This window comes from Platalea leucorodia, assembly GCF_965183815.1.
Source record: "Platalea leucorodia genome assembly, chromosome: 4".
NCBI classification, from domain to species: domain Eukaryota; kingdom Metazoa; phylum Chordata; class Aves; order Pelecaniformes; family Threskiornithidae; genus Platalea; species Platalea leucorodia.
This window is the reverse complement of record NC_138826.1, coordinates 119,786,634-119,923,397: the sequence shown is the minus strand read 5'-3', so window position 1 is coordinate 119,923,397 and position 136,764 is coordinate 119,786,634. Positions and strand designations below refer to the sequence as shown.

Below are 136,764 nucleotides of genomic sequence, written 5' to 3'. Positions count from 1 at the left end.
AAGATATACATGGTTTTTGTTACAGGTACAAAAAGAGTTAGGTTCACATATTGCAGCTTTTATTAGTGTGCACAGAGAGGTCTCATTACCCTGAAAGAAACAATAATACCTGCTTTAAGGCGAGACTTTATCTTTTCAATGGCCATATATGTTCCTATTGTCTGCAGAGTAATTTTTTTTCTTTTCGTACTAAAACAGGAAATGTGCAGAGAAAAAATGGTCTGTTCTTTATTGACTTCACACAGCCTTTTTCAACTCATTTCAAGGGATGTAAACCATTGCAAAGGCAGACTTCACATTGATAGTGGGAGCAGCACTTCAGACAGACAGGAGTCCTGAGACTTTGCTGCTGAAAAATCAATTCTGGTCCATTGGAGTCAAGAGCCTACAATGGTATAAATGAGAGAAGCGACTGACCTATTTTCTTAGCACAACTTTTCTAAGAAGACTAATTAATTGGCTCATGGATGCCCTTTGAAATCGCAGCCCTTTGTTTTCCATCACCTTGTCCCAGTTTTAGTTTGTTACACCACCACCACCAAGGTCACACCAGTTAAAATAGGCGCAATGAAGTGCTGAACCGCCGTCACCAAGTCCGCAACACAGGCTTGGATGTGATGGCCAAGAAGAGGCACAATTTCCTTGGCATTGAATAAAGGTGTGCCCAAACTTGATTTCTGCAGCAGGCTGCCCTGTGCATTGAGTAACATTGTGCACTGGGTAAGGAAAGGTGGGTCACACATAAAATGTGTGTGTGATAGTGGACAGCCCCTTATTACAAGGAGATCATTTTTGTCTGACATGATTTTGTGGAGCAAAACCATTCTGGCCAGAGTGGGATTGCAATGCAGGAAGATGGCAGGGTGTTTGAACCCATGTTGAGCAGACATTGTGTATGTTATTTCTATCCTGGTAGTCTTTAGATTCTCTTCTTAGCCGAGACCAGAGCCCCATCATGATCCTAAATCAGCAACTTTGCTCACTTTGTAGTCACTGGACAGAGACACATCCAGAGGGCAATCCAGATCTAAGGGAAGATTAATTTCCTCCTGGAATTGTCTCAAGAGGCAGCAGACCTCAAGGGTGTTAAGTAAATGTCATTAATCAAGTGAGATGACTCTGAGCCACTTTCCTCAAAGTCAAACATGGAGCATGGGGTAGAAATAACGACTCAGAACAGGAGTTTTCAGTCTATGGTTTGACAGCAAAGGGTGGAATCCATGTTATCTAATGGAGGCATCTATGTTGCATCTGGATTTCAGGTGCCAGTGAAGCTGTTCTTCTAAATTAAGTGTCCGTATACAGTTGATGAAGGGAAACCAAGATCTCTAGAGGCATGGAAAAGAAAATCCTGTTTGGCTTTTTGATCTCTGCCTCCCCTATTTTTTAGGATTCCGAGCCCATGCAGGTTTTTCCTTAGGCCAACAGGATCAAGCTGTGTGATGAGTGGTCTGAGCTCTGTTGCACAATGTCTGATGACTGAAGCCAGATTCATCACGAAGGCAAAGCATGTTTAATTCTTATCTGTCCAACACATTTATTGTGTGACTTCCAGCAAGTCTTTTTTATTCCTTCTGTGCCTCAATTCCCTGCTAGTATAGTAGGAATTATATTTCTCAAACTCAGAGGATTGTTTTAGGACAGAAGAAGTAATATTTGTAAGATGTTCAAGTATCATGCTGAGAAACTCCACAAAGGTTATATGGAAAGATCCCTCTTTTCAGTGAAGGGAAATTGTTGATTTTATTTTTAGTTGAGACATAAATACACTGAACTTCATACACTGAATTAAAAAGATGTGAAGAAATGCAAAACAGCTACACTGCACACTGAGAGCACGTTTTTTAAAAGATAGTGAGAGTGCATATGTGAAAAGGGGCAGAGTTAGGATTAACAAAGTTATCCTCATTTTATCATTGATTAACTAACTCCTGAGCTCAGTGTTAAGCTTGTCTGCCCTGGTAAGGGGAAGAGTTTCGCCAGGAATATTAATAAGAAACACAGTTTATTTCCTCTTTATTTATGTGCAACTCCTATCAATCTTAATGGGACTCAGTTAAACAAATACAGGAAGGAAATGAGGAAGGGGAAGAGGAAGGGGAAGGGGCAAGGACAAGGGAAAAGGAAAGAGAAGGGGAAGGGGAAGGAATTTTGGTATTCAGATATTAACTTTCCATCATGGAATTTAAACACTGAACTGTGTTTAAACACTGCCCTTGGCACAAAAAGAGCCTGGCGCCCCTGATTTTCCCTTGCCTTTCAGCTGGTACACTCCCTGCACAACCATGGAAACATTGCCATTCTCCTAAGATGTTTTATGCTCATTTCATAGGAGTCATCTGCTAGAGAAGATGAGAAAGAGAAGCAAAGCTCTTAGGATTAAGAGCAGGATTCACATCTCCAGGATGATGCTTCCCCTGATGAAGAGTTCAGCCCTGAAAAACATTCATAAGCAAAATACTGCAGGCAGTTTAAAGTTCATATTGCTGAAAATGCCTTTTGTATGAAATTCCTACCATGTATTTACAAAACCTCTGCCCCTGCTAGATAATAACAGATTACAAATTACAAATGAATGCAGCTGTATTTCATTATTAATTGTAACATGTTCCAAAGCTGTTAAGTCTCATGGTCTGCTGATCATGCCTGACCCACAAATGGAAGTATGCAGTGCAATAAAATCTCACACACTCTCGGTGTCCTTTCTAATTAGCGAATGAGTCATGCCCTATATCTACAGAGCGGAACTGCACTTTCTAGTATCTAAGAGCATCTATAGTTTGGCACGCAGATGTCACTTCAGACCGTGTTGCATACCACAGTTTTGGAAGGATCAGCAGATTGGGAGCTAAGCGTTACGCCAAAGCTGCAGGCACCTCCAGGAGTGTGCTTTTGGAGCTGGTTCCTTCAAAATCTGGTTTGGGATTTGATGTTATTTTTTTTCTATTAGGTACACTTGGGAGGTTTGGGTGAGCCTGAGCATAGACTAACTCTGTGCTTGTCCTTTTGCTTGTGTGTGTGACAGAAAAGCGTCCTTCGGCTGGACGTGGATGCAGGAAGGCTGTTTCTGAGGGTACTGTCCGAACATCACCACATGGTGTACACAATTAATTGTGACATACAAATTACTGCTCCAGCTGAAGGGCTCTCTGCTGACGGAGAGGCTTGCTCTGCAACTGAAAGGACTCGCTGCCAAACAGTTCCACTGTTCAGGAACAAGAATGGGCTCGTTTAAATGAGGTCGTTAAGTCACTTGGCCAAATTCCTACCCCAGGCATTTGTCCTATATATCTCCTCCAATTCTGTAGCACAATTGTTAATTGAAAGCTGGATTTTGCCTGAAAGTAATGAAAATCTCACCCCTCCAAGGTCTCTGAATCACCAGTGAACTTATAAGTCTCAAATGCCGATGGAGGCCAAAGTGACCCTTTTCCCGTACCTTGAGGTATTGCCTAAACGCCCATGGCATAGACTTATCTCCCTAGACAACACAATGCACAGGCAGCACAAATATCTCTTGCTTATGCATATTTTTCATCCTGATTAGAAGTATGATCCTTAGCTGGGTTAAGTTAGGAATCTCCCATTAAGTTACTCCAGCAAAAGCCAAACTGCCTTCTCTGGCAAAGCCTTCCAGATGGGTTTCACCTGCTATCTGATCAGAAGGGCTCATGTATTTATGTATATATGACCAGCTGGTTGTCCTTTCTTCCTCTACAGCGGGCTGAATCTCCCTCTCAGCCCACCGCATGGATTAGAGGAGAGCAGCAATAGCAGAAAGGGAAAATAGCCCCAAGTGACGGATTTACTCCAACCTTATCTGATCTGCTGGACAACAGAAGCTAAATTTTCCAAGTCTGCACATGAAAGGGACAATTGTTCAGAGTAACATCAGCTGGATACAAACACCACCACTTCACTGGCCAACTGGATTTTGCTGTTGGCCATTCCCCCTACACCCAAGCTCTGTGAGAGCACACGAACTAGCTTCCTTGGAGCAGAGACCTAGGACAGCATCTTCATATTTGGCCAAATGGATGGCTTGCCCATTGTGAAACCTTCACGCAAGTTCAAAGAGCTCAGCTGTTTTGCTCTGAAGGTACTTGACTCTATCATCCCCGTGTCAGCCCATAGACATAATTAGCACAGAAATACACCTGTTGGCATACTGGGGGCATGCAAAGAGAAATGGAAATTAGACTGTCTAGGATTTTAATGGCACTAGCATAAATTAAAATGTTATTTTTCCATCAGTCCTTTTCTTCCTGCATTATTTTGTTCTAACAGATCTCTTATAAAATTCAATCTTAATCTAGTTGTATTTCTATCAGTTCAGTAAATTTCCCTGGTGGAATTATCATCCTCATTATTATCAGCAAATGCAAGCTTAAAGAATGCATATGAAAGAAAAATACACACAACAAATATGTGAGGCTACAGTGAGCTCTCACATGAGGTTACCAAGTACAGCCCTCACAGTGATGGGTCATAAATAGAGCACCAACCACAGAGCATCACGTAGCCTGTGCAATTTCTGTGGGTGTTGGCTGAACAGATAGGACAGCAAGTTACGGAGGTTTTGGTGTGGAAGGAGGAAATTTGGGGTCTCCACTCGCCTGAGTCACTATCTGTTGTTCCTCTTTTGTTTTCATCTCATATCTTCCTGAGAATGGTCTGATTCTTATAAATATATATAAAATGCCTTTGAAAGTCATCTCTACATGACTTGCTTAGAGCCACATGTAAGGACTGACTCACATCAGTGCCTTCCCTACACTGTCCACGTTTCATTGCAAGCAAGAGCTTCCCAGGGAATTTTCTTAACGTCATTCAAGAAAAGGGAAAATCCACAAATATTTTTCATAGTTTTACATGACATGAGCTAAAGTGTTTTATCAACACACACAAGCAGGATGTCTAACCATGTTCTCATTCTCACACAATTACAATTTCCCTGACAGTAGCGCAGGAGAAACAGCTGCTTCCCAGAATGAAGACGGATAGAGGCAGCGAAGCTAGAGTTAATTACACTATGGTAGATCTAGGGCTGCAGCAATTTAAGTCTGCCAAATTTAAAGAGCCACTTCTCGAAAGATGTGCCTGGAAGTAATCATCTCCTGATGCTTCTGCCAGGCTGAAAAAAACAACAAAAAAAACCCCTCCACTAACACCCCACTTCTAAAATGGGGACACTATGTCCAGCACATAGGAGCTCCGGAGGATGGATAATTGTCCACTAACAAGTACCAATACCAATGTTTTAATACCACAAGAATTTTACAAAAATTTGGAAAATGTTCAGAATTTGGCATAACCTTGGAAGATGCTTTCATAAATACATCAATAATATAAGGTGGAATTCACGCCCCAATGCCACAGGGCAGAAGCAGTAGCCCCAGCCATCTTCTGATAATTGGTAGCAGTTAATGAGACAAGTCCATGAATAAGTCCATTATTCCCCACTCAGAAATTTTTGTCCAGCATCAAAGGGATGCAAAGATAACTCAGGTACCTCTCCCAGCCCTAAAGTACCTTCTGCTCTCAGTTCTGGGTGAAGGGGTGATTTTGTGTAGGGAAGGCTTGCGTGGAGTCACTGCTGAAGCTGCAATTCAATCAGACTCCTAACTAAAGGCGAAAGGTGGTTGAAATGAATTCCCCTTTTGAAAAGAGGTTGACATGAGTTCCTCATTTTCCTGATGAAATAATAACACTGTCACATCCCATCAGGAGCTGTGAGGCGTAATAAGCATTTAAGGTAGTTAGTTATTCTGGCAGCCAGAGCCATTTGTGTGTGAGAAATAAGCATCATACATACCCCTTCAGAAATAGAAAGAGGAGCTTCATATGACATAAGCACAGACCTACAGGACAGTTTAGGTTGCAGGGACCTTGGGAGGTTTCTAGGTCCCCTGTACAAAGGTGGGGTAACTTCCTAATTAGATCACGTTGCTCAGGGCTGTGGACAGTTGAGTTTTGAAAGTCTCCGAGAACTTTCTTCCATCCAGCATGTGACAATTGCATCTCTGAGAAGAGTCCGGCTTCATCTTCTGTATAAACACCTTCAACTATCAGAAATCTGCTGTTAGATCCTTGTTTAGCTCTTCTAAGTTAACCAAGCCCAGTTCCCTTTGCTTCTCTATACCATGTGCTCCAGCCCCCTAACCATCTTAGTTGCCCTCTATTTGGCTCTCTCCAATTTACTAATAAATGCTTACCTTGGTATAGAAATACAAGGTTTCTAGACCCATCCAAGACATCACACTTCAGAACTGCCATACAATTGTGTGCTTGAGAGTTAGTTTAAGTGAGTTCATCAGCTTCCAAATGTACTAGCTATATACGTCTCTATTTTAATCTTCTTAAGTCATGTAATTTGGACACCTGGCTTTACAGATGGTCAGACAGTAAAAATATAAAAATATTCCTGGTACATCTGTTTAAACATTTGCAAAATAGTGTCTCCTTAAAACCTATAGCATATGCAGGCTATTGCTAATATTCCTAATTTATAATAGCTTCCAAAGGCACCACACAGTCAGAGGTGATGCTTTCTGGGTGCTGCACTTCCCTGCGGAAGGAAACCAAGTTGTCTCAAAGAGCTTAACACAAGGAGTTTGCAAACCAGACTACACAAAGTGCAGGAGGGGAAGGAGAGACACAGAAAAGGGAAATGGAATATCTTATTCACAGAAATTTTCAACTGAGGAGCCAGAAATAAGACTCGAGTCTTCAGACTCACAGATCACTCTTCTATATGCCTCTTCTTTACTTTTTGCCCACCTTCTAAGGTTTACTGGGACATCTGTACTTACAAAAGTCTTCTGAAGTCTTCAGATTTTGCAAGAATTATGAAGCATGAAGTGGTCATTTCTGGCTTAAACCATTAAACCCCTTATTACTCATCTCAGCATCATATATGTTTCTGTTGTGCATTCCTTCCTGGCACTGTGTTTGTGCAAGGGCTGATGCTGAACACCATAATCATAGAATCATAGAATCGTCAAGGTTGGAAAAGACCCTTAACATCATCGAGTCCAACCGTTAACCTATCACTTCCAAGTCCATCTACACCATGTCTTTGAGCACCGTATCTATCCATTCTTTAAATACCTCCAGGGATGGAGACTCAACCACTTCCCTGGGCAGCCTGGTCCAATGCCTGACCACCCTTTCAGTGAAGAAGTTTTTCCTAATATCCAACCTAAACCTCCCCTGGCGCAGCTTGAGGCCGTTTCCTCTCGTCCTATCACTTGTTACTAGGGAGAAGAGACCGACCCCCACCTGGCTACAGCCTCCTTTCAGGGAGTTGTAGAGAGCAATAAGGTCTCCCCTCAGCCTCCTCTTCTCCAGGCTAAACAACCCCAGCTCCCTCAGCCGCTCCTCACCAGACTTGTGCTCCAGACCCTTCACCAACTTCGTTGCCCTCCTCTGGACACGCTCCGTAAATTCTTGTATTTGGAAGCGGATAGGGAAAGCACATTCTTGGATTAATTTTATACACATAAATAAAGGCAGCATTGCTGACCTTCAAAATGAAACTTTCCTCTCAGCAAAGCAGACTGTGAGCCTGAAAGGGATTTGGGAATTCAGCAGGGAAGTATTAGCACCAAAAGCCATCAGATGGATGTTTGGCACTACTTGTAGGAACACAGGACAGCAGGGACCCCTTGACTCATCAGCTGAAGACAGACTTTGTTCTGATGGGCAATGGTGTCATATAATCTCATTCAAAAGTTTGAAATTTTTCTCCCTCTTCCTTTTTCAGCTCTGTATTTGTCATCCAAATTAGGTGAAGGAAAGACGACTGCCTAAGCCAGAGCCTTGTGCAGGATCACTGGATGTGAATAACAGGACTCTCTGTGCAGCTTTCTCCTGTGCCTGTCTACAGGGTAAATCAGTTAGTTATCCCTTGACATATTCAAGGAATCTGCTATTTATAGCACAGTAGTCCCCCCATCCCATCTTCATATAATCTCTTCATCCCCTGAGAAAGTCTGACATATTTAATCTAAGTACCTGCTTTTCCATACAGAGGAGGGCTTCAAATGCAGGTGGCCACTGGGGTGTATATTGTCTGCTGGTGTTTCAGGCATGTGAGTTAATGATTTCCCTACATCTCCTGACGTTTGTTCTCCTTACACGGGTCCCACCCATCGCAATCGCTGGATGTCCTCTGAGGGCCTCGGTGGCTAACTGTCCTCCCCCCTTGTACAAGGAGCCCAGCAGTAATTAGAAAAGCTGTTTTAAACAGTGGCAGCTCGTACAAGCAAGTGGCAGGCTGGGAGAGAACTGCTCCAGGTCTGGTGTATATTAATAACTCTCCTACCCATGGCGCCTGCAATTGAAACACAACTAGTTTAATGGGAAGGCAAACCACAGGCAGAGTGAGTAGGGACTAAAGAAACAAATCTATTTAATATATAAAATAAAGCTTTTGATATTGTGATGCCAAATGGATTATCCAGGAGAATGTGTTGAAAGGAAACAAGCATCTCCCCATTCAATATTTATGTATCCCTAGATAACAGCCTTCATTGAGATGGATTTGTCAGAGTTACAGTGCTGAGCATCCTTTTATGGTTAGTTTCTCAATTTTATGCCTAACAATAAATGGCAGCAATGCTTTCTATTAGAAATGCACAACAGCTGGATTTGGCATGAAGTTCCAAATCTGATTCCAAAAATGATAGCAATTTATGAGGCTTTGACAAAAATACATAAACGCAATAAGAAAATATTGATTCTTCTGACTTCCGCTTCACAGATTTGACACGTGCACTTATGGCCCAATATAAATGAATAATAACAACAGTAATAATGATTAATTTCCTTCTCAGCTTTCAGACCTCACCTTTGAAATTCTGCATGGCTTTTTCTTACCTCCATTACTGTTCAAATTCCCTCATATTAATCTTTCTTTTAATATTATTGGTTATATTGCAACATCTCCAGAGGTTGCAGCAGTTTAAGGCTTCATTGTAAAAAAAATGGGACCTTTTTGTTCTGTTGCCAACACTCCATACTGGAGTTTATGACCTAATTACAGGTAAGACAGAAGCAGTCAAACATACAACATCAGAACATTTCCTATTGTCTGTTGTAACCTGCTTTAATCCCTCGTTTCTCTCTTTTATTCATCTGGTCATACCTTGTATGGATGGGATGTCTGCCCATTGTTGGTGTACAAGATCTGTACTGGCTGAATTCAAACCTTAGCTTAAAGCACAGCTCTTTGTGAAGCTCCTCATTGCCAGCTCACCAAAGGAAGACTTCATGCTGACAGAGGCATCATGGCTAAGATCTTAAATTTGGGTTGACGCTGAGCATCAACCCCTGAACAGTTCATGATGGCTGGTATTGGTCTTGGCATCATAACTTTACCTGGACAAGAATTTGCTTGCTCCATAACTAAGAAGTGAGATAATATTGACCAGAAGTGCTGATAAGAACCATTGCTTCTTGTTCCAACAGTTCGCTTTGAATGAATAAGTAGGAGTCCTGGGAATTTGCATTATTTTTTTCCGTGAGGTTTAAGACAGTTTGCCCTGGATGAGAACTTCAGTTGACGTAAAGAAAGAAGGAAGAGTTTCCATAGTTCTCCAGATCAAAGAGGAGAGCTCAGAGAAGTGAGTTAATGCACAGAAGTAAAATCCAGGAGATATACAGTAAAAACATCTTACCTTCTTATTTATGAATTTTTTTTTTAAATCCTCTTAATTCTTGGGCCTCTTTGATGTTTTCATAAGGGCACAGATCTGACAGCATGGAAGTTCAGATTCTTGGTCTGGGAATCAAAAAGGACTTTAAAAAAACTGGGATTTGTCATGACTTGTGTTGAGTTGGAGACTGCACAGAAACAAAGGCGCATTGGATGTTCTTGGTCAGTGCTGAAACCAGAGAAGCACATAGACATTCCCAGGAGAATTAATTAAAAGAGGCCAAGGAGCCCTTTTCCAACCACAGTTGAAGAGTTTAGAACAAAGTCTTGTCTTTTTAGCTAGAAATTATAGACTCTTAAAACTTGTATTTTATTAAAAAGTCTTTAAAAGAATGGAAAATTGACATCAAAGAACAAGCAAATGAAATGCCTAAGAGGAAAGATGATTTTTAGCTTTTTAAAACACTACTGAAATCCAATATACTGAACACAAATATTACCACCAGGCTCAGGATTTCTGCCTTATTTTTCTCTGTGATTGTCTTTCATACACCTGGAGAAAAAATTGCTCAAAAAAAAGCCTTTGATAGGCTGTCATCATGTCCCTACCTTTTTAACAAAGGTTGAAAAAAATTTATAATATGCATCAGAGATCGCTGAGACACTCTCCAAAATCAAAGAGCAGAAGTACTTTCTTAATGTATTAAGATGCCAAAAAAAGGGGGGGAAAAAAGGGCATGTTTTTGAGGACAAGCAAGGCAAAAGAACTTCCAGATTTCTTTTTATGCATGGAGAGAAGCAAACCACAGGGAAAAATCCCAGTTACTTTCTTCCTTTGTGAATTACCTTTAACTACTGCAGAGTGTCACCACTGAGCCGTAGGTGACAACTGCATCACATCTTGTCCTCTTTGCTGCTGTTAATGTTTTCTTACCGCTCCCCTGTTAACAGGGAAGGTAGGAGACGACAAGAGCCCAGCAGTCAACAGCTTTGCGGTGAAATTGCTGGGTGTCTTTGGACTTCAATCCTAAATCGTTCTCATCCGTTTCAGAGTAGGTCTATTGATTTCATCCAATGTCTGGGGATTATTTGTAAGGTGCTTTGAGCTCCTCTGACTGAAACTACTTCTGGAGTGCCTAATATTATTGGATTGCCTTTTGGGGGCAGATGACTGCGAAAATCTATGTTTTAAACTATGATTTTAGAAAGGGAGAGAGATAAAGACAAGAATCTGACAGCTATGTTAATCACACAACTTGCAGCAACAGGGTTTTTTTTTTTTTAATACATCAGGTCTTTGTGGATATTTCTGATGGATCAGTCTACTCATTGGTATTCTGGAGGGGCTCTACAGGAGTTCAACTCATATTTCTTCCGTCAACACATTTTTCAACACCTTCTTAGCATGTCTGACATATTATGAATACATGGTTGTGGAATCAAAAATATATCAGGACTGAGACATACACTTCTGACACTTGCTATACAGACTGAAGGTATTTTACTTTCATAGGAATCCCAGCATCCTTTTTAGAAATGTCAGTCATAAGAGAAGAGAACCCCATACATTACCTAGCAAGCTTTCTAAATATTAAAAATAGCACTTAAACACACATTTAATTTCCTCTCAATTCCAGTAGCTCATATAATGCCCCTTTTGATTGGAAAAATGTATTATTTTACTATAGTAATGAGGTTTACAGTGCTGAAAATACGAAAATAATAAAATCTTTTGTTTCCATTCCGTTCCATTTTCATACCACCGCTTTCTACAGAACCAGCCTCTGGGCAGACCATGGACTTCCCTCCTATCCATTTCCTAGGGAAATAAAGATTTTAAAGCAAATTTGCTATCTGCTTTTCATGGAAATAAAAAGACTTTTTCTTACAACTCTGTGTATCAAAGAATTCCTACTGAAAAACCTATACCCTATAAACACCCCCTCACAGATTAGGGAAGCTGGCAATGCAGGGGTGGAAGCTGGATTTAAAGGTGATTGCCTGGGGAAAAATGTCTTTAGAGAAATGCTGAATATTCTGGCTTTATAATGCAGTAGTATCTTCATAATGCCACGGCATTTTTAAAATAGGCTTCCTTTGCAACAAGATCTGGTTTTGATCTTGCTGTCTAGTGATTACAGATTTTTGTGCAGCTTGCAGGAATGCCTATGGTTTGCTAAGGGAAAAATTTTCTGTGTTTCAGGCTCAGTTGGAGCAAAATTTCCTTTGTGGTGTGGTCCTTCCTTCCTAGAGAAGGCTGTGCACTAAGTGAGCGCTTCAGAGGCGAGCTGGCTGGAGGAGGCTGGCTCTGTAGTAGCTAGAAAGCTGATAGCTTAGCAGTTTAGCTTAAACTGAAGACTCAGGCTCCTACTTACCCCAGGCTTACCGCATTCAGGGAGTCAATAGTCACTAGCATAGCTGCACCTACGTCAATGCATCATTCCCCCACCTGCGTATTTGGGCTGGAGTCATTCCCCTGCATGATAAAAGCTTGGAGTTGATAAAAGTAGTGTTTCATGGGATGGCCATCACAGCAACTATCTTCATGGGCTCCTGCAGCAGTGAGGGCTAAGATAACATTCTCTAATGTAGTCTGCTGAAAGGGACATGAGGCATTTGAATGGCCCTAATAGTTTGGACCAAAGTTCAGCTGACGTAGTTTTTTTACAACAGCTAATACTGGATATTAAGAAAGGAGATAAGAAACTGTGTGATCCTTACCTTTGGCACCTCCACAGAGCTTCCTTCTAACCACCAGTGGCACAGGCACTTCCAAGTCTCATGCTGCCTCTGGGCCATCATGTTTGATAGTCCAGGATGGATGCATTTGCCATGAACTTGTCCAGCCCACCTCCAAATCCATTTTAACTTTGGATTTCTTGATAACTTGTTATGACTGCCACAGTTTCACTGGGGTTTTGAGACTACATATTTCCATTGCTCATTTAAAACATACTGCTCAGTCATTTTGAAGATGACCTCTCAGCACTGTGCAATAAAAGCATAAGGGTGGATACATGGGTGAAGACCAAAGGAGAGCCCAGCCTGGTGCCATCTCTGACAGTGACCAAGAGTTTTCCATGGAAGAGGACAAGGGTAGGACACTGAGAGGGTTGTCACCTATCCCTGAATACTTTCCCCAGACGTGGAAATCTGTGGCTTCAGGGCTTCCTGACTCAGACTCAGTTTCTTTGTATTTAATAGTTTTTAACAGTTTTTCTTCCATTAACTTGTCTAATTTCTCTTTGAATCCTTGTAAATTTTCCAGATCATCCTGTGGCGAGGAGTCCCATAATTTAAGTCTATGTTGTGTGAAAAAACAGCTTAGTGCCTACAGTACGTCCTTGCTGCTGTGCACTGTTAACTGTAGGGCTGTTTGTATGTCCGTTAGCTTGTTTTCAAAAGCCTGGCACCTGTAGGTCTGGTTTTGTGCAATTCTTGATAGTGAATGAGAAAGCAGCTGGGCCTCAGGCACCTTCTGCTCTCCAAGATGCCACAGCTTCGCTCAGCCCCTGGCCCCCAGACACCTCTGTTCCAGCTAAGACTGCTCAGTTACTCTGAACCCTAAACACACCCTCCCTGAGGCCCCTGAAGAGCTCTGGCACCTCTGTGATGCATGATTTCTCTCTACAAAAGTCACGCCTCTTCCCCTAATATATTTATTCATGTATCCACTGATTATTTTATATTACAGTTTCAGCTGATTTTCCTGGTGTGGAAGTCAAGTACACTCATCAGATACACTAGCAAACAGACATACTTGCACAGGTATAGTAAATACCTATCGCAGTCCAAGCAATAGTTCCCTGGACTCCCCAGAGTCCTTTTTAATGCAGAACTGATTTTTAACAGAATTTCTCTGCTAGTGCAATTGATTCCAGTGATAGGTTACACACCGCTGCAGGTAGTTTAGCAATTTCCTATATCAGAGTTCCTTTAAACTGAAAACCTCCTTTGGCTCACTTCCATCCACATACCCTTCAGAAGGACTGTAAACCAAGAATTTGGGGCTCACCGAAGAGTATGGCCTCTTTTCCCTCGTGCTAAGCACAGGGTCCTCTCTGGTCCTAGGCAGCTGCTGATCAGTACAGAAGGGTGTAATCAGAAAACACCTATATTCCCTTATCAGAAGCAATTCAGGCATTTAGGTACTAATTACTGTTCTTTTTCACTTAAGGCTTCATCTTCACTGTCAAGTAATTTGGTGTGGTGGGATATTAGGAGATGGAAGCTGTCGGTGGTGAAACCCCTGCAACTCTACTATGAGCAGTTCAGGGGGACTCAGTTTAGTCTGGTGCCTTGCACTGAATGTCCCCACCACACAGGTGTTTGCAGGATATCTGGAGGGCAATCATTGGTCTCATTGGGCCTGTATGTCCCCATGAGGAGATGGAGAGCATTAGCGGTGGTAGCAGAGCTTGTGTGTCCTCCAGAAGGAATCCAATCCAGGCACACCAAACCCAATCTGAAAACCAAACCAAATCCTGCATGGGGACTACTCACCAAAATCTCACCAAGGCACTGAAGGAAATGGCTGATGTGGATGCAGCTTTAGACTACACAGTTTTTTGAAGAAGAGTCTGCATCTTACCAAAGCAAGACTTTGATCCTTGCTGGGGTCTCTGCATGCTACTTTGGTACACATGACCATCTTGAAAATGCCACTCTGTCCTTTGGGAGCAATGTACGGATATAGGTTTGCTTCTATTTATGTAAACTGAAATAGGAAGAGCTCCGTTTCCAGGGCCCAAAAAGGGCTATCAGATCCCCATCTGTGTGGCTGGAAGTTTAGGGGATTTCTAAGCTGCTTGTAGAAACATTCCCAAAACTCCCACCCTTGTTCAACATGCCATTGCACAATAGCTTCTTTATCTTGCCCAGAGCAGTATGGGTCCACAGGATTCCTGTATCTACCCATGTCCTCCCCATCCGAAAGCTGGTCCTGGTGTGTGGCTGCTCCTTGTTGGTTGGGAAAGGCGATGGTCACCGCCTTGATAAATGGCTTCGGAAAGGAAGCCGGAGAGAAAACAGGGCACAGTCCTGCCTTCCTGAGCAGCAGCACAGCCTGGCCAACAGCACTGGGAGGAGTCAAAAGCCCCAGCTCCCTTCTCAGCTTTGTTCTTCACCACCATCTGTGTTTCTGCAGCCAGCTGTAGGCATCTTGGGTGGCCCTGGGCTTCCTGCACTGTGGAGGGAGAGGTGGGCTCGCCCCACGGGGCAGGCTGAGTCCTCCTGGGTGGTAGATGTCAGGAGACTCCTATTCCTCTCTGTTGACCAGGCAGGAGGCCTGGGGCAACAGATCAGCTTTCAGACTCTGGAAACCCAAACAGGAACCTGAACGGAGATGGGCTTTTTTGGGATCTTTTTCATCCCTTCAGATGGGGATGTTTATAGACAGCGCTGAGTTCCCCTTCTTGGTTAGGCTTTCTAGATCGACCCGAGCAGAGAAGACACGGAGTGATGCAGGGATAAATTCCCCCAGAGCCCTGTCATAGGGCAGATCAGCTGAGTGACTGAGCTAGCAAGTGATGCTGATTCTTCAACTGCTCCTGCAAACTGGTACCTGCTCAGTGGTTTCCTCTGAGGTGTGCCTGACCTGCACCAGTGGAAGGACAGTTTGGGAGTACTGAGTCTGCAGAAGGAGGAGGACAAGGAGCATCTGCACTGACTTCAATGAGTTTAGGGTCAGGTCTACTGCAACTCTCTCTAAAATACACTAAGCTCAGTTAAAATACATTTGCAGCTTGTTCCTTGTTACTGTATGAGGAGAAACCACTTTTGTTGCATAGCCTAAGATCCTTCACAAGGTGTTTTTCAGGTAAGACTATGAAGCAGAAATAATCATCCTCTTCAAAGGCAGTAAGTGTAAGGATGGGGCTGACACACAGAGGTGCTTCCCTGACCCTCGCCCAGCCTGCCATGATTTGCATCCCAGGGACTTGCTGAGCTGGGGTGACACCACTGCACATATACGTTGTGTCAGAATGGCATGGCCATAAGGGTAGCAGACAGCAACAGGCCTGCCTGCAAGAATGACACCACCAAAATCTAGAGATTTGCACAGCAAGGAGAAGAGGTTGTTACAGTGATCATATAGCATCATGGGGACGTTCAGAAAACAATAAGAGATCATCAGGCCATTCAAATTCAGGCTTGGTTCAGAAGTGCAGACCATTTGCTGCTATATTGATGGAGAAGAGAGCTTTAGACATGTTTCTTGGGCGCAGCTTGCTTTGGCCAAATGAAGGATTGGTCTGTGTAGCACTTATTCCCAGGAATGAAAAGGCTCTTTTCCCAAAAACGTAATAGTGTATAGCTAAAAGATAAGCCTTTTGCTGTGAGGAAATATTTGGTGACCTGGGTGAATCCTGTCTCGTCCTCTGCTTTCATCCCAGGGAGGAGAGCCCGTGGTTGCCCCTCTGGCAGAGGTGCTCTTATCCAGAGGGATGGTGTTCCCACGCGGGGGTCCCACCGCTGCCTCTGCATGCCCCTGCCTGGTGCTGCTATTTGGGGATGTGCCAAAGCAAAGGACAGCACTGAAAGGCCAAGCTCTAACAAGATTAACCTTTCCTTCGTGTAAGCTCTGGCAGTTCCTATGACGAATAAAACACAGATGTATCAAACAAGACAGACTAAACAGAGCTGCAGGGAGCAGTTTCCTAAGAGGGCATGCCAGGAATGAGGGACATGCGTGCCACCATCCATCATGAAATCCTTCATGTGGGGAGTTGTCCTAGGGAGACATGGGATACAGCTCTGAAGGGCTGTATTTGGCCCCTTTAGCCACAGGATTAAACCCCATTTGCTGTTTTTGCAATCACCCACGACTGCAGCAAGCAAGGCAGGGTACCATCAGCTACCAACCCAGCCTCACTCATTGCTCTGCATCAAAATTATAGTCAATCACACAAGAAAGCATTATATCAGTGCTCACGACAGGGATCAGATTGGGTTATAACACTGACCCTGCCCTCTCCTAATTTAAAATGCCCGATTTCTCCCAATTAATGTTTCAAAGCTGCATTTTATATGCTGTGTGCGGGAGCTAGGTATTTACATACCCATCCCTGTGTCTCTCCACCTAAAGAAAATACAGTCTCCATGCATATTACATGCTTGGACCACTGTCCAGGATTACAAAGCTACAGCACACCGAGCCCTCCTCTCCTTTCAGGGAAATCTCCTAATCAAGGGACGAGTCCTGAATAGCACCCAAGGACAAAGCAACTCTGCTGCCTGCTTCAGACCTGACACCATGCCAGCGTCCTCTTAAGAGTAAGATGTTTGCAGGTGACAAATAGGAGAGGGAAAAAGGGAGCGTAATGGGGGAGGAGCTGTTGGGGAAAAAAAGAAAGCAGCAGTGCTCATTAGAGACGCAGGGAAATGATGCCTTTCATACCTGCTTCGCTCCCTTTTGCTCCTTCCATTCTTCAGACAAATGAGATACCCACGGTGCACGCAGCGCGCTGGCGTGCTTCCTCAATTATTAATGGGAGATGCTTTGTTTTATTTAATGCCATGGTTTTGATTAGTTTATTCTCCTGGGACATTTCCCCCCCCCCTCGTCTTCTTGTTTCCCCCTCCTTTCTCTGGTCTACCTTTAATCCATTTTTTTTTCTTGCAGTAACGATGCACCTACGTTGCTGCTTCTGCCACCAGGTGCTTTGCTAACACGGGCTCAGGTGAGTCAGGCAGGCACGACGTTTCTCCAAAAGGCCATATACTGCCAGAGCCCCTTCTTGGGAAAGAGTGAGGCTTGCTAGAAAATAATGAGAACTGGCAGGTCTGATGATCCAAAGCCGAGAAACATATGCCTGGCCTGCCTCTTTCATCTCTGTAATTGGGTTTTTCCACTCCTGTCAATTAGGGCTTTTTTTCTCTTCCTTCTGCCCCAGCGTGCCTCCTTTCGCAGAGCACAGTGTGAGTGTCTGAATGGCTGATCACAAGGGTGGCCCTGGGGTAGCTGGCACCGGGGCAATGCGCAGAGGTAGGTTTGAATGGGATCACAGGAGCCCGCTGGAAAATCCTACAGTTACTTTGACAGGAGAGGGAGAACTATTTCTGCCAGAGAGAGATGACATCTCTGGGTACATGGAAGTGGAGGTCTTATTTTCTCTTCTTGTCTCCAGAACAGCCTGGGTGCTACGTGATGACATATTTAAAGACAAGGCAAGGTTTTTTTCCTACTTCCACTTCCAGACATGAAGTTTATTCCCAGCAGTGTGCTTACAGGGGATTACTTAGCTACAGGAAAGCCCCCTGCTCCTGCGTTGGTGGTCAAAGAGGGGCTTAAAATAGGTAGCATCTTTTGGGAGAGCAGTCTCTGCAGAGGATGACTTGTTACCTCCCCTAGATTTGACCCTGCACCTTTTCTCTAGCCCTGGCCCCAGCTCTCGATGCCCAGGGCCATGGGGCTGCAGGCAGCAGGCAAGCCTGCCTGCCGGAGCCAGGGGAAGCCTGCCGTAATACAGCCTGGAGGTAGGAACCATCCACCCAGTGGGTTATAAAGACAAGCCAGGTAGAAAACATATTTCTTGCTATTATTTATGTTTCTCAAGCCTATTAAAAATCACTGACTTCTTTCCATGAACGTGTCTCCTAGTGGGAAAATGTCAAACTCAACAGTTTAAGAGTCAGTGAGAAAGGTGAGGGCTACATTTTAAATTCTGCCAAATAATTTCAATAGCTCATCCTGTTGAGCAGGACAAAAGCTCATTGCTTTCACCTCCCATCGCAAACAGCAGCTCATTTCAAAGAGGAATTCAGGGCAGGGGACCTCAGCTGCCAGGCTGGAGGTGGTGACGCTGTGTTGGCTGCAGCAGTCACCACCGCGGTCACCAGCTCAGTCACCCCTCTGCACGCACTGTTACAACTGGAAAACATGGAGAATTTTTTCCATGAAGTGGATTTGAAGATATTTTTGTCCCCTAAACCAAAAAGAGGTAAAAGCTATTGACTTGGAAAAGTACTTCAAATTTCACATTGCTTAACATGATCTTTTTTTTTCCCTCTTTTTTATTGGAAAGATTATTTGAAAAAAAATTTTTTCTTATTTTTCATTTTTCTTGGCAACTGCAAAACAAATTTCAAAAAAAAGGGCTACTTAAACATCAGTGTATCCAAAAATTTCAGTTACAAATACAGCTGCAGAAAGCTGACAAACCCCTTCCTTCTTCTTGCTCTCCACTTGTACTTTTTGATCTGGTGTTCAGAAGTCTGCTGAAAACTTTTGATATTTTGTGACTTGGGACAGACGTGAGCAGCCAGAGAGAGGCTGCCCAAGGACCCTTCCAGACCATGCATCTTAACACCCGGGTGCTTGCAGTTATGGATCCAGCAGGGTCCAAACCCTCCACAACTGTCCAAATGAAAGGATACTGATTTTCCAGAGAACTGGGCTATATTACAGATATTGTAGCTAAGGCTCTCCTCTCTTAACCAAATACAGTGGAGTCGCAAATTAGACTTAAAAGGTTGCTTTGTATGTTATATAAAAAAAAAGCTGCATGAATTTCACTGCCGGGCTGTGCCCAGAAGGGGCACACAAGGGCGGGTGGCTGTGCCCGGCTGTGTGTGCAGGAAAGGAGACAGCACACACGCTCTTTATACTTCACCAGTTTTTCACCTGGAAAAATGCTGAAATGACCAAGTACTATCGTATTTCATATAATACTCATCTTTGCACAACTAAATAGGTTTATCGGAGCAGCTGTCAGCATCAGACGTCTGGGGGTAGTTATATGTCAGCCTGGCTGATAAAAAAATGTGGTCAGATTCAGGAAAGACAAATTATTTCACAAGCCTCAACACCAATTAAACGCGTGTTTCATTTTCAAAGAATATATTGCAGTACAAAGAGTGAAGGGCATATTGCTGGCTGCCGCCTTGTCTGTATACGTGATTTTCCCCCTGCTCTGCTCCTCACCAGAAGCAGTAAGGGCAGTGCACCAGCAGACGAACACGGCTCCCTGCCCAGACCTTTGCCCTGAGCACACTGGCAGAGATGTGCTGGTTTCCCAGCCGTTGATGGGCACCGCGAAGAGGAAGCGTGATTTGGAGAACGTGAAAAAGGGGCTTCCCAGCATTGAGAACCAGAGTAATTAGTGTTTCTGAAGAATGAACTCCAAGGAGTCTGTGACTGAGAACAGAGACGCGCCGATGTGTCGTTTAATCAGGGCAGAGAAACGAACAGATCCACAGAGTCTGTATGGATCAAATTCTACTTGGATGCTGCGACTGAAATTATGCCGGACTCTGTTGAATCTTGAGGAATTATTCTAATATTTTAAGAAAAAGTGCCCTACGTGCAGGGGACTGACACCTCTCCAAATCTTATGGGAGCAGGTGAAAACGAGAGAAAACTGAATACCACAGCTGAGATCTTCTGCTGATACACAACAGTACAGCTAAGAGAAAATCTTTGAAGTTACTTCAAGGTAAACCAGCTGTTCTTGCTGGCCACTCCACCCAGCCACCAGGAACCCAAAGCAAGAGCCACAAAATCAGGTTTTAAGCTGAAGCTCTACAGCTATCAGAAGACAGTGGCTTGAATAATAAGCTCAGTCTTAAAGCTCTAGCTGGTGTCATGCTGCCAACCCGTTCTTCACAAAGTGATGATCCACATAATTAATTTTTAAAAATTTGGTAATGAAATAGACTATATAAGTTGAAAATCTAACCCTGAATTTTCTTTAAGAATAAATGAAGGCGTATTATTAGCTGGAAGTATTGGGTCTTTAGATCATTTACACCTTTTAAAATACATATAATAATTTTATAATGCTTTACATTTGCTGTCCCTCCCAAGCTTTCTTATTTATTTTCTCTTCCTCCATCATCTCAATTATCATAGAAAGTGGATAAAGGCCAGCAAAGACAGACACAGCTTACGACATCTCTAAATGCCCAGGAGGTAAGTCAGTCCCTGGGGAGGCAGGAGCCTCGAGGTCAATGCAAATTTCGAGCAAAGCAGAGGAGGGACCAGCACCTGGCTCTTTCACGCTCAAGAGAATGATCTAATTGCTGGCTGTTAGTTCTCTATATGACTCAAAAACCTGGCTGTGCCCAGTGCCTTTTTCTTTTACCAAATCTAAACCCAGGACCTAATCATTGGAAGTTGGAATTAAATGCTTAAAAGGTGCTGTATATCTGGTTGTAAGCAATAGTCAGGGGACGAAATCTGACTCCGTCCTTTATCGCTTTATCTCGTATATAGGTTGCATGCCTGAAGCACAGCTACCCAGCTTATGTTTGTTTGGGCACAACAGCCCCAGGGTTTTCTGTCCCCGTCCTCAGGCACATCAAATTCTGCTTTGGCAATTAGATCGGTTATCCAGAAGAGGCGTTACTGCTGCTCCATGAACTGCAAACGTCTGTTTCACAGTTAGATTCCTGCTTTCCAAGGCCATGATGCCTTCCTAAGAAGTGCCCCCAGATTCCCAGGTCACATCCCCTTCATTTCTTGCCAGTCTCAAGGAGCTCCCTCGATCTCACTTGTCCAAGTGCTGACCCTAACCAAATTCTGACCCCACAGGAACCAACTTCAGTGAGATGGGGGATATCAAAAACACACAACATGCAGCTTTCGTAGAAATGGAAGGCTCTGCCATCTCCTTCACCCTGTACCAACTCTTGCTGAATAAGATTCAATGTGCAATAGCCATAAAAACAGTAGAGAGGTTGATTTCCCACTGTACTTCCATTTTTATCTCCTTTCCAGCTTGCCTGAAATCCTCCGATCAGCTTCACTACGTCTTGACAGCTCCAGCATCTCAGTGGCAAGAGAAGGGGCCCATTGAGAGACGACTGATACCTTCCTCACGGTAAACCCTCCCACTCAGTGTGGGCCTCCCAAGTCTCTGCTGCCTGCTGGTGAGTCCTGTCCGTGGCGGATGGTGAACCTGGGTGCCTGGAAGGGGCAAGCAGGGGGTCTGAGAAAAGCCAAGTGCTGGGCATTGCCTGGGACAGCAGTGTGCACCGCAAACCCATGGCAAAGCTTTGACTCCTCAGCCTCCTCTCCTAGCAGCCGCGGTGCCCGTTGCACTCCCTTGAGATGCAGCTTCTTCTTTCCATCCTGAATAAACACAGGAAGGTCATGCTGTGCTCGTGGCAGCAAGTTAAATGAAACATTGGCGTTTCATAACTGAGAAATGCGTAGACACAGGAGGCAGCGGGGAAGGAATGGCTTTGAAGTTTAGCTAGTCAATGCGTCCCTCTGTTGTTTTGCTGTTTTTTTTTTTTCTTACACTCATTTTTCTCTTTTTAAATATATGTATTTTAGATGGTTGTGTAAATAAATGAGGACCTGGGAGAGGATCTGCCACAGCATAGAAAGAAAAGAAATTTCTATGCACCAGACAAAGAAATAAGCCATGAGAGTACATTGCACAGCCCCCTCTCTCGGTGGCAGTCATTAATAATACGAAGCCAGAGCGGTGGTGTTTGGATGTTCACACCTTTCCACACTGCACTTCACTGCACCCTGGTGTACTTAGTGTTTGCAGCTCCTAACTGAAATTTTTCTCATGCTCAAAAGCCCTAGGGAGGAAACGCCAAGAAAGGAAAGCTCTCCTACTTGCTACCAATCCAAAGTTCAGGGGGAAGCCACCCAAAACCCTTCCAGTTTTTCAAAAAAGCTGTAGGGTGAAACATAAAGTGCTCCTCCAGGATCTGACGTCCCAGGAGTTAATAGATATTCTGCAATAATTTGGGATAAAAGAAAAAGAAGCAGGGAAAAAAGCGGTAGGAGGAAAGAGATTCTTGCTCTATTCCACAAGATTATATTTGTTTCCCAACTGAATTAAAAATCAAAGCAAAATATATTCTCTTCAAATGAGAACAATTTTTTAAACTGTCTTTCCAGATTTCTGGCATTTAAAAAAATCAACACAAGGAAAAAGAAAGTGTTAAATTACTTAAAACAAACTGAGCAATGTGTAGCTGAGATCATTCGGTGCTGCGATAGACATGGTACTTAATCTTTTATATCTTCTCCTTTCAGACTGGAGACCAGAGAAGAAAAAAAATGCTCATTAGGTGATGAAGAGTAAATCAGAACTGTTCCAGCACTGGAGCTCGATGCATTCGGTGAGATTTTAAGGTCATCTTGCTCCACAGAAAAGGAAATGATTACAGGAAATATGACACTTCATGCTTCTGCAGCTGGATTAAGTGTTTTATTACTTACCACTGAGGACACTTCTGTTTGACACAAATATATTTGTTAGAGTATTTTATTGAATTACAGCAAACATCTGAATTCAGAGTGGGGCTATTGAGAAGTTAAATGTAAGAAGAATTGACATTACAGGGTCTCAGCAGCAGTAAAGCTGTAATCAGTTTTGACAGATCTTACTCATGTGCTTTAGGCTCAATGAGAAGCTGTTCAGATACCACCATAGTGAAGCAGAAAGGAATGAAATATCAGGAGCTCCCCAGAAACGCAGCACTATGGAGAAAGGCTCTCCAGAGATGCTTCTCCCTATTCTTCAGCAGCAGCACTACAAAACTGAGGGCCGTAGGTAAATAACCAGTAAATACTTTGGTATTTAGAAAGATTTGGCATATTTGTTAATAGTCCTGCCTCCTAACCTTACATGACTGCATGGACAGCTTATCTGTCACTTTCATAGGATCATAGAATCACAGAAGGGTTTGGGATGGAAGGGACCTTTAAAGGCATCCAGTCCATCCCCCTGCCATGGGCAGGGACATCTACAACCAGATCAAGGTGCTCACAGCCCCATCCAGCCTGGCCTTGAATGTTTCCAGGGATGGGGCATCTACCACCTCTCTGGGCAACCTGTGCCAGTATTTCACTGCCCTCGTTGTAAAAAATGTCTTCCTTATATCCAGTCTGAATCTGCCCTCTTTTAGTTTAAAACCATCACCCCTTGTCCTATCGCAACAGGCCCTACTAAAAAGTCTCTCTCTATCTTTCTTATAAGCCCCCTTTAAGTACTGAAAGGCCGCAATGAGGTCTCCCCGCAGCCTTCTCTTCTCCAGGCTGAACAACCCCAGCTCTCTCAGCCTTTCCTCACAGCAGAGGTTTTCCATCCCTCCGATCATTTCTGTGGCCTCCTCTGGACCCGCTCCAACAGGCCCATGTCTCTCTTGTGTTGGGGAGCCCAGAGCTGGACGCAGGGCTCAAACATACAACATAAAACTTTACAACATAAGCTTCTGGCCCCCAAAGCTGTAGACAAATGTAGGTAGAAAATAAAACAATCCCACTGAATGTTTTTCAAGCTGTTTTTTTTTAAGGCTTGTTTCATGAGTTCTGTAATTCTCATTTGATTTTTTGAATGTTTGGGACCAATAACTTTAGGTCCTTGATTTTGCTGTTTCTGGCAGGAGAATTAAGAAGAGCTGGTTGCTGGTGCCTGCAGTACCCCAAGACAGCGTGCAACAGCCTGGCAGGACCAAATCCCAGGTAAGGGCAGCTGAAAGGCAGTGGCCGGTTCTTTTCTTCTCCCTTGGACATTAGATGCAGGAAGAGAGGTATAAACAATCACTGGCACCTCCCCACCAACAACGGGGGATCCCCAGTGGGATCCTCTGCTCAGATTTAAGTGATTTTTAATCCTAGGCTGGAAGAAAATGATATTCAGCAACAATTAGACCAGTCTTCTGTAATGATGTGGGGTGCAATATGACCCCATTTATTGTCAGCTCTCACATGAGAACTATTGTGCAAGGAACACTTTTCACATCTGCAGTCTGTAGGAGGCATTTTCCAAGGGTTAAAGGATTCTTGCTCATCACAGGACAATGAATTTCCCAGAGGAATGTTCTCAGGCTCATCCCTTATTCCCTTCATTCTGCTTTATAGTCCTGGGAGTCATCAGAGCACAGGTACATCTCGAGTCATTTTTGAAATACCATAGGAATTGCACAGCTGAGATTACTTCCTCCCTCTAGCATGCAAATCACCCCTAAAAGGGTTTTCCTGGAAAACAATTCCTTACATTTTTTCCCAAGGGTATGTGCTCTTTATTTGTCGGGGATCAAAATGTTTATGTGATGATGCATAACAAGCTATTTAAACCTAGAGTACTTTGAGATGGCAGCAGCTTTTTCTCCTCTTCCCTTAATTTTTTCTCATTCTTTTTACCCACTCACAAGACCTCCACTGAACCATAAACTCAGAAAAAAATCTTTAAATGGTTGTTCAATGTCTCAGTGTGCTGAAACAAGCCAGTTTCTCTGCAAAATTCACTTAGGCAAGAGCTGATTACCTGTAACTTCTTGTTGTGGAGAAGTTTTTCTGTTATAGACTCCTTGGACTTTTATTTTCCCTACTGAAAGTTTGCATGTAGTCAAGAGTATCTCTTGCAGTGAGCTCCATCCCACCTGGGTTCAGTGGTGCAGGATTATCCTCAGATGTCTGCTACGTTTCTGTTGAAGTCTCTTGGCCATAAACATGTCCTTTAAGTCTCCATCCAGAAACGAGCAGCCCGTGCCAGATGTATGAAACTAGGTACTACAGATTTGGTTCTAATGAAAAGTCCTCTTAAAGTATCCAAACCCCTTGTGTAGTCAACAGAAAGGGAAAGGTGTCTTGGAAGATTTCCAGGGATCAAACCCAGCTGAGGACCCTCACTTGACTGCATCTCTCTGGAGGCAGACACAGGTGGTTTCTTCCAAGGTTAAATGTCCTTCTAGGTGGTGATGTTAGATGCACGCTCATGTTCCAGGTATTTTGATAGGAATTAAAGGCCCAGACCCGGGTCACTAACAAATTGCAACTTGGTCATTCACATCAGGACCGAGATTTACATAACTAAGCAAGAGCTTTGGTGTCCACTGTACAGAGCGTTTCAAATTCTCTAATTGTTTCTGAATTCAGACAGACTGCCAGCTCTTTGGGTTGGGTCTTCTGCCCGGTGCCAAATGCGTAGGCTGTGCTAGCATGGAAGGAGCTGCTCCATTGACTAACGCCACAGGGGGTCCTTCCTCCAGACTTTGTTTTGTTGCTTCACAAAAATAAAACTGTTTACAGTTCAGGCAGGATTTTTAGTTTCTGGAAGCCTCCCTCAAAATAAAGCTGACTGATAAAGTTGTGCATTGTTTTTTCCTGGTGTTAGCCACCCCGAGTCAAAGCCACTGGAAATGATAGCACCGTGTAGATGAGTTCAAGGGTCTAATGCACCAAAGGACCTGTGTGTACAGCTCTTTTTCTCCCTTACAGGAGCAAAGTCATATTCTTTTTTAGTTTCCTCTCTGGAGAGAGCTTTATTTAAAATTCTGTTTGTACATCTTTTTTTTTTCTTTAGTACCTTTGGGCCTTGAGAAATCTGGAAGCTCAAGAATTCAAACTTCAAGGAGGTTATTTAGAAAAACTTCAGTGTGCTACAGCATTTTGTAAACCCCAGATGCAGGCTGGTGCCTTTGATTACTGATACATGCCATTCAGACTCTGCCTCCGTCTAACATTTTTTATTTCCACATTATTTGGCGAAAAATTCCCCATCCAGCAGTTGCCTTGTGAAGCAGAAAATGCTGATGTTTGTGTCTGTTGCAATGCACCTCCGGCAGAAAAAACAGAGGCTCTGTGCAAGGAAATCTTAGTGTTGTCAGCCCCTCCTTTTCAGGTAGAGTATGCACCTATATCACATTTTTATCACTGTAGGTTGGTCTCAGCAGAGAATAAAGAGCTTAAATTTATGGCTTGCCTGACTGTGGTTGTCCCCTGCAGCTCATTTGACTATTCATCATGCTCCACACCGTCAGCCCTCCATACAGCTGAGGATGTCACCTATCGGAGGACAAACCCTTGGTCATGTTATAAATTTAACATGATGCATTAAATATCTGTATTATTATAATACTGACATAAGGTATTTTATATATATTAAATCTCTAGAACTCCTTGCAAAGAGATTTTGACTGTCACATCCTGCTCAGGTCGTAGCTCCAGTAATTACACGATATTCCTGTCATACCGGAGCAGAGCTTCAACTGGCTGAAAAGCCAAAATCAATGCAACGCCACTCCTGCAGCTCTGCCGATGCACAGCGTGATGGACTGGCAGCATCTTCCTCCCCTTCATCCCATACGAGCAGCACTGCGGGCTTACTCCAGCTCTCCAGAGGCTGAACCCAAGCTCAGTGTTACCCGCATGCCTCAGGTGGCACAGCTCATCAGCCAGGGGAAGGGGGTTTGAGCCTGGCTGGCCACAGAGAGGCCAGGAAGCTGTGAGGCCACAGGTACTTTGGCCTGGCTGCAGACAGAGAAGATGCCATATCACTTTGACTCCACAGCCGTGCTCCGGAGTGGGTGTCCATGCTCTCCTGTTGCGTGCCTTAAGCACCTGCGTGATGCCAAGACACCAGTATCCACTACCTGCAGACACTTTTGAGTTGTTTTCTCCTTTGAAGATCGTGCCACCTCATAGAATCATAGAATCACAGAATGGTTTGGGATGGAAGGGACCATTAAAGGCCATCCAGTCCAACCCCCCTGCAATGGGCAGGGACATCTACAACCAGATCAGGTTGCTCACAGCCCCATCCAACCTGGCCTTGAATGTGTCCAAGGATGGGGCATCTACCACCTTTCTGGGCAACTCCTTCCAGTGTTTCACCACCCTCATTGTAAAAAATGTCTTCCTTATATCCAGTCTGAATCTACCCTCTTTTAGTTTAAAACCATTGCCCCTTGTTCTATTGCAACAGCCCCTGCTAAAAAGTCTGTCCCCATCTTTCTTGTAGGCCCCCTTTAAGTACTGAAAGGCCGCAATGAGGTCTCCCCGCAGCCTTCTCTTCCCCAGGCTGAACAACCCCAGCTCTCCCAGCCTTTCCTCACAGCAGAGGTGCTCCATCCCTCCGATCATTTCTGTGGCCTCCTCTGGCCCCGCTCCAACAGCTCCCTGTCCTTCCCGTGCTGAGGACCCCCGAGCTGGACGCAGGGCTCCAGGTGGGGTCTCCCCAGAGCGGAGCAGAGGGGCAGCCTCCCGCTGTTGCTCCTCAGGCCTTGCCCCAGAGAAAGCCCCATGGTATCCCAAGCCGTGCCTCCGCTGGTGAGCCTGGGGTGCCCTGCCGCGGCAGCAGTGTTGCAGAAGGATGGCACTACAAGGGCAGCAGCAGTGCTGAGCACTGCTGGTGCTTTCCATAGGCGCAGCCCAACAGCATGGAGGTCTCTGCCAGGAATATTTTCTTGACCTGGGCTGCCGTATAACCTCCAGCCATCCCCACCCCTAGCCCCCACGCAACCCTGCAAGCAGGTATTACCTGAGATGACACTCCCCACTGGCACTTAAAATGGGACGAGATGAGATAGCAATGTTTAGGCAACTCAAATCTGCCAAAGTCCTTACCTAAACAAGCTCAAAAGGGGAATCCATAAAAGCAAGACAGGTACCAAACTGAAGGGCAAGGAACGTGATGAGGCACTGCAGCAGGCTGCTCCAAGCGGTTGTGAAATCTCCACTCTTGGGGATATTAAAAATTCAGCTGGATGAGGCTGGAGTGACCTCCCCTAAGCTGGCCCTGCTTTTAGGGTGCATCAGAGACACCCAGAGGTCCCTTCCAATCTGAATTAGGCCACAAACCCATGATCACAGATGGGATAAGTCAAGATGAGGCCCACCCCTCCAAAAGGTGGGGAGGGAATGATATTCATCTCACCTAGTGTCATGTCATGGTTTGATTTTCCAGAGAGAAGCCACAGCTTAAACCCAAGTGTATTTATTTGATTTTCATTAGCCAGGCACAGAAATAACCCATGTCACTTGAACTCTCCTCTTGCTTTTCAGTTTTACAGATTTTTCTCAGAAAGCTTCTGAAATCTAGAAATATTCCCAGGCAACCTTCCAAAACTCAGAAAGCAGAGAATATTGAACATCATTTTCCTTCCTCTAGACTATCATCTCATCAATTTTAATCACCAGGGAATATATTTTCAAAGTGGCACTCAGAGGCAGACAAATCACATTAAAAAGTAAGGGGATTTCCATCCCTAAATCACCATGACCAGCTTTAAATCATACCTGGAGGTGGCTCGTTTTTCTGTCCAGGCAAAGAGCAAGGCCGAGGGAAAAGCTCCAGGTGCAGGAACAAATCTGAAGCTTTCTTTCTTGAGGAACCCACTTTCTTTGCACATGTCTAGGAAGGACGGCAGGAGCAGCTGGGACCTGGGTCCCACAGGACTTCTGTATAACCTGGTTTTTGCTACCCATTCCCTGAAGTACCCACTCCACACATCATCAGAGTCTCTTTGGTTTTCTAACGTAGGGTGAAAGAACAGATGTTAACTCTGCAGGTCCACGCCTATATAAACAATACATCAGCCGAAATGGCATCTGTCTACTCGTTGCTGCAGACAAGATGTCAACTTAATTGGTGTTCTGGACTTGCGTTCTCACACTGCGTTTTTGTTCTAATTACACCTCATTAATTTTTGCCTTCTAAACTATTACAAAATGGCAATGAGAAGCCCAGATGCAAGTATATTCACCTCCATTTTTCATGCACATTCATATTTTTTTCATTCTGGGTACGTGATATACGCAACATACAGACACCAGAAGACTTGATACCAGAAGCTTAAGACCCAAACGCAAAAGCGTTTAGTCTGTTGGCTTCCCACTGAACTCAATGGGCTGTTCAGAGTCTCCACAGGAGCAAAGAGCTGCAATGGTTGGCTGAATTGGAGCCTCAAGGAGGGGGCCAGGACCACACAGTGAGCTAGAAAGAGTGTCAAGAATAAAACCCAGGAGCTTCTTGGCTCCTTGTTCCCCATTCAGGATACGGGAGCAGGCTCCTCTCTCCACTGATTTCACATGAGAGCAATAAGGGATGACACTAGGAGGCTACATGCATGATTGGGAGATGGCTTTTGCATCTTTGCATTCACAGTGACTGATGCTCCAGGAGAAAATATTTGAAGAGAGGGATGCAACCAAATCTGAACACAGATATCTAATTGAGAGGAAATAAAACAGAGCCGCACAAGGAACTAGGCTGAAAGCTAAGATCTAAAAATAATAAAATACATAGGTCACAATATTATTTGGTACAGCAATATGCAATTAAAACAATGGACTTCTGGGAATGTGACATCTGTACATTTGCAGGAGTATTAACTACTTTGTATGAGGCTTAACGCCGTATTTCCCCAACCCTCCTTACAAAACAGAAATGTTAAAATACATAAAAAGGAAAACTGAATTTTTAACAGAAGAGACTGTTAAAGTGGCTGTTCATGACACAAAGCCACTCCTTAAAGCATTTTTTTAGCACAAAGGAAAAGAACAAACTACATATATGAGATGGTCCAAATCGGCCTCTGCTTTTCTTAAGGAATTATCTTGAGGCAGTTTTCCCCTGGCGCACACACAAAACCTCACGCTGCACGAGCCGTGCTTGTACTACTGTGGACTCAAGCCACGTTTAAACACAATGGAGAGCGCTGGAGCTACATGGGCGCAGGGCACCATCGGCAAACATCTCCAGCACCGCTCCTAGCAACTTCTGAAAAACATTGACGTTCGCACTGCCTGCAGTGAAAATATTTCTGAACTTAAATATCAGGTGAGATATTTCTGAACTGAATTCAGTGCTCTTTCCATGAGCTAACCCCTGTCTCACATGAGGTGAAACACAATAATCAGTTAGTCATGGCTGGAAGAAGGATCATGCATGTCTTCTACACAATATTGTACACAATTATTGACATTTTCAACACAATAGTGATTTTTAGAAGTTCCTTGGCTGAATACTGGCCTTTATGAAAACAGCTGCTTTGAAGGAGTTGTATGTACAAAACACCTTCATTGAATAGCATCGCTTAACTATTCAGGCATTTTTTTAGATGCTTTCCTCTTATTTGGAAGCTTAGATATTCCAAATATCTTCAATTTTAAATTAGCCCAAGTATAGGGATGCCATCGTTGCTGCATATGAACTCAGTGATAACAAAATTCAACTACAAACTCAGCCCAGAATCCAGAATGAAACACAGCAGAGTTTGCTAAAATCTTTAGGAATTAGAATAACTGCTGACAAAAACCCCTTATCTTTTCCTGAATGCACGATTGCACAAATCCAACTCAAGGTGAGAACAAGCAGATTTGGGAGAACTTCTCTGACACATGCTAGTTATCAAGGGCCTATAAAAAGGCTCTTCTGAAACATTTCTCAGGTCTGAAAGCTTGCAGCAAAAGGACGAAAAGGCTATGAGCTATTGAGGCTTAACCCCCTCTCATATTCCTAGTAGCAACCCTACGTATCATGACAAGTTAAAAACTGGGAACAGAAAAAATACATGGCCTCAGAAAGCCACAACTTAGTGTAGCCTGGCATTACCAGAAGGGTCCTTGTTTTGTCATTTGTGGTATTAAACAGTATAAAACTCATTTGAGTAGTCGCTGGATGGAGGCAGATTCCGATTCTTTCAAATTTGGAAGTCTCTGCTAATGTCCAAATTGTAAAATACTGCACCAGTAGTTTTTTCAGTTTAATCTGACTGGAGTTGGAATGAAATCTTTAGAAGAAATCATGGATTGATAGAGGAATGAATCATTGACTGACAGAGGAATAAATCATGGATTGGTAGGAGAGGAAGCCCAAGACTGCCCTAATCAAGAACAGTAGCGTGGGTCTATGGGGGATTGTATGGGAAACAGTGCATGGGACCAAATGGGTCCAAATGCTTCATTTACATGGACAGATGATTCTCAAATGCTTTGTTGTAAGATCAGATGGGCACTCCTTAGACTAGTGAGGAACAAAGAGACTCAGGCTATTGGAAAACAAGGATGCTCTTATGAAATTTTGACATCTTCCTCCAAAAGCCCTTGAAATGGCAGATGGAAAGGCAGGATCCATTGTACATGCCTATTTGGATGGGCTCAAAGAAAGAGCGATGCTTTCTCCAGAGAAAATAGGTGATGCAGGATTGCTGGTGTCAAGGTGATCTGCTGCTGGATTTTCTTCCATTTCACTGGGTAAGTCAGTCAACTTGGGTCAAGAGATATCTTCTGCGTAGCAGACCAGTCACTCCTTGGCCGGCTGCTCTTGCCCCTGTCTTGGGGCATTCCGATGCTGGGGAAGGCAGGCCAGCACAACTGGAGCTGGAGATTCGACTGGGAAGCAGCAGGTTGGATGATCAGCCAAAGTAAGGACAAGAACATCTGGGCCAGCTTGCTGCTGTCAGGATGGCACAGCCTGGACCTGCCAAGGATTTCAGCTGAGCCTGCTTAGAGACACAGAGCACACCTCTGAGCCTGCAGCAAAAAAGAGCAGCTGAGGTTCTCCATTTATGGGAGCAAACCTCTGTCTGGCAAGAGAACCCATAGCACTTACCAGCTTCATTAAAGATATCCTCACTTCAGCCTTGGAGGATTGAAAACCCAGCACAAGGGGCACCGTGCCCTGTGGTCGCAGGAAGAACATATGTTTCCTCCTGACGGAAGAGTGGCAGTAGCATCTCAAATTTGCCTCGAACCTTTTCCCAATTATCAAAACCAGGCTGTGTGAAAAGCCCGTCTGTACGCTAAGCCAAAAGCATTTTGCACCTAAAAGTTGTTTTAAAAAAGATCAGTACCTTTGGACTAAGGGAGTTCTCGAAATCAGCAATCCAAGATGAACTGAAGGAACAGTTCTTTAATCCCAAACTACGTATATAAAGAAGTAAATTCATATTGTGGTTGAGGCCACAAAAACACCAAAAATGTCAGTAGCTGAAATGCAGTTCCAGCTGCAGGCAGGACTGCAAAAACAACTCCTTGCTACAAGGAGCAGAAACTGCTGTAAGTATTCTAGCCTCCTTTTTAATTTGCTGGTTTTCAAGTGATTTCACTCCACTTAGTGAAGATGAGACACAAACGTCAAGGGGCTGGAGAATTTAAAAATGTACATGAGTACTTTTGGGGAACAAACTCTCAGCAGGTCTCTTTGGACGTGTCTAGGCACCTTGCTCATCCTACAAACACAGACAGTGCTGGAGGAGAGCAGCTGCTGAGGCTCGCTAGCCCACCAGAGGAAAATAAGTGATTTAATGTTTGTTTTGTGCAACCCCCAAATTTCCCCTGACCTGGAGGCCTGGCATGGAAAATGCTACAGGTAAAACGACAGCTGGAACACTTTGATATCCTGAGGTGATGAGGTTGGCAGAGGACATGGTGTGGTTCCTGACGTCCCGCCGGTCTGCCATTAGCCCAGGAGGCTGTCCTAGGTCTTCTTCAGCACAGTGGTCAGCAGGCCTCGTGATGAACCCCCGGGGCAGCAGCCGGCCCAAGGAAAGGGCAGCAGAGCCGGAGCTCAGCAGGGAAGCGGAGCTTGGTCCCACGCTTTCCCTGCCGGAGGGGAACTCGCTGTTTCCCACCTACAGCTTCCAGTCTGCTGCTATCAGCCCCCAGAAAGGCTTGGAGAAAGGACTTTTAATTAGAGCTCACAGGGTGGGAAAGCCACCACAAATACCTGCTTGCCGCTGGGTTTAGCAGGGCCCCCAGCAGCTCAAGGGTGGCAGGGCTGGTTTTTGCACTCTCTGCGGGAGCAGCAAGCTCAGCCCGCAGCACCCTATACCCAGCCTGCAGTAACAGAGAGGCTTTACCCAGCACCAGCAAACACTCCATGGGCTGGACTTGAGGCTCAGACCACAGGGCAGGGACACCCAGTGACTTTGCTTTATAATTTTATTTTTTTTTCCCTACACTTTTGTGCTAGACATGCTTTCCAGCTTTCAGAGCAGGCCAGGATACAGCCCTGGACATATCTTTTTCACCGTATTTATTTCAAGCAATCCTCCCATTTTCATGTATTCATAATTTAATCTGCATGGGTTTTATGGGCTGAAACAGTGTTTTTTTGGCTCGGAGGGTGTGCGGGACAGTCAATGTGGTCCACATCATGCATGTGGGCCTGCCTGGAGGGCTGCAGAGCGTGCACAGAGCGGGTAGCAGGCACATGGGGGAGCAGAGGGCCGGCAGCCCCCGAACGGAGCATCCCCCTTGTAGGCAGATGGCGAAGACTTGAGGAGGAAGCGAGTGTGTTCGCACATAAGGAGGTGATTTGGATGCAGGCAGGGAAATGTGGCAGGGTCTGGCCGATTTGGCCGGGCTGCCGCTCGTTGTTATAGCAACAGGAGGATTCTGCTGGCAGCCGAGAGGATGGAGCGGGAGGATGGGGAACAGGGAAATATTTTTGAGAAAGCAAAGGGGGGATTTTGAACCAGTGAAGAGAGGGAGAAGTTGAAAGTCCAGAGACCAGGATGGAAACTGCAGAGGGATGGGCAGGATACGTAGGAGCGGAGGATCCTCCACACCTGCATTCAGCCGGTGTCCCATCGCGCCCCTTCCCCGGGGCAGAGCGAGGGTCTGGCCAGGGCCCTGTCCTGCCGGGAAGGGGAAGGTCTGCCAGGCCACGAAGAGCGCAGCAATGCTCTCGGCAGCGGCAGCAGGACACACACCGCTGCTGGTGGGGTCGCCAGTGGGAAGGGGGCAGAGGGGAGGGAGCACAGAGACGTTGTGCTCGCTGCTGGAAGTGCGGCGGTACGTAAATCCGCCGCAACGACCCCAGAGTACAACAGCTGCGACTGTCGCTTAGGGTAAAGGACCAGAAGCTGGAGAAGGCTGTCCCAGCCACAACCCTGGCACGTTTGGGCTTATCGCACCTCCAAAACATCCTGATCGCGCCTTGGATCTCTGCAGTGATCGGCCAGTGCAAAACAGCCCTGGAGACTCCGCGGCAGCCATCAGAGACCTCTCCACGGCAAACCAGACTGAGCGTTTTCACAGAAACTGAGACACCAAAAACCCCTGTGTGAATCCAGCTCCTGAATTACTGAGATCTTGAAACACACTCAAGGCTTTTTAGCACGATGCCTCAGTGAAATACAACCGTTAACGACATTTCCATAACAAAAATCACTACGTAATCTTGCATTTTCCCCAAGAAAGCACCAGCGTACACCACAGCAGACCTCCAGAGCTCAGCACGGCTGTGTTTTCCCAGGAAAGCTTTGGAGCGGGAAGGAGGAGAAGCTTTGGCAGGGCCGTGCCGCGGGGCAAAGCCCTGCAGCGCGGCGGGCGGCCCCGCTCCGCGCCGCTGCGCCCAGGAGATGGCAGCAGCGTGTGCGGGTTCCGCGCGGCGCTGCGGGACCGGCCCCGGGTTTTGGGCTTCTCGCTCATTTATTTTAGGCTTCTTGCTAATCACGGAACGGACCTCTTCCATCCTCCTCCTCACCCCGTCGGGCTTTTATCATCATGGCCCTTCTTTTTAAGTGGGGCTCTGAGATCAAAACTTCGATACCACTATATCGGTTGCTCATTTATGCTCTATCAATCAGACGTCCGCTCTGAATTTTTATTCCTATCCGCTCTTTCCCCCTGCGTACAGAGTATTTCTCATTTCCACTCCCCACACGTCGAGGGTTCGGGCTGGGTTTCCCTTCACTCCGCACAGTCGTCAGCCTCAAACACCCATTTCAGGATCCATCCCAAGGATTCCTCCCTAATTAAATGCCTTTGATTACAAACCGGCCCTGGGAAACAATCCGAGGGCAGGGAGGCCTGAATGGGCAGCAAGAGCTTGGGGTGAAAGGAGACAATAGGAGAGGGATCAAAAGCACAATGAGGCTTCAGGGGGGGGAAAAAAAGACACACGGTACATTAGATGTGAACGCTCTGCCGTGCGCAGGCTGTGCATCACCCTCAGACTTGCTGTTTAACCCTGGGTACGAGGTGGAAATCTTCCTCAGTCATGGACTCACCTTCCCACTGTTTCTTCCTCCTTTTTAGCACCTCCTTTTTCCTCCCCTGACAGCGACCCCTGCTCTTCAGCATCAGGATTGAGCGGGTCTGCCCGCAGCGGGGCCTTGCAAAGCTGTAGGGAGTTTGCAGTTCACCTCTGGTCTGGTATCGGCACCGTTTCCTAACACGCAGGGAACAGAGTTCTTGCTGCAAAACAGAAGCAACTCCCTTGCAATAAGAAAATGTCCAAAAAAATGCAAGATCTGTGTTTTGAAGAGCATTTACTCTTCATGGTATTTAATGAGTTAATTCAATTTGTATGAGAAACGAGAGGAAAATTTCCCTAACAAACCAGTTGTGAAGTACAGGGCTTGCTGTGCTTCGCAAATTTCCAAAAGCCACTTTTTTGCTAAGCTCAGCTCCTGAAGGTGGTTCCCTGAAATTGTACGGAGAATTCACCTGAACGATTAGCACAGAAATAAAGCGGGCTGAAGCCAAGTGCTGAAATTGTACAGCAGGGACTATCACTCCTTCTGGTCCATGACTGCAGTGATGAAGGGCCTTCCAGGTTTGACAGCATAAATTTAAAGGGTCTCTTTTCCTGCTGCTAGTGATGAAAGCAAATTCCTGATCAGCTTTTCATCGGAGAATCTTTTAGGCTTCCTTTCCCAAAGGAGAGTTCAAAGACAGATATCCTGTTGGACATCACCCCTTTTGCAGGGAGACGGTTTCGGATGGGCTGGGCTGCCACGCTTCGACGCCAGAGCGGGTGGGATTCAGCGCTCCGCGGGCAGCTCCCTTTGCCTTTCTATACCGAGCAACGCGCGCTTCAAATGAACCCTGCTAAGGGGCTTAGGCTTGGTGGGTGCTCTTTAATTTTCAAGCACAATGAAGCAGACTTGGTATTTCAGTTGCATTATGAAAGATTTGTTTCTGAACAGCTGAAGAGGGGGAAAGAAGTACGTTTCTTCTTCCCACCTAATCAGGCTGAAGTTTCCCGGTGCCAGCCTCAATCTGTGTTAAATTGCTCATACCATCCACCGGAGAGATCAGACTTGGGTACATAATAGAAGTTAATTCTGAAAATGATTACTCAGATAATTAAGTACTACAGCGGTAGTGGGTGATTCTGGCTCTTGGAGCTGGCCAGGTCCCTTCCCCCCAGCCCCCTGCAGAGCCCACACGTCCCCCCGGCACCTCGGGGGCTCAGCTGAAGACTCTGTGGCACCAAGCACCAGAGCTGGCCAGCACAGCCGAGAGATGGGCTCTTTATCCGCTTATGAACCACACAGAGATTAAGGGCCAAATTTACTAAAGGTATCCCGGTGCCTCATCTTTCCTGAGGAGCAAAACGCCATGAAAAGGACGGGTGGCTTAGAGGCGGCATTTGAATCGCCCAGCTTCAGAGTCCTTGCAACGCAGACGACGTTCCCTGCCAGTCAGGCGTTGCAGGCCCCCTTACAGTCAAAGAAAGGAAGGGACTGTGCTCCACAGGGCTGATTTCTCTGCACTGATATAAATGAAAAGCAGATGATTAGCTCAAATGCGCCTATCTGAGGTTCAGCAAAATGGACCCCTGGGTACCCAAAGCAGAACAGTAGTCCCTGTCTAACCGCGGAAAGGCAACGCAGGCAGTGCGACGGAGCCAACGCGGCCTTTAACCAGGTCTAAAGCAATGCCAAAAGATGGGCTGTGGAAGACAAGCACTGGAGTGGCAGTCAGGATGCCTGCACGCTATTACCACCACTAAATATTTCCTCTGGCCGTGGTTTCTGCCGCCTCCATCGAGGAGAGTCAACCTTAACGTTGACAAGGGCACCACAAACCTTTACTCTGACAGATGAAAGATTTCAAGTAGAGCACAGTTTAAAGGGGCAGGGTGGGGGGAAAGATACCTTGTATTTCCACTCCGCCAGATCTCATCGAGTGTCTGGGCTCTTCCTATTGCGATGTCTCGAGAACCCAACTTGCCCTCCCATTCTTCACCCTAAAGATGTCAGTTCTGATCCTACGGACACCGTGCTGCTGAAGCTGTTCTGTCTCCAGCCATCCCTCCCAGTTATTTTCTTAAGTGCAACTGGTCACCATGAGTGCCATCGGCCATTTTAGGTTACGAATGCCATCCATGGACCCTGTAACAGCAGCCAAGGGACCTCAAAGTACTTCTTTCCACACAGCTATGGCATGCCACAACCCATCTGCATACGGCCACAGGAGCACGAGCAAAGCCCCCAGCAGACCAGTGCTGGCAAAGCCACATAACAAAACGTATTAGCTCAATGCAATCCAAAAAAGCACACAAAAGGAAGATCATCTTTTCCGCTGGACACGCTACAAAAGCAGATCACATGCCCTCGCTGTTTTCTTTCTGGAGCTGAAGCGAAATATCAAAGGATAATTCAAAACACATTTGGATATGCTTGAGGTAGGAGAGCACAGGGCAGTATCTCCAACGGGCCACGGAAACCCACCCCTATTAACTCTCTGTTCTTTCTCACCTCCCCCACGTTTGACAGCTCCTGGAGCGGGTCCAGCGCCGTTGCATCAGCAGGACTGCCAGGACCTATTCCACATGCTGAGCAGTTTCTGAAGGAAAAAGCATTTCCTGACATCTGTTCTGAATTCACCGCTCTTCTCCTCCTCCCCCACTTCGTTCCACCCCGTGCTCCTCTCCAGCTCCCCCTCCATCACCACCTGTCCCCGGCTGACCAGGGCTCACCAGTAAGAGCTGAGGATCTTCGTGGAGAATCGATGACCCACACCTCTTCCAGCCCTGTTCCTCCCCCTGCTCATTTTCTCTGTCTGCTGTTGACACAGGATTTTGCTCTTAGCAATGGCACTGAGCAATCTGACCCTAGCCCAGCAAATCATTTGTCCACGCACTCTCTTTCACATGTCCGAGTTTTTTCCTACTAGAACCACAGGCACGAGCGGTGGCTGAATTAAAAGGACCTCTGCAGGACTGAACCCACGAGCAGGCTCATTACTCTTTCCTCACTCCCTTTTAGGATGGAGCTGTCGCAATGCCAACTATTCCAAGGCTGAATTTTGCCTGGTGCCCTTTGATGAAGTTAGCAGGATAGGGAATGATTTCCACCATTATGTGATTCCCATCAGATTCCCTCATGCTCTGCCTCACCTTCCCCAGCTGTACAGCTACACAATTCTCTCTTTGAAAAACTTTCTGCGTCAAAAACATTCAAAAGATAGTAAGACTAAGAGACACAACAAGCTTTTTCTGCCAACTGATTTGCCAATAGTTTTGCATGTACAAACACGGGTGCAGTTTAAAGGAACCAAAAGTCAGCACGATCTTCATACTTCCCCCTGCATTGCAGAATTTTAAATAACCTGGATATCTCAGCGTAGTCCCTGAGGTTTTGTTTTCAACAGGACATGACAGACACAACTGCATATGCCAAGCATGTAGAAGATTTTATTAAGCATAACTTTGGTTCTAAGTATTCCACCCTCATTCTCGTAATACCTTTATTTAAAAACAATTATACAAGAGCAAATACAAAAAATATTAAATTATGAAAACAAATCCATTAAGGCTCCCTTTTTATATTTATATATATTTATATATGTACACTCAAACAAGTGCAGATATTAACAGAGGGTTAAAGCCACAAAAATGCTAAAAAATTTACTACTATACTATCAAAAGCAAGAGTTTTTTTTTTAAAAAAGTACAAAGTGGTAAGTGAGCCATTTTCAAATCACTTAAGTATTTGCCCGATTGCTTCAAAACCCATATAGCTAAAGGGCAGATCAGGAATTGCTTACGCTCACTGGCAAGCAGTTTCCCACTTGAGTCGCCGCACAGGACACTTGTGGTGTGACTAGCTGACCACCCACTTAAGGGTTGCCCGTTCTAGCCCAATCCTGACTTTAAAGACAAGCTTTTGCCTGTCAAATCGACATGAAGGTGGCTGGGATTCCTAGACTAAAGGGTCAGCAGAATTCAAAGATGTTCTAACACACGCATTGATGTTCTGTTCACACAGAGAATTAATTCCAACCGAAAACAAAAAAACTACTTCACGCTGTATGTACAAGGGAGTTTTCTGGCCTCCTGTGTTTCAGAAAGAGAAACTCTTTCACAAGCTAACGTGGAGAGAAAGCAGAATGCCTTCAGCCTTGAAGGGCCCAATCCAACACACTCACTGAAGCCCAAGAGAGGTCCTCATCCCCCACCGACTCTGGTGCCATTTGGATTACACCAACTTCATTTCACTGTGCAAGCGTGGTAGGATTGCCATGCTCACCGAGGGGAAATGGCTGAGAAGAAATGGTCTGCTCAAGCCAGAGGAGGGGTTCCTCACCAGCTTCTAGACATTTCCATACCGAGCAGAAGGTTAATTGTGGAGTGGAAACCAAGAGGCATGAAGTTTGGTAGGCTGGGAGCGGCTAAGATAAAACATGAGCATGGCGTGGAAGGCTTGTATATAGTGCTGTCTCAATAACATGAAACAAACTCAATCAGTGCAAGTGTTTGAATAACGTGCTGCCAGAAAGGAAGATCCTCTCCTTCCAGAAGAAGGGAAGGAGAGAGGGAAGAACCTGCAGCACTCAGGGTGTTCCTTTGTTGAGAAAATACATGGAAGAGTCTTACGTTTGGCCTTTGTCTTTTGTATGTCCATAATCTGAATGGTCTGGTAGACCACCTTCACAGTTAATCTTCGAGACGTGAGTCACGCTGTAAGTCTAAATCAATGGCAATACACTTATCACAATTCAATTTACTCTCAATCTGATTATGCCCTCATAAAAAAATGCCTGGACCTTGACAAATTGAAGTCTGTATCTAGGAAACATTTCTAATTGTGAGCATTTTGTCCCAAGTGCTATGCTGAAATTGTATTTTAAATGTCCAATACTTACAGGAAAGGCAAAAGGAACTAAAAAAACAAACCAACAAACCCTCCCCCACCACCTTTACAATACAAACACGCCACTGTCAATATTAATAAAAAGTGTTCTCAAACAGTTATGTCCAATGTAATTACAAAGTAGAAATTATTTTGTTTAGCATCCTAAGGCAAAGACTAGGATTAGATCCTCAGCTGATACGGATGAACACAGCTTCAGTGAGAGCCAGGACTGTGCCGACCAAGGAAGATGAGGGTTTCTCCCCAGATTCTGAAGATAAGATATCTGCACCCATTCACACCAGGTAAGAATCCAATTCTACAGTCCTACATGAGTAATGTGTTCCCCCCTCCTCATCCCAGGCTTTCCTGGATAACTAGTAGTCATAAGCATGAAGGATGCCATCCCTGTGCAAGCTGAGCAATATTTTATTTAATGGCAGTCACAGGGGCAACTTGTGGAAAGGCAGAAGGTGACAGAATTGGACCATAAGACTCAGTGGTAACACACTTCCCTTCTTTCTTGAGGCTAAAGGAAGGATGGGATAAAATGAATTTAATTTTATGCCTCACTTTAGGGAAAAAAATTCCATTTCAGTAGATTCCAATGATCAGTTTGGTCTGGCTTAAACACTGCTCTGTTGCAGGAACGGCAGATCAGATTCCTGATTTCAGTTCCAGCAAATGAGTTTAAACACTACCAAGTAATGTGTTAACACTGTACTCAGATCACCATGTCCTTGGAGGAGAAAGGCCACAACAACAAAGTAAGTAGGATTTCAAAACACAAAAAGTAGAAGACAGGTCATTTTGCATTGAGAGGTAAATTCACAGGTAGCACTGCACAGGCCCGTACACAACGGCGTAAGTTTAGCGACAGAGATAAATCAGCTTCTGGATTCTCCCTGGTGAGAGGATCATCAGATTTCTGCTCTTTTATAGCCCAAATTCTACATGCCAAACAGGGAGAAATGGGCTTTAAGGCTGCTTAACGTTTCACTGCTGGTGAATTTTAAGCATTCTCGTCTTGCCCACACCTGCCTATCCTAGTGGGGATGGGCAGCAGTGATCAACATACTTTGTATCCTCCCAGATTTGATAAAAATTCCAACTAAACACAAATTATTGTGGGACATACACAGGCTGTAGGTCTAGATGGAGGAAATCTACCTGCACAGCAAAGCTTCATAAGATATCATAGGATGATTTTTGTTCTGTTTTAAAGCAAAATATAATCTGTGTATCTCCGCTAAACTAGGATCGTAAGAGATAAAGCAGTGCAACACTGAAGGAGTTTCTCTAATATCCCTGGTTAAAATCTCTGAGTAAGCACGTCAGACAGGTCCATGACACTGAACTGACAAACAAACTCCTTATCCATCGATCTCAGGACTGCATTTGGCAAGTCGATCTGTTTATGGTACTGTCTTTTTAATCCACATGCCCCAGGAATGAAAAATCTCATCTTCAGTAAGTATCAGCTGGATGCTGTTATTTTCCCTCTTGAGGGGCAAATCTGAGACAACTTGCAAAAGCCTCTCTCTGCAGGAAAGCTGGAAGTCTTAGCAGGCGCTGGCTCTAGGAGTCTGGTGCTTCTGTTGCTTCCTGGACCGTCCTCCTCAAGTTGCCCTTGACTTTGACAAATTCAGGTGCATTTTCCTGTTCTTCCTGTATCTTCTGTTGCTCCAGTTCCAGCTTAAAAGGGAATGAATCACATGTAAAAAAAAAAAGTATATGGAACAGATCATCGAAATATAAGACAAAAAATAACTGGTTTCAATAACTGGCCATGCAAAACTCTTTAAACTGTTTCCTTTCTTTCTCTCACGGAAAAGATAAAGTTGCATTTCTTTGGGAGTATCTGTTCTCATAAACAATAAATCTTTTCAAATCCTTGGCTCTAGCTCGTTCCAGATGTCCACTTTGCCAGATGGACAAAAACTCTGCAAGCCCAGCACAAGAACAAGATGAAGCATTTTTGAAGAAATTCTTGGACATCTTCATTAAAGAAACAACAATAATTACCTTCTCTGGCTTTTACAACAGGACAAGGACAAATGTGCCTTGTGGGAGAGCACATGCGAACAGCTACTATGGAGCACACTTGCAGAATTTATTTCTAGCGTGTCTAGGTATGGATTTCTGTATCTAACTTGAGCCTCTTTGGGTGCGTCTGTTTTGTCTATCGCAAAAAGCAATTAAAAAAAAAAATCCTCCTTTGCCTGTAGTTATTCATTTTTGAGAGCCTGTTCACTGGCACTTTTAACCCAGCTGGAGCTCCCGCCCATGCGGACATGGAAATTACCATGTGAGGTTAGACGCTCTGCTCTATGGGGCAAGGCTATGCAGTGCCCATACAGAACATGGCTTACACACTGCACAGAACAGGGATTGCTTAGCAATCCTCAGTGAAGGCAAATAAGTCGGCAGAAAGGAAGAAACAACCCTTTAGAAAACTAACAAAAGCTTCTGAAAGGAGGTCTTTTTTTTTAACAGACCAAGGTCTCCCTGATTAATGGGGACCATGTACGGCTCACCTAAATAATCTCTCCTTTGTCTCTGGTTCACTGGCAAGGGACATGCCTTGTTACAATAAATCATGACGATGTTCCTCCGTGAGTCGTGTTGTCAATTAATGCCATTCCTATGATGTTTACAAAGTCACAACACTGTTTGCAATGGGCAGGCTTTTCCTCTTCTAACAGAATTTTCTATTCTACGTATGTCCTTGGATGGCTCAGTTTCAAACCAAATCTTTCCAGGAGCTGAATCATTTGAAGCTGAGCACTTAAGAGCAGAAAGGAAAAGTGACAGGATGATACACTTAAAAACACAATAGCTTTCTCCCTCCAAAAATATTTTTAACCTAATTAAAAAAAAATATAATAAACCCCCCAAAACCTAAATAATGATTGGATTACACCTCATTTTCAATAGAGTAATTATTTGGCTTAATTGACTTCCATTGAGAAAAACACGAGATACTGTTTTAAAGCATTCATTTATTTAAAAATAAACACAATGCTTGATGCACAGTGACTTCTTTGATGAGGTGTTTCACTGCAGAGGTATTTCCTCGCAGGTACACGAAGTGCCTCAAGAGGCACAGAGACGTTTGGCTGGCCCTGTGCCTAGCAGTAAGCTTCACCACAATGAACTCCAATTCCTCATCATCTCCCTACTCAGAGTCTGAGGATCTTTTCCTTCATTTGAAAACACCAATGGGCTCATATGTTTTAAGGCTACAAAAGATCTTTACAAAGTCATCTAGTTTCTTACGTAAGCCAGGAGAAAGAATCAATTGATTTTTTTATTCATTAAGCATCCAGTTTTGATGCACTACAGCATAACAGCCATTCTTAGTGGATCATCTCTTAATAGTTTGTCGTGGTGGACTACAGAAGTTGACTAATTCACCACAGTTTCAATGGTTAAATAAGGTCAGTGCTCCACATGCATTCCTGTTGTCTGGTGCAGGATTCATTTGACCAAAGGCAGACACCATATGCAGTTCCTATACGGTAAGTGACAACAAATAGGTAATTGTAGAGCGTGATTTGACTCATCCTAAAAAGGGTATCTGCATTTGATTGGAGGAAATGTGCCAAAAATCAGCTGCTGCTTCTTTCCTGTCTACAAAGGGAGCCTTGGGTGAGTAGCTCAGATGTAGATGTGTAACGATAGTGTTATTCCCCATCTTACCTGCTCCAGTTTCTGCTGCCGTTTCAGTAGCTCTATTTCCAAGTCTGATTTCTTCTTTTGTGCTTCCTCTTCTTTTTGTTGTTTAATGACTTGATCTCGTTTCCTTTTCTCCATCACCTTCTGCAGCTCTGGTTTGTTCTGAGGTGCAAGACCCCTTCAAAAGAAATGGGAGGAGTGGTGGTGGGGAGGGAACCAGGGAAGAAAGAGATCAGTTTCAATTAGCAGAAATTCACACAGAATTGTAGGCAGGTTTTCTAAAGTCAAGTAATTGCCCATTTAGACACATTGGGATATAAATAATTAATTAAAAGGAAAAAAAACATGCAGGCATTTGCCTGGTTTCTAACCAAAACCTTAAACTAGAATTTAAGCCGTATTATTACTGAGGATATTTCCTTTTAACATGCATGCTAGTATTTCTCTTGGATAATTAAATTTTTTTGCCTTCATCTTTAGTCTTCCCTCTATTCTCTCAATTCCAGAAGAACAGATTAAAAAAAAACGATCACAAATCAAGACTCTAGCAGAGCCAGAAATGAATTTTGGACAGAGACCTCCCTTGCTGGCTGATAACTTGGAGAGGTTGCATTCAGACAGTCCTATGCAGGGTGTTATGCCCATAGAAGTTTGCATGGACAGAACTAAAAAGTGATCTCCCTCTGGATTTTGTCACATTGCTCCTGGAAATCATGAATTCTGTTCTCCTTGAAAATGTGAGAGCTTTACCCATGCCTGGCTGTGAAGCTATTTCCAGTGAGAGCTCCCAGGCTACACTCAAAATCACAAAGAGGCTAAGACCACAAAAATCCACAATAAAAAATATTTGCAGTCACCTTGGAGACCAGACAAAGGCCGGAGGATTCTCCCTCTCGCAAGATTTTAGCTACTGCATCAACTGAATGCTTCAGGTCTGTTCAGCACAAATTGCTTTCCAAGCCAACTACTCTAAAATGAGAACGCTTACTCTTTGGGAAGATGCATGACTTTATTTATACAGGTACACACACAGATACACACTCACTCCTACTTATTTGTGTGACTTCAGCTACTTCTTTTATCTCTGTTATGCTACGATGTTTTCAAAATTTGTCATGATAAGATTCGAAGCTATTCCCATTATTCAGCTCTTAGTGTTACTTAAGTCAGAGCAGAAAGATCTGAAATTTGCCTTTGTTATTGTTGTCTTCCCTGTGAAGACTGTTATGTGAAAACATCCAGCATTAAGTTTAACATCAACCATTTTTTTTTCAACTTTAAGAAATTCAATAATCTGAATAAGCTTTCAGAAAGCATATTTTGACCCTTCCTTACTTACTATATATCTGCGGTTGCCTAATTCTTCTGTAATATGCATATGTGACAGCATGTCCAATAATACATTAAAATGCCATTTTATGGTGACATCTAAGAATGACTCCATATATTATGCAACACTCTATCCCTGTACATACACTGACAGCAAAATCAAATATTTAGCAACACCAAATGCTGTTCCCTATTTCTCATAACAGATCTCATAGCCTGAATGCAACAGAAATTACAAGATTGTGTTAATATTTTATGTTTCATGCTATTTTAATTACATTTTAACACATAAAACGTAAGTCAGGCAGAGAAAAGCTGCAGTGATTTTTTATTACTGCTACTACTACTGGGTCAGTGAGAACTGAATCAATGGAAACTTCCATGTTGGCAATTAGCAATCAAGACAGCCACGCACCAGAGGCAAGCTGCAAGGTAACTTTACTTGTTCCTGCTTTTTTTCAGTAAGGTTGCACCGTAATAAAGCAGAGGCACAAGAGTGATTTAGATGTGCTGTAGCTACAATAAGGGGACCTGCAGAAGAGACAAGTAAATATAGCCTCTCAGTCTAATCAAATGGGGTTGGGTAGTCAGATCTGTAACAGAACAACTGTAACATCAATCCTATTTTCCCTCTCCTATGTGAGAAGGAAAAGCAACAGACGGCTACTGGATTAATTTGGAGTCTTGTATCACCTCCTGGTGATTGTTCTGGTTAAATAAAAAATCCTAAAGCTTTGATAGAGAGTAAGCAAAGTGTGCTATAACACAAGGTAGAGCTGATAGGGTTAAAACCTCTGGAAGGGACAGGACCAATACTCTGCAGAGCTGAGGCTGAGTCCTAATAAGTGAAAATAGTTTAAGATAAGTGACCAGTGCCTTGAGATACCTGGATCTTTTTTTGCCCAAAACAACTACCATTCCCGCAAGTAAATAACTGCATCAGTTCAAGACCCAACAGACACTGCTCACAGTAGGCATGGAGAATGATCACAGCAGCACTGGCTAATATCTTCTAAGATCCAGAAATGGCTGCTCAGACCTGACCAGTCAAAAAGTAAAGCTGCTGGTGCCTACACTGAGTCTTCACAATAAAACAAGGTGCATGTTAAGCAGACTTCTATAAGAGCACTAAAAATCCTCCATATGTACGTTTGCAGTAACAAAGGAGAACACAAGTGTAATATCTACATTACCAAAAAGCCTCATATCAGAGCTAGTACAGTGGCACGAAGCACAGAAGACTAGCCCTCTTCTCAAAAATGCCAGGTTTTCTGCTGGTGAAAACCCTCAAAGTATTTCATTTCTGCACCAATAAATAAGAATCTAAAATTAACAGCTGCAGCTAATCAAAATCACAATAAGAGAAGAGTGGGTATTGAGGGCTGCACAACTTCTCTATGTAATAGGATATTCTCCTAGAAGAAAAGAACTCCGTACTATTTAAAAGTGCTTTATGCTTTCATAAACTTAAAAGAAGAAAAAATAGCCTTAATTTATTGCAGCCTCCACATCCTTTAGAATAAGATCGTAAGTCAGGAAACTTCAACTACCTTTCTTTCAATGCCTATAAACTTCTTGGTGCTAGGAACTGACTTTGATGTTTAATCCCATTAACGAAAAATAGGACAAACACCTATTTAGGTCAGTTTCTTCCAATTCAGTTGGCATTCTGTAAAACATTTCTACTTCTTCATCACTAAAGAAATGCTGTATTATGTATGCAATTCATTTAGAGTTAAGCATCTAAGCCTAGCATTTGTGAGGATTTTCCTATTACACATAGAAAAGACCCCTTCTCCCCTCAAAATACTACCCTGCCAGAGAGAAAAAAAGAAGAGAAACTTTCATAATGTGACTCTTCTTGCCAAACAGACCAATCCAGTTGTGCTGGAGTAGCCAAAGCAATAGCTTCCTCCTCTTCTTTATCAGGGTCCTGGGTCTCAAAAAGCCTGAATGGCTGCTACCAGCAACTTTATTCTCGAATGCACTCTGAAATACTGTTCTTCCACTTCTGTTTTGTGGATCCCCGCACCCTTGCTTTTGGAAAGTCCATTTTGCGTGGTTTCAATGCACCAGATCACTAATTTATATCGTAGTTAGTTTCTGTTTGTTTAAATGGAGAAGCCTCAGCAGGCCTGGTGGCTTTTCCTCCACCGTGTGGTCTGGTGGCTATCTTCTTAACATGTTTTCTAAATGAGCCCTCCATTGCTGAAGAGGTTTCGTAAGAAACAGAACTGCAGCTATCTCTGGGCCAAGTGCCCGTGTCTCTGAAGTTGACGAAATAAAGTTCCAGTTATTTACATCTTTAAAAGCAATATATAGAGCAACAGCTGTGGATCCCATCCCAGAATGGAGGAAGCAGCATTTGCATAACATACAAAGAAACACTTGTGCAGCAGCGGAGCAGGCACCAGACTATCACACTGCATTGCAAGAAAGATCAAGTAAGTAGAGAACAGTTTCATGTGAAATAAAATATATGAGTTCTTAAATTAAAAAGTGGCCCCATAAACTCAGTGCACTGGGAACGGTGAAAACCCGAAGATTTTATCATCCTGCTGGTAATAGCAACATTTTGTCAAATACTTGATAAAGTTAAGAGCTCAAGACAAATTACAGTGCCCAGGCAAGCAATATGAAATGTGATAGGGGATAACGGAACTGCTTCCTCTGCAAATCGACCCTTTGTGAGTATTCACAAAAACAAAGGGAGAAGTCTTTTACAGCAAGCTTTTGCAGAGCAACTGAAATTCAAACAGAAATAAATACCATGGTTAAGAATCAGTGACTTTTCACTTACAAGATCTGAATCAAGAAAAAGCGTCTGCTGGGTTTTGGGTAAAATGTCATTTTGATGAAACTAAAACTCCAGCTGTGTGTTTGGGGTGGGAGGGTGGCACAAGTGATTTTTAAACTCTTACCTTTTCTGATTCATAAGCAGCTCTCTATGGAGATCTTGATGATTCCGGGACGACTTCACAGGATTAATTAATTTCTGAGGTCTAATTAATTCAGGATTGTCATCATCTATGTAGTCTGGTTCAGCCATAATCTTTCTTGGAATGGGATATGGATCTTTAGGTTCAGTGTCCTTATTCACAGTATCTGTAAAACCGGGGAAAAAATGCAGTAAATGTACACTGAAAGGTCTTTTAAAGATGTATTAAAACATAATGGCATCATATTACATTGGTAACAGTTATACTTTTCCCAGATTAATTTTGTCTGTAGTAAGTAAAGGCTCCCAGAGCAAACATCAGTAGCATCTTTTTAAATCGTCGGCAGTTTTACAACAATGTCATCTCCCACAGCCTTCATCCATTGACTTGGAGACGCAGATTCCCCCCATTTTAAGAACTAGACAAATAATTCAGGTTAAGCACATGAAGAGCCCTATTGATTTTAATAAGCCTACTCAGATGAAGCATTTTTAGATCAGCAATACTGAGACCCTAAAGACATTTTAAATACTGACTATATTAAATACCACAAATATGTACCAAAACCATACAGAGTCTCATTTTCTGCCATCAGTATCATGCCAGCTATGGGGAAAACACCTTCTCTGGATAAGCCCTGAACTGTACTGTACCGAGCAGAAGGTTCCATGTGGAAATTGCCAGATCTGCAATTGTTGGGATGGGGGACAGATTTTTGAGTGGAAAGGTAGATGAGAAAAAGTTGGGTGAGGTCGTTTCTTAAAGGCCATATTTCACCCAGTGAAAACTCACAGAAATTGACTGATCTGAAGGCAATGAAGTCTTGATGATTTGTATCAGCTGGAAATGTGTCATTTTCCTATCCTGCTATAGAAAACGTATCTATACACCAAATCACAACACTTTTAATCAACAGCTGACAAGTAAACCACAGTTTTCAAATAATGTATACGTGACCATTCATACCCCGTTCCATTAAAAACCCTCAGTCACAAAAAGTTCAGCATCCGAAACAAAATGCGTTCAGAGCAATTCTGCCTCCGTTCGCTGTCGTGGAAACCTGCACGCAGAATCTGGCACACTGCAATTATCAGTCTGATGAAACACTGGCCCCTCAAACAGACCCCAAAAAAATAATCTCACAGCATGTGGGTTTACAGAGATGAATCAATGGGACATGAAAGAAAAGGCGAGAGACCTCCATTAGCCTGACTGGCAGAACAGCTGAATGCCACACGCTGTATGGTACAGGGCTATGAGACAAATCAGAGAATCACTGCGATTTGCTGCGCGTTTTCCAGTAAAAGCTGAATATGTGCTTTAATTTAGACCCCACTGTTACCAGCCCCTCCCTCCCTCACTCATTCTATGGGCTGTAAAACCTGTCTAAATTCAGTCTCAGTTTAATCCCTGAACTATTTTGTTTCATCAGGAATCTCATATCGTTGCTCAGAGGGTCTGATTCAAAATCCACTTGATACAGTGGAAAGATTTCCACTAATACTTGAGTGCATTAACACTGAACAGTACCACCATCACCCTGCATGGGCTGCATGTGCACTTAGAGATGAAGAAGCAAAACGACAGGACTAAGTTTTCCACTGATGCAGGGAAGCCACTCTGGCTTTGAATGTGTCCAATGGATCCAGCATAGCCCTTTCAGCTTCTTTCAATGGACGATGTGAATCATGTTTTATTGGTGCTACATCTCACACACCAATTTTCTACAGAGCAAATCCGACGAGAAACAGCTTACCAGTGTGAGCCGCTCTCACGGTGGCCCCTGCATTAGTTTTTCAAGACAAGTTTATATAGAGCATTTTTGAACTCCACAGGGGTGCTAGTTCTCACAGGGACCTTGAAACTAATATAAAAATTGCCCACAGTTCACAACTATGTAAGTATATTGCTGTACATGACATAAACCTCTTATTGATATTGATCATGCAATAAAAATAATTCTCCCATCACCCCTTCAGAGCCCTTTTTGCTTCAATGAAGCAAGCAGCTATCGCCACACGTGCGAAATATACAGGATCACTGGAAAATTGAGGTCAGAAGAAACTTGGGAAGATTTCTAATCCAACCTTCTGCTGAGAGCAGGAACAGCTATGAGATCAGACCAGGTTGCTCAGGACTTTACCCAGTAAGGTCCTGAAGTTCTCCGGGGTTGCACAGCCTCTGTGGGCAACTCTGCTCGCCTGTCTTCATGGTGAAGTTTTTCCTTACACCCATATGAACCTCTTGTTTCAGCTCATGCCCACTGCCTCTCACTCTCTGGCCACGCACCACGGTGAAGAGCCCGGCTCCGTCTCCTCGGTAAGTTCTTCCCAGGCACAGGGGGCTGCTGTCGGGTCCTCCCAACCCCACCTCTGCTCCGGGCTGAGCCAGCCCAGGTCCCTCAGCCTCTGCCACAGCACCTGCGCCCCAGCCCCCAGCCCGCCTCGGGGGCCCTTCGCCGAACCCTTATCTCAAATCCCTTGCTGTTCCATGACATATAAAAAAACCCCAAACCCCCAAAAACCCAAACCACAGCACACCTCTCAATCTATACCATGTAGCACCATGTCGTTAATAAAAAGTGCGTGGAAGTCTGTTCTCTTTACCATAAATATCGAATGAACTAGCTACATTTTTTTTCTCTTTTTTTAACTAAGGACACAATTCATAGTTCCTCAGTGTTCACGTCAGGCTTATCACAACTCAAACAACTTAAATGTTACATATCCAGCCTCCACCCAAAATAAACCTGCTCTGTAAATACTTGTTTTTCTTCACTCCTCTATCAGTTCTGTTGCACCGATGGGGCTGCAAATCTTCTAGAAGGCATTTATCATCAACAGCTCTCCGTTCAAGTAAATCCAAACCCAACCTGCTGCTTCTTCAAGACAAATCTTCTGTTTGCTTAGGCGAAGACGAAAACCGCAGAATTACCCTACAACTGTCTGTCATAAACAATGTACTCTTTTTCTAACACGAACCCCTGAAAAAGAATTTGATTCAATCATTTCTCAGGAAGTTTGATGTAATATTTTGCAGCATGTAGATTTGCTTTTGGCAAGCCCTTAAAATGAAGTCTATTTATTCTTTTTTCTTCTGTCCCATCTCTATTTTTAAAATCATGTATTCAACTGAGAGGTCAGGAATCGTGGTTTCCTAATGTAACATGAACTCTACCAGCAGCAAACTTGAATGAATAAAACTCCCTTGGGAACTGAAGACACTTTCCATGTGTGATTAAGCTGTAAATGATTTCAGCTAGGATTTCCAAACGGAGCCAGCAAACAGGGCACCCAGTTCCCACTCAGTGAATCCTCGCACACCCTTTGCAAACCTCAGTCTGGCTGGAGACCACAACCCAGTCCTGCGGAGTCACTGTGTAATACTATACACAAACAATACAATTAAGATAGTGGGATTTCTACCCACACCCTTCCAAAGCAAACATTTACAAAAGCACAGGCGAGTTTCACATAAAAAGGAAACGAAGGCACGAAGGATTCACCATGCAATGGCAGACAGGAACAGAGCTGGCAGTGTGTCCCCGGAGTTTCATTCTGAGCTCACACCAGTAAACCAGTCAAGCTCGATGACAGCATCCCTTAAAAGTCCTTAAAAAAAGTTTAATCAATGTTCAAGCAATAACAATAAAAAAATATTAATTCCACGAGTCTCTAGTGCTCATCACTGCAAAAGTCACAACCCATAAAGCTGCTTTCAGATCATCACTAGGTGCAACAGTGGGACATGAATAATCCAAATCATCAGCAACTCAGCAGCAATATGCTGCCTTAAGAGCATCCAAGAGGCTCCTTTTAACCATCTACTGTTATGCGATCAATTGAGAATGCAGAACCCATTTCTGTGTTTCCCTGTTACCTTGCTCCAAAAGAAATGAAAGGGATTTGGATTCAGGGGATGTTTTAGCTGAGCTTGGCTCAAGTTTAATATGCCCACTAATTTGGCGGGTGCTTCCCCAGTGCATTTGCTGAACTAGCTGTTGCTGCACAAGCAGCACAAAAGCATTTATCTACCCTATCTTGTCCTGCCCGAGTAACTCTCTCAGACTTTGTCTGTGACTTCTTACGTACATGTGGATTTTCATCCAGAGAGGATAAATTGGAGATCCTGCATGGAAGAGGAATTTGAATTTCTCAAACAGAACTGCAAAGCAATTTCAGTGTCCCACTAGACAAAGAAATTGTCTCTGTATAAAAATAACTTCAAGTATCCTTCCAAACAGAAGTTTAATGTTTTCAGATACAAAGATGCTCTTAGAGCAATCAAGAAGTACCATACTGGTACCTCAGTCTCGGAGAGCCAAGACCAAGCGGTCACATACCTGCAATTCTCTCATTTATTTTCCTTGGAGCGCAAGTAAATTCAGGGAGAACAGAAGAGACCCTTCAAACTGATCATACCGATACAAGCTGATACAACTGAACCGGGGTGTGCCAGAAGCATGCAAGTTATATTTGGGGGAACACGTCCAACAGACACGTTTGCTTCCAGTGTTATTTATTTTTTATTCTATCTATAGAGGGGTTTTTTTCAGCAAAAGTCCCTTAATGGTAGTAATAACACTGGAAACGCACGTGCAAAGAGAGCTACAGCCAGCCACTAGTGTTTTTAACAGATTCAGAGCAGATCTTAACAACATCAGGTTAAGGATTCAGCAGCTGCCAGAGCTTTTGCTACAACAGGGCTCCCGTGGCTTCCCCAAGAGAAGGAAGTTCATGCCAAATAAACCCTTATGTTTATATGTCATTCAGAGAATTGCATTTATTTTCTGTCTGGTATTCCTCATACCAGAAATCACCCTCTACATATGGAATCTGAATACAAAAATTCCTGTGAGACACCATATACTTATATTATTTACATATATATGGCATTTTCACCTTTCAAATGATTCCCACAATTATTTCCAGCTGTGAAAGGGGTAGAGTTGAAGCCCCTTAAAAAGCAGATAAATAAATGTCTAAAAATACTGATGAACATCAAAATAATAGACTAGTCCAGGATCCAAAAGTTACATTAAGGCTAAATTCACATGATTTCCTTTTGGCCTTAATAAATTCTTGAATTAATATCTTCCACAGAAGCATTAGCTCGAACACTGAATACCTCCCGAAGTAAGATTTTATTCTCGAAAAAGCCTCAACATCTGTTCTGAGCTGTACTGTAAACCATCAAACGCTATTTTTTAAGACTTACATTTTTAGCTCTTTAAACTACCGCGTAGACTTGTGGTTTGTTACAAGTAACCCAAAGGCATTTTTTGAGAAGAAATATGGTTTTACTCTCCCCCTTCCGATTTTGAGAGCAGGCGGAACAAAAATTCTTCAGCGTGTCTCTGCTCAGACGTTACACAACCAGCACTGCCTCGCATCGGCCAGCTCGGATAGAAAGCTGAGGAGCCACCTAAACGCAGGGCGTGCTTTCCAGGCACCACCTCAGCACTGTTTGCGCGTGAAAGCTCACCACCGCTATCGTTTTTATCTATATGCTCTCAGTGCAGTAAGAGGCACTTGACTAAAGAGATTTACTTGATTAATCCTTGATTATAGATATCATTAATAACTTCCCCACAGTTCACCCTTCAATTCAAAGAGTTCCTGAAAACAGAATACAAAATACTCTTCCCAGCCAAGATGCTCAAGCCAGCCACGGTCCAAGGAGTTTGGCTCTTATTCACACCATCTTTCATGGCTGAAAGGGATGATGGGGTTTGGATCATGGCAAAACACAGCCAGACTGCCTGCGGAGGGAGAGGGAAGGACCGCACAGGTCCTGGTGGCTGCAATTTCTCACAGCCCCTCATGCAAAAGGCTGCCACTTCCCAGCTACAGGAGTTTTGCTTCTAGATCAGAAGAGGAGAGTGTCTTCACCTGCCTCAAAATCAAACACGTTTAGGGCAGCATGTACCTACTGTGCCATAGGGATCGCTCATCAAATATCATCCTGTTACCAGATTACTCACTACATTACTATTCTTCAAAGTGAATACCATCAGACTTTTAAACCCTTTGGCTGACCTCTGGCTTTTGTTTATGGCTCCAGCCTTGATTTACTGATCTGAGGGGCAGGTTATTTCATCCCTGTGTGCCCCAGCTCACACACATACAAGAGAAGAGCATCCTAGAAACCACCATGAACTTCTGCAAGGCCAGTCTCGCTGCTTCTTGTCATGCACTTCTTCAGATCCCAGCAGACAAAATGAAGTAGCAAGACTGAAAAATTTCTGTCCATACTATGCCAGAACAGTTTAACCCACAGCACCTTCCTGACACTGGGTATCATCAGTTAACGGCTTCATTAGTTGCATGGCTGCCAAAAGACTGATAGACCACAGGGACTTCTCTCAGGAACAAGGGTGCCACTCACCTGACCAGGGCAGCCCAAAGCAATCTCAGCGCTGTCAAGGATATGGAAAGAAGCGGGGCTCACTGGCAACTGAAGCTGTTCCATTGTCACTTTAGAGGATATTAAAATGAACTAAACCACTCAAAATCTCAAGGAAATCCAGTTAATGCTCCTTTTCTTGCCTTAAGTACTGCTGAGAGCGTAATGTCAACAAAGCACAGATAAAACATCCACTAGATGAGAAACCAGAAGAAAGAGGGTCATTTTAAAGATGTTTGCATTGGCACTGACACCTAAAGGGAGACAGAGCGCAAGATTTGGGGCAGTGGTCCACACTGTTACGATTCTCCCAAATGCAAAGAGCTGCTTATGGCTCTCATTCAATCTAAACACCACCAGGCAGTCTCTGTTGCTGTGCTTTGAAGTTCAGTCGAGTCTTGGGTGCTAAGGGAAGAGCCGAGACCCCCTCAGAGGCTGAGGGCTAAAGAGCAATGCTGGTAACGACAGAAGAGCAGGTCCCTCTTGGTCGCTAGTCTACTTGGAAAAGAGATGCAGAAAGACAAAAACGGCTTTAAGAACAGTCTCACCTTCCACTAAAATCACCAGGACCAATGAACAGGAATTTGTATTAATCCAAGAGAATTCTCCCTTGGGCTGCAAGATCTGTGATGAAGTTCTCTGCCACTGACTTTGAAACCAGCTGAAAGTACCAGCTCTATATAGTTGCATTTCTTCTCTTGCTCAGTTAAAATGCTGAGGAGGTATCAATGCAGCTGTGTAATTAGAGGTGGAAGAAGAGAGAAAGTGCCTCTCCCCTCCTACTGCAACAGGAGGTCTCCACAAAAGGCGGGCTGTTAAGAGCACTGGGAGGGAAGAAGGAGATGGAGACCTTTGATCACCACCGCAGGCAGAGACTAGATCCCCTTTTTGGCAGACACAAGCAAAACTTGTACATAGATTTTCCCTGCAACAAACTACTTAACATCTAAAATTTAATACAGGCAGTGGAAAAGACAGAAAGACACACAATGAAGACCAGCACACTGTGAACAGTGCCCGTCTTCCCTAAATCCTGGTCTACGCTCAACCCACAGTAACACCATGCTTCCAATCTGAGACTAACGGCAAATAAAGCAGACCATGCATCTTACATCATTTCTCTTCCCCAAAAGTCCTGCATGCTTATTACGGACTTTATATTCTCCATACTTACTTTGCTTAGGTCCTTGTGATTACCGAAATCCCTAGAAAGGGTTGGGGATGGGGAAAGCCATTCTGATGGCAAGGAGAAGACCCAGTGTTTTGGACACCTCTCATCAAAAAGGCCCTTAGTAATTAATTACATTGCTTTCTTCCTGCAGAACAAAAGCATGTTGTGCACACACCCCCTCCCCTCCATCTCCTCTAATGTTATTCATTTGGAAGGAATAAATCATGACAAGCAAAGGCATGCAACTGAATATATATCTGGCTTTCACCAATACACTACACAGGTAATTATTACACCGCAGTAAACACGACTTTCAGGAGAAGATCATTTCAACTGTGCCTCCTAGGAAATGCACTCCACAGCACAGCTTGCAGTTAGGTTAATCCCAAAAGGTAACTAGCAATTTATTTACACATGGGTCAACAGTTGTCTGTATGTGATTCTGAAATGATGCATTTTTTAGAGGCGTTAAGATTAGAAAAGCAAGTAAGATCAGTTTATACTCCCTGCAGCTCCAGTGCACCATCAGTGTTCTAGATCAGCCAGTTTGGACCACTAAATTAAACATCAGAGCCGGTTTGGTTGAATCAAATTTAACTACATTAAAATAAGGGATTTCATATGAAAACCCGAGCCTTGATGCAAAATCAGAAGTCCAAAGAGTCAGAGGACAGTTTCTTCAGGGCTTCACTGTTGCAAATGTTAAGAACTATCAAACAGTGTCACCCAGTGGTAAAGGACTTCCTGCAGACAGGAACGGAGTAGGAAAAGGGGGGGAGAAGGGGGAAGACTGACCCAAATCCGTGTTTATATACAAAACCGCTAAACTTAAGAGCAAACAAACTAAATCCCACACCATTTTAGAAGAAAGTCTTACTTCTAAGTCATTCTGTTTCTGAAAACATCAGCATTAGAGGACAGTGATTCTTCAAATATAGAAGGTTTAACACTAAAGAAAGAGGTGTATTTCTGAGGGATGGAGAAATCCAGACCAGGCAGCAGCCTCTTATTAATTGGGAGAGTGGAAATATTTCAAGCATCTGACTTGAGATTCTTAAAAGGAAACTGGTGAATCTTGAACGCTCTTAAACTCTAGTTCAAGACTTCATCAAGATTCTTCCAGGGAAGAGAGAAACACGTCGATGGTGGTTGTTTCTGCACTTGTTCTGTATTTTGGTCACTAAGATGTGGCAAGTGAGGTGAGAAAGTAACGTGTGTCCCAGTGAGGCCAAGCAAGATCCAGGAACAAAAGAGTGTAGGTCATGCTCCCTGAACAGCAATACTCTTCTGGATGCTATGATGCTGACTATGACGATGGAGGATCCTGGTAAATATTCAACTGGGCAGAAGTCTATGCCAGATACAAGACAAAAAGGGTAAAATGACCTTTGATATATATGATAAAATTTTGGAGCAAGGTAAGAGGCAGGTTACTTGGCACCCACGTAAACGTGATTGGCACAGCAAACACAGTTTTCTTATTTATAAAGAAATAGGATGTTAAGAAGCAAATGGAAGAGCAACATCGACGAACTGGAGAACATGCCTTATATTGAGGCAGTTACAAGAGCTCTGCTCATTTGATTTTTAAAAAGCGGAGATTAAGACCACCCTTATTGTCCTATAAACAACGAGCCTGACAACGGTTTGAGAAATTTCAATGACTGGAGATCGGGGCTAGAAAACAAATTCCTAAAATAAGGCACACACTTTTAAAGCGAGGGGAATAAAATGCTAGATTTACTAAAAGATTTGTGGTAGGAAATCAGAAACAGTTCAATTGCATGGGAAGACCAAATTACAGGATCATCATTATCCGCTCTAATTTTACAAATTTATAAATCTACAAATGCAATTAATAAGTGTTTGCAAGGAGGTCTGAAGATGAAAATCTCTGCATTAATCAGGTGATTATGCATTCAGTAGTTATAGCAGCAAAAATGAGACCAAGTGAGCAAAGTATTTCACACGCTGCCTAAGTTACACCAGTGCTGTAAATCCCAGAGTCTTGCCACAATCGGAGCATAGCGGGGCTGGGGAACCTCCAGATTTTGCTCCGTGCCATGTGCCGTTCCTTCGGGCACACCGGCATCCTGCCTGGAGCTACCGCACAGCACGATCTGCTGCGCCGCCGCACCTCCCCTCCCCTCTGGGTGTTTCTGAATGACAACTTAAAAGGAATTCTGCCACCCATAAAAGCAGCCCATTTTCAACAAATTTAAAAACACTGACATAATGAAAAACACACAGTCCACTGCAGCTTGCCAGCTTCCTAAATATATTCATAGGTAGTTATGTAAAAGTTAAGTACTTCTTCAGACTGGGCAGATATGTATCAATTACCTGCCAACTCAACAACTCAAATTCCCTTCATTTTCTATGAAGAAACCCCCTTCCTAGGAAGGAAAAAAAAAAAAACAAACCCAAACAAAAAAACAACAAAGAAATCTGCACTAGTAAAGATTGCTTTTTTCTTCTCTCTTTGGTGGCAAATGGCTCAGAGCAAGCATTCAGCCTCTATTTTGATTTCTTAACACAAGGAGTATCTTTTCGTAGAAACAGAGAAAAGGAAACAAAAAGAGATCATTTTCTTAAACATATTGCTACTCCAAGCTAACAAACTGCCAGCTTACTCACAGGAAAGAAATAAAACCTTCACCTCAAGAGTTAGTCTTGGCTCAGGCAACTACATCCACATTCCAGCCTGCACTGTGTCCACAAACAGCCAGCCTTCCTTGCCCAGACCTGTTTTATCCACTCTCAGCTGGCAGAGATGTATTTTAGGTATGTGGCTCCTCACTGCCACTCAGTCAAAAAGGACACTGCTACAAAGGCAAGGAAGAAAGACGTGAAGGAAAAGGCAAAAATAAGGAGGCCAGTAAAACCGATGACCTGATCTTCCAAAAGTGAGGTGGAGAAAGAAATTAAAGAAAAGGCTGTTCCACACACTACTCGTGACCTTAACCAAAGGCACGATGCCCTAATGGATTTAAAAGGAATGAGTGGGTGTAAGAACATATGTCAGCCAGAACAAGCCTCCTGGAAATGTATGCTACAGGAGGCAGGGCATGTATCGTATGAGCTTAGGACGGCCAAGCCTGATATACACAAAGCTATTAAACTGCAACAGTGGTCAACAGGAGCCCTGCAAAGAACACGGCATGCCACACCGCATTTAGTGGAACATCATCTTCTCACTGTTCGATGGAAGAAATGTGAGTTCTGAAAAAACAAGAATTTGTAGAAAACAAAAATTGAAAAAAATGTTGACACCAGGTCACATCTGTCAAAGCTGGTGACTTTTTACATGCTCTTTATGAGCAGCTACAATCAGCAGCTTCTACTGCAACCTTATAAACCGGGAAGCTCTGACACTGGGGAAGGGCTGCGTATCAGTCAGTACGCTGCACGTAGGAGGGTGACAGAGCCTGCCTCACTTCTCAGAAGGAAGGGCATTGTTTTCTAAAGAAACATGCCTCCATCTGAACAGTATATTGAAGTGTCGCTCATGCAACTGAGTTGCTTTGGCCTTTTAGCCTCCCTGGAATGAAGAACCCAGACTGTCAACAGCTAAAACAAAAGCAGTCACGCAAGCTTAGCGTGTACACAGGGGAGATTTTAGCTTATACTCTGGCAGAACAAATTAAGTCATGTATGGTGACACGGGACTGTTTCTAGGATGTTTTCTATGTCATCTCCTTTTGTGGTTTTCTTAGAAAGGCTTGAAGAGGTTCAGGAAGGGAGAAACAGACAACCACTCCCTAATCCCTCCAGAAAGGAACTGCTCAACAAATTCCAAGTAGTTAACGAAGAAAAATAAGAAACTAGAGAGATGACCCCAGTCTCTCCACAAAGGGATTGTTTGTTGAGCTTGTGAGCTGGTGGCAGGAAAGGAATTTCCTACAATTGTCACCTTTCTGCTTGACAGACCACCTGGAGGAAAGTCTCAGACTGTCCTTCCTCAGCAGCACCCATGAAGGGGGCCAGCCGCGCCACCAGAGTTAGTAGGACCATAGCAGCTCTGCTCCTCACATCCTTCTCCGTGCCTTCAGAGAGGACAGCTCACTTGCCTTCTGTGTGACAGAAGTGGAATTGAGCTGGACTTAAACTGGAAATGGAAGAACTCTGAAGCACGTAAGTTGAACAAGCAAAAAAAAAAAAACAAACCTCAGTAGTCCTAAGAGGCACTACAGGGATCTCCATCAAACTGTTAAAGCAAGCCACCTGCATCCCAAAAAGTCACACACTACTTCACAATGGTCTCTTAAAGGAAAATAAAATGTGCATATTTTTGTCTTTTCATGCCCAAAAAGAAGAAAAACCTTAAAGAAGCCAAAAACCAAAGGGCTGCAAAACAAGATTCACATAGAGCCAAGAAAGGGGCTGAAAGTCTTTGTCGTTAGATGCCTGCAGCTGAGGAACAAAAGCAGTATTAGGTCACAGCTTGGCTCTTGCTAGTCAAGGTTCAAGAAAGCAGCGTACAAAGCTTCCAGAGAAGAGAATGCCATTTGTCATTCGCATATAGACAACCAGACGGCCATGTCTCTGAAAGACAGTGCTGTCAGCCTGAAAAGGTTTGAAAAAAGCCTTCTCGCAAGCCTTGGAGCCCTCTTATTAACACCATTTCACAGGTGACTCAGCTTACTTTACAACAGGCAGGCTGAAAAGCTGTCCCCTAGCTCCAGTTTTAACAACAGGAGCTTAATTAATACGATGAATACCTATTGATAGGCAATCATAACTGCCAATTGCCAGCTGCACCTCTTCACACCTGAAGCCAGCCCTGTCCTTTGTTCCTCTGCTAAACAGGCAACTCGGGGCATCTCTTAGCACCTGCTGGGCCGGTAACCAAAGAGGGAAACTTTCAGGCCAACAAACTGTATACACTGGCAATAAACTGCATGTTAAGGACGCCTTAAAAATGTCACCATGTGGTGGCCCCAGCAGGATGTCATCTTACTGTCTCAGATGTTTGTAGAAGGAAGGAAGAAATGGCAAGAGGTGTTTCTGCAGTCCTCTTCCTGCTCTCCTTCAATAGCTAAATGGGCTATTTTAAAAAAACAAACATCAAAATTGTAATTAAAATTCCAATAAGCCTATATGACCCCTATGTTTTTCTAAAAAGCACACCTCTGTTTTGCAATCAGAAGACACTCCAACAAATGGTCACGGGCGAATACTTGGCACTCGAGTGAACACATCACACTGTGTCACATCCCAGCGAGCACTGCCTTTCGTGTTTCCTATCACTAAATTAATTACTAGTTTTCTCCATGACTGCATAACCTACAAAGATGTTACGGACTTATTAGAAGGAGAGGAACTGTCTTTGTGATTAAGGGTGAACGGGGAATTGGTGTTTGTGTAGGTATCTCATGCATTCCTGATTCCTCCGGTTATGCCTCACTACAGGAAAGGTGGTCTGCAAATGTGAACACTATTTCTAAAAAATAAAAGGAGGTGGAAGCCCCTTTCCTGTACTGTAAGTTCTTGACCTGTTACTGTTCCCATGAATCTGAGCAAAACAAACCAACCTTCCACACCACTTTCAAACCTTTTAACCCGAGTTGCTCCAGTTCCTACATCCGTCACAGCTTGTCCATCGTCTTACAACACAATCACTTTCTCAACCCGCTTGTTTAACAAGTAGTAGAGAACTCCAGATTGTCAAAGCAGAAAATTAACATCTGCTTCTTTTTTTTTAATTAGACAATCATGTTTTGCCACAATTCACTGAGGAATTATGTTTTAACACTGCAAAAAAATTACTGAACAAGGAGAATTCATCAAAATATAAAGTGGGACCTGTTCGTTACAATGGGCTTGGTCACAACAGAGGCTCGCTCGCTCGCTCGCTCAGCAGGAATGCTGCCCCGTAATTACAGCGAGGAACCGAGTCGCGACAGAAGAGAGAGGCTCTATTCTCAGCTCTACCAAAAATTGGATTTGTGATGCTGAGCAAGTCGCTGAGGCCTAAATTAATCTGGAGCAGGCTGTGGCTGTCAGCACAAGACAACATGTCGGATACCAAATGCTGATAGAGCAAAACACGCTTTTTTGGACGAGCAGATCAGTCAGAAACATCATAAATTATGACAACGCTATGCTTTGTTCTATTATAGGCAGCGTTTTGTCGAAAGTTTTGGAGCCATTTCATGTTAAGCACTCTTTTTTATGATGGAACAAATGCTTGTTTTAGAATCAAGAGGCAAAATACAAATAGGTAATTTGCTGAATAAAGTTTAGAAAATGAAATTGATGATGTTTAAAACAAGCTAAAAAGTTATGGATTAACAGATACACAGAAGAAAATTTAGAAAAGATGTTAGAGTTAATAACACACAGGCGGTGAATTTCTTGGTGCTGCAAAAGAAACGCCAGGGATTTACGATTCCTATGCCTGAAGGACCAATGCCATTTTCACCCCAAGCCTATTTTTATGAATTTCTTCCTTCCCAAGTTATTAGCAAAGTCCCTAGTGTTTTCTTTTTTGTTATTTGTCTATGGATTTATCATCTCAACAACAAAAAAAGACACATTAAACACATGCTTTCGTAAGCTGCGCTAGTAAATATGTTCTCAGAAACGACTCCAAGGCGAAGATCCGCATTGAAAAGCCGGAATGAGAGCTGGGAGCCTGAGGGCTTTCCTATCCCACTGGTGAATACAGCACGTTCTTCTCAAGCATGTTAGTAAGAAGACAGAGACCCATTTATCAAAATCTGTCCTCTTTAAAACAGCATGTACTCCTCACCAGTCTCAGTGCTCAGCAAGGTGTAAATACAGCATCGTCAGCCACTACATCAGTGTGAGTTTACCATATACGTTAGTGTTCAAGATTACAGCAAATGTTTGCTACGGTTAAGTCCTGTTTCATCAAGAGACTGTTAATAGTCATCCTTTAATGTGAATGTTAACAAGCCAGCCTTAGCTTTTTTCATATCATCGAGATATATGATGTTATAAACACAGGATTCCTACCCACCACGCTGAACCCATCAGCCTGCTTGCACAGAGGATTTTGTCCCACCTGCTTTAGCACTGATCCCAATAAAGCCATCGGAAAAGCTGCACAGAAACACAACAAAGGCACCTTTTTTTACTGCCAGACAGCAACAGGGTCCATTTCCAGTTTAGAAATGCATTTGGTTATGAAAGCGAACAAGCTATCAAAAGTCATGCCGGAGCCTTCCCCTGCACAGATTTGTCATTAATATTTCCTGTTCTCTCACCTACACCTTTCCAGCACAGCTGAGAGCAGCAACATCCCAGGTACCAAAGGCACCAAACTACAACTGTAAATATTTGAGCATGGCAAACATGGTTTGAACATGGTGGTAGCTCAGCCAGATGTGTGTCTTAAGGATCTTTCCAGCAGACAACAGCTTGCTCCAGCCAGTCCCAAATCAGCCGTATTTGAGGAACTATTGCAGCGATCAGCTCATACTGCACTCGCGTGAGTGAACAGGCCCTGCAAGGAAACAAAACCCCCAGAAGAGGCAGACGCTGTCAGCTGGGATCGTGTAACTTCTGCCCGTGCAATGTACTAGGGAAAATAAGCACAGGGGTCTATCTGTATCAGTATCCAGCAAAGTTATTCCAGACTGGGAAGAGCTGTACCAGCATAAACACAACTAGTGCGGAGATCGTACCACTTCAACCCTACAGACAAAGCGGTACAATTTGTAGGAAAAGGTTAGAATCCCAGTAACAATTAAGATCAGACTAAAAAGTGCAAGTGGAGAAGTGAAATATCTCTATTAAGGACATTGTCAGAAAAAAAATCCCAGCTCCTCATTGTTCACGATACATGCAGGCAATGAGGAAGGAGTTACAAAAGGCTGAAATTCCAAGATTTCAATCATCATTACTCGAGTTTCATTAGAGCTTATTTTATACATTTATTTTACAAACAGCAATTAGAACCAAAAGGAGAGCAACTTCACTGTCCACACACACTTGAGAAAGTCATTATGCTCCACAAGCTTACAGTCTATGTGCAGAGGGCTGAAGCATTACCCCCATTTCATATCCTAAACCTTCCTGGAAGCCAGTGGGCTTTGGGGCTTACAAAACAGGATAACTTTTGGAAATTTTACTTTTGACTGCCCTCAGTCAATGTTGCGTCCCTCCAGAGAGGCACGACCCTCAGGTCGTCCTTCACACAAAGGCAACATCCTGCTCACGTTTTAGTTAACTCTCTGGTTTAGATTTTCCAGCGAAAAAAGATGTTGGCTGCCACCTTCATCCCTAAACCTCAGCTTGCCAGCACTACTAACCTGTTTGCTGCAAAGTCGGGCTGCATGAGCTGCAACATTACGTGTCTTTGAACAGGGTGACAGTCACCTCCATGAGAGTCCACCAATATAGCATCATCTTGTACATAAGCTAAGCTAACAACTCCACCGTTTCAGGTTAAACACCTTCTTTCAAGAGCCATTTCCCTCTCACAAACACACCTAATTAAACATACATCTCGAGGCCTGGTGGAACAAACAGTAAGTCTTTGTGGCTGTACAGGAGTGCAGATTTTGATTCAGGAAGTATATGTCTGCAAATTAATTTTGATCCGCATCCTACTGTGCTCAGTGTTTTCCTATGGCTTCTATTCAACATAAACATTTACTACCATTGGCAACCTGTGCTTCCAGGAAAACAATGTTTAGTTAAATTCACGCAGTGATTAAAAAATAACAATAAGACCATTAAAAGTTTGAAGTCAATGGATGAACTTTGCAAGACAGCAGTAGTTGGTTTACTAAAGCGTGTGCCAGCAAATGTGCCTGTCCGCCATCAGAAGTACCAGCCTCCCTAGTAGGGAGATTAACAAATTTTTTAGTTGTTTCCAGTAGAGTCAAAATGGGAAAGTTTGTAGAGGCTAGAGCACCAGCTCTTTTTGGGGAAAAGAGATTTATGCACAATTTCAGAGTTCTCTAATCTCCCCTGGAGGGTATTTGCAATGCGAGAGGGTGCTGACATGCATTTTAGAGAAAACCTCTGAAGGTGTCTTTTAAATATCCGTTCCCCAAAAACTCCGCTAGGACAGCTGCATTACTTCAACAAGTGACTTAAGAGGCAGGAGGAGACAGTATGTTAAATGAGTAAGGCAGACATGGAAGGCCAAGGCAACAAGAATTTCATTTGAATTCTCACGTCTCGTTCTCCCCTTCTTTACATCAGATAAATCAATGCAGTTCAGCCGTAGACACCTTCTATTAATCTTACCCAAGACCCCAGCTAAAAACTGAAGACATCAACCACTTGTCTCTGTCTCGCTTAAGACCTTTTATATATCCCACTCTAACCCTTGTTTATACCTTTATGATTATTATCTAATTATAAACAATGGCTTGATTAAAACATACATATTTATAGAAGCATTCATGTCACCTACCTTTAGGCCTTTAACTGCTGGAGCTAAAATAGGAAAGCAAGCTCCTTATAGCATTAGCACGGTTATCCAGAGGGCAAATCAAAGCAGCTATGCTGAACACTTAATGTCAAATATCATCGCTCTCAAGCAGCTCCCAGAGACACTTGCCTTCCTCCACTGGGTTTATGTGAAGTTCAGGGAGCCTAAACTCCTAAACTGCTTTTTAATAGCAGTAGGAAAGGTCCCTTCAAAAATCAAAATAGTTAGAAATTCCAGCCCAAATTCCATCAACAGTAATACTGAACAAATCAAACCTGCCACTGCTTTCTACAATATCTCCAGTATCCCAGCTACCTCCAGCTTCGCATACTGCATAATGTAAAACCATGGAAATACTCAGTTTAATCATTTCCTGTATTATTCACCACACTGTGTGTAATACCTTGTGGATTAATTATCTAGATAACAAAATGACTGTAAGTGCCATTAATGTCGTCGGTCTGAAGTAGTCATCTAAAGAACTAGAGCAACATGCTCCTGAGATCTACAGTGTGGGGGAAGCTGAACTGAAGAAGAACCCATCCTACCTGCTACATACGGGTGGAAAAAAACCCCTTCTTCCCCGTGCAGGAAGGTGACTAAACCATTATGCAACTGTGGAAAGTCCCAATGATTGGGAAAACTGAAGAGAGGAAAGGGCTTTCACACCTGGAAGCCAAATTGTTCAAAAGAATGGAGAGAAGGGTCACCAAGTCTAACACATCTGAGTCTTCTTCATCTGAAATCCAATGAGGAGCCAGAACTTCTTATCAATTACTACATGAACTTACTATGTAGTAAATGCTGTACGATGAAAACTATTTTTTAGTCCTGTATGTAGAATCCCAAAGAGTAGTGCAACACCATCAATGGCTGAACTCACTGAGGAGACCAGTGGATCCCCAGTACTGACTGCTCAGAGGATGCACACCCTCTCCCTTCTTCCCAAGCACCCAAACCTGGCCAGAAACACTCAGCTCCTGGCATGGAAGTGGCTAGCTAAACACTGGGAGCACGGCATGGGTGGAAAAAAAACATAGTCACTGAGTGGGACGATCCACTTCATCTAACAGTGACATCTAAAAGACACGTACCCTGGCTAAGCTGGTCCTTTGAGCTGGTCTAAGCCAATCTAGACTTTTTCTGTAGAGAAGAAAAGAGCACATCTGGGAAATGACCTGTTAGAGCAGGTCCAGAGAAGGGCCATGAAAATGGTCAGAGGCTGGAACACCTCTCCCATGAAGACAGGCTGAGAGAGTTGGGGTTGCTCAGCCTGGAGAAGAGCAGGCTCCAGGGACACCTTACTGCAGCCTTTCAGTACTTAAAGGGGGCTTATAAGAAAGATGGAGAAAGACCTTTTACCAGGGCCTGTAGTGACAGGACAAGGGGCAATGATTTTAAACTGAAAGAGGGTAAGTTTAGATTGGATATGAGGAAGAAATTTTTTATGATGAGGGTGTTGAAACACTGGCACAGGTTGCCCAGAGAAGTTGTGGATGCCCCATCATTGGAAGTGTTCAAGGTCAGGTTGGACAGGGCTTTGAGCAAGCTGATCTAGTGAAAGATGTCCCTGCCTGCTGCAGGGGGGTTGGACCAGATGATCTTTAAAGGTCCCTTCCAACCCAAACCCTTCTGTGGTTCTATGACTCATCACAGTTATATTAGGATGGGATAAATGTATTTTTGAAGGTGCTTGTACTGATTGACAAAAGCAGTCCAACAATGAGAGATACCGCACCCAAGGTGACAGAGCCCTCCTGGACCCAGGACACCTGCACGAGTGAAGGAAGCCCTCCAGCAGTTACTGCTCTCCCTAACCACAGATGTGGCCACCTACCACCACCAGGCTCAGCTTGCACAGATGGAAATGTCTCATTTCTGTGCGTCCCGATTAAGCAAGAGGCATGGATTTCTGTTTGGAGGCAATATAAATTGCACCACTGGAAATACCAATGGAAATATTTCTGTTATTTCCAGGCCACCAAACACAAGTAGCACTTAACTAGTTTACTACTCTGGTTTCCAATTTGAGAAATGCCTTTAATGGAAGTGCTTTCTTGAACACGTACCAAATGCCACTGAACATAAATGTGCCTAAACTGTGTCTCTGAGAGAGGTCTGTTTTTAAATTAACTTTGAGCATGTTCCAACCTAAAAAGGGAGGGGGGGAAGGGAAGGGACAAAAATAAAAAGAGGAAAAGAGGAAGAAGGTCTCTTTTGTGGCATTTTTCTTTCTGCGAACACAGGAGGAAATAGGTGTTGGTACGAGCAGAAAGGAAGACAGATTTACATCTCCCAGTTTCAAAACAAAGTGCTATCAGCAAAAATATTAGATTATTGATGCAGAGAGAGAGGAAGTTGCAAAGCTGCTTAACATTTCAAGAAGCTGTGAGGCTTTTCACTCAGTGCTGTAGCTGGGGAAAATAAAAATATTCTTTGAGTAGGATTTAGTAACTCAATAACAAAAGTCAAACAGATTAAATGTTGCATCTGTTGTTATAATTAAATTAACAAAGTACTGGTAGAACCATGCATGTTTTCCCCTTGTGTACCATACCCTGGGCAAAGATGTGCTGTAGCTGTATATATTTCCTGTGTTATAAATTAAAACACAAGCCAAATTCATCCTTCCTGCAATGCTATTAAAAATCAAGGAAAATTACTCCAGGGATAAATCTGGCCCAGAGATGTTTTTCAACAAAGATGAGTTTCAGAATAAATTCTACGAAAATAGGTCTGTGAGGAAATACTTGAAACATTTTCAGTGGTGTTCCCAGAGCACTTGTTTAAAAATATATTGGAACAGATAGTCCCCAGTATTAAATAGGTGGAAAATTTGAAGACAGTGTTTTAGAATACTCTGTTTCCAGGTGATCAATCTGATATTCTTACAGTCTGGATTTGGGAGGGAGTGGTGGCGGTGTTGCTGTTTCATTTTTTTGTTTTCAGGTTTTTCTTGGGGGTGGGGAGGTATTGTGGGGTTTTTTTGTCTGTTTTTTTGTTTTGTTTTGTTTTGTTTTTTGTTGGTTTTTTTTTTTAAATAGCTAAGTATCTGCAGTCTTAAATAAAGGCCACTTTATATGCAGCTCAACTTGGGTACCAAGAATTGAGGAGCTCAGAATTTACAGGTGTACGTGGAGAATCAGACCCATGCATTCAAGAGATTACAAATTTTCACATCAAGATTACACAATCAGATGAAACACTACTATAAATAGCATCAGGTTAGGCTCCCAGCTGGCTTGAGCTGGAGCCAGTCTACTAAAATCAATTAATCTTCCTCAGCTTATCTGACTCACTCAGGGAATGTGTACAATTATTAATATTACAGTTCTCCATGGAGTCACATATGCAGAAGTGCTGGCAAGGGCAATGGCCTCGGTTAACCTTCATACGCAGTAGCGTGATGCTGGAGACCTGCATGAACACACCTGTAACCCTTCTGCAAGAGTGCATCAACTAAAATGATCAAAACAGCCATAAAACACACACAAGTTGCTGAAAGCAATTTATCTCCAGCAATTTGCACAGCTAACAACCATTATAATCACATTTTTGCAGAATCATAGAAAACTGGGCTGGAAGGAACTTCAGGCGGCCATTCACCCCTTCCCTGCCCCAGGGCGAGCTGTAGCACACCTACACACTCCTGACACCTCCCTCCTTCCTTGGAGGGTTTTGAGCCAAAATGTTTCATTCTTGATCTCAGTCCAAAGCAAGATGTGATTTAAACCCAGTTGTTCGTCTCATTTGAAGCTTCAGGTGTTCACCTTTAATGCTAATAAATATACAGAACACAAAACTGGCTGGCTAGTTCCTATGTGAATACAGAGCTGAGCCTTTGCTAACGCAGGGACAGCAGAAGATACAAACAGGTAGGATTAATGATTTTTTTTTTCTGAGCAAGAGTCAAACACAGCAGAAATAAAAAATCTGTTCAACAGATCTCCACTGTAGGAGATATTTTTAGCACATCTGGAGGAGACCACAAGGGTCATGAGAAAATCTGCAATGCTCCCATCGAGGCCATCCTCTCCATGACACGCACTGAGAGGCAGCAGGTCTACCCTCCCGCTGCCATATGGAAGAGGCCACTCTGTTCCCAGAGTGTTCCCATTCTCTCCAGCGTTGCTCTGACCAAGCCTGTTTTCCATCCCCCAGCTTTTACAAGCTTGTGACAAAGTCCCCTTGCAGTGGCACAGGGGCACATACTTCTCCTCCCCTCTGTTTTCCCACCAGAAAGTCACAGGCTCAGAAGAGAGAAGAGGGTCCCATGGAGCAGACGGCTCCCAGCTCCCCTGCCTCCAAAACCTCCCAGGGCACAAATCCAGAGATGGAGTCTGTGGAGGGAGGAAAGGGGAGGCTGGCAGGGAAAGCCATTAAACGTGCCATTTTGCAAAAACAGTACTTGGATGGGTCTCACCAGCACAGAAGGATTCAGGGCTAACAACAGTGCTACTGACAGTGCTTCTGCAGTAAGGTAAAGGGAGAAGGGTCTGGATATCAGATCCTAGCCTTAGAAAAGTTTTAAATTATTAAAGCAAGGCACCAATTCTTGTAACAAGGCGCTGCAGCTTATTTAAAGAAAATAACACACTAAGAAGAACATTTTTTTCCTTCCACATCTTCCAGGCATGGCATCACTAGGATCTGTTTGGAAATGTTTCCATTGCTTCTGCCACAGTGCTGAAAACAATCTTTTGCTTGTAAAGAGATGCAGCCCAGTCTTCTCATCGTGGTTCTAAACCAGAACACATATTTCTTCTATTTTTTCCCATATATTTATTTGCATGCAATTATTCAGACAAATCATACTCCTCAATCTGCTGGGACTCAGTTTATTCCAATAACTGTGAGGGCTTTTTTCTTCCCTGATGTTCTGTTTTTCAGGGCAAGGTTGTGTTTTTGTGTGTATGATCCTTTTTCAATTATGCAAAACACAAAGCAAAAGTGTAATAAAAAATGCAACTCTATTGCTTATTTTTGTGGCCTGACATTTTCATTTCATGTCATAATGAGTCTAATCAATCTATCCTGCATTACACACATATCACATTCCTAACCAGTAGCAATTAGAAATAGACACCCGATTTCTTTCTTCCAGAATTGTATGAAAATTAATGTCACTTGTCACAAAAAGAGTTCAGACTACAAAGAGCAACACACAAAACACTAAGTATTTTAATTTGACATCATTCTTCATGCAGTTCTCAAATCAAAAGCAACAATACTAAATTCTATTATTAATCCTCCTGCTTAGATCATCACTCTGAATAAAGGCATTAATGAGATGAAGACCTGCAAAGCATTGTCTTAGAAGCCATAAAACTAAAACTAAAAATGAACAATTTGGTCCTCAGGATTAAAAATCCTCAGTAAATCACATAATCAGTAAGAAAAGGCTGAAGTACTGAACAAGGAGCATCTGTAGTGGCTCTGTTCCTGCCTGTACAAGTGACAGGCAGGGTCTCTCTCGAGTGACAAACGCGTGAGTCTCCCCGTGACCTGTCCTAGAGATGATGCACCCATCGTGGTCAGGGAGCCGCGCTGGCAACTTTCCATCCCAGGGCTCAAATTCTCACAGCTGCCCGCTCACGGGACTTTCTTGCTCTCCTCCAACACACTTGCCCTTATCTTCTGAGAGGCAACAAGCACAGTTGTCCCAGTTAGGCAGGAGGTGCCCTGCACCAGTTCATGCCCTCCCGAAGACCCATCCAGTCTCACGTTGGCAGCTGCAAGAAAAACAACTGCTCCGCTTCGGGAAGGAGCGGCCAGTTGCTGCAACAGCCAGCTCTGCCCCAGCTGATGGAAGTGGTAACGGCGCCGTTTCTTCTTATCGGTTACAGAAGCCTTGCCTTTAATTTCACTTGGAAGCTTGTCCCTGCCTATCGGATTTGTTCATTTGGTGTGTCAGCCACTTGTTCCTTAAAAAGTTCAAAATGGGGAAAAAAGGATGTAGAAGCTGGAGTAACGCTGAGCTCTTCTGTAACTGGCTTCTGTATCTGTATCTCTAGAAGTGGTTGTACCACATCCAGAGCATGTTGGCTTACCACCTCAGAAGTCAGAGGGCTGCCCCAGTTTCAGTTCCCAGTGCTGCCCATCACTCAGTCGCGTGCTGTGAAACAGAGACTGCGACTAGGGCAAAGATGGACATGGAGTACCAAATATTCAGTGATTCAGGCTCAGGTCTCAACCATCTACTCAGATGTCACATCCATTTCATAAAAACATCCACCTGTTCTGCATCTATGTTAATGGGGAGAAGAAAAGCTGAGTCTGGCAGATGTGCAAAGCTCAGGCAACAATAAAACAGGTCACTGATCAGATAAACTCTCAGGGCATATTCACTGTGAAAGATGGCATGAATTTTGTTTCCTTGCAAGATAACACGACAGACGGACAGTAATGCCTGCTGCAAAATTGTCTCACGAAAAGCAAGTGACACAGTGAGGGACCCGAGACATTTGTATAGAAACCCATTTAAGCTGAATCCCATATAGTATATGCAAGAGTGTGGATGCAAGAACTGCACAACTGTTTGCTTGCACATTACCTGAATCTTGGACAAAACACCTGTGGCCAGCTGTCCCAGGGATTTCCAGGGCAGACTTAGGAAAGTCTAACAGCTCACCAGCTGCTACTGAAACCTACGTTCAACAAGAGGTGATCTCTTATTAGGTCCCAACTTGCCATTGAACAAAGTAACAAGATAGGCAGGATCCAAGGAGTCTCCTTTATTCAAGGGATCCCTTGAGGCCCAGTCTCTCCAAGAGGGACAGCAATTATAAATCTTTCAGTAGCAAACCATTAACCTCACAGTTGCCAAAAACCTAAAGTTTCATTTAGTACATGAAATTATTTCATACCTTTCTAAATCCTTTATACAATCTGCATATCACTGTTTTTATTTTCATATAGCAAACTAAATATAACCCTGATAGTTAAGAGTGAAATAAAGAAACAGTTGCAGATTTTGAATACTGATGGTTATTCCCCCCCCCCGCCAACATTTCTGTGTATCTTCCAAATGCTGAGTAAATCAAAACCTAGAAAGAAATACACACTGTGGGCCAGATCTTTCAGCAGGTATAAGTCAGCATGGTCTGAATGACTCTTCATACATAATTACACTGCCAAATACTTAATGAAAAGAACTGAGTGGATGTCAGCATATGCTTCGTGCAAAACAGACAGGACGACCTTTGTCAGACAAAAATTAAATTAAGACTCACTATAGGAACTGTATCATACAGTTTAAAAGAAAACCACGCTAGAAACACATGTGCAGGCCTGAAAACAGGGGTAAAAAGCATGAGGAATGTCAGCTGAGGTCTGCTCCTTGCAAGGACGGACATTCAACAGCAAGGGATACTATTATCCATTGCATGCAGAGAACTGGTTTTATAGGAACTGGCAGGCTTGCTGCTTCAAAGCAGCTGCTTGAACATTTAGCTTGAAAGACGGACTACTCCTCGCATTTTCTTTGGTGTGTCTTTTAGCTGTACTGCTAAACTGCTCTGCTGACACAGCAGTGCCAAACAGCAACGTGTTTCATACCGGACTGGAATGCCTTCAGGCTGAATGAGTGCCTGGTAAAAACTGCACGTGGTGTATGTGGCACGCTGAGGCGGAGGCCACGGCACCATTCCGATGCCAGAGGCGCCTGGAAGCTGTCGCGTCGTTTTTGAGGACGCAGCTCAGTACCTTCGCATCAACAAGGTGGTTGTACGTGAGCCATTTTCAGAGCTGGCTATTTTGTCATAAAGAAAGCCAAAGAAGGAAGCAGCCAGCAAGAGACAGAAACTCGTGCATTCAGGAGAGCAGCAAATGACTCATACACTAGAGAGATGCACGCAAGACTAGCCCATGCTAGTTGGAGCTGGGTATTGGGGATAACTCCAACAGCCTGCATTATACAAATATCAGGTTGGCAGCCTACACATCTGCCAGTTTTCTTGCTAGATACTGAAAAACAGAATACATCTAATCACTTAACAACAGTAACTCCCTTTCCTGCTTCAATCTTCTGTTACACAGTTTCATCTGGTCCAAGGGACTTAAAATGTATAAATTAACAATATCTGATTTTTTGCTGGAACAGTGGAACAAAATAACTGATAAATTGAAACTTTAAAAAAAAAAAAATGAAAAAAATTGAAGTTCACCAACTGAAAATATTTTCCAAAGCAGTGATTCAGCTTAGTGTGTGATTTTACACACACACAGAGACACTGGTTTTCACGTATTAAACTAATGTTACCTAGAACAAAAGATGTGCTCAGCTTTCCTTTGTAAAGCCCATCACACAAGTAGGTATCTAATAAATAAAGAGGCAACTGTAGTCTGATACAATATGGCAATTTCAATCTAACACAAAATTTTGCTGGCACTGAGGCTGAAGCCACACATTGTTAAAGGAAAGCTACCAGACCCGTCCTGGTGTGAATATTTAATGTTTTGAGAGAAGCGAGAGAATTTTGTGTTTAGAAGTTACTCCATCAGAAGCACACACTGTTCTCCTAAACACTTTGTTTTAAATTAGGGTTAACCAACTTGCAAGATTGCTCACAAAATCTCCAACCCCTCAAGCAAAGCAAGAAGAACTCAATCAGTAAAGCTGTGGACGAAGGGGATTACCAGTCTGTCTTGCAAGTGAGAATAGCCTGTTAAGAAAGGCAGAATCACATTTCCATGTAGAAAATTTTAAAATTATTATTATTAAATATAACATCTCAGGCTCCCCCCCCCCTTTCATTTTCAATAATACACATACACTCATCTCTGCTTGTTCCATTAGATAGCAACAGGTAGCAGAGCCAAAGTCACGTTCTTGTTCAAAGTCACTTGGCATTTGAGCGCTCCCTCTCAGATTCCCCGGGATGGGAGCAGCAGTGCTGAGACCGTGGGAAACAGGCAGGCACGTGCAGGGGGTGAGGAATCGGAAATATGTGCATGTGGCTGTCAGACCCATCTTCTTCATAGGCCTTGTCAAAATATCCACAAGGTAGCCAAAATTCCCATACAAATCCAAACTGGGGAGGAAGGAGGGAAAGACTCAAGTACTGGGATGTTCCAGTTTGAATGTGTCGTTAAGAATTATAATTATGAGCTCATTACCTTGGGGGGGGGGGGGGGTGTTAAAAAAAAAATTCAAGCAAAGAGGATCTGTTTGATGTGGCACCTAGATGGCAAGGGAGAGAAGCTTTTATTCCACCACACTGAGATGTTTCATATTCACAGTCATCGCCGCAGTGTTGAATAAAGTGAAGGAAAGTGTTGCTGCTTCTTCCTTCTATCATTCTCTGCTACGGCACCCTCTGCCACCCAAATTCCCACTCCCTCTCACACCTTTATAAAATGTCAGTGCAGTGTCTTTCGAGGAATTTGGGCCAAGTTCAAGAATCCCCATCTGCTCCCGTTGGAGAGGAATGAGATCAGACTCTAAATGCGTGGCAGACTCCTAGCAAGGAGGCATGCGAGCACAATTTGGACGCATATGAAAGTCAGTACCAGCTTTCTTCATTCAAATTAAAAACTTTAGACTCGCCTCTGTCTCTCTGTAATGAAGCATTCATATATTCAGTTCATCATCCATTTGGGTTAAGTGCATGTATAGGCAAGCACTCTCAAGACACTTCATTAATCTACATTTATCTTAAAGATGTTTAGAATTGTAGACATGCATGCGCAAGATGAGTTTTTCAAGACTTAAAAGCAATTAGGTCTTGAGAAAAGTGGCTTTGGTAGCACATGTTCTCACAGTTATTTAAATTAATTCAAATCAAGTATACGTTTAAATCAGCACAAGACTTCTCATTAGACATTGGCTTTTTTTCTGGTTTTAAGAGCTTTTTTGAATCGTTTTGCACTGCACACTTAGGAGCATGCACTTATGCAGGTAGTCAGGATGGTGCCCTTTGACAAACCTATACGCACACACACCCCGCCCAGTTCAAAAATTGAATTTATAATGCTTTGTTGTTATAGTTGGTAGCACTACAGGAATATATATAAAAAAGATGCTCTTTGTATCAAAACATCAGTCTTTCAAGTGACTTGTAGGAACAAACAGCAGAAATAGAGCCAACAACTGAAAAGCAGAGCAGTGCACCTACTCGGATCAAATGCTGGAGCAAACCTGGGTCGGCGACTCTCTGACTGCTTGGAAGGAAGCACCCAGAATAGAGAAAGGCTGTAACACTAGAAAAGAAAGATAGAATACGCCACAGCTCCTCAGCAACTCACATTCACTTGCTCATTCATGCTCTGAAGTGCATAAATCTGGAGTCACTTTCTGGAGATGTTTCTCCCCACCTGACTGGTTTTCATGGTAGCCCAGGGCTAAAGGTAGGAGCAGAAACCTGCATTCTTCCACTGAACGCTTCCCAATTTACCCTCATGGCACTCTGCAGAGCTGAAATCAAACTTCCTTATTTCGTAAGATGGTGAATTTAAAAAAAAACAAACAAAAACAACAACAACAAAAACAACCCGAAAACCAACAGAAATCAAGCTACTTGCCCAAAGCTATACGAGAAATTAGGTAGAACAGGAAACTGAAGGCGGATCATGCAAGTCCCAGTTGAGCCCTGTAAGACTGGCCCTCCTGCATTGAACCATCTACTACACTTCTAGATGTGCAGTAATTTCAAATCCCGCCTACTTAAACTTCAACTCCTGAATTTTCCATCATCGGAAAAAGACGACCCTAACTCTGGTGGAGAATATTAGACGTCCTTATAATTCCAAGCGTCTCTCTTGCTTCCAACTATTTATTCTCCTTTTAAGTCCATAAATGGTCACACATTGGCCACAAACGTGGCCAAGAAAATACAATGTGATTACATTCTGCATATGGTTAAAGCCTGGAACCTGCTGTTTTAAAACATACACATAAACATACACATACATATGTACATACATTTACACTCATGCATATATATAGCCTTTGTTAATAATCAGAACAGATCCTGATGAATCACCTCTATTTGATTTTTTTACAGTGATTCTTGTAAAAAGCAATCCCCAAATGTGCAAACTATTAAGAAAATATGTGAAAAAACAAAGTCTGATTGGCAGACTAAAGTTGTAGGCTGAATAAGACATAAGCCTGTTTAGCATTAATGCCGGAAGATCCCCTCTCACTCTAAAAATCTGACATACCGTTTGCTTTATTAGCTCTAAATCAACTACTCATTTAATTTACATTAAAAATGGGAAATTAGAAATTAATACAAACAATTTAGAACTGAAGTTATGCAAAGACAGCACTTCTTTTTTAATAGACTTTCCATTTGAAAGTGAATATTATTGCACACTGCTGAATTGCTACGACAGTCCACAAGGCCAGCACTAGAAGTCTGTCGATATAACCATTTTCATTTACTAAGAGTTGATTAACTCAAGGCTTCCCTTTCCACTAACTGAATACCACAAACTGCTTCCAACTATTACGAGTTCAGATCTGAGCGTACGAGCAAGGAATGACTATCTTATGCACCATCTAGAATTACAGCTTCACAGATCAAGGAAATGAAACTTTTTAAAATTGGGAAAAGAAAAAGAAAGGCAAGATAGTGCTTCACCCTAGTCAAAAAGTCACTGTAACTCAGATTAACTTAGAATTCATGAAACTTTAGTCAAGAATGTAAAAACAAAAGTCTGACCCTTAAAAAGCAAGGTCAGATGTTCCATTAATTTCCTCTTACATTTTTGTAAAGCACGTGGTCCAAGGTCACAGAAAAGTCTATTACAAGTCACAAATATGCCACCAGTAGAGGCCCAAGAGTTTCCCTTCCAAGCTAGAGACAATTACCAACAAAACAGAAGACACCACTCGCGCACCAAGCCGAACAAGGTGAGCTCTTCACCAGCAACCACATTTAATAGCAATGACGATATAGAGGAACAGCTCTGCAGCCAGAGCCTGCGGTTGGCACAGCTACCGGTGCACTGGGGCAATTAGCTCTAGCAGACTGGCGTTACAGTCGTGCATACCCCCTGCTCACTGCAGAAGCCTTGTAACATTTGTGTTTACTACTCTAGGTCAAGGCCAGTACCTTCCCAGCCCTCACCTACTGGAAGGTGCTACCCCGCTGTACGGTTAACCCTCCCCACGTTCCCAGGGAGAAGGACAGGCCTCTTATTCCAAGCACCTTAAACTCCATCTAAACCCATTTTAATCATGCGCATGGAGGCTTTCTTCCCTTCCAATACTTTTAGTGAACATAACATTAGAAGAGGCTGAAATTTTTTTCTTTCTTAATCTCGACAAAATCTTTTTCCACTGGGTACTTTGTAACAGGGCTGCTGCACAGCACCATAATGGAAATGGTGATGTAACCTTAAACACAGCACCAAGCTGCATGAAAACCCTGTCATGCTTCTGGAAAGAAAATGCATTTAAAACTTAACAGGCTCTGTCATCATCATAAAATGCACACACTGCTGCTGCATGCTCTCAAAAAGCTTCATTAAATGGGGCTGGGCACAGCAGCAATGACCTGCAGTCTCCCCTGACTTTGTGCGGTATGTGGGCTCATTACTACCACCAGCTGTGACCATCTCCACGCTAACAGGGAAGGGGAAGATAAAAATCTGCACTAAATTAGAATCTAGTTTTGTGATCACGAAAAGAATAAGGGAACAAAACTGATGTGAACAGAAGTCAGTGCTGCAGCGTTACTCTCACTACCTGTCCATTATACGCTTAGTTATTCTTTGCCTAGCGTTAACACCTACTCATTTCTCCAAACCAGTGACTCTCGTTACCATCCTCATTGCTTTGTTGTTATCAAACTAGCCTTCCTCTGGGAAAGGTTTATCAGCTTCAATGAACACTGGCCACTGTACTTCACATAAAATTTGGAAATTTTGAAATTAAGACAGTAAATCACCACTACCCTCTGCACACAAGAGACAAGCCCAGGCCAGGTGTAACAAAGATATAATGATACTATTTTATTAAATAAGACTTGGCCTTAGTGAACATCTGAAAGTTAATAACCCTAGGTTAATAATCCTGATGAGGACTGCTGTTACAAAGACAAAGATCTCCAGGAATTTAACACAGGGTAAGTTTTATTATTAAAACTATACTTACACCTAAAGTGCTCTGGATTATTTAAGATTTATATAAACGAGAGCCAGGAGACCTCATCTAATCATCTAATCTACATTTAATGCAGTAATAGCCTCTGATTCAGAGGCCATCAATTTACTTTGTGTTCACAGAGTATGTACAACATACCATAAAACGAAATAATAAAAAGAGGTAACAGGGAAGAGGTGATATGGCAAAAGACCCAAGCAGAAGCAAGGGGGAAAAGAAAAAGAAAAAAAAAAAAAGGAGGATGTTTTAAAGACAAACTATCTGCATGCGCAGTTCTGAAATTATAACTCCCAACTTCCCTATCAGGTTACTGTGTGCACTGCAGATGAACCAAAGCAATGGAGAATAACAGGGCCATATTGCCTCTTTTGAAAGGAAAACTCCACCATCATGGAAAGCTAGTAAAGAGAATAAAAGCAACAGGCAAGTCTAAGAAAGCAGAGAATGAAAAGTAATAGTCTCGATTCAGTAGTTCATTTTTTATTAATGGATAGCCTTTCCAATGGATATCATAGAAGTATTTTATGCTTAATAGGTGCCATCACTGTGCAAACATTTTCTAAAATAAAGACTGATTTATTCTCAAGTACAGGAAAATCCCTTTAGCAAAGCATTAAATGGCTTCCTTCCCCATCCAAAGCCTGCACAGAAGGACGCATGTGAGAAACAACAGGAATATGCACAAGTCATTTACAAAAACGTCATCATAAGAACAGCCATATGCAGAATTCAAGAACCGAAGTGTGGACCATGTAAAACAAAAGAAAACTTAGGCGCAGTGAAAGCCCTTTGATGTTGAAACAATTTAAGAGAAGGTGGATGCTATAGATGCTGAAGTATTCTGTTGTTTTAAATTGCAAAGCAAATTAAAATATGTTTTCTTTTGATAACCCTGGTAACTTGTCTGTTAGTGACCGTTGATTCTCAGAGGAGAAGGCCTGTGTATTATTAACTACCTTTCAAAGGGCTTCAAAGGAGAAAAAAAAAGATGCATCCTATGTCCTCAAAGGGCAACCGAGAGCTCCATCCAAAGCCATTCTGGGAACTTCACTGAACAGCAGGTGGAATTCTTCCCACCTGGTGTAGACCAGTCACCCCAGTTCACTGCAGTTGCTGAAGGGCTGCCACCCTCTGGAGGTTCAATTCTGGCTCAGCTTCACTCGGAATCACCCTCTAAAAGCATTTTTCTTGCCGATTATAAAGGAAGATAGAGACACTTCAGTTGGATGGGTAGTGCGAGATGGGATGAGCACAGGTCAGTATAAACTCTTAAGGAAACCATCAGGTGATTATAACACTGACCTGACAACACTGAAAATAACACATTAAAACTTTGAGAGTTAAAAGTTGATACTTTTTGCATTAAATGTGTGATTCTCCCTCTTCACTTTCTCTTTTATCCAGTCACCATGAAGTTTATACACGGACTACAACATTCAACAGCCGGATAGCCGGCTGACCTGTGCTGGTATCCTGACGGCAGCCCTCTGTGTCCTTGAAGCTCTAGTACACAACAAGGCCTCTTCTCCCCTGCCTTAAAATAGTATTTTATTTATTTATTTATTTTCAGTCCAGGTTTTCTAATACAGTTTTCTATTTTGGGTATAGCTCCAATGTAGTAAACACATCTCTGTTGTTTACTTAATCACCTAAAATGCCAGAAAAATCACAGGGATTCACTGCACTTAGGATAAGGCACATGGCTTTGAAACACTTTATACTGTTACATTTAATTTTCAGCTTGACCCCTGAGATCAACTGTATTAAATATACATTTGATTTTGATCAGAAGTTTCTGATCCTTAATTAAACTTCTGTTTATATTACAAGGGCACTTTTCCATACATGAGACATGGGAAGCAGGATGATAACCTAAACTATGTACAGAAAAAAAATATGTTGCTGCTTTCTGTTATTCCCAGAAAAACACGCATACCTTGCATAGGTTTTCTTCCTTGAGAGAAAAATCAATATTCAATAATCAACATGACTGAAAAAAAAGCCCCAAACACCCCAGCTGGATACATAACTCCTAGTCTCAGAGCCTTACAGAGAGAGAGCCCAATTGCTTCCAACTTCCCTCCCTTCCTCTTTCTGCTTCTGGTTTAAATACTTGCCATACTTATATTTTGAATATTTATCCGCAGTTCAGTCTATTCCACACGCTTTAACTATAAAACCCTAATTCAGCTAACAGAGTAAATCCCATTGTTTAAACTACAAATTTTAATCCATAATTAACATGCAAACCAAGGTCTCTCTCTACTCCTTTTGCATAAATTGCTCTCCTCCTTCCCCAGTCTCCCCAATAGAGAATGTCGTTCGTTGATATTTCACTTCATAATCTTGTTAGCAGTCTCTTCTTTACTCTCCCATCGGTTAGGTTTTGTATTTAGATAGAAACGTCTTCAGACACAGCCTGGCAACAACTACAGCAATCACATCCAGTTGAAACTGAAAACACTAATAGTAAAGGTGGTGGTGGAGGGGAAATTGTTACAGCTTTGGAAGGATGTAACGTACTTGATGCTTATTGCCTTTATTTACTGAGCACACGTGCAAAGAAGCATGAGTTTTCCTCCAGCGAGCCAAAAGGGCACACGAGAGGGTCACAGCGACTGAAAGGGGAGATTGCGCAGAAGCGGGTCCCTCTCTGCCCCTGCGCCTTGTTGCACCCATGCACGCACTGCGGGACGCTGGCTGGGGATGACGCGGGGAAGCAGAGACGCAAAGAAACGTCCCTTCAGCCTCCCTCAGAGGTGCCATCCTTCGTGCTAACTTTTGCATGGCTGCCCTTGGGCAAGTGAGTATCGGATGACTAACAGCCTTCTGTGCAGAAGGGAGCCAGGAAGCAGACTGTTACTGAAGCCTTCCAAATGGCACTCCGGGAGCCCCCAGGGTACTGGAAAGAGGCACTGGGACGGGACCGGCCATCTTCTTTCAGAAACCAGAGCCTCACGGGTGCAGCTGACCTACATTCTCCAACTCAGCACTGAAGGACTAGCCAAAACATGCATAAATAATGGCTCCATATCAGCTGAATCTACAACCATCCCGTGCTGGTGAGAACAAGTCATCTCCTCTCGTGTACTACTCCGTCACCAGCCACAGATGCCAAGTATGATCCCAAACCACATCTGTTTTAACTTGCATAAGGCCCTTTACAGACCAGATTGTATCTTCCCAGAACCTCACGTTAGATTGCAATTTATTGACTGTGGTGGTGGTGAGAAATCCCAAGTTTTAAATGACCAACATAACCCTCACTTTTGAAATCTAATTTAAATCAGTTTTAAGACTTCCTTCTTATGACCAATTCCCTTTATCCAGGCATCTATTAGATTTAAGAAAGAAATTATAGCAAACTGCAATTTTCAAACTTGTTTTTAACCAAGACAGTCCTTCCTTGAAAGACCACAAAGGTATCTTCTTGCACAGCCAGAGGCAACTTCTGCATATCCAAAGCTTGCAGTCTGTGGGTTTCAATGTTTTACATCAAGAGCAAAGCACACACAGGCTCAAAATAATCCCATGCCTCTGTTTTTCACTTCAGCTAAAAGGGATTCAACAAGACAGATGAGAAGAGAATACACTGGTGTTAATTTGTATTCTAGAAACGAACAGATGCTAAAAATGAAAATTATTTAAGCAGAAATCTTGATTGTTAAATATTTGTAGCATTTTCTACATTTCAGTTTTTCTCTGCAGAAGGGCTGCTGTAACACGAGCCTTCTGTTTGCTGAAGAGGCAGATAAATTACACCACTAACTCATCGCATATAACACACTTATTGAAATTCTTTATTACACATGGAAAATGACTCAGTTCTAATGTTCTAAGTGAACACATTTTCAGCTGTTTTTCCTATCAAGGTTGCATTAGAAGACGTAAGTGAAGGCAGAGTAAGTTCACAAAATCAAAGTGAAACTGATTGTATTTACTTGGATAAAATCACCTGAACCAGGCTGGGCATAAAGTGGAACAGACATTTTATTCACAGATCAAATTTATAAAACTAACTATTATCTAAAGTTAGCAATTTGATTATTTTTGGTCCTGATTCCAGATTTTAGAACTAGTGGAGTTATCCTTTTCTAGCTCAATCATATTCCTGACTCTTTATCACTTTCTCAGCTTTGGAATAACTACTTATGGAATTGAAATAACTAGCTACTGAATTCATTGAATGAAATTAAAAAAAAAAAGAAAATATTTCTGAATTTGACAGAAAAACTACTGTCAAATTTTGCTTGCTTCTCAAAAAAACTGGTTCCAACCTCTTCATCAGTAAATTTCAACAGGTCACAAATGTTTGGGGCAGGGGGGAAGCCTTAAGGTGCTTGGATCAGGGAAGTACAGGAGGTTAAATTAGACTGAGTATTTCATTATGGCTAAACTACACGTTTATTTTAAACTTACTTGTAAATAAGATTTTTTTTCCCCATTACTTTTATGTATTTCTACTCCAGTTTAAATTAATGTTTTGATCTACACAATCCTAAAGACCTACCCCCATATATACACTCAACAAAATACTCAAATAAGATCTCAAAGTGGACAAACCGAAATCATGGGACATCCCATCCCAACACAGGTCTTTGCCAATCTTGAACTTGCAGTCAGCGTTTCAGTCTTACATCCCCAATACAGAATCTAAAGTACACTCCTCTGACCTCATCTTGGACAAGACTCACTCCTGTATCACAACACTGGTAGGATGCTTGCACAATAGCACAAAGGCAATAATGTAGCGGACGCTTCCATACCTCACTGAGTTCCAGTTAAATAGCAGAGCAGTGAAAACCGCAGCACTGCTGCTTTACCACACTCCAGGCACCCAGAGCAGGATCAGATTCACATCAGACTTATGTCCAGCAGAAAGTCTTCAGGCTCTGGTCACCTGCATTATTCTTCCCTGGAGAAGTGGAAAACAATTCGAGTAGCACACTGCCCCAGGAGCTGAAGTCCTCCTTTTCTTCCTGCTACAGCATTTGGTTTTGCAGCACTGGCTGCTGCAGATACAGGATGGCCCCTCTTTCCTGCCTACCTTGTATCCTCACCTTTACTAGCAACAACAGAAACCACCTGGCTGCTAGATCAGATAGCAAAAGCTGTCCCAATTGCCCTGCAGCAGCTGCGGCCCCCGCTTTCCCCCTCCCCTCTCTCTTCCCACCTCCCTACATCAGCCCTGCTCTGGGGGGATGGCACAGGAGTCAATAATGGCACTGGGGATGCGAGGGGCACGCAGCTCCGCCTTGGGAGGTTTCAGTGTCCAGAGCAGTCCCGCACAGAGAGGTGGAACCACTTGGTAATCTTGGCCTCTGTTGGCTAAAAAACACAAAGCAAACCTGGGATTGTGTGCTTTTGTGTACACATCAGAATAAAAGGAGGCAGAGATGGTCAAAAAGATACGGCTGCGTAAGCGACTGTAGGAGCTTTTGGCGCAAATGCAGAAGCGCCAGGGGGACATACCAGAGGCTTGCGAAGCACGGCAGACGGACAGCCGAGACAGGCACGTTATGATGAGAGAAAGGATAACAGCACTGTAACAGAGAAACCTGAACTGGTTTAATTGGGTCCTTCTCCTTATAAAATAGTTATAAAAAGAAATGTGAGATTAGAGGACCAGCTGAAACTGGCATGCTAATAAAACACAGGAAACCATTGATCTCAGTAAGAGTCGTTTACTGGATGTGTACAGAGAACTGGGTCTGTAGGGCTAAAATATCTTATTATTTCTTATTAAGTTTTTTAAACATGTACAGTTCCTTGTAAAAGTCAAACACAGCAGCTGGAGAGAACCCATACCCAAATAATTCTGCAGTGATTGTGGCTTCGCTGAAATTCTGAAGGCGGAAGATACCAAAGCTTTTGCTGCATAAATGCAAGGCTGACCATTTTAAAAAGCTTTTCTCAACCTGCCAAAATAACTTAAGACGATATCACACCATCTCAAAAACTAGACGAAACATAAGGAGTTCAGAGAATAACTCAGAAGTATATGCATTTTTACTTTTTTTTTTTTTCCACATGAACGAATGTGCAACTGAGGTCCCTTTAAACTTAAGCATCACTAACAGATTAGCCAGTAGCACAGAAAACCAAAAAGCAAAACAAGAATGCAAAGGAGACAACAGAATTTACTTAACAAGGTCTACAACAGATCCTGGCACATCTCTGCCTCAGGAAAAATAAAAAATGAAAAAAACGAAAAGACACTTACCACAGGATTTTGTAAATATGGGTTGTTGCTTGCATACCGCTCAGCATTACATGCGGTTGTAAAAATCCACTCTGTCTCATGAGATCATATGCATACACCCTAACTTATAAATTTATGCAAGCTTTTGCCAGAACCAGTCAGACGTTTTCCTTTATTTTCACTTTATTCCACAGCTGCTGAAAGGTATTATCGCATCCATACTCTATCATGTCCAAATTTTCCTGGCTTTTTAAATGATCCACGCTTCCTATTTAAAGCTTGAGCTGGAATGGATGTTTAACTCATTTCACAAAGAGTTTGGTTATACATCTCCCTTTATGAAAAATTTAAATTGTTTGGCTAAGAAGCAGTGTCTTTTTACCCCAAGACACTACTCCAGCAGCAGTTAAGTAAATAATACAAAACAAAAACAGGGAAAGGAACCAAAATGTTTTGTAACTAACACAGAAGAGGGTTTTGGTTTGTTTTCATAAAGTTCAAACAGAAGAAGTTTTATGACTTAAGTAGAATGAGTGCAAAAGGGTTTGGAGAAGGAAGGTTTCCATTAAACGGATACGAACTGGTTCAACAGTAATTTGAGCTCCGTATGAGCTCACTTTTTGCCGTGCCACAGTCAGCAGCGAAGCAAAAACTTCACAAAACACAGGAGGGAGCTGATGACAGATGAGAGAGCAAGAGGCAATGCAGGGGCCATCTCTGAAATAATTACTAGCACTATATTACAGCCTGCCACAAGAGTGCCTTTCCCACATTTTTAAAGCTGCAAACGCAAACAGCACTTAAAAGGAAATTTGAGTGGTGAACCAGGAAATTAAAAAAAATGGGCTGGAAGAAAATGATGGATTTTCCTGTGCCCCAAGGAGCAGCCCTGGGAAGTCCGAGTTCTCAAGAGGGAATCCCACTTCATGGTCACCAGGGCTCTCAATCTGTAGGGAGCAGGGTTTCAGGATGATGGGTTTTTTTCCTCCACCCTTTGCTGGCTGTCACAAGAGGCTGCTATCAGCTGTGGCAAACCCCCTTCTGGGACATAGAGAAGCTGTAAGGCAGCTCAGGACTGCTACATGTGCCGTAAGCCTCAACTGCTTGAGGGGTCTGGGAGAGACACCCTGGCTTAGGGAGTCATCGTCCACATGCACTTCTTATAAGTCAGTTCTGATTCACAGCAAAGTAATTTTTTTTACAGCGAAAAGCAGCTACTAAAAATGCAATCTTGCAACAATGGTGCCAACGAAAAGCCGAGCCAGGAAACACTCTGACAGTATCTGCAATTTATGGGAAACGGCCAAGCAATGAGCAAGCTCAGGCCAGGCTCAGCGGTGGGTGATGCTGCCTGGAGTTCATCCGCGGCTGCCAGCACCCACATTGTGCAAGGGCAACCTGAGCGCAGTCCCACTGGTCCCTGCAGCAGGTGACGCGGGTGACTCCTTGGAGAGAGGGCCCCTTGCTCCCCCAGCACTGGCCCACAGGAGGGTGACCTGGGGAGAGTCACGCCAAACCTGCAGCCGACGGGAGTGCGGTGTCAGGGCCGCACTTCCAGCACGGTGCGGGTGCTGCCCCTGCGCTCTCCGCTCCTGAGGTACGGGATGGTGCCCAGGGACCACCGCGACTTTGGCTCCAACAAGACACAATAACACGCTGTCTGCCTGATGGAGATCTCAGACAGCACGGCAAGTCTCCCTTCTGACAGCTTAATGTTTCACCCACAGATCTGCGGGTAATCAGTGTTAGGATCTGCAGTTAAATCTCATCGGCTCAGCCTGAAGATTAGAGATTAAAAAAAAAAAAAAACCAGGAGATTCGGGAACAAAAAGTAAAGCAAGGCAGTCTGATTTGTTGTTTCTCTTGTCATTACTCATCACTGTAGCTGCACCTAAAGGACAGCCACTTGCAGGCAGCATTGATACTGGAGCATTCCCTTCTGGAGAGCTGGGCAGGCCGTTACTGGTGTCCACTAAAAAAAACGTTAAGAACTACCAGAAACCCCACGCAGGTTTGGAGCAGGGAGGTTCGTTCCTCCTGGGGGAGGCAAGCCGAGCCGCCATCTGCATTGGCAGCCCAGCTGCCCAATACCCGCTCAGACGGTTTAAATCCTGACTTATTGGGTTGAGCAGCACTTGCAGAAAGACCTCGCATCAACAGGAACCAGGTAAATGGTATAGGAGGAGGCCAGGCACAGGCTCTGCTGAACAGGAATTTTCCTCTCCAAGGAATTCTGCAGGTGGCATCTCACATACTATGGTAAATCAAGACAACCCTGGGCAGACCTTACAAATAAAGCCAACAGGAGTCCTGCTGCGGGACCCGTACTTTTTGTATATACAAAGGTGATTTTAAATACAGATTGGCTTGATAAAGGTGACTCTTTAGGACACCAGGGCAAACACACAAATGCAGGGAACTGTGTAACCTGAATAACCAAGATTTCTTTGCATATAGACACTTGCTGGCCAATTTTTCTTCAGCTTCACTGTGGGACAGAAATGTAAATGGAAACTTAAGTATTTTTGATAATAGGTAATAATGACTTAGGGGAGCCTCTCTGATTTTTATTTATTACATGGGCAATAGGCCAGACAGAGCATTTAGTTAATTAAAGTTTTATTGATAGTAGTAAGCGGTATACTTCTGACATCCTTCATTTTTTTCGCCAGCAGAATGTGGTCCTTAGCCTTCCTTTTAGGTACAACAAAAAAAAAAAAAAAGAAAAAGAAAGAAAAAATAAGTATGTAACTTCCTGCAAGATCCAAATAAAAAAGCTACTGCTAAAATAAATAAATAAAACAAAAATGGAATTCATCATTCAACATAGCCATCCCCCTAGAAAGACTAACATGCAAATGAAATGGGAAATAACCTTGCTGAGGCTGTTAAGGGGAAATGCTGTATTAAAAAGGTAAGTTTTGAGTAAAAAACCAAAGGCAGGAAGTAGGAAAAAATAATGAGATCCTTATACTCTGCAAGCTGGCCAAATGTATCAACCCTTGTTATATTTGTTTTTCATGTGTTACTCACAAGGCATGTTCGTGCACTGGGAAGAATACCAGATAAAACATGTGGTTACTGGCCAGCAGAGATAATACAGCTAGAAGGCAAGCTCAGGTCTGCAGCAGCTTTCCTTAATAAGTATTTCCTATTTAAGCAAAGATTGATCCTACATGATGTGACAGGCCATTGACAGAAAGAATCCGCTTTACAATATGATCCTTGACTGTAAAAAAAAAAAAAAAACCACCCAACCAAACAAAAAAACCCAAACAGCCAACATATATTCACTGTGGGCTGAGTTTCATACTACTGTGTCTAAGTTTCCACTTCATATAAACCCAACTTTTATCTTTCTGTGATACAACCCAGCAGTATGTTGAATTCAATGGTTAGTCTTCCAACTCAAAGGCCTGAAGCCAGTTTACAAATACATAACCATTTGAAATAACAAGAGTTTCCTATCCGTTCTAATTTTCAAGACTTTGTGATGCACATCACTGAATTACAGGAATAGCTCATTCAGCAACAAAAAGCTTCTAGAAGGAAGTGATAAGTGAACATTACTACGTCTTTATAGTTGTAACCAAATGAGGGGACTGAAATACATAGGGTTTTTTCCCCTGCCTTCAGCTTTTACAAAATTTTCATGTGGTTCACTGGTCAGAAAGTTAGCAAGAATGAAAAGCGTATCTACTATTCCCCATCTCAGCTACCCACCAAATGACAGTTAAACAGAGCTGAAGGAAGTTGGTGTGGTTTGCTTGCACAAAAGGCTTTCTAAAAAGGTAGCAGCCGTGTTGTAAAGCATTTAGACACGAAGTAGGAATAATCCAGGATGCTATTCTGATGCCCACATCTTAGTTAAATCAGCACGGCCCTAGCAAAACCAGACTGCAAGAGCTGGGCTACAAAAGCCACCACAGGGAGTTCCCTTGGTGCAAAGCTAAGATGCAAAAACATATCCAGAGAGACTGTTTCATAACCAAGAAGCAAATATAGGACCAGGTCAGGCATTTAAGTTAAATGACTGTCTTAGATTTCTTATGTGATAATTTAAGTGTGCACTCACACACCTCCTCCTAAGTTTTGGCTGATTTCAGCCAAAGTTTTAAAAGGTTTGAAGCCTCCAAGATGCGAAGCTCCCCTAATGTTCATCTAAACTGGTGGCTGAGTAATGAAAGACTCCAGCCAGGAGTCCAGGCTCTGACAGGGCTCATTCCAGTGCTGCCAGACACCAGTTGCAAGTAACAGCCCTTGGAAGTATGTTAAAAAAAAAAAAACTCGAAGAATTTGGATCAACAGGAAACAAAGTGTCAGGAAAACAAAACCAAGGTTTATGGAAAGCAAAACGGGAGGATCCCCACGTTCACTACACGTGAACTGGATGACAACGGGGATTTAGTTATGCAGCACAGACGAGTTCAAGCTTGTGATGCTGGTGTGAAAGATTGATTCAAGTTTATCTCATGCAGATCAGCTAGAAAGTTTACAGCTTTGGTTTGTAGCAGAAATACATATGGTACAAACAGATATACCACAAATTTTCTTTTTTTTTTTTTTTTAAATTACCTCTCATTTCATTTTTTTCCAGTCTAACACTGCAATCTGACCCATTTTCTTCCCCAGTTCATCAAACACGATGATGATGAAAGGGTCCACTCTAATGCACCTACCTGCCTGCATTCCTTCTGAAAGCAGGTGTCTTGTAGATACCTCTGGCTTCTGTGGCACATTTAAGTAAAAAAACAAAAACAAACAAAAAAAGCCCCAAAAGCCCAAACTATTCAAGCTTTAAGTACAAAGACCTTTTCTATTAGGAAAAAACACACCATCATTGTGGTGAACATGATTAAAATTTCAGATTCTTGCAAGAACCACTTCCAGTCATTTTACAAACTTCCTGCTGTTTGCCAGTTACATAACTGACACCTATAATCTAAAGCATCTTTCACTTCAGGGGGGGGGGAAAAAAAGAAACTATTAACAAATAGTCTTATATGGGATAATGCAACAAGGTCTAACCCTGCTGCAATGAGAATAAACCCAGTTTAATCCCAGGCCAGTTATTCAGCTGAGGACAAGTCGTATCACTGAAAGTCTTTCCAGTTACTGTCTACTTCACCTTTACTTCTCTCGCTTATTTTGTTCATGCCTAGAGCAGAATCAGGCACAGACCTGGCTGCAGTCCAACATCATCATTTGGCTCTGGAAGGTACATACACGCTTGTACGCAGCCACACAGCTTCGCTCTGTGCTTTACACCCTGCCAATGAAAGGCAACACATGGAGTCCAGAATGGGGCTGGGAAGAGAAAAAGCCTGGTACCACCACCAGCGAGGCAGCTTGCTTTCATTGAGTGCACACACATGTTTACACCTCAGCCGGATTCCAGCCGAGGGCCTTTAACTTCTGAAGTTAGGTTTTCAGCTTGAAAACAGCTAGCTCTGAAAGAGTTTTATATTCTTAACAAACACTGCTCGGGCAAAGGGGAGAGGAATTGCACTGTAAATTCAAACCTCCCATAAAAGAGACGTAGGAGATATGCACATAAGAAAAAAACCAACTCACACTAGAGACTAAATTGTTTGAGAGTTTAGAGGAAGACAACAGAAAAATCTGATCATTTAAGCTGACCACTCTACATTTGAATAACATGTCGATACTCCCACTCCAATGCCAAACCGACCCTGTAAACTTCAAGCCCTAAATTCAATTATAAACCTTAGGCAAAGATAAAGAAAGCCATTTTAAAAATGCCTTTCTACTCTCCTTCCATTAAAGACTTCAAAGTAATAACACTTAAATCTAGTCCAGGCTTTAAATGTCCCAAACTTTAATGATTCAGGCTTTTAAACTTCCATTCATCCACTCTTCATTCAACAATTGGTTTACAGAAAGATATTTAAATTGTTTTAAAGAGCTCCACTGCTAACTGTAGGACCTTTTGATTCTCTGGCATGCACTATCACTTGTTTACTTTGAGTTTTCCACTAGTCAGGTGCTGGCTAGTTCACATTTAAATGAATCACAAGCACCAGAGCAAACAAGGCAGTTAAGGCAAAGGAATCCAATTCAAACAATATCCAATACAGAAGAAAGTCCATGAAACTAAGAGAAGTTTGCTTTGCTTTTTAACTTAGCGTGTTTAGAAACAAAAAATTATCATTAAGGAAGTCTGAAATTGCTTAAACTTATACAGAAACGCCACTAAAAACTCCCTATCTCTTAATTTTCATCAGTGACACAAAGGCATTGACTGAAAACACTAGGTACTGTAATTAATTAAATTCTTTCCAAATGCATCTCCAGAAAAGGGGAGGGGGGAATCCCAATCCCTGTTACAGGACCACGCTGTTCTCCCAAAATGCACAAATACTAAAGTGGTGCAGTACCCGTCTGAGCACTACCACCCCTCCAGCATGCAATTTAGAGAAGGGAGCGAGTATTGCGCTTTAAGATGCATCGTCTTTTACATTATAAAAATAAAGGTCATGGCCCTCGTGATCCAGAGAACTTACCAAAGCAAAAAAGAAATGTTTCTTCTCTGTTTAGCCCAAATTGTAATGAAAATTAACATTTGACCAGGACAGAAGGAAAACAGCAACTTAATGAAACCGCAGTTAGTGACATTCCATAAAATGATGCCAATCACTTGTCTTTGAGTCAGCTACATTTCCACATTTAGTAAAACTTCTTTGGATGACTCACCAATAATCTATCCGGGAGAGAAGCAGAGGAGATCTCTAGCATGATTTTGTTGTAGCTTTTCAAGACGAAGTGTAATTTGCCTGGTGCTCCTCATTTGAACTTCAGTGATTTGAAAATTTAATTTGAATTCCAATTTGTCTTTAGGAATTTTCTCAGAAGCAACAAGCTTAATGGGGGTAATGCAAGATGCACAAAATTGGCAAGTAAGGTAATGATCATGGTCTAACCAGATCCTGTTTTCAGTAAGAAGCAGCTTTTTAGGCTGCCCACTTGCCTAAAGGCCTTTATGGGAAGATGATTTCTATATTGGGGTAGTGAGTTTACACTTGAAATATAAAGTTTATATTATCTTTTCATTATGTTTTTGTTTGCAGTGTTTTATCTTGTTTGTTTTTCTCTTGGTTCAAAGTTCCAAGTTCAAATTCTATCCTTGCACTAATTAGTTATAGCTGTAGGCAAGTGAATTCAGTCTTTGTTTCTCAATCTGTAAAAGAAGGACAATAATAAATATTTATCTACTTTAAACAGATATTGGAAGCATTTGTTTACCCTGACACAATTTGGTTTTCAAATACACAATGACTCTATAAAATTCTAAGCAGAAATTACCTAGTTTAACCACATTAACGAGAATCATTGTAATTTTTGTTAATGGCTGTTGAGCTTTCATATCCTTTCCTTCCTGAGGGATACCGTTTCCTACAGTATGCTTCTAAGCCTCCCACTTAGCAAACCATGATACCATAAGCTGAGTTCATGGCATCTTAACCATAGCAGTTTAAAAAGGAGGAGAGGGGAAAAAAAAGAAAAAAGAAACAGTACATTGATTACAAAGACATTAAATGTTAAGAATCTGAATGTCTGTATTTTAGAGTACAGAATTTTTTTCCAGTCCCCTTCCTGAGGGTAAGTACCCCATAGGAATGGAAGCTCCTTATTTCATTGCTTTTACAGTAATGAGTTAGTTATCTTTGATATTCAAAGTTTTGTTGACTAGTATGTATAACCTGGTACCTTCTAAATCCAATCTTTGCCTGACTTCATAGCACTCTAAACATCTGCACTTAGAAAGTAAATTAACTACATCTGTGGCTGTTTTAGCAGTCAGTTAATCAGCTTTCTATTAGAAAGAAAAAATACCCTAAACCAAAGTGTGATTCTGGAGGTAAAATAAAGATGAATCTCAAGTCTTGTGAAGCATCAAACCTGAACAGGAAATCAGCTGAGGCCTCTTCATTGTTAAAGGTAAAAAAAGAAATAAATGAACTCACTACTGGCTCAAACTTTAATACTTAATTCTACTAGTCCTGATAGTACTTGTAATATGGAGATTAAGATCCAATACTACAATGGGAGGAAGGGGTCAAAAAGATCCCTTAGAGCAGTCATTTAATGAAGCACCATTTTATCAATGCATGCTATGCCCAATTTGATGGGACTCCTCATTACTTCAATTTCAGTCAACATTGGAAAGAATAAGCTCTTTGAAAGCACACACTCCTCCACCTTAAATTTCATTCTAAACTCTTGCCTTTCAGTGCACAGAACAGGCATTACAAATGCAGCCCTCCCCCTGTATGCTGCCAGATGATGGCAGGCAAAAGAATTAAGCATTAAAACAGCACCTTCCATCAATACAGAAAAAACATAGGAAAGTAAAACAGGTGACAGCATTGTGCTTCAGCAGCTAGAGAGTCTTTTTTCTTGCATAAATCTGAGGGAGGGAAAAAAAAAAAAAAAGGCTCCAAAAAACAGTTTTACTGAAAGCTGATACGGGGATGCTTCAGCAATTAAGAATATTGTACGGCAGACACCAAGACCTTAATTAGCATAGTATTACAAAACCTGGGCATCCTTCTGGGTGCAAAGCTAAGTACATCACAGATTGAGCCGACCCCAACCTCGGCACCACAGAAATGAGAGCCTTTCCCTGGCAGATGCTGTCTGTAGTCATCCCACACCAGCAACACCGTGACAGCTTCGAGGAAAGGACGAACTACTTAGCCATAGGAAATCATGGCAGTGGATTAGGAAGAGACCGAACAGATACATGAATTACAAACTGAGCAGCAAATTTAGCTACTTAGGTACCCATAGGGCCCACCGCTACAGCATCCAAAAATCCCCAAGGATTTAAATACTTTCCTCTGTTTTCAAGTTCCTCACCCAGTCCCTTTAAAAATCTATACCAGCATCACTCACCAGACCAATCTCTGATTCTGCATTTCAAACTGGCCCCCATTTTTAGAGTTGTCTGCTATAAAATTTCACAATAAAAGTGACATCAGTTGCGGAAATTTTCTAGTGAAAAGTACTGGTCTAACTTTTTTTAAGTCCTGTTTTCTTTGAAAACGAGATTCACTATATAGACCTGTGTTTCTCCTCCCTGCAATTATTTTTGGCTGAAGATGGCAAATGGATTACATTTAGCTAAAGCAACAGTTGTCTTGGATCTGTTAATCCTATTAGTTACCTGGAAACAGGTAATAAGGTTGAGGAGATGCCTTTTTAGTGCTTCTACAGAGAAAAAGTAGACCTTAACTAGCTGTGAAGTTATAGATCCCTACAGGACAGGTTACAGTGTTAAAATTTGTTCCTGTAATGCAATAAACACGAATGACAAAGCACCTTTATATAGATACATAAAGCTACATCTACACTGGAAGTTTCAGTAAAAATCTGGCTCTCCAGCAAAGCAGCTGCATTCAGTGCAAAACCGATCTCTGATGCAAGAAAATCTTTTAATTTAGGTTTGCAAAAACACTGAGCAGGTATCACAATAAAAACCAACGTGCGTCACCTTTTTGTGTCTCCATTCACTCACTCTCTCTTCCCTATTTAAACTGTAAATTCCTCAGGGCAGAGACTCTCTCTTTAGGACAGTGCTATGCAGGAAGGGCCCTCAGGCTACTGGAAAACAAAACAATAGCTGGCACACATTATCCAACTTGATGTGCTAACTTGTCCTCACATCCTCGAGCAAGGAAATTTATTTTATTCTGCTTACATACTATATTGAAAAAAAAAAAAATTCAAAGTCATTGCACATTCCATAAATTCTTGGGTTTAGAAAGGAAACTCTGAAGGTACAGCACTTTTGCACAATTAGGAAAAGGTTGTAGCATATAACACAGCCAGCTGATGCCTCCAACCTCTCCCTCTTTTTGCTCAGTTTCATCAGTCACTAACTAAAGAGAAAGCAAGACAGGGCCAAGAACTTAGATTTGAGCTTCCCCAAAAGAGTGAGTGTTTTGATACAGTGGCATCTGTAACACGTGCTTCAGCCTTCTAAACTAAATCCTCCACCTGAGACTGACTGGCATGGACATTCACAAACTACAGTCTTCATAACAAGCTTCAAGGCTGGCTTTCTAGTTGCTAGAACTTCAGAAAAATATTGTTGTAAATCTTTTCAATGGGATACGGTTTCACCCCAAGAGATAACATGCTTTCTGCTTTTCAGAGACATCGAATTTCTTGAATTCTAAAGCTAGCTTTTAAAGTATTTTCTGAAAAAAGGAAGAATATGTTGCTCATATTTTGCACAATAAATTTATGCCTTGTTCAGCCTTCTTGTACTTGAAAGAAGAAATGGGTAAATGAAGAGTAATGGGCATGATTAGACTGTCTTTGGAGAGCCACCCTGCTCCCCACAGCTGCTATGTGTAGCAACAAACAGCATGCACAGGACAACCTCATGCACAGCCAGGGCTTCCTTCCAGAATACGCAAGCATTTTTGATCAGTTAGCGTGTCGTTGTGCAGCTCACTATGATGAAGGACACGGGAGAAAGACGGGAGAGTGGCAAGGCAAGCCATGCTTACCGCTTGCCCTCACCCTAGCAGCCACCTACGAAAGGTCATCTCTTCACCTTGCAAAGCCTACCGCCAGCACAACCGGGAAGTCGGTTACAATACACAGCGCTCTGGTTTGCTTCTGCACCTCACATAGGAGGGCCTCAAAGGTACTTCTAAGGCTTGGAAGAAAAAGTTGGTTTACTTTAGAAATACCAAAAAAACCCACCTCCCACCCAAAGAAAACCTCAAAACCACCATGACTCTTTCCCCACCCTTTCCTCCATTCTTTTAAGAAACCCAAACCTGGCTATAAATTTTTGCCAGACTGTTTTCAGGGGGCAGTGGTGATGTGTCAGGCATTATGCAAGTTAAACATACGTATTACAACTTGCATTATATGCCACAGTTCATCTTCAAGGACGAGTTACCTGGGAAAGCTCCAGGATAAAAAAAAAAAAAAATCATAATATAATGCGAAGACTATCATAATCCAGTCAAACTCCTCCCTACCCTCTCCAAAAACAAACCCCCAAATCCCAGCCACTTCAGATGAAAATTGGCTTTCTTCCTCTACCAACCACCAAGCCCCAAACTGCATCTGAGCGTGAGCCCAGGCATCCACTCTTCCTTGAAGGGCACTGAGCAGCTCAACTACCACAGCAAGTCTGAAGGACACAGCAGCAACGCAGTGGAATACTTAGCAGGTCATGCTGTCCCTGATGACACTTAAGAGGAAACAGAGGTAGCAGAGATGTGTTTCAGGATAGCAGTGCACATTATTTGAAGGGCTGCTCCGCAACTCATCCTGCCAGGAAAAAGAAAATTTCCTCGGACTCAAACTAAACTCCTTGCTCTTCAGAGGTACGAAACAGCAAAGCTTTTCCTCTATGGTCATATTAATACGCAAAGCAACGCAAAAGCATCCATTCTGGTCCCCACCCTTAAGTGCTCTGCTCAGCCAGAGGTGCACTTCACCCATCTGACAGCATAAACTCCAGCTCCCCTGAATGGGTTTGGCTCCCATTCAGAGCAGACGCCACCGGACCTGGTGAGTTAGCTAGCACCAGTGGGCACAAGCATGGTGAACCAAACATCCTTCCAAGATGGAAAGGAGAACTCTTAATATTCAAGTAATCAAAAGCAGCTTAATGCGGGTTTCCCTCTACACAGTAACAAAGAGTTTCAAGACTCCGTTTCCCCTCCCCACAATATACTATACTGCAAAGCAGAGGGACTGCTTCGACCAAAGTCAAACACGAGGGCAGTTTCTCCTTCAGAAGCATTTGTGGGGTTTAGCTCTCCAGCTTACAGGAATGGTGAATAATTCCTAGGTACAAGGTAAAACTTAAGACCCATCCCACCACAACAAGCAGCAAGGTTGCTCTCCAGGACATTATAGCACCCCTTATAGCAAGAGCATGTTTCATGCTTCATCATTGCAAAGATAGTTCTCTACAGGACTCTAATGCAGCTCATGCAGAGGGGCAGTAAATTTAAGAGGCTGAGATTTGCTAAAGGACAGAACAGAGGTTTTACAGTTCATCCTGCAGGCATGTACACTGCCTGAAAATGCAATATAAATGTAAAAATAAAGAAATCATCTCATCTAAAAGAAAGGAATTTGTTCCACTGTTGCTAAATGACTGTGCTATTCCTCTCTTTGAAGAAGAGCATGTATTTACACAAAAGGCAACCTTGTGGCTTCATGTTGCAAGAGAAATTTTAAATACGTAAGCAAATCCAGGAGTTTTGCTTCTCGGATAAATAAAGCTAATAAGGCAAATGTTAGTGCATTTGTGCTCCCTGCTCTCATCATGAAACTAGGATCCTTGTCCCATCTAAGCAAGCCGATGACCTGCTGAAGACTCAATTAACTCCAAGCTAGACTAGGTCTATAGTAGAAAGCAAACTGCACCAAGTCACCACAAACCCTGCCCTTTCAGCTATAGACCCAGGCTAAAAAATTAAACTACTGATTTCAAATGTTATTTTAAAATGTGATACAGACCAGTGGACAGAGCACTGCACACAACTGCTTCAAAATCTTTGTGGCTTATTCTTTTATAGACACAACTTGGAAACGCTGCTCTCCCACCTGCGCGTTCCCTACCCTTCATTGCACAAAACTTACAGCGTTGGCCTCAACACAAGAAGTAGGCTGCCAGCTCGAAACATGTTTTGAAACTGAACTTAAAACTATGACAGACTTTGCAATTCTAACAGTCAACTACCACACACAGTGCTGTAAGGAAAAAATGTTACTTTAAACTTCAATTTTCCCAGTGTGATGAAACACAGAGGTAGCAGGTACCCTCCGGTGTTTTTGTGTTACACAGAAAGGGGAACAAAAGGTTCTGTTTGACCACATCCTTCCTTTTCTTGCAGATGCTGGTACTCCCTGCTCATATAATCCCTGTAAGATTTCTACCACAAGAGAATTGCCACATGCAGCTCCCCGCTGCCGTGCAACACGCACAGCCCTTCGCACCAACACCCTGAAGCGGTAGAGCAGCCAGGCGAGAACAGCAGCTACGTAAGTGAGCACGTAGCTCAGCAGCTACGTGAGTGCTCTTACTGTGCATAGCAAAAGTAAGAGCAGCCGCCCCTTTTAGAAACCACTTGTAAAAAGAAGCATAAGCCTGGTCTCTCAGGGTGGGGACCCGCACTCGCATCACCTCACCCAGCTGCTGGGGTCACAGAGAGGCAGTCCTGGTCTTGCCATCACCCTCCTGGCTCTGCAAAGCCTTCTCTTCCCTTCTGCTGGCACCTGCTCACATGCAACTGTACAACGGGCCAGAGAAAGGACCTCCCCAAAGATCCATCCAGAGACTGTAAAAACAGCACCGACTATTTAAAGGCAGGTGTAGAAAGGAGGAAAAAAAATGTCCCTTACTGATTCTTCTCTTTCCTATGTCTGTTGAATGTCTTTGTTTAAGCACTTATCATTACAAAACCCTCCTGTTTTTCATAGTCTAACAAAGACCAACATGCATGTTGTTGGTGGAAGAGCAGTCAACCACTAATTGCATCACAGCCAGGTAACCAAACTGATTTTCATACCGTGCCTCTTCCTTCGTGCAGGGGGAAGTTCTTTCAACACTAGCCAATAGTACAGGAGACATGAGTTCAAGTTCTTGCACCAGTACACAGTTCCTCTGTACTCAGGGATGACCTTTCTTATACTTTTATTCCCCATCTGCAAAGTGAAGGTGTCTTCCCCAAAGTAGGGAGACGCAGAACCTTTCCACTTCAGCATGGCTTTGAGAGAATTAATATAAATGAAGTGCGTACGGAGATAAGCCTGACAAGAACATGCAAGATGTGGAAAGAGACAGTATCACTGAGAAACGTAGTTCTAGCCAGATAAATTATCTTTCTCTTAAAAAACGTTTTCCCTATCAAATCTGCACCTCTATGTTCAGGTTAGCATGTGACCAATTCCCTTTCCACAGCTGAATCCTTCCTTTGGCTTATGTTAAAATTAAACATCAAAACCTCAACTTACATGCTCTTTAAGTGAATACAGAAGAGTTGCAGGCTCTTTGCAACATCTATGTTAAGCTGGAAACCATGCTGCCACTGATACTCAAGAAGACGCTAGGTCTGGCCAAACCAGAACAAACTTTAGACTGGTCACTGAATTGAAGAAGCATTAAGCACATTTTTTCCTCTCCAAAGTTAGACAGTGCATGGATCTTGCTTTTAGACGCTTGCTTTTTCCCAAAGTATCAGAACGGTATCAGCTGCGAGTTATGTCTGACATGCTCTTTCCGTATACTTATGAGATGCAAATAGATCCAAAGTTGTAGAGCGCAAAGATGTCAGATACAAAAACGGCTCAGCAGATACTCTGCAAAGCTGAGCATTGAAACTTGCTCTGTTTAAAACTATCACAGCGCCAGAACAGACTTAGAGTTGGCCTCATGTATTTAATACTGTTAACTGTGTACAAAGATAACATAGTTTTATTCAATAAAATCTTTTTTTCTGAAACTTTGACGGAGCCAAAGTTCTGTTAAAGCCAATTACTGGTTAAACAGTTCCACTCTTCTTCCCACAGCTAGCAAACATGAGTATTTGCTCCTATCCCAATTTTTCTTCTGCTCCAATTTTTAGATGATTTTCCTGTCCTTACTGATGTTATGAAGGGATGTACTCAAAACCAGTTGTTTCTCAATGTCACAAGTATGTCACTATGTAAAAACTCCCCCACCCCCACCCTGGCCTACTCACTCAGTCTCTCTCGAGCCAGGCTGTTCCGCTGCGTGACTCTGTCAAACAATCTGCCACTTCAGCAAACGCACTGACCACAGCCACCACACAAGTCAGCGTGTGAAGAAGAGACGTGTGCATGTGCGAGAAAGACCTCCAAACTGCAGCTGCCACACAGCTCCTCACTTACCTAGTCGTTCAGTGGTGTAGGGCAGCTCAACACAGTCTCAAAACCTTTAAATGCTCAAGGGTGAGCTGGAGTTCAGAGAAACTTCTTAAGTTTGAAGGGAGAAAAAAGATGCCAAGACTGAAAAAGAAGGAAGAGGGTAAATTAAGGGATATAAGATCTGAAGAAGAAAAGAGAAAGCAAGCAGGAAAGTATTCAGAGGACCTGATGACTCTCCCACCTCTACCCCTTAACTTTTGGGAAACATCAGCATACCATTTTAAATAACAATACTTAAGTGCTGGAGGCAAAATGGCAACATTACTCTTGAGCATTTTGGACTCTGAAAAACACAAGTGACAGTTCACCTGCGAAAATCATCCCTGGCAAAACTCCACTGACATCAGTGGGACTACACCAAGCATGAAATTGGCCCACAGTTGCTTTAAGACAATAAAGACTTTGTTTTAGGAGGTACAGGGCATTGTGGTTCTTTTTAATACAGCCCAGCAAACAGTTGTTTATTGTCCCTGAGCAAATATCGCTGACAATAAGCAAGCAGCTATCACATTCATAGTACACGCTGCCTGTCCACATATTGCCAGGAAAACAACCATCAATAAAGCAAGAGATTCTCAGTGTCCTGTTCATATGACAGGGAGATTAAAGACAGTTTGAATGCCTCTCAAAATGCCTACAAGATCCACAGGCAATTATTGCCATTTTTAACAATGTTCTTCCATGCTCATACTTCTCTGACAAGTCAATGAAAGTGTAATATTGTCATTGGTGCTGCAGGATTTAGCGCACACATATACATACCACAACGCAGAGCAGCACTGCTGCCAGAGAGTTATTCAACAATACTCCCACCACGAACTACACACAGCAACCACATTATGTGGACACAGAAGCATCTTTTCCTTGTTGCGTTGCATTTTTGCTCGACTATGTGAATTCTCAGCGAAACCCAAAAGTTCACATGTTCCTGCCTCTCTCCCGAGCTTGCTACGAGCATGCCCTGAACTTACAGGACCAGACTCTGCTCCAGCGCCAGCCATGGCCGTACACCGCGTTCACACAGTATTGATATATGCCAGAACTCATTAAGCTATGAAAAAAAATCCAATGGAAGAAGCAAACAAGTAGTTAAGTTACACCGAGCTCCTGCGTTGCACCCCTTCCCCTTGTGAACCCCCAAAAGACATTTATCCGTGCAGTCACACCGGCCAGCCGCATTGCCTTTCAACCCAACGTAGGAAAATCTGGACATTTAGATTCTCAGGGCCCTTGAGGGAAACTTTGACAGAACTGTACGGGGAGGGAGGGAAGCCCAGGGAGACGGCGCAGGTCCCTGGGCTTGCCGTGCTCCCGGCTTTTACTTTTTTTGAAAGATTTTTAAGGAAACATCCACCAGCCACATCAGACATTCAGCTACTCTGAATTCTCATTTCACAGAGCAGGACAAATACGAAATAAAATATGCGTATTTTTTTTATTTGCTTTTCCACCTCGTCTTCCCACCCAACACCAACACGCCCCCGGCCCCACCAGGCTGCAGCCCACCGGGGCCGTGGGGGTGCCCCGACGGCAGCAAAAAAAAAAAGTCACCAGAGACTAAAAGTCGCCCCCCTGCCAAGCCGAAGCCCCGCCGGCTCCACAGCCCCGGCGAGGCGGGGGGAAGCCCGCGAGCAGCTAACGGCTCGGCCGCGGGGGGCGGCGGGCGCCCGGCCGGCGGGACCGGCAGCCCCCCGGGCACCCTTCTACTTCGCTCCCCCCTTGTTTTGTTGTTTTTGGTTTTTTTTTTTTTGCGGAGCCACAATTAACTCCCCGGCTTTCCCTTCAAGAATGAAGGAGCGGAGACAGGGGTCTCCCGCGGGAGCCCCACGGCCCAGGGGTGCCGCCGCCTCCCGCCCCGCAGAGCCCTCCCGCTAGCGGCACCCCTTGGGGAAGGGGTGCGACGATGGGACCCCCCCCCTCCACCCTCACAAGCAGCCGCCTTCCCTCAGCCACCCCCCGGCCGTCCCGTCCCACCCCGCCAGCGCCGCGCCTTTGTGTGAGGAGACACAAAACCTACCTCGCCGGGGCGGCTCTCCCCGCCCGGCAGCGGGGGGACGAGGGCAGGGAGACCCCGAGGCGCCCGGCGGGAGGCGGGAAGGAGGGAGGCCGGCAGCCGCCCGCTGACTCGCTGACTGCCTGACTGCCTGCCCGCCGGCGCGGCCCCGCCACACGCGCGGAGCCGGCCCGGCCTCGCCTGAGGGGAGCGGCGGGGCGGGCCGGGGGCGGGCCCGCCGCTGAGTCACCGCCGAGGCCGGCCGGCCGCCTCCTTTGTTGTCAGGCGTGGAAAAATCCGGGGTGGAGTGGCGGGGGGCCCGGCTGGGTGGAAATCCCGAGAGAAACGGGGGAATAAAGGGGGTGAGCGCCGTGGAGCCCTGCCTCCTCGGGGCGCGGGGAGGGCGGCGGCGGGCGGCAGCCGGGCCCAGGCCGCCCTCTCCCCCCGGGATGGGCAACACGCGTGGGGTGCCCGCGGGCGGTTTTCAGACGCCTGCTGAGGCCGTTGGTCCTCTTGAGCGGCCCCGCTCACCTGCAAGAGCCACCCCTCTCTTCGTGGAAGAGGAATCTCCCAGCTGTGCCTTCGTTTAACTTTTCCCGCGGGGTTGCTTCTCCCTTTCCCTGGCCTGGAGCCCTGTCCCCTGTGGGTATTTCCACTGGTCTCCCCGTAGGAATTACAGTCCCCACTCTGCGAGCAGAGCCATCCGAGTAAGAGGCCAAGAAATAATGGCCTGCCAGCCAAAACATGCCTCAGCATGCCCCAAAATCTGTTTCGTAGCGAGTAATAAGCGATGGAGACATGACAGAGAGCCTGGGATGCAACATGGCGTGCACAGACTTTGGGAATGAACCCAAAAAAAGAAAGACCTTTGGGGATGAAATATGTATTTATACATTGGTGTACATACTTGGATTGAATCGATTTCTTTTGTATATTTATCACTAGGATTATTTTGCGTTTCTTCAGAGCAGATGACTTGAATCACAGCAAAGTGACAGAAGCAACTTGAGTCATCCCAGGGATGGAAAGCTTCAGACTGATTTGAGGAGCTCAGTAACTTGAGGAGCTGAGCATTCAACCTTGCTTGGGCTGCGGAGACAGACCCTTGCCCTCCAAACAACCCCAAGCCCCAAGAAGTCCCAGCAGGAAGGGTACTGGGTGCTCAGTAGATGGTGCTGTTTCCACCGAATCTGCCCTAAATAACCCACTGCCCCAGCATGGTAAGGGGAGAGAGTGGGTATGCAGAAATATGTTTTCTGTGGGGCAGGGCCGAAATCCAGCATGCTGGTACATACTAAAAGACTGCTCAGGTCTTTGTGTGCGGCTGTTCTTTCACTAGGAAAAAAAGGCAGCCTGGGTGAAACCTAACAAATCGATGAAATCCAAAGCATTGGTGGCCACTGTCAGTTCTGGTTCAATTTGAGGCTGTTGCCGAGCGCCACCATATGCAATCAGAGCTATGCTGTGAACAAATGAAATGTTATAAAATGCTTCTCATGCTCCTCAAAAATTCACTTGTGGCGTGACGAGTGGGACACCCATTTGTGTTGTCCAAGTTGACAGTGTCAGCCCTGCTTATGGGCAGCCTCATTCCCCAGGTGCCCTTTCCTTCACAGGAGTGTTGTGAGATACAGTTATTCTGTATGTGGAGCCCATGGATACTGTATGGAGAAAAACCTCATAAAAATTGATTTTTTTTATTAAATGCAGTACAATGATGTGCCTAGATGAATGAGGGAGTACAAATATTGAATAGTTCTCTGTTCTGTGAGCAGCCCTCCATCTGAAGCATGGGAGGGGGAAATGATGTATGACCGGGGAATTGCAAACAGCAAAGAAAGAAAATGAACTGCAAGGCTGGCTGGAATGCTGGATTTCCCTATCTTTTGCATTCTTGACCTTACGGACCTCTCCGTATCATTTCTGTATGCTTAGCATTAACCATTTGTATTCTAAAGACACTTTGTAGTCCTGAGCAAGTTTTTACCTCCGTTGCCTTAGACACTGCACAGGCAGTTGTCCCTGCTCTGAAATCTGACACTTTACATCAGTGTTTCCCAACCCTTTCTCAGATCAGGCAGCTATTTCGCTGCGATATGTACCGTCTCCCCAGCAGATCCTGCACATCCACACCTTTAAATGGAATGTAACACTTTGCTGAAGCTACCAAAAATTTCTGGGTATCTTGCCACGGCTTGTCAAAGGAGCACAGGCATTTTTGATGGTGATTTCTGCTTTGTTCCAGTGTTACATTCAGTTTAAGTGTGTGGTTATGTGGTGTCGTTGGCTATACCAGGTGCGGATTTAGCAAAGTCCCTCCCCACACATACTATCAGCTTGTGCTCCATGAAATGACTGTAATCCCATGCAACCCCTAAGCTACCATGGTTGTATCCAGACTTGAAAACTATTGCTGGACGTAAGCGAGAAAGAGGAAGATTTGGGAGAGAGGCAGAAAGCTGAAAGGACTCACCAAGAACACATCCGAGGACCAGCGATGGCTGAGATCAGCCTGTTATCCAAGAGTCTTACTTCCTTACTCAGCGCTTCATACAAGACAGTGGTCAAATGATAGCTCTGAGTCAAACATCTCACAAGTAGTTTAAGGGATAGCCTGTCTCATCGGGTTGCCTGGTTTTGGTGCAAGAGCTGCTAGGTACCCCAAACCCCTGGCTGGGGAGAGAGTGAGTCAGTCCAGCTCAGCTCCAGCCCGTAAGTGAGGAACAGGGACACATGAGGAGTCAGTATCGTCTCCCATCTGTGAGCCACTCAGGTTCCTGGTGTTCCCCTTCCTTTGAGGCACATCATTTGTGCCTCATTCCTCTTGACCACATGAAAATTACAGTGCGTGGTTCACGCGATACGGAAATTCGGCCACAACTGTGTTTTACTCATGACAAGCCTTCTTCCTCCAGCACTGTGGGTACTGAAACTCCAGAAAGCACTCGAGAAGGCCTCAGGGATCTTTCTAGATGAAAGATATAAATGTAAGACATTACCATTTTATTTTAAATGAAAAGCAGCGTACTGGAATCCAAACCATGAATAAACTGGCTGCACTTTAGAACAACTCTGAGACAGAATGATGCACTGGAAATACTTAACAAGATGATAAATCCCTTTTTTATTAACATTATAGCCAAAAGTATATAGTCATTCTATTGTATAAGTGTCATGGGACGTATGTAGTATGTAGTTTGGCATTTTGGTGTCTTATGAATCAAGTATTATGTATTTTAGTTGCCTGCTGGTGTTTGTCTTTCTTTTCAAACTGCAGAACTAAAAGCAAAATCATCCTTTGATTACGTGAGTCGTCCTCTTTGTTGGGTAGGGACTTGCATTTTACTCCATGCCTGCACCATACCTGGCCTTTGAGTGTTACCATAATATAACCTTAAATAATAATAATAACAACAATTTTACTGTGGCAGAAACAGAGTGGAGTACAGAGTCAGCAGCTGTGGGATTCCCCTTGCTTAATTTTAGCTGTCTGAAAGCAGACGTCTGTTGTAAGCAGGTCATGTAGGCTGGGGGGGAGGTAGGTACCTCCAGAGGGAGATTCATGCCTCCTACCTTAGCTGTCTGTATTAGAATTGGGTTAATTGCTTCTGGAAGTGCTTCTGCTGGTTATACCAGGCAGCGGCCTGACAAGCTCCAGCTAGATGCCTTCCTCAGAAATGCTTTAGCAGGGTGTAATTCCTTTACCCAAAGTGGCAAAATGCCTCCCCATTACCTGCTCCCATTTCTAAACAAGAGATGAGCGCTGCCTGTGTACCAGTACTTTTATTCCACATAACATGGAGAAGCACTGACTTCCATCATAGGAGAATATGGTTTTCTTTATTCCAATCTAGCCACTTTAAATGTTTTTTTCTATATTTTTAATTTAATCAAAGTAAGTCAACTGGAATGCAGGTTGCTATGAAGGTTTTTTCCACACCATAATTCTGCAGAAACATCAGTTAAGTATCTGAAGAAACATCTGCTATGCACATAGATGTGTAAATATATATAGGAGCTGAACAATATGACTTTTGAGTTTGCAGGGTTTTCTTTACACAAAGCCAGGGGCATAAAAGGGATTTCCTCCAAGTCTTCCTGTGTATTAATAATGAAGATCAGGATGCCACCTTTGCTTCCTCCCCTTCTGAGCATACAGTGAAAGGAAATGGTTCTGGATCGAATCACAAAGAGCGGTGGAAAAAACCAGACTACACTCCATGCTGGCACTCAGAAGTTTAATTATCCAGCATGCTGCATCTTTATGGAAGAAGGAGACAGATAAATCCCATATGTTAATAGTTGGCCCCCTGTGGCTGACCTTTGGCTCAAATATTCCATATTCTGATTAATGTTGCACAGTTGGATCCAAAACATGCTCATTGCCCAGGCTGCAGAAAAAAAAGGGGATTTAATTTACCTTCCAACAGCAGAATTTCATTTGATCGCTCTTTTGGAGACTGATTTTATCCCTGCCTGTAGGTTAGCCGCTGAAGAGCTGTTCTGCACTTCCTCAGCTAGGACTCTTAAGACCCAGCTTCTCATATTGCCTCTGCTACCGGCTCGCTGAGCAACCTGAAATAAGTCATTTTGCCTCAGTTTCTGGTCTAGTAGAACAGCAAAAATAACTGTGACTTCCTTGCTGACACCGTTCGAAATTTGCAGATAGAAGACACTAAACAACGTTCATCTTCAGACAAAATTAGATATCGACCTCTAGAATCTAGAGGTCTCACAAGATTAGGTCAGAAAATCATAGCTGTGCTTGGATCGTGGTTTTCTGGCCACCTTCTCCCCTAACCTTGCAGTTCTTATATGCCATAGATTGTGTTTGCCTTCTCGTGTCATTGTAGTAATCTTACATCATTCTAATAACATAAACTGTACCACTGGCCCTGACATACATCAAGAACCAGGCATGAAGATTTCCGAGCCGATGTGTCGGTTTGATCCTGAAGGACACAGGATCTGTGGACACAATACACATCCCATATATTACAAATACACACTGCATAGCACTCCATGGTACTTTTCTGGGGAAATCAGATCCTCAAACAATACGTGGGCTCAGAGTTGTAATGGAGAACATTTTAAGACTCAAACGTGTCACTGGCATCTGCTATAGGGTTAAAGCCTTGAGGTGCAGCGATTAATAATACCAGAATTCCTCCCCATTTGACTTCTCCAGAGGCAGGTCTGACACAGAAAGCCTCATCCGTAGCTAATTAAAGCCATTGCTAAAATTGCTACAGCCCTCAAGTGGGTTTAGACTGAGCCCTCATTTCTGCCTTCCTCCTAGATGAGATGAAGCAGCAAAGCCTGATGAAGGCTTGGAAACTGCTCCTGCTCCCGTGGAGATCACAGGGAATTTTGCTTGGACTGGGCCTATAAAGAGATGCCAGGCTGTCTTCCCAGGGATGACACAGAAAAGTCTATAAAAATACAGCTGTAATAGCTGGAGACACAGAAAAACGTGAGACAAGGCCTCTGCGGAGGTCTGTCCCCTACCTCCAGCCAGGACACATCTGGACTGTTGCGCAGGCTGGGGAAATTTTTCCATTTCGAAGCTGTTTTATTTACCAAAGATGACAGGCTGTTAGCAGACTGTACTCAGGGTGGCCTTATGGCAATTGGAGCAGACAATCTCCTATCATTTCCCACATATTCCCAAAATAAAACTCTTTCCCCCATGAAAGGAAAGACAGACAGATGCTCTCTGTGTTCTGAACCATAAACTACATGTAAATTGCAAGTGGCAAGTAGCTTTTTTCTATCATCTTTCATGTAGTAAGGTTACGCTCCAAAGACTTTCCGTGGGCCACATACATGCTTGCAGAGGAACATGCACATGGATCGAGACTCTACAGCATCTTCCATCACACGATCTCAAAGTGCTCGTTAAACCTAACTGTAAGAAATCAATAACCATGCCGTTTGCAGCATGTCTATCACCAGAATATATAAGCACGTCTAATTTAGAGAGGAAAACCTACAGATTTTCATTTTCTGACAACTGCCAACCCTAGTTGAAGATAATGGGACCCTCAGAGACCACCACAACAAAATAAAGTGGAAAAAGAAAAAAAGAACCCACATCATACCTGCTGACATTTGACATCTAAAAGCAGAAAGTTTAACCTCTAGGTGTTGGGTTCCCTATATTTCTATGTGGGATTTCCTATGCAGAAATCCATGAACATGGATCATGCAGTGAGTCTTGTGCAAGCTCAAAATCTCAGACCTTCTGTGTAAGCTCTGCAAAATCAGTGGGTACATGCACAGCATGCCCAAATAGTTTTGAGTGTGTCCAAGTCCCCTTGCATGGGCAGATTAGCCCTGTTTATCATACTACGACAGTTGCTGAGCACCTAGAAATCCTTAATATTAGCCAAGCTGCTCTGGTTTTCCATAAATTCCTAGAAAAACAGAAAAAGCCTCAGGATGGCAGATGACTTAGAGAAGTGGTAGAGTTGACAGAGACACCCAAGGCAACACACTGAGCTAGTAGCGATTCTGGGAATGGGAGTCAGAGCTCCTGGTTCTCACTATCCCAGTAACAGGTAGGTTGCACACTGGAGCACATCTCCACCCCAGAACTGGTTCAGGTCTGTGACCTGCGTGTGACATCTCTGGCTGGCTCAGGCACGTCTTAGGCAGTCACACCGTGCAATTCTGCCTGCATTATCTCTGGCCCTGCATGCTACTAGGACTTCTGGGGTCATTCTTCCTGAGGAAGTTGTGCTAAAATAAGTTCAAAGTCTCTCTAATTCTTTCTCAGTGAGTCATTCATCATGGGAGTGCTTCTCTTGGTCTTCTAGACACATGGGAAAAACTGTGGGAAGAAAGTGAAGAGACAAAGTAAATGGGTTAGCATCCCAGGGGAAAGCAGAGCTGTAGCCTCCACTTCCAGCCATGGCTTCAAAGCCAGGTGACAGCATATTGTGTATGATCAAGAAGGAAAATACAGGGAACACTGTATCGGAGCCTCCAACAGTGGGTAGTGAAGGCACCGTGTGAGCACAATAGATCCATTTCAGCTTAATCATCTTACCATCTCAGCTGAGTCTCTAGTCACCAATTCTAATACAAATAATAACAAAGAGTAATGACAGCAACACGAGCAATTAACAAAAATAGGTTTTCAACTTTTTTCCTGGTTTCCCACTTGAAATAAATCATTATTCTGTCCCTAACTCTTCATTTTTATTGTCTGCCCCCTGTGGTTTAGTAACCAGCTGGCATTCCTTATAAAGGAATCAGCAGGTTGATTGAGACTGTGGCTACCCTGAGGTCCTCTGAGGCTTTCTTATTGACTGACCATATCTTAGATAAGGTTGCCAGTAAATTATAGCTCTGCTTAAGAGCATCTGCCTCAGGGCTGCTCTCGCCTCATTATAAAACCTGATCTAATCCTGTACGTCTCTTCAATTATTGGAGAGTACAATTCAAGAAGTGGCTTCCCCAGTGAACGTGAAATGAGATAAACTGTTCCCAAGTAGGGTAAACATGAATACTCAAGAGTGAAGCTAAGCATTTCCAGGCCAGTCTCCTCCTGATTTCCATGTGATTTTCAGCAGAATAACATATCACCACTCCTGTTAATATTGACTGTTATTTAACCATAAAATGAATTAAACATTGGATGTCCATACACCTGTCAGTAGAACTACTCGTAAGTATTTCTGTCTGCAAGAACCACGTGGGTGACAATTCAGGTGACAACCCTAGGAAAGGTACTGGATAAGTCACTTGCTCTAGACTCCCCAGTCTGGCACAGAAAGCCCTGGGAGATGCTTCATCTCCACGCCAAGATACAGGAAAGACATTTAATTTATGAGATCAATGAATGTCAGAGAGCAAATGGAAAAGGAACAAACTTATCTTAACATTTTTGCGCATTAGGCAGATAAATTATGTCCTGGATAGCAGGATGAGTTCAACACATCAGTGCTGATGTGATGAGTTAGTCTAGTTTATAGCTCCGTGAACCAAAATATCTCGTGCTGTGAAAGCAGCCTACTGTATTGAATAAAGGGTGAATAAAGGAGCCTGTTAGTGCTCCGGTTGGGTCAGTACCTGATCCAAGTTCCAGCAACTGAGACAGCAGCCATCACTTTCTGTGGCCTTCCACACACATCATAACACCAACATCCAGCTTTGCAGGTCCCGCCTGAGCTCTGGCCTTTCTTGAACCTCGCCTTTTCTGAACACCCTTTCACTGGAGAAAACATTGAGTTGCGTATTGTCTTTATACAAATCTAAAAAGTCTGTTTGAGCACTAGTAGATGACTTTTATTTACAGCTTTGTATTTTCATCTGGATAAACATGAAGAAACAGAAAGATTTATTTCATTTGGGGGCAAATGTGCATCTAGCAGCTAAATTAATGGAACCTGTGAACCCAAGCCAAGGTTATATGGCAGTTTGACTCAATGTAACGTTAATGACTTATTCTAATTGTGCATTAAAAACCCAGATTATGTTTATTCCACAGCATTTCTTTCTGCCTAAGGGAAGTTTATTACTCACCCAGCTGCAAATACAGAGTGAATTTTGCCATCTCTGGTGGGAAATGAACAAGCTGTCTCATTACTGCTGTCATCTATGTGTGCTGTTCATTAGATCATCAGTTTGTGCCAAGGTGGGCAAGCTAGATTGGGATGGCAGATAACAGAAGGAGGAGCACTCATCTGAGGACACGGTGGGACTACACGCAGATCACCCTTCCTCCACCTTAACCTAGGCTGCCAGCCCAAGGAAGCGCTGTCTGTCCTGTGGACAGGCCTCATAGGATCCTCTTGGAAACCTCTTTTCTTGCACTTCCTTCTGCTCTTTTATAGTATAAAAACATAAAAAGACTGTAAGAGTGGCTGCAGTGTTCAGATTACAGATCTGTCCGGACCCATCTCCGGCAGTGAACAAAAGTAGATGCCCAGGGAATGCTACAAGAAAAGGGCAAACATACTTGATACCCGAATCACAGCCTCCAGCCACTCGCAGCTTCCTGGGCTGGATGTAGACTTCTACTAATTTCTACAAATAGATGTAGATTTCTATAAATAAATTTCAATAGAACTTTTTTCCTTGAACCTGTCCAGCCTCCCCTTAAATTCATGTTAGATTTTGGCAATATCTTTTGGCAAGAAATTGCAAAGCTCAATAGTCTTCTCATGGGAGAGGATACTATGCTACCACTGGTTAGAAATATGTTTTGTAAATGTTAATCACTAGTACTTAGTACAATCTTTCTTATAGGAAACACGGTCCTACAATCAATGGAGGCAAACTTCTACAGGCTTCTCTGGTGCTGGATCTCAGCAATATGGTCTAACCTAAGCCCCCTCAAAATCAGCAAGAGATTCTTAATTTTAGTTAGGTCCACAATTCCTGACTGCCAGAAAAAATGATTCAAAATTACGACTTAGTCAAAGTGAGGTTTAACCTCTCCTAAGTAGCCAGTATCCTTTAATGCAGTTCTGGCTTTGTAATACAGCTTTGGGTTCTAGCAGCATGCATCAAAACGTTGATTTCATTTCAAAAAAGCTACAGAGTGTTTCTTAAGGAAAGATGAAAGGATGAATGCTAATGGATGGTGAGTGGGGCTGCCCCACTACAAATAATTATGGAAACAAATAGGTCCAATAAAAAGCTCTGTTCTCATTTACATGGCTCATCTAGCTAAATCGTGGCCCCTTCTATCAAAGGATTTAAATCCAGATGATCTCCTTGTAATTCCCGCAAATTTATGCCAGTTGTATTCTGGTTTTGATCAGCTGTTTTCTACCGCGCTATTAACTAAGACAGAGGTACCCTGTAAATACAGTATACTTCAGTGAAGAGGACTCCCTATTTTATGTACTTATAGATAACTTCAATATTTCCCCGAACTAGACGTGCCACCATGACCCATATAGTCAATATGTGTTGCATTTGCATTCTTTTATAATGCAAGTCAGTTGTAGAGTTACGTACAAATAGACCTCAGGGGGCCCTTGCCTCCCAGCTGTATTAAATAAATCCCCATAAGCACAAAAGAGGAAGAAAAGGAAACAAAAAGCTTCCTGCTAGCTTCTCCTGGAAGCATAGAAGTGAAATAATTCACTTTAGTGTCTTGTGGAAATAAAGGGTAGTTAGAAAACATCAGAAATGAACCTTTACAAAAAACAGTCCTAGAAGTGAAAGAGTAAACATTTTGCCTGTAGAGAAGAATGGAGTTTCCCCGTGCCTTCCCTCACCGTCATGGCCCTGCAGAAAGCACGTAATCTTTACTCAGACTCAATGTCCTTGTGCTGTGGAAATCACAAGGGGAAAGTGCACCCCTTGGAGGGACATAGTTACAGAGTGGGCTTTTGGCAGTAGTTTATGTAAACTCCTCTGCCCTGCTCTACTGAGTTGCAAATTTATGTCTTTATTAGTATACATACAATACTCAGGCTGACTCTGAGCTGATAAAAGGAGCTGGTTAGATATAATTTCAGGTTTTCTTGCAAAATATGTAAATGAAAACAATTTTGTTTCAGTTTAAATCAAACATTTTTTCAGGGTTTGTTCATGTATTAACCAAAACCCATATGCCTTCCTAAAACTTTTGACAAATATTTCCATTTAGTCTAAAAACCCAGTTCTGGAAAAAGCTTATTTTGGAGATACCAGTTCTCCTAGAAAAACTGATGTTAGACTTACGGTTATCCTGGGCAGACCCTGTAACGTGGGTGATTCTCAGTTTGTTCTTCCTCGTGGGCATCTTATGGGGCCCTCCTATGCATTAAGCCCTGGACAAGTGGCATATCCATTGCCTTTAACACCAAGTCTTCCCCTGTGTGTATCTCATTGTCTGTATTCCCTGAATTTAATGGCAGTGGAGGGATATTTCATTCATCACCTATGATGAGTGGTGTTTTTCCGTATGTTCCTTCCCAGAAAGAGACAGAATGGAAAATCAATGGGGTTTTTTTGTTTGTTTGTGTATGTGTTACAGGATGGATTTTGGAGAGAGAAGCTCAGCAGTGTTTAGTCATGGCCCTTTGGTCTTGTCCACTGATTTAATTGCCCTGGTCTCGCAGCATCCAGAGTTGAGACACACATTTTGTTAGTAATTAAGTGAATGGAAAAAGGCTGGCAAAATTTAGCCCATGGCACATTTCACTTCACAGACTGTTGAGATCAGGGGATCAGAGGGAGCAAGCTGAAGCTCACCATGTGTCACCAGCTCTCCCAGGACCTGCCATGTCTTGCATACAAACATGATTTTACCAGTCCGAGCACTGAATCTGAAGCCCTGTTTGCATATGACAGTGTATGCCAGATGAGTTTTGTTTTGCAAAATCCAAAGTGGGAATGACTGGGATGTAATCAAAAGTCCCTGACTGGGAAGTGTTAGATAAATGGTTCTGGTTTCAATCCATCTCTTTTGATAATCTTATTATTCAGTGACTGCTTAGAGTCATCCCGTGCTCATTTAAACTAAATACATAACCCAATTAAAACAATCCTGAGCTATTTAAATCTACAGAAGCAGACTAAATTTCAGTGCTTCTGACATTTTAGATTGTTCAGACCTCCAGAGCATGAATATCTATATTGTCACTTTATCTTCTTTCATCTCAACCATCATTAATAAATTGCACATATGGGTTAGGAGGTTGTCATATTTCATATATGATGCAATAGTTCCAGTCAATTTCCTTAATAAACCAGCACCTAAAGAAATTACTGGATATTGAAATCCCTTGGTATGGCTCTATGTCTGACTACAGGATACAGGACTTAGGTCTGCAAATCCACTTGGGTCCCTGGGATCATGGGAATGTGCTGAAGTGATGGCAAGAAAGGACAGAGGAAAAGGGCTGAGCTGGAAGTATTTGGTCCATCAGCACAACGGCTTTCCTAGCAGAGCTGGAGCCTTACCAAAGGCCTGATGGCTCTCTTGCTGTAAGAAATAATCTGCTAACTAGAGAGGTCACAGTGGAAGGAAACAAGGAGAAGGGGGTAGTTAGACTGAAACAATGAAATGCTTTTCTCATCAACTGTACTTAAACCCAGCTGCAAGCTGATGTGTTTGCTAGGAACCGGCAAGCAAGGTCTTTCCAGGGGATTCTCACAAGGTTGCGATTAAAAACAAGGAATGCTGATGAAATTAAAGTGAGAACTTAACTAAAACAAGGGCAGGAAACTCATGGCAAACATAGAGCTCAGCAAATAACTCCAAGCATATAATTTCTTCCATGGATTTTGTACCATTTAAGTTCACAAACTGTTCATGAACAGATTGCAAAATTAAAACAAGCAAACAAACAAGAAAACATTTATTCATTATTGGAATAATTGACATACAATATGTTATGAGTTAGAGATAATTCTTGGTCTCCAAATTGTATCAGCCAGGATTGTGTGACTGTCATAATTTGCACAGTGTAACTTTGTCACACGAGTCAGATGGCTCTGCAGGACTTAAAACCAGCGCAATTCATCTCAGTGGTGAACTGAAAGCTTTGATGTATCAAAGACAGTGGAGGATGTAGTGGAACTGGAGAAGGTACAGAGAAAGGCACCTGAAGTCAAGGGGATGGAGCAGCTGCCTTACAAGGAGAGATGGGAAAGGCTGGGACTCCAGTTTGAAGAAAAGGCAGCTCAGAAGGGATATGACTGAGGTCTACCAGATCACAAAGGTGGCGGGTAAGGTCAAAGAACAAAGTTATCCACCCATCCCTCAATACTATAACTGGTACAGCACCCCAAGACCACCAGCTGCTTCTTGGGGGGATCCACTGAGCTAATGCACTGCTGCCAAGGGTGCTCTGCCCAGGGACACAACAGCACCAGGGAAGGCAAGCAGGCCTCCCAGATAAAACAGTGGTTGTGGCCAGAAGGTGGTGGAGAAAGACTTGCAACTGGGCCATTGATCTGAGCATTCAGGCATTTCTTATGTCTTTAATCCATTTGGCATGGGCTGCCCTTCACACAGGCTAACTAACCTGTAAACATAATGAGTCCAAGTTGTATAAACTTGTACAGGTGTGGAAGAATGCGCGAATTACACCATCGTTGATTTGCCTACCTTGATTTTGAACAGTTCAGGTCAGATCCCACATCCCTGCTCCTGTGCTTGGACTAGTACATGGATTCCTTGTTAGTCATGCAGGAGCTAGGCTTCCCAACATCAGAAATGCTATGAATTAAAAGTGGGAGAAAGAATAAAATTCTACTACTTTCATTAGTAGAATGAAAGAAACTCAAAAAGACAGTAAATCTGATTTCATTGCGGTATGCACAAAGGCTCAGCTATCTTGTGCCCATCTCTTTGGTCGGTAGCAGACATCAAGGGAAAGGAGTTCATTAATCAGCATGGAGCCCTCCACACTGTGTTTTATCTTCTCAGTTTGCTTTCCTGCTTTCCTGGCATGGCTTTAAATTCCTCACGGTACTGATGAAGCTACTTCTCTTTCTCACCCATGCCTTCTGCTTTTGCTCCCTGTGCCCTTTCATGCTCTGAATATGCATTTGAACCTGGCAGATGTGGGTCCACGCTCTGCGACAGGGCCTTGACTTTCTTTCTTCCTTTTTTATTTTTTCTTCTTTTGCACCTGCAGATGACTGTGGGCGTGATTTTCTGTCATCAGTTATACAGAAGTATAATTTGTGCCTCTCAGAGGGCTTAGCAAAACTGCAGGCACTGCTTCATTTGTGCCCAGTTCTGGAAAACAAAATGCACCTGTAATTATGTATCCATGGGTGCAAATTAAAAGGATAATGCTTAGACAAGATTGGGAGTTTTCCAGTGAGGTGTTTTTTTGCTGGGAAACAAAGAAAACAAAACTGATCGACCTGAGCTGAGGGTTTTTTGTGGGAATGTTCACACCAGTTTCAACAATGATGGCATTTCTGGGAACAACCACACAAAACGATAATCACCTTTTCCCACCTCAGAATAGCAAGAACTCAGAATTTAGAGCATTTACTTAAGATGTGGGTGCCAATGTCAAATCTCACTTTGCTTAATTCAGAATAAGTAATTGGTTCTGAGGTCTCACATCTCCAGTGCATGCCCTGCCTGCAAGGCTACCAGTGATTCCTTCCCAACGTCTGTGATTGAACTTGTCTCATCTAAAATATTGAGTCAACTCTAGGAAGTCTGGCTGACTCCTCCTTAGTACTCACAGGACTTATTAAGTTAAGACTGAGGGTCATAGCTGGGTCTTCGTTTAGACAGGGCCAGGTAGTGCACACCCAAACCTTTCTGACAAGCCATAAATGACTGAGTTGAGGTTCCAGGTGATTGCATTCCTCCAAGCATTGGCTTAGGGCTTTGAAGGTGTGCACACTGAGCAAAGAAGCTCCCAACAGTCTTCAAACCTTGTGCAGTTACCTAAAAACATATTACCTTCAGGCAAATCCTGGAGACCTGACTTCAGAAGAAACTCTTCAGATTGAAAATGGTATAAAACTTTTCAAACTCTAAACGCATTATGCATCACCCCATGCATTCCACCTTCTTGAGGAGGAGCAAAAGAAAGCTTTGCTAGTCTTGGTTTCTTAAAATGCCTGTTAATAACTATAAATAACCTTGAAATTCAGGCAGGCTTAGTCCAGATGGGTCTAGGTACTCCATACATATGCTGTGGGCCATATCTGCCTTCTTTTTTCCAGTGGGAGAACACATGCATGCATTTTTCTCCATGTGAGAAAACAGTGCACATCTTTTACAACCCATTTCCTTCTATCTAGAAGACTGAAATCACATGAGAAGAAACCAGCTGGTCTAGCTTCCAACAAATAGCCCTGGCCAGATGTAGTTGAAGGAAACCTGGCAGCGAAGCCATATGAAGAGGTGCCTGCTTCCCTTTCCATGCTGCAGCACAGCTGAGGTGTGGAGATAAGGCCAAGGCAGGGAGTGAGACGTCTCTCACAAAGTTTTGCTGATGCAGGTCCTTCATCATGGATGTCCTCTCTTAGATTCAAGAGTGCTGCCTCACAGCCAGGACCAGGTACCAGAGCACTTTCCCCCATTGCAGCTGCAGACTAGTCCTGACCTATTTGTAAATATGGTGGTGGAAAGCTTTGGTGAAAAGAATGAGGAGTTTGGAAGGACTTTTTTTGTGGTAGTAGCTTCTTACTTCTAAAGAACTAATCTGAACAGGATGAATCTTAACTCGGCCACTGCTGAGTCCTCTGAGCTTCATTGCTCAGTGACAGATGACATTTCTCCTCCAGCCTTGTCAAAAAAAGAACAGCACTAAATTCAAGCTCTGTCTTATCCTGCTTCATTAGAACATAATGAGGGAAAATTACAGGGTTTGCTGGCACCGCTCAGCAATTCAACACCGTGATCATCCTCAAAGCCAGCAAAGTAAGAGAGCTATCAGCCCCTCCTTCAGCACCTGGCACTGGCTTGGGGTCTGTGCAGAAGATCCGCAAAGGCTTTTCTAAGGGGTCTGCCATCATGATAGCATCTGGCATACTAACAAAATCAGAAATACCCCCAAAGGGACCGGGGGCAAGCAGGGCAGCTGTAGCAGCTGAAAGACACTGGAGCGGAGCTGCTCTGGCATTGCCATTCCTGAGGGCTGCAAGGGGCGTTAATGGGCCCCATGTGCTACAGGAATGCAAAGCTCTGCGTGGGCCGGGAGATTTATGCTCTTGACATTGGGGGGACTTCCTGACTAAGAGCTAATTGTTTTGGACTGTAAGTGTCTCTGCTCCAAATTACTGTAACTTTATTGAACAGTAAACCTCAGGGAGCAGCAAGCCAAAGACGGACAGTCATCCTGTGTAAGATGCCACTGGTTTAACCTCCTATTTCTGAGGATGTGGAGCATGCAGTATTTTTGTTTAATGAAGTTCATATTTAGTTGTCATTTAAGTGTCATAAAAAGATGAGACTGGTCTCATTATGGTTGTTTTCTAGTTTATGTCTTCAACAAGGGCCAATGGTGAAGGTATGTGGAAGAACGTAGGAGCAGAGCAAAGCTATAGTGCTTTCCCAGTCCTCAACAAGCTATGGCACGTGCCGAGCCACAGATGGTGTCTTTGTCTTTTAGTAACCTTCAGTCATTTCAGTGATTTTTATTAATTTTTCCATTAATGAACTCATGTAAAGTGCTGGCAGCTCAAACATTCCACAGCTGAACTGAACATTACGTGAAGAACCGTCTTCTTTCATTTGTCTTGTACCTGATGTTTGCCAATCGCTACACTTCCTACATGGTTTGTAGGTGATTCTCTTCTTTTAGGTGTGGGTTGCAGCGTAGCTTAATTGACAGAATGATATACTTGAGACCAGACTCAGAGATCTAACTGTCCCATTTTTTGTTCATCTCTGACTGCTGACCATCAAACCTGAAGTTGAACTTCCCATGGGGAAAGAATCAATGAGTTTGAAGGATCTGCTTGAGATAAGATCACGTGAAGACATGGACACTCAGTTATAAACTCAATGGTCCAATAACTTTGGTTTTACCTATGTAACCTGTTGAGGCACTCAACAAAGGTTTGGATGCTCAAACAGTGAGAAGAACTGTGAAAGCAGGTAGAGGGACATACTGCAAAAGAAGAGGAAAACAGCTCTGCGAGAGGGAAGATGAGTGGCTCTGAAAAGATCTGGAGAAGGCACATGCACAGAGGTGCAGTAATAGATGGAGATGTCAATGGGATGGAGGGAGAAGAAAAAAAAAAAACATAACATTCAGTGATTTAGGTTGGTCTGTGCCCAGTTTGCAATAGTTTGGTTTGAATGTGTATGCAGAATTAAGAAAATCACAGACCATAAGAATGCTGAAAACTGAGGAAAACAAGGTCCCTTTTGAAGGGACCCCAACTCTCACCACTACATGGTTAACAGAACCTCTATTAACGCAGAATTGTCAGGCTCCACTGTGAACTTTGACTACTTCTAATTCATTCCTGTGGTTCCCTGAGCATCCAAACAAGACAGAAATTTACTCAGTTAACTTATTTAGGAAGACCTTCTCCTCTTTCCTGTACTGCTCACATTGCAGTATATTGCTGACATTGTTTAAAGTATTACTGGCAAATAATATTGCTTTGTGCATTATAAATAGAAGTCAGGCAGCAAATGAAATAAAATGTGGACTGAAAGGCACAAATTCCTGAGCAGAACAGTCTGTGTGTCTGACAGGAAATAGAAAAACTTTGTTAAGTTCGCCCATGACCAGCCTAATTTGATCTTGGATTTTTATTTTTTTTGAAATGTGGTATTACATGTCAACAAAATGTAACAGCTTCTTCAAACCGAAAACAAAACCACCAATATAAGATCTCTCCAGGGCATCCCAAATTATTTAAAACTGAATTAGTTTGAATTCTGCTTTTCCAGTGTTCCTGTGCAACAAATAACAGTAAACAGCAGGTTAAAAATATACAACATTAGGGTTATACGGGCAAAAAATAACAGCAGACATCTGTGAAGGACAGGTTAGCAACAAATCCCCGCTTTGGTTATAAATGCCTTTCATCCATAAGAAAAATTGTGGTGACATTCCAATTCCTTAAACTACATAAAACATCAACTATGCTGCAATCTAAGATGCCCCACAGTCAGCTGGTGGGGAATCGTACCCATCTTTCAGGATTTTCACTTGCCATCAGGTTCTGTATTACTTGGGCATCTTCCACATAAAATATGAAGCAGATGTAAAAGTCCTCACTGAACTTCTCAGAGTCTTCAGCTTATTTTTGTATATGCTGATTAATTTTATGGATTTTTTTACTTTTGCCTCCAGTCGTAACTTCCACAAGAACATTGTGGACATTTTTGTTGGCAATCAGAGCGAAGAATGTCGAGTTTCCAACAGCATCTATCATTTTCTGCTGGGGTAGCGAGGCCTTTTGGAAGATTAAGATTAATCTTCCCTGCTTCCTGGCTCCTAAAGATAGCATCCAGGCTCTCCCCTAATGGCATTGCAAGTTTATTTCACAGCTAAAAGCTCTCTGTTAAGAATGATCTGTTCGTACCCCTCCCTCGCTTCTTCCTCACCTTGCTTCCTCTTTGGCATGTTAGGGAAGACTTAGCCATCCCAACGGTTTCCGTATCAATACTCAACATGAGTTGCAAGAATCCAGTCCAGTAACTGCTAACTGGATGTTTCCTCTACAGGCATCTTCGGGGCTTTTTGTAAACCCAAAGAATAAAAAAATGTTGGGTTAGAATCAGATAATTTTCAGTTTTGTATTGCAAACCTTGAAATGTTTTCATTTTTTCAATGAGATTTACATCAGAATTTTCTTGGAAAATATATTTCCCCTGAAAACAGATTTTGGTTTTGGAGAAGCTCAGCTTTTCTCTCCAGTTCTGCTGGAAAAGCAGGAGGAACCGATGTCAGCTTTGCTTTGCTGGAAAAAGCTATTGCAAACTCTGCTAGGGGACGAAGGGCGGCGTGTATCCCCAAAACACAAGGAGAGGTATGTAGAGATCTGAGCTCTTCTTTAACTTGGCTGGACATGAACCTGCCCTGATCTGGAAGCCAAGTGGCTGAGCATTCTCAAACTCCTTCCCTTTGCAAGCCGAGTGCTCCTACTTTCCCACTTTGTGTAGCAAAGGAAGAGATATTGGGTGCAGACACCCAGCACGGGTGCAGCACTGAGGTGCAGAAATTACAAAACAAGGACTGAATCATGTTTACGGCTGTGCTGAAGTCAAAGAGGATCTTGTGCAGACCCAGAGACCTGGAGCTTATTTCATGATCACGGCCCGGATCAGTGTACATGATCCTACACACATGGCAAAGCTCCCATTGATCTTCATTATGTCGGATGAGGGCATGGATGAGCTGGGAGTGAGAAAACACTTAACGCATGACAGAGCTTTATAAGTATTTTAATTACAACCCCTTGCTTTAAAAATGTAACCATGTTCTACAGCAGTAATTTATACTGAAAATTTGTAGTAAAAGTATTGCACAGTCAGTGCGATATTGCAAATGGGAGTTTAATAATTGCTGATTACTTTAGAAACGTTGTCTTGTAAAAAAGACATAGAAGTAAGTGATAATCAAGGGTGAAAGGATTACTGCTGTTGATTTAAAAGCTTGCTGAGGCAGATTCGAAATCCCAAAGCTACAGCATTTGTTTTAGCACATAAAAATGCAAAGAACAGACTGGTGGAGTCCTTATTTGAACAACTGGCAGGCAAGTAGCAATAAATCATGAAAAAAACATTTCATAAACTTTCCCTTTTAATAAATTAGGTGTTGTTTGTAAAATAGCTTGGGAGAACATGTTAATACAGAACTGTTAGCTAGGTAACGAGCCAAATCCATCTCTGCATTTCAGCCGAATTGCACCAGGGATGAATTTGGCTCTGTCTCTCTATAAACATGAATCAAGCTGTTTGCATTTTGTCATTACACTATCCCTGACCCAAGAGGATACATTTCCTTGGCAACAACAATTAAGAGCCTGACAAAAACACTACACATTATCTGCATCATTTTTTTCTTCCTTAACAAAAGTTGTATTTTTCCACCCCTACCCCTCCCTAAGTAAGGAAGATTAAGGGGCCCATCCAGTTTCCTGTGAAATCAAAGATAAAATTTCCACTGGTTTTGATAGCTACAGCAGAGCTTTCTTCATTTTGTAATTATTTATCGGATTGATAGGCTGAGCCAGGCAGCAGTCCCAGCTCTGTTGGCTCTGGTGCTTGCATTTTGGCTTAGAAAACTTCTCCTGTCCACGGTGAATGCAAGGAGAAGAGGAAGGTGGCTGCACCAGTGATGCGCTGGGAGCCGCCTGGGTTTCCAGGTGTTTGGGGGAGATTACAGCAACTAATAGGGTTTTCTTTGGGATATTCACCAAAGGTAAGAGCTACGTAGGTATTTTGGGATCACGCGCATATATTTAACCAAGAGACTCACAATATGCATCAAGGCTTTCCTGCAGCCAAAGATTTGGCCAAATGGATCCTGGCTACGTAAAAGTGACTCCTCCAGCTGTGCAAAACAGCTGGCCCAGGTTTTGAGTCCTGCTCCCTTAGAGACAAGATACCTGTGTATCTCGTACGCATTGCATGAAGGAATGTTACATTTTGTGGCACTCTCTGACTGAATTTGCCATTGGGAAAATGGAGTCATCACCCTCTTCTTTTACTAGACACTGGGATCTTTAGGATTGTCTCCCAGTTCGTATGTGTGCAGCAGAGCTTGGATCCTGGCTAGCCCTTTAGGAGCAGCTGTAATCTTCACCACCATCCTTCTAACATGACAAACACAGAAAATCAGTATATATTCCCTCATGTTTTTACTCTCTATAAAATATTTTGATGAATGTAAACCCTCTCCCAAACCCTTATCAGACTTCTCTTCCTGATCCAATACAAACCAAGACTAAACGTAAGTGTCTAGCTAATAATTGCAGGAATTTCCATCATGGCTTTTCCCAACTAGATATTACACATTAGGATGAGAGGAACAGCATATGCATCAGTCATAACATAAGATACTATTTACTGAGCATCAGCAAACCTCTGCTCAGAGCTGTGCAGAATGCAGTCCCTGTCTTTAAGGAATTTGTAGGCAAAAAAGCTTAGTCCTGCCAAACTTCATTTTCAGAGGAAACCTCAATGAGTGTTTCAGGGTTTATGCGCCCAGGCTTTAGGCAATGGCTGCATCTGTAAGCGGTGTATTTATTCCCTGGTAGCGAGCTGAGCTGTTGACAATGCAGACTGACTGCAATGAATGCTCACCTCTGTTGGAGTTAAAACCTGATTCTGCTCAGTTCAGATGGCTGAACCTAACTCGTAGCCTTTTAGCTGTCATTGCAAGGAGGCGGGAGGCAAGTAACAGTCCACTGCGGTCAGTGGTACAAGAGAACATATTTACATTGACTTCATCTGAGAAAGCCACTGAGGAGCCCTGTGAAGGTTTTACCTGACTGACAGTAAGCCAGAAAAATAGCAAGAGAGCAAAACAAAATCTGTTTTCCTCCTCTCTTCCTTGTTTGTGTGGCAACATGATAACCCCGCTATCAGGATCAGCAGTGCTTTTCCGTTAGCAAAACTAAGCAGTCATTACCACCACACCAAAAAAGAGCCCGAATCTGCTTTTTGCCGCTTTTGAGCAACAGGCTGGGGCGGGGGGGGGGGGGATTTTCCACATCTGTTTCCTCCATTCGCCTCTCGTTCGCTGCCGTGGGGCAGGAAACGCATTGCTCCGTGCACCAGCCGCTGACCCCGCCGGGAGTCAGCCTGCAAGCAGGGCTGGAAGTCCTTCACACTTCATCTGGTGGAGCTTTGAAAACATGGATTGCTATTAAACCCAGCCCAACTTGCTGTGTCAGGGCAGGAGTCTGAACAGAGAGTGTGTTTACTTTGGGTAAAGAAAAGAGGAGGAAAAAAAAAAGGCAGTGGAGGGAAGGAAAAAAACCTGAACCCTGGCCTCACCAGGAATATTTCAATAGCTGTGCATGTCAGCATGAGGAGTTGGCTCTTTTGTGGGTACGCCCCATGTCCTATCACACTGCACTACAGATCAGTGCTACCAAGAGTTCTGTTACTGGCACCCTCTGTCTGCTTCATAAATCTCCTCCAGGATGTCCTCTCTGCAGGAGGAGACGTGTTTGAATCATTCCTGCTATGGACAGATCCCCAAAGGCCCGTCACCTGGATGGAATGACTCCTACACCTTCCCCATCGCACCCCAAAGAGCCCAGCCCCGAGGCAAGGTCGGCCCCTCTCAGCCCTCTCCCCCCTGACTCCCATGATGTTCCCCTTCAACCTTTACGTGCTTTGGGGTGCCACCAGCCAGCATTACCCCCCAAAAGGATCTGCCAAGAAACTCTCCCACTCGCTCCAGTGCCTCCTCGCTGCATGTGGCTGTCATATCTTGCAGTGTGTTTGCCGTAGCAAGGGCGTCTCTTTTTCTAAGGCTTCAAAGCACAGAAAAACATGTAGTTCTTCCCCACCCATCCCCTCCTGACAAAGAATGCTTATGAGCAATGAAAGATAAAACACTTGTCATTCAAAACCTCTTTTCCCTTGTCATTCAAAACCTCTTTTCCCAGTGACCTACAGACATCTGGCCCCTGTCTTACTGCAAAGCCAGGTAAGTTCCATTCCTGATTTCATCCAGCTCATTTTCACACTTTCCAAAACTTGAAACTTGCATGCTGCTGAGCCCTTGAGACTGATTAAAAATAGCCTATGTTAAGCAAAAACACACCGTGCAACAGCCTGTCCCAGAATCTCACGCAGCACCTTGTCTAACACTAATTCGGTGGAGGTTGGGGTGTCATTTCAGAGGTCAGTCAGCTCTTGGGTCTCCCAGAGCAATTTACAGGGGACCCTACTGAAGGCTGACTCCCCTCGTCAGCAAGGGATAGGAGACAAAAGGGGAAAGAGGTTGTAATTTTAGAAGATTTCTACCTCCTACAGCATAAAATGAGAAGCCAACATTGAATTGCATGTGCTGAGGACCCAATGGCTTCCTCTGCAAGGCAAGCAGAGCATGCACAGAGACCTTTCAAGGTCTTTTTGGCAGTGTTGCACCCTTCTGCAGACAGCGGCGTGTGCACAGATGCCCACTGCTGGGTAGCAGAGGAGAGCGTGCAAGGTAAGCAGTAGAGCAAGAGTCGTAGTAGAGCAAGGACACAACAAGGTGCTCTGAGATAACATCCTGACTCGCTTCAACATTTGTCGCTTCCTAAGCAAAAATCAGTACGAGGCAGCGTTGTTTACCAAACACTGTGAAGAATGGGCTTTCATCTTTACCTCACCCTGACCTTTTAATCCCCAATGTTCTCCTTAACCGGACGTGCTCTGAATGCCCAGCAAAGACGAGCACAAATGAATCCCCGGTGTGCACAGGACTGCAGGGCTTAGTGTGGGGTGTTCGCTATAGCTCTAGGATTATATACAATTAGGCCATCTAGACCACATTCAGAGGGGATGTGGATAGGGTGAGGATTACCGGCTGGGAAATCAGATATTCAGTGAGAGGGTGGGGAGTTGGGTTGAGACAGGAAAGGAAGGCAAGTAGAAATGTAAGAAAGCACCAGATAAATTGCCACTGGGACGGATTTATTGCATGCCCTCAGCCTCCTTGCATTACCTATGTCCTGTGCTCCTGCTGCAACATCTGACCCCTTTGCAGTCTTGCATGTCTTTCTCCTTCCACATCCCTGTTAGCAAGGAAATGGCGTTGCCTTCCATTAACGCCGGGCCAGTGAGACATGGATTGGGTGGTGATGTTCAGGTATGCTGAGTTTCAGCTCCCATCTGCCTTCTGTATGTGTCCTGGTGCTTCAGAGACACCAAACTTGGATGTCTCTCGGCCACAAAAGCACGTGGTCCTCTACGTGTGCCCATTTTGTTCTCTGGGTTCATACAGAAGGTCAGTGGCAGACCGAAACCTGAACCCAGGTCCCCAGGCTGTTCTTCTAATCCTTGGACCATGCTCCCACCCATGGTCCTTTCCTTCCCATGGCCTGGGATGTTCACCTTATTGCCAAGGGTAGGAGTATTCCTACAGAAATCAGTAAAGAGTCACGATCTATTTGGCATGCCATAGTGAGTACTTCTCATGCTGAAAACAGAAAAATGTCCTGTTTTGTTCCTCTTGCTGTTCCCTGCAGGCAGCCGGGCCCAAATCTACCCCTGCGCTAGTGCTAAGTATTGGAGAGACGCACAGCGGAGATGACTCGTCCCTCCTTGGCCTGAGGCTCATGGCAGAGATTGGTTTTCCTGGGGAAAATCACAACAGCACTGAGTGTTATTCATACTTGCGTCCTTTAATACCCTAAAGTTACCCTGGGTGACATGACCTCTCCTTCTCTTCTGCCTCCCTGGGGTATTCTCCAGGGAAATAGGTGTAGATGTGCTTTGTGGGCACTTTGCATGGGCTCTGCTGCAACATGGTGGCTACAGACCACCCTTGGTGGATTGCTCCTGTTCTTGCTCCTTTGCATTGGACCGTGCTTTGCCTGGCGCTGGTGTTTTGGAACCAGATGGTCCTGCAACTTGTTGCTTCTTGCAGTTGGGCTCTGCCAGCCTGAGCAGACGGATTGGAGGGGCCTCGGCGAGAGCAGGAAACCGTTTTTGCTGAAGCGTAGGAGCTATTTTAAACACATCAGCAAAGTCTAGCGTGGAGAAGACCCTGCTGCCTCAGAAGCATATTTTGCCAATCTGATACTGAAACCTGACCATATTTTACACTGCATATCATTTACCCTGCTCCAGGCAGGGCCTGGGGTCAGGAGGCTTCATGCAGTTCCAGCCATTAGCAAGGAGAGCCCTTTCTCCAGCAAGCAGTTGAGGAAAAACACATTTTTCACTGCATGAGCTGGAAAACCAAACACCTAAGTTCACTGCTTCTTTACTCCTCCATCAGTGCTGTTGGATGACCTCCAGGTACCTCTTGGCATCACTCTTGTCCTCTCCCACTCTCCTTACTGAAATAGGACAGAAGAGTGGGGGAAAAAAAGAAAATGTTTTGCAGACCTGTTTAACCTGTCCATGCTAACCCCTGCGGGCAGCAGCCCTGCATGTGGAGGCCCTGCCTGCTCTGATCCCAGAGCACCGAGAGCCTTCATCCCTGCCTGGGCTAACTAACCAGCCCTAGGCTCAGGGCATGCCTAGGTGCTGGGGAGTGTGGGTGCTTTTAGACCGTATATAGCAGAAAATATAGAAACTCAGATTCTCTCTGCTCTCCTCAGTCCTTATATCACAGACATTGCACAGTCTCTGGGTCTTCATAGTTTCCAGCATTACTCCTGGGCTCTGTGTAACATCTCAGTGGTCTTCCCTGTCTCATCTTGGCCCTAAGAGGAGCCGCGCTGCCGCTCTCTGACACCCCGCTTTCTGCAGGGTGGATGCAGGAAATACTCTGCTAATCTTTTTGGCACTAAGGAGGCACTTTCCAGTTCGATCAAACCCAGAGAGACTGGGGTTTTTATTCTCGCTACATGACAAGCAGCAGGCGCCATTGGTGTGGGGTGTTTGGGATGTATCCCCGCAGCTGGGAAAACAAATCTTTCCACAAAGTTTTCAGCACCTGTCCAGCTTCCTCCCTGCAGGAAATCCAGCCTCCCGGCTCCTGGAGAGGATAGCTGGAGCTTTGTTTGCAGCTCCCCTTTCACAAATAAAACCAGTGCTGACTAGCAAACACAGTGCCACCAAACGTGGCAAGCAATACTCAAAGCCTGGAAGATAAAGATATTCTTTTCTACTGACTTGGGTAAGAGCGGCTGCCAAATCCTTGAACTGCATGCAAATAGCTCCTTATTACTGTAATTTGCTTTCCAGCAGCACCCTAAAGGCCCAGCTGGGGCTGGGGTCATGCTCCATACCCACCCTGCAGACCATACACGTGCTCCGCTTCTTACGCCCTCGGTTTAGAGGTTGGTATTGTAAGACGAGAGAAGCAGGGCCAGTTTCAACACGGGTACAAACCTGACTCATCAGGAGGAGTTTAGCTGCAGAGAGTGTGGCATGCGAATGGGAAGAAGGAACGTGAGGATCACTACGCGTGATCTGATCTGAAGTCCAGTCAGCTCGGTATCCAATCTCCAAATAAGGCTGAAACCAGTGGTTTCAAGAGCAGATAAGCATATCCCTTCAGCCATGAGGATTGTATTTCTCTTCTAGAAGTGCTGATAACTTAAAAATCCTTAAATTTGGTCTTTTTATATCTCTCCTGCCCTAACTGGCCCCGTACAAGCCTTATATCTCCCAATAAAAAAAAGGGACTCAAGGCTGAAGAATCTGAGAAATTTGAACATTCTATGAACCTCCATTTACCTCCTTGATATATAGTACTTCATCGTCTTGAGTTAAGAGAAAGGAGACTATAAGAGGAAGAAATAAAAGACTGATATCGGATATTGGTAGGGCTGTAAGAAACAAGCAAATAGTGTTTGCTGGGACGTGGCCACGGCTGGGTGCAGCCTCTAGCAGACAGGCACACACAAGGAATATGGCCAAAGTCCCATTCCCCAGGAGGAGAGGAGCGGGAACATCCCTCCTTACACAAGCACACTCAGAGAAGGAAAGTTCATCTGGATCCTTGCACACAGACTTTCCTGAAGTATGTCATGGCATGCAAGATTTTTCATATAAAAACTCAATTTTTTTCTTTTTTAAAGTCTTTTTCCAAGAACTCTGTTAACTTGGAGCTGCTGGAGAATCCAAAGTGAGAGATAGATACGTGGACCAAGGCTGTAGTGGCGAAGTGACTGATCTCCCCACTGAGCACAGGGGAAGACCTAGTTCTGCAGAGGAAAAAATCTGTGGGGTACAAAAGGCTGGAGGAAGACTCCTTGGAGGAGCTTCCAGAAGAGGATTTCTATCAAGCAGGTCTGCCAAAGGTTCAATGCTACCTAAAGGCCATGCCGACAACAGATTGCTCCCCTGGAATTTGCCTTAGGAAACAACTTTTATGATTAAAAGCAAAAGCTTTAAACGGTCAGAAGTTTTGCTGACTCTGTTTCATGGATATTGGTATTTTAACTGAGAGCATTAGGTTCTCCAGTAAGACGTTTTTGATGGCTAGGGATCTGTGGTGGTCCAAAAGGAATTTAAAAAGAAGTGATTTACATTTTCTATAAAAAAAGCAGGAGGTGAGGAAAGCTTCACTGAGCACAATGAAAGAGCTCTGGATTTATATGGAATAAAATAATAACCAGGCTGAACTGCCAAACCCCTTAATGACCACGTTCCCTTTCCAGAGATGGAAAAAAGAAGGACCAGCACCTTTTTTTTTAACCTCACATTTCCAGGAATCTCTTTTTTTTTGTTTTTCACATTGGGATTAGAAGAGGTAGGGTTAAGATACCGAGACAAAGGTCATCCTTGAGTATATTTAGCCTGACTGGAAGTAGGAAATACCAGAAATCCCTCCAGATTCCCAGCTCCACTTGGCCATTTCAAGAAACACAGATAAATCCCCCAACATCTGCTTGCTTATCAGCCACACCAAAGGGAAACTGCAAACCATCTGCTTATTGAAAAGCGATACCCAATGCAGTTTGCTCCTGCGTTGGCCGGTGCGTCATGCCCTGCACCTTCTCCATGCCAGCCGCCGAGGGCAGGGGAAGGGACCCTGCAAAGGGACATCCCCAGCTCCTTGGCAGCGCTTGCATCTGGTGGAGCTGCCAAGGAAACCCCTGCCTCTGTCTGTTCACCTTCAGCAGAGCTATGATAAAGGCTCCTGCTCTCAGGATGGCCAGGTCAGGGCATAGCTCACCTGCAAATAACATGAAGGGATCTGCTTTCTGAGCCCTGACATGTTACGTGGCATTTTTATTTTGGATCAAGTCACATGTGCCATGGGTTGTTATTTTAAATTACATTCAAGGTGTGTGATGTATATTTGCATCCTGCGCTTGCAGGAAGGGGTTTTTTTTTAAGTTCTTATTTTTATCTCAACGTAAACAAATGAGCCATATTTTGGAAGGGTATCTGTGATGCTGCCGATGCTTTGAGCAAAAAAATACTCAATTTTTGTTACTGGAGGGTAAGCCACGTTGAGAGAGTTCCTTTTCATAAAACCCACACACACCCTGCACCCTTTCTCCCCCTTTATTTCCAGCATTCCCTGTGATTTTTCAGCTTTCCATTTGTACATGGCATTGCAAAGAGGAACACACACAGACCCTAAGATGTGGGTGCTACGTAAAAGGGATGGAAACAGAATCCAGATCTTCCTGCCCACAGCCTCACACTTTTGTTGCAAAGTCACGACTGGCTCTGCTATCGGTCGCGCCGTCCCCTTGCACGCACAAAGAAAACTGCACACGTGCTTGGGGGAAGTGGAAAAGAGGTAAATCTGAAACGTGGGCTTTTTTGGTTTGCAAGACCCAAATCCATCTCTGGTTGAACTCCGCTTGGCACCAGTGGGTTACTTCAGCAAAATATTTTTTAGACCCTTCTCCGTTTGTCATTTTTTAACCTGCTGCTCCATTTCTGCTCAAGCAGCTTCTTTGCCAAGGATATAAACATCTTGGCCAGTTTAGGCTTTTCTCGTGTAAGCTGCTATCTTAAAAAAGGAAAAAGTTCCAGATGACAAAATATTTCATCCTCTGGTAGCCGAAGAAGGAAGTTGTGGCTTAATGGAGAAGTCCTGCGAGCAGCTGAAAGCCGTGAGCGGAGGACAGACCTGCTGAACCAGGAAAGCCGCGTCCGTTTTGCAGCTGAGCAACAATGCAGTTGCTTCAGCGCTGGTTAAAAATACCTGTGGCCTGATCCTGCTGCAATCGAAGGAAGTCTGGCCTGGGTTAAGGAAGGCATTTAAAAAAAATCATTTTGCAATAGTGCAGATGTTTGCTTTGGTGTCACCGGCAGCATAGGCTGGCCTGAAAAGCAGCAGAAATGAACACACACCCATGTCTTACTGGGCAGTTCACCATCCAGCGTTGGCATTTCCATCTTCTTTATCACTATAAGTTGATTTAAGCATCTTTGTTCTCCGACCCTGGTGCAGAAGCCAATAAGCAGCACATCCATTTGGAGTCCTTAATATCCTAAATTACTGCAGCTATATCCACTTGCCAGTTACCTGCAAACTCTCTGATTTCTGCTCAGAAATGTGCTTTCTGCTTTGCTTGGATCGCAGCCAGTTCGCTTGTGGTGTAGAGTGTAACCACACCATGGCAGCAAGAAGAGAGGAGCCACCCTGTGGATTTTCTTTAGCAAGAAGCCAGAACATTGTTTTTTCTTCATTTTCCTTGGTTTCCTACTTTGGCTTTGCTTTCAAGGTTTGTGGAGGAGGGATGGGTGGTTTTCGGCTGGTCTGTGGAGTTTACCTTTCCCTGGACGCTGCGTCCCTGTGGTATTGACGGCTGGAGCTTGTGAAGATGCAGTTGCAAAGCGGTGGCGAGGAGGCTGCCGAAACTTGCTCTTTGCATTGCACGGGGCTTACGCCAAAGCCGTTTGCACAGATCCCTATGCCACAGATGTTTAAGCTATGGCCCAGAGCTAAGGAGGGACCTGTCGCCGGAGAGCAAGAGAGGGAACAGTGTGACAGCCTGCTCGAGCCCAGCAAGTGAAGATGGAGAAGGCCTCCTGCAGCAAGGTTAGAGGACACTAAGATGAGGAATTTGTGGCAGAGCTTCCCCTCTCCTTGCTGCCCCAGGCAGCAAAAGACTTGCTCCCCTCTTCCCGGCTCTGCCTGGGGGTGCAAGGGACCCCAGCAGCTCCTTCCTCCACCTCTCCCTCCCTCCTTTCCAGTTTGCTGGGACCTGCGCTTCCACCAGCAGGGTCCACAGCAGTATATGGGTCCTGCCTGGAGGCAGAGTTAACCCCTTTTTGCCAATCACAGCAGTGGGAGATATTAATCTAGTCCTTACCTAGAAGTAAGTCTAAGGAAGTGCAAAGGGGGAAAACTCCCTCTGCCTTGGCATGGAGGGCCCAGAAAGCAGCTTCACAGCCACCCAGCACATCTCCCACCAGCTTCACACCAGCATCATGTCCCACCTCGCAGTGGTCTGGGTGGAGAAAGGCTGATCGGTGCTGCAGAGTCATCTGCACAGATGCAGATGGCAGCTGGACATCATAGTGGTTCCCCGAGCTTCGGTCCTTCCTCCCAGTTCCTCTTGGCATCTTGCTAGTCCTCAACTGGGTTTTGTTCAGATATTTATGAAAAACAACCCTTTTGTTGTTTTTTTTAAAGAGTAGTTTCTTCACAAACTTGCATTTTTTTTGGCACCATCCTGTTTTTAAGCCAGGAAAATATGTGGGTTTTCATTTTTAAAAATGACGCATTCCTGTGAGCAATGCTAAAAAACAATAACCAAAATGATGTCTGAACTTTTCAGACTTTACATGGAAAATATTTGCTATTCTTCTGCTCAGAAAATTAAAGAAGTCTTGCTCAGGTTCTCTCTTTAGTAGAATTCTGATAAATCACAATCCAGAGGGCAACTCTTTAGCTCAGTATTGATCTCTGGTTGACGCTTCATACACCAGTCCCCGAGCTGTATGCTACTCAGAGCATCTCTGCTCACTAATTTGTCTGTTGGATCACAAATGCAAGAGCCAGGAGGTTCACTTTCATTTCTCTGCCACAAAAAATAAAAGCAACCTTGCGACTGATTCTAACTGACGAAGGGTAAAAGCTACATCAGTAAAAATGTTTCATTTCATTGCTGCTTCCTTACAACGCTGCCTCCGGGACATGGCACAGAGTTTGCACTGGTGTCGAGGCCGGGCAGATTCAGCGCTGACATGAGTGGGGAAGATGGGAGAGCTTCTTTTTATGGTTTTTTTTTCCCTACACTTTTTCCATCGCCACATCAGCTCAAATGCCATCCCTCAGCAGCTTTGCCCTGCTGCATTGCCCCGACCAGCACGGGCAGCCCCGCTGCAGCAGCAGCTGAGTTGATGCTGCGAGGTTTTCCCCTTTCCAGTTCCAGCATCCTAAATCGCAGCATCTGCGGCTGGTAACAACCATTTATGCAAGGTCTTCTATTATCATAAACCGGGCTTCAGGTTAGAGCAAACATATGTTCCAGCACTGGATATTACTGAGCAATTAATTCACTTCCCCAGAAAATGTTAAACACTCTAAACAGATGCCCAGGCAGCCTTTTCAAGGGTCCTTTTCCAGCTCTGATCTCTCACTTGCCGTCTGGGTGGGCCTATGGTAAATGCCGGCCCCACTTCAATCTATAATTGCAGATTTGCTGAGAACGTTTTATTTTATTGCTCTGCTTATAGCAAACCAGGCAGTGAGGGAAAGGAGGAGGAGACCCTACACAGCTGAAATGCGTGCTGACCTCTCGTTTGCTTTGCGTTATCTGCAAAGCCGCAAGGGTAAGATATAATACCTCCGGGTCCAACCTCACATGCAGAGCTCCTGTGGCATCGACGTGTGCTCAGCACTTGTAAAGATTATGGGAGTCCGTGATAATAAGCGTCTGTACAAGAAATATGGATGTTCAGAGGTTCAGACCCATCTGGGATCACATGTATCTAGGATCTTATCCCTCTTGCTGCTGGCAAGTGGAGGCCATGTCTCAGAGGATGAGGGTGTTTCATTGAGACCTCCTTCCACCCAGCCAGCTGCTACATCAAGTGTGACTAACAGCATTCATACGGTTTTAACAAATCACCCCAAATTTAAAACCAGTGTGGTCACAGGACCAGATTAACCACCCCTCTGAGTTTTGAGTCTACAGAGCAGATGCAGCAGCCAAACCTTACAAGTGACAGTAATATTGATGGTGGATGCTCTCTTAGAAGGCCTGAAGTCTTCTCTTTTTAGGGAATACCTGTTGTCCACTCCCCACAACGCATGTCTGGGAGCAGGAGGTGCACGAGAGTCCCGAAAACAAGTCTGGGCAGGCAAGGGTAGGAGAACGAGGAGCTTCCCAGCAAAATGGGCTCAGAATGGCAGGGAACAGACATTGCTGGATACCTTTTTAACAGATGTTCTGGGAACTGCCAATGATTTTAACAGCCAGCTCTACCAAACCAGAGTGAACAATCTTCAGTCTGGCTGTGATTCATATCCAAAACTTTATAGAGAGTTTTCATGGCCCATCGTTTCTTGTTAGCAAGAAGAGAATGAAGTTCTTTAAAGGGGGAGATGGACAAATTAATGGACTCATGAAGTTCAACAAGGCCAAGTGCAAGGTCCTGCACATGGGTCAGGGCAATCCTAAACATGGATACAGGCTGTGGGATGAGTGGATTGAGAGCAGCCCTGTGGAGAAGGACTTGGGGGTATCAGTGGATGAAAAACTGAATATGAGCCAGCAATGTGCACTTGCAGCCCAGAAAGCCAACCGTACCCCGGGCTGCATCCCCCGCAGCGTGGCCAGCAGGGCGAGGGAGGGGATTCTGCCCCTCTGCTCTGCTCTGGGGAGACCCCACCTGGAGCCCTGCGTCCAGCTCGGGGGTCCTCAGCACGGGAAGGACAGGGAGCTGTTGGAGCGAGGCCAGAGGAGGCCACAAAGATGATCAGGGGGGTGGAGCACCTCCCCTATAAGGACAAGCTGAGAGAGTTGGGGTTGTTCAGCCTGGAGAAGAGAAGGGTCCGGGGAGACCTTATTGCAGCCTTCTAGTACTTAATGAGGGCTTATAAGAAAGATGGGGAGGGACTCTTTATCAGGGAGTGTAGTGATAGGACAAAGGGTAATGGTTTTAAATTGGAAGAGGGTAGATTTAGATTAGATATTAGGAAGAAATTCTTCACTGTGAGGGTGGTGAGGCACTGGAACAGGTTGCCCAGAGAAGTTGTGGATGCCCCATCCCTGGCATTGTTTAAGGTCGAGTTGGATGGGGCTTTGAGCAACCTGACCTAGTGGAAGGTGTCCCTGCCCATGGCAGGGGGGTGGAACTAGGTGATGTTTAAGGTCCCTTCCAACCCAAACCCTTCTGTGATTCTATGATTCTAAATTCCTCTTCATTCCCACTGCAAGGACATGCCTCTGCAGTGTATGGGTTGCAGGAGAGAACAAATACTGCACGTACCCTTAGTCACTGTCTTTTGCAAGAGATGAGGTCAAAGACATTTTTAATTGCATTAGCTGCAAGTGCTTGTGCTGTTGTTATACAGGTACAGAACCACTGTGTTAAAAAACTGAAATAAAATCCCAAGACAATAGACAGGCTATAATAGACATACAACAAGTCCCAGGTCTGTTATGACAGATCTCTCTCTTTTTCATTTGGCATGATCTGAATGTCATCAAGTTATCGTCCCGGCTCAGGCCAATTTAGAAAAGACGGGTTTTAATTTGCACCACAGAGAGGATGCAAGCTCCACACATCACTTGTACCTGGTAAGGGCTCATTCTCCAAGACTGGCAAATCCAGCTCCTTCTGTGACTCCTCTTCTTCTTCATCTTCTTCCTTTTATATTGCATTTCCCAAGAGAGAGCAGAAAAAAAAGAAAGAAAATGAAAATCATTAAACTGCTTGTCAAAAAGAGACAGAAATTTTTGAATGGTACTAATACCAAATAGAAACACGAATTGCATCAAAAAACATCTTTCATCGAACAGTCTATGCTTAGCATGAAAGCAAGCCTCCTGACAGCCTCGTGTCAGACATCGCTTCCCCATAATGCCACTAATACAGATGGAGAATGTGAAGCTCAGAAGTCATGTGAAACTTCACAAAACCCAGCCAGCACTTGAATGGTAGAACTGGCTGGAGACGAAAACCCAAGATTTCATCTTGACATTAAAACCCAATGTTCCTTGTCGCATGCTCCAGCTGAAGACTTTAAGCTTCTCTGTCCATTCCAGAAGAGAAATAAAGTTTTACTAGAATTATTCAACTTTTCCTTATTAGACTACTAACTCCATTCTTTTGAAAATCCCATTGATGCCAAATACAGAACAAAGCAAAAGGCACAACTGGTTTTTTCTTCTGAGACTTCGCCCCTTGGGAAGTGAATGCCCTCAGCATTCAGAGGAAAAATCTGGTCACAGCTAAACTTCTGATGCATCATCTCCCAAGGTTTAGGTAAGAGAAGCAACCCAGTATTTTCCATAAATGGGTTTATATAAGTAGTGGTGTAACCTGATGGCCTCTGATGCTGTCTGTGCAGTACATGTACGGCTGCATTCAATGGGATGGAAATAGCTTTGTTACTGCATTTTGCAGAGTGAGGAGAAGGTGGGACTGGGAATGGAGGATCACCACAGGACTGTGGAGGTGACAATGCAAGTCCCTGGCTCCACGTCAGCCTTCTTACAAGTTTTGGGCAAGTTGGCCCAAGAGGGATCCCTTTCTCCTCAGTTTTATCTGCCTCAAGTTCTACTCTAGGTTTGCCCTGTAGGCTCTAGAGACAGGCACCTCCAGCTGGTGACCTGTCCCATCTGAGAGGGTCACCTAAGATAGGCGAGATGAGTCTGGAAACAGTTTAGGATGAACACCAGGGACTATCCTGGGACAGACACACAGCTGTCAGATGTCTTGAGCAAGATCAGATGGGCCCCGCTGTCTACTGTGACATAAATCAGTGCTGGGCACTGAACAGATGCTACATGGACGGAGCTTTGCAACGTTTTAAGACTGCGACCAGATACGGTGAAAACCAGTCTGCAATTACCGCAGTGAGGTGTAATTGAAGAAGAGCAGAAATCAACATTTTTCTCTCAGCACTTTTCAAGTCTCTTGGAGTAATGCCCTGTCAGAAGCGTCCACATGATTTAAACGGGGAAAAGGAGGGACATGTTTGAGAGATCTGGACGGAGGTTTGAGTGCGTGATGCAAGCATGTTTCATGGTGCCAGGCTGGAAGGTGAACATTGTTCTGCAGAACTCAGAGCAGCTTTGGCAACACAGACTGTAACCCTTCCTTGGTGTAAATCTCTTTCTGGTATTTAAAATACCAAGTGCCTTTTTGGCTTTATTTTGCTTTATTACAGCCAATGGCAGAGACAGCTTGACCTTGTGCAGGAAGTATACAAGAAACCCAAAAAGATGTGATTTCACCTGACCTATCAAGATGGACAAAAATACCACCAGCAGAGCTTTCTCAGCAGCAACAGCAAAAGAATATAGCGTGGATCACACATCATGTCCATATGTTTTGCTCACCACGGCATGGCCCAGTGGTCAGCCTGCAGGCCAGGTTTCACCTCCTCCTGCTTACACGCTTCCATCTCTCCATGCCTCCGTTTTCCACCCACAAGCAAAAAAATCCAGCCTTCCTGCAGGCTTTACGCCATGAATATTCGGGATATTCAGCAGCGAATGAATGGACATGAGTGTTAGCGAATGGCCATGGACATGAGTGTGAGCGATGCAGCCCGGAGGACTCGGCGCTGGCAATGATGAGATGCCGCCCAACTGCTGGCAAGCGAGGGAGGAACTGCTGGTGCATAAAGCAGGCAGGAGATCATATTCGTCTTTCAGAGTAGTATTTCCAGATTAAATATAAGAGGGAAGCTCAGAGAGGTCAGAGGCTGAGATTGACTTTCAAAACGATGCCTTTGATATCCAAAGAGGGAGAACAGGCTTATTAAAAATGCAGTGTGCATTGCAAATCTGTCACACACCCAAGCCACCACGTGGAGCAGGAGGACGGGTGAGGCGGTTATGGAGAACCTGCTGACAACAACAGCCTCTCAAGGGATGGGTCAGTGAATAGTTTGCTGCTATTCAGCATTGTTTTGACAGAAACTACATGAAGCAACTGCGTGGGGGGCAAGGAGCAAACATTCACATCCGCTTGGACGTTTGTTTATAAGCTTGCAGTGGGGAAATATGACCATGAATGAGAATTAAGCCCTGCATTTGCTTCGGAAAAGCAGTTTAGTGAGGCAGAACAGGGAGGGGAGAGAAGCGAGGGGGGAATCATGGGGGTGGAGGTGAGGAGATGGCAACAGCAATGACATAGGGGAAGAGCTGGTGATGCCGCTGAGACACGCTGGGTGAAGGCTCCACCAGCTTCTGC

The 136,764-nt window shown here is 43.7% G+C and overlaps 1 protein-coding gene across 3 annotated transcripts; it reads right to left on the bottom strand.

Moving 5' to 3' along the window:
• Nucleotides 1-38,823: 38,823 nt before the first annotated feature.
• Nucleotides 38,824-101,567, bottom strand: FAM107B (family with sequence similarity 107 member B). Of its 3 annotated transcripts, XM_082309441.1 has the most exons (5): nt 101,436-101,503; nt 99,383-99,499; nt 48,151-48,334; nt 43,925-44,078; nt 38,824-41,917 (listed from the first exon to the last, which is right to left on the bottom strand). In XM_082309441.1, exons 3-5 carry the CDS (start codon nt 48,276-48,278, stop codon nt 41,801-41,803), a joined length of 399 nt encoding a protein of 132 aa, XP_082165567.1. In that variant the 5' UTR covers nt 48,279-48,334; nt 99,383-99,499; nt 101,436-101,503; the 3' UTR covers nt 38,824-41,800. The 3 variants fall into 3 exon arrangements, with proteins under 3 accessions (XP_082165567.1, XP_082165566.1, XP_082165568.1); XM_082309440.1 differs by lacking the exon at nt 99,383-99,499 and having other exon boundaries at nt 101,436-101,567; XM_082309442.1 differs by lacking the exons at nt 99,383-99,499; nt 101,436-101,503 and adding an exon at nt 91,184-91,254.
• Between the last annotated feature and the right edge of the window lie 35,197 nt (nt 101,568-136,764).

Coding starts and splice junctions, on each gene's coding strand:
- FAM107B (XM_082309440.1), bottom strand. CDS start 48,278: ATGGCTGAACCAGACTACATAGATGATGACAATCCTGAATTAATTAGA. Junction 44,079..48,150: donor CTGCTTATGAATCAGAAAAG/GTAAGAGTTTAA, acceptor TTTCTTTTGAAG/GGGTCTTGCACCTCAGAACA. Junction 41,918..43,924: donor GGCAGCAGAAACTGGAGCAG/GTAAGATGGGGA, acceptor TTCCCTTTTAAG/CTGGAACTGGAGCAACAGAA.